Source organism: Anser cygnoides, chromosome Z (genome assembly GCF_040182565.1).
Source record: "Anser cygnoides isolate HZ-2024a breed goose chromosome Z, Taihu_goose_T2T_genome, whole genome shotgun sequence".
NCBI classification, from domain to species: Eukaryota; Metazoa; Chordata; class Aves; order Anseriformes; family Anatidae; genus Anser; species Anser cygnoides.
Genome location: NC_089912.1, coordinates 59,991,523 through 60,128,803, shown reverse-complemented (window position 1 = coordinate 60,128,803; position 137,281 = coordinate 59,991,523). Strand labels below are relative to the sequence as shown.

The window sequence follows — 137,281 nt, the reverse complement described above, 5'->3', positions numbered from 1 at the left end:
CCCAAAGTTATTCATCTGAATTCAGAAACACATGCGCTGCTCTTTATTTATGAAAAACATACCATTCATGTTTATATTCTCTTTATGCTTCCCAAATCAAAAAGTATTTCAAAAAAAAAAAAACAAAAAACCTAGTCGGGGTTGCTAAGTGACAATGACATTTACAAAACCTGCACAGCACTTCAAGGTAAGGACATAATGATAGTAGTTCAGACTATGCTAAATTTTATTACAAGCAAACAAACCCATCGTTCTCATCAAATTTAATGAAACAGCTTCAACTCCGTTCCAGGGATTTGGGGGTATTTTTCTGGTATTTGGCTCCGGCTGTTTCTTGTGGGGCGATGCAATTAGACAGCAAGTCGTCGCTCTGATTCAAACCTAGCTGCTGTAGTTCAGCAGTTGTGGGTTTTGGGTTCTGTATTTTATTTTTTTTCTTCTTATTGAAGGGTTTAAAATAAAACTGAATGCTGGGAAGGGGCTATGGTGTAAATTCAGGGGAGCTTTGGACGTGCAGGGACCAGATGCTCCAGCAGCACCTGCGATGCCGAGGGACCGGGATCCACCTGGGAACCCGTCCTCCAGAATCCCGATGGTTGATGGATAGGTCAGCGCAGTTGACCAAATAAAGATGGAAATTTTTTACGCTTGAATTTGTTCCCAAGTTTGAATGATGCTCGGATTTCGCACCTTGTTTGAAACATTTTATTTTTATGGCAATGCTCTGACACAACTAATTCATTGCCTTCCTCCCCTACGAGACGAGAGCGATCGCTTCCTTCATAGCTACGCTTCCCCGCGCTGGAGGCTGCTGGCTCCCAGCACGTCGCGGCATCACCAAAACCCGAGGCTCATGGAAACACCACCTGGAAGGGACCTCTGGACGTCCCACCTCTTGCTCCTGCCTCTCGTGGGCAGCACGAGGCAGTCGGTGGCAGCTTTGCACAGCCAAGCCCCAGAAACCAGAGGCCACCTCCCCAGGGCTGCGCCACCCTCCGAAGTGAGCTGCGTTTTACCTGGACAATAAACAACCCGCAACAAACAAAAAAAAATAATAATTTCCTTTCCCTACAGCTCTTAATAGTATTTTGGTGTAAAATTCAGATCTGTATTCAAACAACGGAAGGCAGTAAATTTGAGCGAGCCTAATATTTTCTCCCAGAGGAGAGCTGTTTCAGCTTGTCACCTTTATTATTTCCACACACTTCATAATTCAGGTTTTGCTGTTGCTCATTATGCACAACCCTGATTGATCATTTCTGCTAATTTTAGAAACAATCATGAATGCAGCGTGGCTGGGACTAATTGACGTTTCCTCACGGTAATGAAAAGCTCGCCACCGATCCCGCGTGCTGGCTGCTCCTGGGTCGGGCAGAAAGTAAAACCCCACAGGCGGTCCCATTTTGGGGGCCAGCAAAACCACACGGCTGTGGTTGAGGACACCCGGGAGCCACCGCCAGCTCCAGCCCCGATCTTGCTTACAAGGTTTTCATTACCCTGGCGTGCTCCTCGTGGGGACGGGGAACAAATCTGTCGTTTGAACAGGCTGCGAGATGTTTTCTCCCATCCCCATGCTGCTCACAAGGGCTCAGCTGTGCTGTGGCAGCCACCACAAATCCAGTGGGGTCCAGCAGGCAGCAGGAACCCAACCCTGCAGGGACGCCGCTGCTGGCGTCCCAGGGTGGCTGCAGGTATCTTTATGACCTTTGGAGTTCCCCGCTTCCCCGAGGAACTGCCTTCCATCAGGCACCGAAGCTGGTATCAGGAGGGGCACGGCTGTTTTCAGAGGGATGGAGCTGCGGAAGGGCGCTTCTGGGGCTCCCAGGAGGTTTCTTTCCCATATCCAGAGGCTGTGCTGCAGCTGCGGGGCTGCCTTAGCATTCCCATCCTCAACATGAGCCCAGTTATGCAGCTGCACATCTTGAAGGACTGCAGGATACCTCTGGTTTCAGGCCCTCGTATGACCTCATATTATAATCAAGTGCCAAAAACAGAAAAAGAGCAACCAGGAACCACGCCGGTCCTTGACAGATCAAGTTGAAGCCGAAATGCTAGAATTACAGCGTCCTGTCATCAAAAACTAGCCTCAAACTGCAGCACACCAGCACTTCGCTCTATTAAAGACGTGCAGAACGCACCCAACTTTCCCACCTTGTGGACTGGCTGGGTCTGCAAATCTCATTACCGCTAATTAGAAAGCGGAGTTGGGAGCGAACTGCCCCCCCAGACAGATTTATCCGCCGGGGTTGGGGATGCGCTGGCAAATCGCACGAGCAACAGGTTAATAAACGAGGACGGGGATGCGCAGTCGAGGAATTCCTGACCTCGCCCAACCCAGGATGCTGCGGCTGTAAAATAAAAGCCCAGGAGCCTGGGATCCTCCAGATCTCGAGCCCAGCGGACCCCAGGTCCAAGCAAACAGCAGCCGGGGCAAGGGATTTACGTCGGCTGCACAAAAGACTTCGCGCGGGCACAGCCATTTCGGACGGAGTATTTCTTCCCGATGTCAGACCCCAGCTCTGGCGCAGCAGGTTCGTGTCTGAAATTAAAACCGATGGGAAAAAGACAGATGCGGAGAGGATTTTCTTTGCGCTTGAGCCTCCGCTTACTTCCCCGCGTTTTCAATTTCGGTGATTTTCTGCGTCAAAACGTGGGGGGAACGTCGAGTAGGTCCGTATTTGCCACAAATTGAGGGGAAGAAAAAAAAAACACTAAATTTTTCAAAATGTTTCCTAGCGCTGCAGGTCTGATGAACGCGAGCCGCAGAACGGTGATGTTAAGATTAAATCAAGGTCAATTTTTGGACTGCGCGCCATCAAACTCTGCACTGCCCCCACCAGCCTTGGTGCCAAGGTGCACAGTCCAAAACAGAAAGACCCCTCCAACCCCTAATATAATTTCTTAGGTGAAGTCAACGCGTTTTTACCATTTGCAACGAAATGAGATGTTCTTGGTAGCGGAGACGGTGCCGGTGGTCATGGTGCAACGCCCCAGCCACGGGCCGAGAGCTGCTGAGCATCCTCCCCTCCGGAGAGGGCAGGGACAAAAGGGAGAATCTTCTCTGCCACCTCCATCCCCTCGCTGTCGCTTTCTCATAATTCGACCTCCAATTCTTGGGTTAGCAGAATTGATTACGAAGCGAAGTCGCACCGCTTTGGGGAATTAAGCTACTTAAGAGGGCTGATGGAATTGATTATCCCCTGGCAGCGAGCCCAGCTGCCCAGCGTTGGGGTGTGCCCACAGAGGGAGGAGGGCTCGCTCCTGCTGAGGCTGTAATTCATGACTGCAACAACAGGGTGCAGTTACAGCGCCTCCAAGGGCTGCAGCAGCTTTTGGGGTGGCAGCATCAGTCGCCGAGCGCTGCGCTTGAAGCGGAAACCAAAGCGGAGGCAGCGATGGAGGGGAATTCACGCGGTTTGCGACCAAGGTCCCATTCGCCGCGCCAGCTCAATCCGCCGTTGCTTTGTTCTTCCTGCTTGCAATATTGCAGCCCAGATTAATTCGGAGGCCTTCAAAGAGGCCAAGGCAATTCCAGGATTCACCACCTACCTCCCCCAGAGACGGGACAGCGTTAGTGCCTTTTGGCTGAACAAGGCGTGAGGGAGACCTCATCTGGAGCAGCGCGTACGGCCCTGCTCCCCCGTGAGCATGAGAGTAATCCCGACCTGTACAGGTGCAGGCAAGGCTTCTCAGGCTTACGAGAGGAGGCAAGAGTTTATTTTATCATTCAAAAGCAAGTTAATTTCGTCACGCAGCCATGAAGTGCAATTTGTCTAGCCTAACAAAGCTGGAAGGACTTGGTGTCCTGTCTAAGCACCTCTGGGGGTAAGCTCTCAAAGGCTCAGGGAGGTAAAAAAAATGCAGATTTAAATTGAAAAGGGGTTAGAGATGTGTCAGAACAAGGAGGAGCTTTCTTACCAAGGTGGTTTGGGAACAGGCTCCTAAAGCAACATAGCCAAGGGACCTCAGGATGGAGCTTGCAGCACCATTACCTCCAGTCCTGGCTCCCATATTCCAGCATCCTCAGCTGCAACAGGCTCAAATGTGCATTTTTTTTTTGGAGCGTTGGATTTCAGGAGGCAGAAATCATCCTCTCGTTGCCTAAAGCTGCGATGAGGGCTTTCGCATCATCTATTTTAGTTATCCCATTTATGGGCATGAAATAGGCACCTCGATGCCCTATCAGTGAGGTCCTGTAACGTGATTCAAGGCACTTCGCTCCATTAATCACCCCACAAGCACAGCAGCTCTCCAAACCGCTCCCTCCGTGTAGCCACTCAATTAACAGAGGTGCCAGGTATGTGCCAGAAACCACATCTGGATCTAAACCCAAGTTTTCCGACGATTCACTTTCCCGCGACTCCCGTTTCGCGGGCTGCCCTTCCGCGAGCCACGTCTGCTTCAGATTAAGATGAACGAAGCCCCAAAGTCTTCTCTGAGAAAAGCTAAAGGACGGCGTGCGAAGACTGACGGATCGGGTTCGTGGTTTTTAATCTGAACCCCCGTTCGGAGCGTGAAGCTGGTTGCGTATCGGGCGTGAAGTGCCTTTTTGGGTTACCTCTGTAGGCTCAGAAGTGCAGCTCACGCCTTCACTTTGCGGGCACCGCTCTGCTCGAGGGCATCCCTGGCTGGATGCTGCATTTCAGGGACATCCAGGAGATCAGATCTCTCTGCTCGCATCAGGTCTTTTTTTCCCCAAAGGCAGATTTTTCTGAAGGCACAGGAGCTGATCCTGCAGGAGAGAGGATGTGCGCAGCCCAGCCTGCATCAGGCTGCACAAAGCCGCTGCCAGGCTGTTTGCACGGAGCTGAAGATTTATTATCGACGTAGAAAAATCGGGTTTCAGCATCCCGGGATCACCCGTAGTAAGCACATATCAAGGGGCCACCACTGAGCGCTGCCGGAGGGCTCCTCTGCCGGCGATTTTTCTTAACCTAACCGTACACAAAGCAACGCTGCCGGCACCACGAGAGAAGTCAGATCACCTTCCGAAACTGCAGAGGGAAGCCCCGCTGTTTTGTGGGCACAGCAGCAGCAGAGGAGAAAAATCCGAGAGAGGGCTCAGCGTATTTAGCTTGCAACCGGGAGATGTCGTAAAGAGGGAACTGGGGAATAAAAGGGAGACCGGGGAAAGCCAGAGCAAATGCTGTTCCTTTGGTTAGAAAGGGCAAGCGGTGCCCAGGGCTTATCTGAAGCATCACCAATTCCCAAAGCTGTGTAAAAACAATAAAGCGTGCCTTACAGGGGCATCTGCGCTTCTTAGTGCATTAAATCCAAATAGCGGGCCAAAGTCATCCAAACCTGCTCAGATTCTCTAATTAATAGCAACCTGCCTCCAAGTCCTTTGGACGTCTTTTAATTTAAGCTGCTACCTTAAGCCGCCCACGATGAAGAGACCCGAGGGACACCGGCCTACGGGCTGAACGTGGTCCTAATCCCCCCCCCCCAGAAGCAGATGGCATGCATTTGCACGCCGTGTAATCCTTCCAGCTCACCTGGGCAGTCGTGCCGAAGGAAAGACAGGACACTTCGCCCCTGCCTGTTTTCCCGAGGCTTTGAACAACGCTGCCTGAAGATAAATTTGTTTCCTCGTGTTCCGCAGTGTCGCATCAGCAGGTAAGGGATTTTTCGTGCAAGCAGCACAGGCAGGACTGCTCTTCCCCCATCGTGAGACCTGATAAAGCAGCCGGGCCACATCCACCATCCCGTGAGAGGGTGGTAAGGGAATCCATGCCTCAAAACACCCACCCCGAGAAGGCCTAGCAAGATGGAGAAAGCCCTCCTGGTAACGCAACACATCCACCTCTCCCACTGCGTGTGAATCGCGGAAGGAAATGAAGCCGCGGTGCCCGCGGGGACAGGAGGTACGGCCAGAGGCTGCAACGCTCCGGTGCTTCACGCCGCTTATCAGAGCCAGCCAACGCCGCCGTGAGCCACCTCCTGCAGCCGCGCTGCCTGAAGTCTGCTCCAAACCCAACGAATAAGGAATATCCTCCCCAAAAGTGCTTTTTTTTCCTACTGCCGGAGATGTGAGGGCACCTCTCCCGTCCCTGCGCCGAGCGCTGGCCTTCCTGGTTCACCTCCTGCCTGGGACGTGCAACGGGAAGGAGAGCTGCTGCCGCTAGCGAGTCAGAGGCTGGATGAAATTAAAGCACCCTGGAAGTGTCCCCTTAGCAAGGGACCTCATTTAAGCCACATAAAGTACGGCCAGAGCTCTGGCAGCGCAACGAGCCTATTCGATAAAATAATTGCTTTTGGCAAAACCGCGGTAATAACATCACTTCCGCGAAAACGTGTTTATAGAGCCGTCTCCATAGATTACTCCCTCTCTGTCACGGGATAATTGGCTGAGAGAGATCAGGATGCTTGCGGCTCGCAGCTTCTGCTCCCCTGGCAGCACAGCACCGTGGAGAGCAGGCAGAGGACAAGCAATAAATGGCTTGGGACCACCCCGCATCCTTCTCACGGGGAAGGAAAGCAGTCCCTGTACTCGTTCCAGGACCGAATTTCCCCCCTCCAAAAAATTAACTCACGGACTGACGTCGAGCAATTTGCTCATGAGCAAAAGGAGTCTTGCAAGGAGCCAAGCACCCTGCTAAAAAAAATAATTCCCCAGATTTCCAACTTGCAGCTACAAACCCTAATATGCCGCCTTTTCTCTGACTACCAGGCCTCGAGAGAAGAAAAGAGCGGCGTGCACAAGGACACAGGAGCCGAGTCGCCCGGGGCACCTATCTTTTTTCCACGCTGCAGACTTGCGTTCGGCATTTCTGCAGCATCATGGAAACGCAGCTCTGCCCAGCCCTTCCTCCGCGCCTCCTCCTGCAGCATCCCTGGGCAGCTTTACGTCAGGTCTCATTTTCTCAGCCAGCACCAATTCTTTTAAATTCGGGTACTTCCCTTCTTATTCCTTATGTTATTACAGGCAGCAGAATTACAGCTCACCGCATCTTAACTCCCACATTTGTACCCCACGGCTTCTTTGTAGACTTCCCCAGTTTTTCTAGCTTGCACAGATTTGTCTTCTCTGCTGAGTTCCCTGGGTGAAATACTGTTTTCCCCCTGCAACCACTGAGATATAAGTGAAATTAAAAGACGTTCAGAATTTATACTCCCAGCAAAGCTGACTGAGTAATCATTATTATGACTCTGCTGAGGCAAAAAGATATTTCCAAATAGATATAGTTCAGGATTAACCTGAATTGAGAGTACCTCTGCTCTCTCCAAAATAACACAGAAAATGCTTTGAAACTTTCTCATTTCTTTTATTTTTTTTTGTGGTTGAGCAAAGCGTTTCTTCAAACAAACACAGGATGTCTAGGTCCTCCTATGGGGATTATCCTGTAACTGTTTAGTCCAAGCAAATGAGAATTGGAAGCATCTTTGAAAACAAACCCGGATGAAACAAACAATTCAGTCAAACTGTAATTAAACGACCTTGTGGTTGGTTTGCGGATCCTGGTTGTTACTCATGGCCTGGTAAGGCCAAAATGCTTTCTGTTGTCCAAGAACTATGTGCAACAAACAGCCCTGGGGCTCCCCGTACGCACTAGGACAGCAGACTCACATCCCACAGGGCTCAAGCACTGACCCTATTAGAAGAGGGGCTTTCCTCTGCCCTGCACAGCTTCCTCACCCCAGTGTTTGGGCACTCCTGCCACAAGCCCCTGCAGCATCAGGAAGAACGGAGGGGGAGAACACAAGAAGATGGTGGGATCTTCCCCTTGGGTCACGTTCATCCCACCGAGATGGCAGCACACAACACCTGAAATAGTGGGGTTTGAGACTTCAGACAATCCCCCCAGCTTCCTTTCCCTTAGGCATTCGTCTGACTGGCTTCAGACCCACTCAGCTCCCCATTAACACAGGAGCCTGGTATTTAGCAGAAAGTGTTTTCTTCTTAAGATCAATAGTAACAAGATACACAGAAACCGCACTTCTGCTCCGAAACCTGACCATGAAAAGAAAAGAAAAACTACAGAAAGCTGTAACAAAACCTCGTAGCTTTGTTCCTCTCCATTATGTCGTTAGCAAAGAGCAGCAGAGAAAAATAACTATAGAAACTCGCACCAAGTAGTCTAAGAAGTTTTCCCAGCGCAAACATAGACACATCAAAGCACTGAAACATCTTCGAGTGCAAAGACACTTACACCTTCTATGTTTTCAAAGGGAAGTTCACTTTTAGCTGCTCAAGTGTCCTTGGGTAATTACTATTTTGTGTTAATATCAATTAATACCATTTTGAATTCATAGCAATTAATGTGTTGAGTCAAGTACGGTTGAGTCATTTAAAAAGAGTACGTTTGACAGTTCAGGAAGCAACTCTTACCAAAGCTTCATGGTATACCGCATGCAAAAGGAAAAAGGTCTTCCTAAAACGTTTTTTTTGCCTGCTTCAAGCAAGTTTATCCCCAGGAGATTTGTGTGTACCTCTCACACCCCACTGACCCCAAGCTCCTTGCACAAGAGGTAGACAGACATGTCCTGGAGAGCTCTGGGCATCTTCAGTTTCATCTCAGAAACATCCAAAAGCCACGCACAAATGGTTTTCCAAGGCCAGACAACACCTATGCTGCATGCAGGGGTGATGGCAGGAGGCTGGGTGCTTGGGCAAGGACACAAGGGACAGGCAGATTTTGTGGAAGGTCACTGGGGGCGATAACAAGACCTGCAGCTTCAGAACGGCTGCACGACCACCAGCTTCAATTCTCCAAATTGGGTGCACGGGTTTGGGTGCATTTATCAGGAAGCCCAGCTCCTCCGCTGAGAAATTGCTTTCTCCACTTGGACATTAATTCTTCCTTCACTCCCAGCAAAGGAGGAATATTTATTTATTGGTCTCTTGAGCAACTTTTACATTCCATTTACCGCTGTTCAACAGAAATAAATCTCATATTTGACTACCAGTAGCCAAAGACTACAATTGTCCTACTACAGCAATACCTAAGAATTTATTTACTGAAGTATGCATAAGCCTGGATTTCCAGAGGCTTGAAATCAGCTGGAGAGAGATTAATTACAACTGGGTAAAAGCCCTGTAGTGCTAACATGCTTCTGGAACCAAGATGTTGAGGTACAGATGTCTTGTATTTGCATTCCTCCGTGTTTGGAGAGCACTGGTGAGCAAAAGCCCTTTCTCCAACAACATAGATATTGAAAATCTCCCCAGCTTCACTGATGACCCTTTTAAAGGTCTGTTGCACTCTCCTAAAATAAACAGATCCTGCATTAAATTGGCCCTTTCGAGATCAATTGCGGGCAGGAGCTGGTACAAATCATAGTCCAGCTGAACAGAGAGAAGAGCATCTATTGACAGTGCTCACTCAATACCTGCACGGCCTGGCTGGAGACCATAAATCCTTTTGGCAGCTCTTTGACAAAGGCTCTTTCAGAGCAAGCACTATTAGTTTCCCAAATAGACCTCTCTCTCAATTGTTCCCAAAACAAAGATTCATCTGAGACTTTCAGAAGAGAAAGACTATTTGAATTAGTCATTCCCTCTTGTTTGGTTTCTCCCACACGTACAGATTCCTCCAAGCTCTCCCCTTCCTCTCCACCCCAAGCACAAACGAGAGACAGACCACTTCACGACCACTATAAAACTCAGAAATAAGCAACTTATAAGCTTATAAACTTATAATTGCTGCTTATAAGCAACAATTGCAGGGGAGCTTGGACTGGTAAATAACACAGCAACCTGATAAGCAGCCTCTTAAACCAGCGCAACCCTACAGCCAGCAAGCATAAGCCTGATGTAGAAGGTATTTCTTAAAGCCCAGCACTGTGAAAGACACTTCAACAGAAAGCCCAGCCTCATCTACTGCCTGCACCAGAGGTTCCTGGGCTGGACCCTCCATTTAGCTCCATCACCTTGGGCTGGGGCGCACCGGGCCCAGGTGCACCAGGCCCAGGCTCAGCAGGACCAGGCCCTTCTTGCCTAGGGTGCCACAAACAACCTCCCCAGAGCACAAACGCCTCAAAGCAAGGGCTGGGGAGCAGACAAAACATATATCCACAGCTGGGAGTGGGCAGGAGGTTTCAGCTGGCGGGAGGGTGCTCCCTCTGGCTGCGTTTCCGCAGCTGATGCAGTCTGTGGTAAATGAGCTGCGGTGGGGCCTGCGTCTGCCACCTGAGCTCTGCACGCCAGTTTTAAATCTCTTCCGATGGCTCCGTCGGTGTTCAGGTGGCACTGCTGAATTCCCCCCCTAGCATTTTTTAACTTCTGGAAGCGCCTGCTGCTTTGGCCTTGCCTGGGAGAAAAGGTTAAGGAGTAACCAGAAGGTGTCCGTGCAGGATCCAGCCGCTGAGCTGATTCTCTACCAGTGAATCATTTAACAGAGCAAGGGGTGGGGAGGGCAGAGGAACAAAAAGAGAAAAGAAAAAAAAAAATAAAAAAAGAAAGGAAGAAAAAAATCCAGAGCTGCACCACCAGTGTCCTTTGTGCATAGAAGTGAATTCTGCTGCCTCAGAAGACCTTGAGGAGCAACGTGATGGCTGACCTGGTGGCACAGGGCAGGGTATCTGAAAACCTGGATTTGCTGAGAGACCAGGAAATTCAGGAGAAAGGGTCTATACAGTCGCAGCACGTTGAAATTTTCTGTAAGTTTCTAATGCAATATTGAATGACAGGATGCTCTCTGGCCCTCTGCCACCCTTTCAGCCCTAGGTAGGGTTAGGCAGGTCCTCCTGGGGCAGCCTCTGCCAAAATCCCTCTCCACCCAAGATGGCAAAGCACCTCCTGCTTCCCCACAGCACCTTGTGGTCGATCTTCTGCTAAAAGCCCAGGGGAAAAATAATAATTCAGTCCCCCAGGGCACCGTCATGGTGTTGCGCTCTGATTTTTGGGTGCTTGGCTTCAAAGCCTCAACAGCATTGTGTTGGCAGAGACAGCGTGGGCTGGTTTGGGATGTATTTGTGCTGCTTCAAACCCCCGGCTCCCAGACTGTTTGCCTAAATCTGTGAAGAGATGTATTCTCCATAGCTTGGCCCTGCAAAGGGACGGCTCCAGCACCTCCAAATCCTCTGCCTTAGACAAACACTAAAGGCGTGGTGCCTTGCTATATCCAGCCCTTGGTGCTGCTGCTTCTCCAAAGGACACTGAACCATGCCATTGAAATCCGTGCTGAAGGTGTTCCTGTTTCTCTCAATCCCTTCTTCGCTGTCTGAGGGACATTATTTATCACAGCTCAAAAAACAACGCCAACTTTAAGGCTTTTACTGGCTCTTTTGCCCTGTTACAGACAGGCATTTCATCTTCCCTTCCTAGCATCTTCCTCTCTGCCAGCAAATTGAATCCCGAGGCCCGGGGAAGTGACCTTCCTCTTCTTGCTTAAACAGCAAAGCAACAATTCACCCAGGCTTTCAGCAGCATCAATCTCCTTGCTCACAACTGCCTGTGTCTTAAATGTCACAGGGATGCTTCACCTCATGTGTTCCCCTGAAACCTTTGCAGTGTCCCCGGGGCCATTCTAGGTTTGGCCTTGCTTCAGGGGACAGCGTAAGCTCCCGTGTCTGGGTGCGGAGGGGCTCAGCACCCCGGGGCAGTGGCCGAGCTGGCCCACGAGGTGTTCCTCTGCCCACCTGCATCCCCAGCTGGAGGCTGTGCTCCACCACTGAGACAGTGGGGAGGCTTTCTGTGTGTGCTTTCATGCTCCTCGGCTTGCTCTCAGGGCAAAACAGCCTCACTGCAAATGAGAGCAAGGTTATATCACCCAGTCCCCTCTCTCCTCTGCTGCTTTCCTGCCTGTTCTCCTTGCTGCTCTCACGCATAGGTTGCTGCCGGTGTGATTTGTGCCTCCCTGCCCATCACGCGGATACCACTTTCCCCAGGACCATTGCATAGGTATTTTTTAGGTGGATCTCTCCCTTCTCGGCACAGATCGGGTTTGTCCCACCATCCTTTTGTGACATGACACAAGCCTGAATCCCATCCTCCACCACTCTCATGACAAAACCATCGCTGGAAGGGGCGAGGAGCTGGTGCTGAGCACACCAAGGCAGGAGTGAGGAAGCACGCCGGGATTATTGAACCTACTGGGAGCTTCAGCTGCATGCCACAAGACAAAGCACCTCTGTCATCTGCCTTTTTTCGTTCCCACAAGCCCTTATTTACTCACAAAAAGTATCCCTTTATCCTGACTTTGTCACTCTGATTATTCCTTAGCGCTGGCAAGAAACGCGAGTGCCACCAGGCCCTACGCGAAGACGTGTAGCAGCCGGAGAGGAAGCAATTTTTCTTAATAATCAGCCATATATCCCCAAATTGTTGTCGGGATTTGGAATGGAAATTGCCAGGCTGCAATCGATAAAGTGCGAGGGAAACGAGAACTATTTTAAGATGCATTTTTTAAAGGAAAGAAAACACGGCAAGCGCGGAGCTGAAAAGCGTCGCTTGGGAGAGCAGTCAAACCACAGCAGGACGAAAACGAGTGACAGGAACAGCTTTGTGCAATTTTAGATTCACGTAGCGGATCAATGAGAAGAAGGAAGCCTGGTTTGCAACCAGAGGTGATTTGTGGATAGGGAAAGAAAACGATGCCAATAGAAACACCGGAGAGGCGGAAAAGGAAGGCAGGCCTGTGGAGTCCTACCCAAAAGTGGCCATTCTGAGGGGGAAAAAAAAGAAAAAAAGGAAATTTCCGTCCCCAAGGGGCGAGCAGGAGTCAGCCTGGCACAGAGGTAGGAATGCCCATATGGCTTGCCCTGCCTGATGCTCTGATATAATGTTTCCTCAGGCTGTTTTCCACTAAAACTAGTCCCATGATAGGTTTCAGGTAACTTTTCATGCACTTCTGATCCCGGACAATATTCTGATAAATTTCTGCATCGCTGTGGACAAAACCCGGCCTATTTGGCAGGCGAAGGTGGGCAGAGAGTTCTGAGGGGGGCGGAGGAGGTGGAAGTTTGGAAATTGTTGCTTGAGGGACGCATTTTATAACCCCGTGCCTACCCAGGCATCATCACCCCGCTCCTGCTGACAAATTGTCACAGAGATGTGTGGGTGAACCCAGGACACCTTCACCTCCTTTGTAAGCTGAGTGAAACCTGGGCATGGCTTTTCACCTGCCCTTTCAACCAGCTGAGGAAAAAAATGCATTTTTCTTCTGTGTCCTTGGTAAAGGGCCAGTGACTCCAACCCCCCGAAAACACCCAACGACCTGCGTCGGAAACCTTGTGGGCTTAACTGATTTGATTTCGTTGGCTGGCAAACTTTTCAATGTTCCGTCTGAATGCACGCTGGGCCAGTAAATAAACTTAATAAAAGGATGACTCAGGGTTTTCTAATTCCTAAATGGCTTGCTAGGGAAAAGTCACGAGGTGCTTTGAAAGTAATGCTCTGTATAGCACCTGGCGAGCAGACCTGCAGTCTCTAAAGGAAAAAGAATTACCACTGTGGGAACAGCGCTGTTGCCCATCAAAAATTACACTTAATATTTTGTTTTCCGCCAACGACATCGTGCCACACGCCTCACCAGTCCTCCCGATCAGCAGCTGAGTTTTGAGCACAAAATAACCACCGTGCGGTGAGGCTGTGGGTGAGCCCGCAGGAGCTGGTGATGCTTTAGGTTTAATAGGGGCGAAGAGCAAAAATAATGTGGCATCTCGGGAGAGTTTCTGAACCTCCCGGGTGGGTTTGGTGTTGGATGGTCCCCTTGCTGAGAGGGTAGCACAAGCTCCTGGCCCATTAGTTACTCCAATTCAAAGCGATCCGAAGCACAGAGCAAAGCATCAAGAGCACCTCAAATTGATGTCCCCAATTACCGAGCTGGAGAAACACGTTAAGGTTTACTTTTGTGTTCTTTTTCCGAGCCATTAAGAGTCAAAACTTAGCCAGAAAAAAAGAATTGCACCAAGGTCACCCTGGACAAAAGCTGCCACTGCAAAACCCGGGCACTTTCCTGCTTGGTTCAGAGCAGAGGAAGCAGATGTTGCGGCGTTTGATCTCTCCTGAAAGATTCATTTGAATTACTGGGTGACCCAATGCCACAACAGCTAATTACCTCACAGTCTTGGCTATATCCGTCTTCATGTCCTAGTGAGGTAAGAAAGAGTGATTATCTGCATTTTACTGATGAGAAAATGAAGTGCTGCAGTAGTAAGTGATTTGCTCGAGGTCACATAAGAGGAGCATAAAAAGACGGGACCCGATCCCACAAGTTTTTGGGTGTCCGTTGGTCCTGTGGGACAAACAGTCCAGCACTGCCCACTGCAATACAGCATATCATGAAATATCCATCCTTGTCTTGCTTATGGGTTTTGGTTGGTTTGTTTGGTTTTGGTTTTCCATTTTTAAATATGGAGACGTCTGCTGCTGCCTTGGGAGGTAGGTGGCTTTGATTGCTCCATGGAGACGTCACTTTCTCACTTGTTTTGTCCCCAACACATATAAAACTGACTGAAAGTATGTGGTCACGCTCTGCAAATGAAGGAGAAATCTGACATAGGCCACATGCTGCTGAAGGTGAGATATTTATCCCAAAGTCATTGCTTCAAGTAGAGAGGAAGGGAGGGAAGAACAGGGGGAGGGAGCCCAGAGAAAGAAAGAGCACCTATATCCCAAGGGAAAATACACGTGTTTTTCATGAAAAGACAAGAATCAGGCTCTGAAGGGATGGGGATGATAAATGGTGACAGGGAACACGCAGAGCCAGTGCGGGTGGCTGGGTGCAGCGCTCCGGGCTCGTGCTGCCGGCCCTGCCTGCACCGTCCCTGGGCAAGGAGGATGAGGAGCTGGGGTGTCCCCAGAAGCTCTGAGCATCTCCATCATGGGCTGATGCCATGGCCGTCGCCTCCCAGAGGTCTCCAGCAAGGGGCCTGACCCACACAGGGACCAGTACATGCATTTTCAGGGCACACTTGGTGGCTACGAAGGACCAGACCCCACAGAAATTTCAGCCAATTTTTTTTTTTTTTTAATGGGGTCAAAAATGGGATCCAAACGTGAACGTCGTGGACCACATTTGGGCTGAACCCTGTGTTTTAGCTGCCCTTTGCACAGCCTCTCGTTCACAGACAGCTGCCGGGTTTGTAGCACCCGAGGCGCGTTCGGCGTTCGCACTGCGGCTTGTTCACGTACCTTGTAAAACCTGACATCAAGCGGAGCTCACGGCGCTATTATCAACACGAATGCTAACTGGATAAATAAACCCCCCGGAGAGACGTGCATATGGCTTAGCAAGATATTGATCTCAGTTTCCAAAATATGTGTTAGCAGGCTGTACCTTCAGCCGTGCTCGCGGCTCCGCCAATTAGGGAGGGAAAGGAGGAGCGGGGGTGATGCGGAGCAGATTTTGTCAGCGCTTTGTCGGGTGTTCATTCCGAGTGACAGGAGCGTGCCTATTCCTCTGACAAAACAGCAATTAAAAAAACAAAAGCAAAAAAACCTACAGCGTTGTTTCCAGCCCCAACAGATGTCCTTCAAATGTTCATCTAAACAAACATTGCAAGGGTTATTGCAAAATGTTATGAACTCATATACGGCAGTATGAAATGTTATGCTGAGTGCTCACAATTAAGAAACGTGGAGAAATATGGTCAATAAACCATCTCCGTGTATAAACAATTAAAAAAACGAGACTTGTTTGGGATGAACCTAAAAAAAAATAGAAGCCTTCTCTTATATATGCCATGATCTCTTTCCATGTGTAATAAACCGATGTTTACACAGGGTAGGATGAAAGGCTTTGCTCAGGGTTTGATTTTGGTTGTCTTTTGGGGTTAGGACCGAACAGTGCCCAGGCGTGGGGGGATCACCTTTTTCAGGTGGGTCTGTGCCAGGGCGTGCGGGGCACTGCTGGGTGGCATTTTTCAGGGAAATTGTTTGGGTCAAAGGACCCTTGTTCATCAAAAGCAGAAGCAATCGTTGCAAAGAGCTGTTTTCAGCAAATTCCTGGTACAAAAGCTTTGCGGTGGCGAAAAAGTCCTTTTACAATATCCGTCAAATGAAATACCATTTTTCAATTTAACCCTATTATGATGCTTTAAAAATGTTTTTCGAACTGACTGGAGAGAAACAGGCTGAATAACACAGACTGATGTCTTTCGCTTAAACTGCCGGGTTTTGCAAAATTTACCTTCCTTCTGTACTTACCGCCGGAAAACATTCAAAACCTGAGCATGTTCCAGGATGGAAGGATTGCTCTTTATTTCTAGTAGCTGTTACACTTACCACTCTTTTTGTCTTCAAGTTGATTCCCAAAACTCATCTCAAAACCCACCCCAGATAAGCAGCTCACGGAGACAGAATCATTAAGGTTGGAAAAGAGACGGAGCAGCTCCTGTTGTAGGCTGCTCTCAAGGCTCTCCTATTAAAAACTAATTTTTAATTGGGGTATGGGACTGCTGGCCATATGCTGCTAGGCCAAATGCTGGCCATAAATGTTGTATTCATAGACTACGCCATAGCTTTCAGTCCCACCTCCAAGAACCAAATTGCTCAAGAACGCAGGCTCCGTTATTATAAAATTTAGACATTTAGAGATGATAAAAACTCCTGGATAAAGCAAAAATAACCCATGTCTGGTCCACATGGTGGTGTGGATGGGGGCCTTTGTATGGAATTTAGGCCTGGAGGATTCTCATCCCCTTGGCTGGCAAGGACGACTGGCTCAGTTTTGGGGACATGGGGGGCACGTCGGTGCGGCACGACGAGCCCCGTGCCCTGACTCTAACACAGTTTTGCACCTTGGGGAGCCTCCGGTGACATTTAGCGGCCTTTGAACATCCAGTGCACGGGAGCAGGAATGAAAGGATTGGGGAGGAAAATGTCACCATCTGAGGCTGCCGTGGGCCTCAGTGCAAGGAGGCAGCCGAGGCGCCGCTTGAATATTTCCCAACTATTTACGGCGCGCTGGATTGAATTTATCATCGCGGCACTAAATCCAGCCCGGCGCTGGGCAAGGCAGAAGGTTCACAAACGCCTTTGGTGGATTTAGAGCTTTAAAACACGATGCCTATGAAAAACTGTAGCTTAACACGCATCCGAATGCGGATGTGCTCGGGGAAACTTCATCAATGGGTGAAGTTTCTGCTCCCAACCCTCCGCCCTCATGGGAAACCCACATCCATTTCGTTGCTGCTTGTTACAATGCCAGAAATTAGAGCCGAAGTAATTTTCTCTCGTGCAAAGGCAGGAGATGTATGGAAGTTACGGGAGAAATACAACCTTCTGAAGAAGAATTAGTTTAATAAGAAGGGAAAAACTCTCTGGTTTTCCATCCACAGAATACCCCGAGCCCAGGATGTTCCCCCCAGCAGATATTTATCCCGCACAAACAACCTGTCTGCTTTAGGCCAACGCAAGCAAACCTAGAAATGGTTTAATCCAATTTCCTTGCTCTCTCCCCACCCGCGTTATTCTGCGCCCCTCGCACCACATGAGCTGCCTACAGCCCTGGGGCCTCTCGTTCAGTGTGATTGTTCTGAATGGTTGCTGCAGCAATGCTAAAATAATTATCAGTATTATCAACGGCATTAATAATAATAAAGCATCGCTCACGCTGTTCATTAAATGTTATTAATTATTAACAGCAGCAACGCGCCGTGTTTTCTCAGCCCCCACTTTCTCTACAGCCCATTGCAAAAAAAAAGAAAAAAAAAATGAAGTCGCTGTGATTTATGGGGGTGAATTTAGCAGCTTTTTCCCACTTGATTTGACCGCGATATAAATCAGCGGCCAAGCCTTCTGCTCGGGAACGAATTACTTGTTAGCAGAATAAATATGTACTAGCAGACCTGACATGGACGACTTGCTCCTGGGGTGGCATTCCTGCCATGACATTCACAAGGTCTCAGACTCGTGGATGGGGATATTTCCGAGCAGAATTAGCCAAAAGCCAGCCCCGAGCCCGCAAGCACAGCAGCCGCAGGAAAGCAATGAGAGATGTTTGATGCCTGACGTGCCCAAAAGAGAGGTGGTGTTTTGCAGATGACACTCTAACAGGAACCCCGGTGTGAATCAGCAAGAACACATGTTTTTGATGATAACAACTTAAATGAGTCTTTAATCTTTAAAAAGGAAGAAGAAAACTGACCCTGTTCTTGCCAAGAAACCGCATTGGAAGAGCCAGCCTAAAATAACAATCCGGAGAAATCCAATGCATATTTTAAAATGTAATAATGAATTGAGTTTTCTCATTTAATCTTCTCCAAATAATGGGGAAAATTGTACATGGCAACTATGAAATGAAATATTGACTATTCACTTTCTACAAAATGGTAATTTCTTCTGTTTGTCACAAAAGATCTAGGGACCGTGTCCCCATCCAGGGATGTCTGTCAAATTACAGGAGAAGTCTACACCTGACCTTTACTGTAAAATAAACAGTTATTAGGAACAGAGAGGGGACTGCATCTTGGCAAAGACGAGGACTCACTGAAGCACGCCGTGAACATGGCACTTGGGAAGGGTTTTACTTGAGTGCAGATTAAAAAAAAAATAAAGACAAACGTTTATTTAATAGCATGCACTGTCTTTCTAAACGACTTGTGGATGAAGCCAGAAGCATGAAAAAGATACCTAACCTCAGCCAGAGAGGCCAAGGAGCTGAGCAGCTCAGCACCCATCCATAAGGGCCCTGGGGGAAATCGGTGATCCCGTGGATTCCTCTAAAGCCGCTCAACATCTCAACAGCATTAAGAAAGCTGGGTTTACAGCCCCCTTGTACCGGCTCTGCACTGGTGTCTGCTCTTTCTGAGGCTTTTGGCACAGGAAAAGGAAAAAAAAAAAAAGAAAAGGAGGTCAGCAAGTTAACAGATTACACATGTTCGACCTGGACAGGCCATCAAAAAGCTAATTTTTCTTGGTCATGTTGCAACCTACCCTCTATAACTTGTTACGTACCTAAATGATGGAGAGCGCCGCTCAGATTCATAAAATACTTTGCTGAGAGTAAAAGAGATCTAATAGACCTATTTCTCATTAAAAAGGTCAACGCAGTGAACATCTGATGCTGTAGAACTGTCGGATTCAATTTAGCAGGTCAAGCTTCACTAATCCGATGCCCGGATTGGTCTGAATTCGTTCCTGATGGGAAAAAAAAGAGAAGGCAATTTTCCCACAAAGTGCCCAGATTCTGTCCTCCAGCCCTCTGCTTTCACGGGGAGTCCTCAGCACATCGATCGAGCACCGATACGAAATGTTCTCCTAATCAACAGGTTGATGGCATTGCTTGGAAAAATGTATATTGCATATGATAACATCTGTAGTTTTGCAAGTGCGTAGGTATGGATTCATAGATATAAATTTATACAGGTATATGCTATATTTTTACAGCTGTACACCTAAATTTATATAGATATGTATGGATGTACGTGACACAGATGGGGACTTTGGGACCTTGAGAGCCCTTTGTTCAGGAATGGAGATGGGGAAGGGGAAGGGGAAAAGTTTAGGGATAGGGTTGAGGATGGAGATGGAGATGGAGATGGAGATGGAGATGGAGATGGAGATGGAGATGGAGATGGAGATGGAGATGGAGATGGAGACGGAGACGGAGACGGAGACGGGGACAGGGACAGGGACAGGGACAGGGACAGGGACAGGGACAGGGACAGGGACAGGGAAGAGACCTCCACTGGTGCTTCAGGGCAGCAGCTGGGCCGAGCAGCCTCCTCCAGCAATTTTCACCCCGAGAGATTTTGACCTTTCATGTTAAGCTGGTTTTTAATACAAATATTTTCTGGTATGTATTCCGGAGTAACATTTCTGAAAGGTCAGAATGGAAATGAAGCAGTTCGCTTTTATCCAAGACAACTTTCTATAAGTGAACCAAAACAGACCTCCCTGTAGGAATTTTCCACCTTAATGATTCTCTTTTCGGGAGCAGAGCAAGGCTGATGTTTCAGCCCTGCCCGGGGAGGCCGTGGTGTCCCTTGAGCTGCCCCTGGTGATTTCAGCCAAGCCACCAGCCCCGTGTGGATGGAGGGGAGGCAGAGACCTGCTGGGCACAGCCAACAAAAGGGTAAAAAGCCCCGTCTTTAAACCAGCCACAGGGAAACCCTAAAAGGAATCCAGAAACTGTTTGGTGCCAGTTATCCACCAAGGACCCGAAGAGGAGCGAGATGCCTCCTGCCAACTCCTTAAATGATACCAAACATTTTCACCAGCACCCTGAAGCCATCGCACTACGTTACAGCAGGCTAAATTAATAACATCAAGGCTAGAAACAGCTCAGAGACACAGAGGGGTCTACGAGGCTGCAATATTTACGTCGAGAGGCAGGAGCTCAGCCCCAGCCCCGCTCCCGGGCCAGCAGGACCCAGCCTTGCCGTCGCTGCTGGTGCTGCCGTCGCCGCATCACACCCTCACTGAGCCCCGGGTCTGAGCGCGGCCCGAGCAAAAGCTATTATCTCGCTAAGGATCAATAAATAGATCGGGGGTTACAGCTAGAGGAGGAGAAACCGACTCAACGTGCCCTTTGTACGAGGATTTTGCACGAGGCAGAAATGCAGGCTGTGAGCGGCAGGATCTCTGAGCAGGGAGCTGGGACACGGCAGGATGCGTCCAGGATCCTGACTTGCAGGCAGGTATTTAAGCAAGGCAAGTCAAGCGACTTCAGCAAAAATTAATATTTAAGTGTTGAGAAGCTCAGCAGAAAGGAGAGATGCCCGCCGAGCACCAGGGCAGATTTCCAGAGCTCCGCAGAGGGAAAAAAAAAAACTTTCTTACTTGCCGGTGGTGGTCACCAAAAAGTCCAGCCTCGTGATGCAAATTGCAGGACGCGGATCCAGCGAGTAATGGGATATTCTAGTTACCCTCACCCTTCATCTAATTCGCTAAAAATTAAAAATAAAAATAATAGTACAAAAAAGCTTCCCTTAAATTACAGATCCAGAGAGAGAGGGGCATTGTCCATAAAATGTGTCTTGTCTGAAGGCAAGGACGGGGCAGCTGCTCCGCGAGCATCCCTGCTGGAGCCAGGGCTTTCCCAGCAAGGAGCACTTGGAGCATCTTGTGCTGGTGGTTTGGAAAAGAAAACGGTTTGCGGGCTCAGATGTTGGCCCCAAAGTGCCTCCCGGGGGGCTGCAGGGGGTCACATCGCAGCCGAGGGCGAGGGCCCTGGGACCGATCCCTCTGAGCCAGGTGAGGAGTTGCAGCACCTCAACTATTTTGGAGGAAACGCAGGTTACAGGTGTTGATAAATTAAAGACTCGGGGAAAAAAATAAATAAATAAATAAAAAGTCTTGCTTTGGACTTTTTGCACTTGTTTTTCACTTTTTTAAAATGATAGCTGAGCTCACCCTGAGCTCGAGGGGGAGTCACTGCGAAGCTTCTTTGAAATGCCCCTGGGAACAGGACGTCGAGCCAAGGCTCACATCGCTTCCCAAACTGCTTTAAGTAACTGGAAAATTCAGCAAGGCCCATTTGCAACAGCGTGGGCTTCAGCATTTTCTGTTGCAGAAGTGTTAGAAGCGCATCGACCTGCTCGGGCCAAATCCTGCCGCAGCACAGCCGTCCTGGGCAGGCTTTGAGAGCAAGCAGAAAGCAACGGAGCAAAGGCAGCTCAGCACCAGCAGCCGCAGCCCTCCGAGCAGGAACACCACCGGGAGATCTCCGCGCTTGATAGGAGAGCTTGAGCTCCAAGTTGCTAGAGGTTTAGAAGGAGCTTCAAAGTGAAATGTCGTTTCGGCAAATCCTGGAAGGAAACAAATGCGATTAACCTCCCTTTGGGGCGTGGAGGAAGATCACCCAGTTGTTTAACGTAGATTTTGACACGCAAAGAAATTCAGGCTTTAAAAAAATAAATAAATAGATAGATAAATAATAATAAAACAAACAAAAATAGATAAAACAAACAAAAATAAATGAAACGAATAAAAATAAATAAAACAAACAAAATCAGCCATGTTGCATCTTCAACTCAAATAGTCATCCTCAGCAACAATTAAAAGTGCTGCAGCCGGAGTCGAGCTCCGCTTGCAGCCCAGGCTTCTCGGCCCACAGGGGTATTGATTGGGAGAATCAATTTTGCATATAAATTAAAAAAAAAAAAAAAAAAGGCGTAATCATTAAAGCATGTAAGATTTAGTTATAAGGGCAGAGCCGCTGTGTCGTGCAAAGAGCCTGTGACAGCGGGAGGCTCCGCGATGGGCTGGGATGCGAGGATGGGGAGAGCTGCCCCGCGCCCGCCGCCTCTCGCTGGCCTCAATAAAACGAGTTGGGATGTCTGCGACAAATCCCCGCACCCTAAAGGGCTTTGGAGATACGGGGTATTTAAAACGCTGGGGTAAAATACGGGGTATTTTTAAACCTCTCTGGGTACAAGCTCCAAGTGGTCACAACCACACTTTAAAAAATAAAATAAAATAAAAGCCAGTGTGCTAGGCTAAACTATTGCACACGCGGATGCTTTTTCTGTCCCCAAAGTGATAGCAGTGCTCCAGCTCTGGGGATCCCACCGGCTCCTACCCCATAAATTCGGGGCGCCCGTGCAGCCCCGCACAAGCGCTAATCGCCTTCGCGCAGCGGAGCAGCGCGGCTGGCTGGATTATGGAATTAAAACCCGACAGTCACAGCCTCGGTGTTTTTAAATAAAACCTCTCCAGCAGACAGCGTAATGAAGAGAGCCGCCTTATTAAAAATTAAATGGAAACAGCAAATTATCTCTGAGCCGTTTTACAAACACACATTAAACACTCCAGCAAATAGTATATTAATAAAACTCGCCAGCGCTCGGCACAGTAAGTGAAAGTAATGTTAACAGGAAAAGTAAATAAGTTTTTTTTTCCCCCCGTTTTATGTAGCAACAAGGAACTGATGAAATTACGGACGAGTGAGTTACAAGCCTAGATAAGAAGCACGGCTTCGGGTTATTAGATCCATAGGGCAGACACAATCTTGGTCGTTTTGGCCAGATGTGAGGGGTAGAAGCAGTGGATCCCCTGCTCCCCCCAAACCTTGACCTCGTGGAGGTATTCGAAGCCTCCTTGGGGATATTCGAACCCCATCTGGACGTGCCCCTGGGCAACCTGCTCTAGGTGGCCCTGCTCGAGCAGAGGTGGGACCGGAGGGTGCCCAGGGGTGCCCCCGACCTCGGTCTCCTGTCCCTGTGTGACTCCCTTCGTTAGGCCGCCCTGAAGGCCGGCTTTGCCTCCGGCAGACGGGGAGCTGTCGCTTTACTTGATGAACCAGTTCATGCATCTTTCCGGATTAAATCACGGGCTTCACTGGGATGAACGTAAAATCTTGCAAGTGACCTGGCACAAGGCTGGAAAGGCTTATCATCATCATCACCATCATCATCATCATCGTTATCGTCATCGTTGTCATCATCATCATTATTATTACTACTATTGCTACTACTACTACTGTCAGGCTGTAAGAGAACAGCAGATTTTGCCCAGGTCTATAAAGCACAGAGCTTTAGACAGCCCAGATATGATGGATGCCTGCGCATACCTATTTACCCGGATCAGAGAATTACCTCCAGATCTCTAGAAAAGAGGAGCTTCACAGGGGCCGGGTTCATATAATCCAACTCAGGCTGTTAAGCGGAGCTATCTCTTCATATCACGGAGAAAATAAACTGTAAATCTGGTTTCCAGTGGTGCTACAGTCATAATCCCTTCCTCGCTTTCCGACGCGGGCTCGGTAAGTGACAAGCTCTGAGGCGGGCATTAAAGCAGCATTTCTCAGAAGCTCACCAGCAGAAGCCAAGGAAGATTTCTCGTGCCAAATCATTTTTCCTAACAGAAGGTAATTATTAGCTAAATCTTGCCCAGCCGCTGTCGTGGCAAGGTCTCTGACAGAGGGAGGCTTAAAACGAATTAAGCGGTGGAGGGAAAGGCAGTGATGGTCTACGGGGTCCGCAGGGCTCTGCAGAAAGGGCTGGGGCCAGCAGACACCAGCAGAGATGTTTCACAGCATGCCCGCAACACACATGCCTGCAACCCGTAGATAAATAAAAGCAACATGTGTATACACCTAATATATCCTGCCCCCGCCGCATCCCACCGCACCGAGCACCGCGGAAATGCAAAGTCGCGTCAGGAGAAAACCACATTTTTTCCCCATAAAATATTTTAAAGGGCTTGCAGGAGTTCATCGTGAGCGGTGAGCGCGCTCCAGCCCTACCCAAAAAGTTGGCGTGTCAGCGGTTTTCGTTTCCTGACGAACGCCCTCACGCTGTGAAGACCGGGCCAGAAATACTAGAAAGAGAAATAAAGAGCTGCCCATGCTGGTGAAGCAGAGAAGAGACAGGAAACAGGGGGCTGGATCTGATGGGCTGCCATTTTCAGGTGGAATAATCAGTAAATCATTAGCAATATTTTAATTGTGCCACCGTTCCCCTGCAGACACGGGGCATTCACATGAAGATATTACCACCAGCACGGTGCATCCCTTAAATACTTCTGCCTATACCTAGACTTACACCTAGAGTTACATCCAGATTTTTTATAAAACCCATCTTTCTCCCTCTATTTCATTTTTTCAGCCCCAAAATCACCAGACCAGCAAAACCACTGCTGGGCACCCCGGGTTACACAGCGACATTAGCGGAGGGAGAGCACAAAAGCATCGCAGACTTGATGCCGATAACAGCTCGGCATTAGCACGGGTACCAAAAGGCTCACCAGGGTGAACTCGCTGCCCAGCAACGTTTTAAAATATTTGCCCTTTCTGATAGATAACAGATCTGCAGCTCTTCGGGATATCTGATCCGAATCCTTCCGAAGGCAAAACCCTGCCACCAGCCCCGCGCGGCAGCGCCGGGCGCGCAGGTTGGGCACAGGATGCAAGAGGACCCCGGGCAGCTGCCGCCAGCCACGACTCCAAACACAGTTTCACAACTCCCATCCCCGCTCCAGATCAGGAAAAATAACCAGGTTTTCCCGCTGGGAAGGATGGGGAAGCACAAGCAGGCCGGGCTGGGGTCGGGCAGACGCGTGCTTTTGTGGGGCTTCGCCGTGGCCCCACGGCAGAGCCTGTCTCCCTGCATGGGACATGATTCCCGGCGATACACCAGCCATCCTGCTCTGCCCATATCTATAAATTAAAAGCCGTGGCAGGCAATGTTCCCGGCTGCCACTGCTGCTAAATTATGAACCCGCTCCCTGGCGCGGGTTTTGGCTCGGCCCTTTGAGCAATGTCCTGGATGACACATGGGGACGGGCACTGCGGCCCCTCACGGCTGTACTGGGGCAGGTGCAGGATCAACTTTTCCCTTTTCCTTCCCTCCAGCATCCCCCGAGCCCACTTAAAGCAGCAGAGATGTGCCCAGGGCAGGTGAAGGAGGAGGTAGGTGGCCCTCCAGGGCGCACGTCCCCCTGGGGTGACCTCACTCTGCCCAACGGCATCTGAGGAGAAAAGGGTCAAGATTTTGGCAAATGATGGGCTTCTGAGCCTAATATCGTCTCCTGTCCTCTCCGAGACGAGAAGGAAATGGGAAAGAAAAGAGCAGGCGAGGCCCTCCTCGGGCTGGGCAGGAACTTCGTCCCTCCGTCCTCCACGCAGGAAGGACAAAACGTCGTGCTGCGATAAGGCTGAACCTGGGCCTGCCTTCTTCTGAGCCCCTGCCACAACTCCAGCCGTTGGGCTGGGCTGGGAACAGAAATATTCCGACTAGCCAAGGGACCTAACGTCTCCTTTGAACTCCTTTCGTGGTTAGTTTCAGCAGGCCTGGAGCCGGGCTTTGCTGGCCGGGCTGCCGGGCGCTGGGCGAGGTTTGGAGGTCAGGGTGGGTGGCCTCAAGCTCGAAGCCTTTGGTGTGAGGTCTCCAGCCCTCCTGCAAAGGTCCTTGAAACGACCCACAGTCACTGAAGTAGAGGTCCTGGGGGTCTTCTTTTCCTGACTTCCAGCACCGATTCTCAATAACGCAGTAAGATTCCCTGTTATTGAAAATGAGCGTTTTTCAGAAAACATTTTATTGATACACCTAGTCTAGTGAAAACGTTTATCTGTGTCTGTCACTGCTCCTTCAGGAAGCAAGGCAATGCAATGTTCAGGGCCCAGGCAAACCCCTGAACACAACCACTTGATGTGGGTTGGGGACCCAGCATCTGTGACCCGTGGCTGGGCCGCAAACCCTCCTGCAGCAAGTCGTAATTTCACCTCGCAGACAGCCACCTCAGTCAAACCTACCCCAAAAAAGCTCTTCGGCATGGTGGGACCCAAAGCACGAGCAGAGGGAGGCTCCTGCAGCCACACCAGGCAGCACCACACAACCCGGAGGTGAGCAGGACTTATTTCAGGGGCTGGAGGCAAGCAAAGGTACTTGACCACCCTTTTGGATGCAACATCGTTTCCTAATGACACGACTGCACGCGAAATGCCACCGATCCGACAACCTTCACCTCTGAGCTGCGGTGACACTGCATTAAAAATTCAGCTACCTCCTCTTTGGTGAACAATTATCTCATTCAATGGCTTGATTCACTGATATCTTAATGACAGCCTCCCCCGTTGTTGTTTTTTTAATGTTTAAAATATGAAATAAATGAGCCCTGTCAGGCTGAAAATTCTGGGTAGGTTCTAGTGGCTGTTTTCAATAAATAATGATGAGAAGTTTCAATTTACCCATCATCTGGCATATCGCGTGACGAGGTTGTCATCTCCTTTCAAGCTTAAAAATCCATTCCTAGCCATGCCGGTAATGTCATTAAATATTGTGTCAAAGGCACCAAAGTTGCTTTGCAAAAGTAAATCTTGCTCCACCAGTGAGCGGAGGGGCTGAGGACGAGGCACGGCCATGGGAGGATGGGGCACTGTGTCGGCGAAGCCCCACGTCCCAGAAAAAATCCCGAAACACCGTGCCGAGGGATGCTCGAAGTGCCCATGGGGTGAAGCCTGGTCCCCCCACGCTCCGTTCCAGAAGGGACTGTAAAGTTTTCGTGGGAGGCTCCTGCAAAACGTGAACAAATCCAGCGCAATAAATTGCCCTGGGCCGCGGCAGCAGTGCAGGAGCTCTGCAGACAGGTGCCCGTGATGAGCCTGAGCTTTAATTGCTCGTCTGCAGCGCAGAGCTTCTGCTTTGCAACCGCTCTCTTCGAACACACAAGGAGGAAAAAAAATAAATAAATAAAAATCGGTTTCAGTCCAGCGAATAAGAACCTTTTGTTGTTTTTTTCTGAGTGTTTTTCTTCGATGACATTTCCCCGCACCTTGAGTTTAGCTCGGTCCCTCCTTCAGAGGTGTCCCCCAGCACGCACCCTGCACCCCGCTGCACCTCCTGGTCACCCGTCCCATGCGACAAGCCTATTTCTCCCCAGCTCTGCTCTGCATTTCCCCCTGATGCTGTGTTGCAGTAATTTTCCCCGCTTAGAGCCATTCTGCTCCGTCAAGGCTGCCTCGCAGAGCGGCCGCGCCGCGCACCCAGCCTGGGCGGCGTGCGGCACGGCCACCCCGCGCAGACCTCCTCAGCTCTGGTTTCATCCAGGCAGCTTGAAAAAATAAAAATTCTCGGCAGATTATCTCGAAAGCTTCATCAGATTCCTATTGTCCTGGGCGCGCCGCATAATCCAAATGGTTTCAAAAGCAAACTGCTACCTGCTGGTAGCCGGAGTGGCTGCCAGTTACCAGATGTCTGGCTTTTGTTGTCGATAACTGGTGTAATTTTTGCACAAAAATGAGAATGGTTTTGATCCTGCGGCACGAGATGCGCCACGGATCGATTCATCGCAAAAGGGCCCTTTTAAGGACGTCTGCGCGGACGGAAATTTTGTCTTAGTGGGATGATTGGCTCTATTTAATTTAAACCTGCATTCATACCCAAAATTCAAATAATGCTCCCTGCTTTGCATTTCAAAAAAGAATCTCAGTGTTTATGAAATCACTTTTGAGTTGCAATTACAGTTATTTGTCTCTGGGATACACAACATGTAATTGGGTCAACATTGTTAATGAGCTACTAGCATTATTGTTAATGAGCTACCAGTGTTGGATGCAGTGTTTCATCCCCAGCAGGCAGCAAATACAATATGTTAAGATAGATAATTATGTTAATGTTACGAATACCCACAGACCAAAGAAGTCATTAAAAATATGAAACAAAGAGGTTAAGTGAGACAATTGCGTGGGGACACGGCGGGGTTTGTGGAAAGGAGCCCTTCCTTTCGTTAACGGGGGCTGGCATCGCACGATTTCACGTAGCATGGCTGGAGACCTGCCCGTTGACTTCTGTAAGCCCATAACTTTATAAGTTTCATTTCATTTTTGCATTTGAAATATACATATTTATATATACGGGCCCAAACACTCCTCATGTAGCCCCCAAACTTGCAGCTGGTGAGAATGAATGAAAAACGAAAGGCTTTTGGCTCGCATATGTCGGGTCAGAAGAGGGAAGCAAACATTTTCTATAGGAAGGAAAAATCTCCAGGGTCTGAAAATTTTGGAGCAAAAAGTCAGAAGGGTCCCTGAGGGTTTTTCTCGAAGTCAGAGCAGGCAGAGAGAAGCAGGAGTTAATCTGTCGTCTCCTAAACTGTGCGTTTGGAGGGCCCTAAAATAAAGTATTACAATGTAGTGCTTCAGCTTCATTCAGCACGACAAGTGACAATGATTGATGAAAAAATAACCAGTCATGAAAAATAATTGAATTGTGAAAAATGGGAAGCGTTTTTGAAGAATTAATGAAGAATAATGGAAATGATTGAATTTTGAAATAATTAAAAAATATTAATGGAAAATGATCCGGATGTGCAGATGGTTATAACGGAGAGCATCTGGGGAGAAATGCTATTTATTTGGCAGTGGCTAAATACCAAGGAATTTAAACCAAAGCTCTTTTCCCCTGCATGTATATTTTAGCTGGAGCTTTCAGCCAGGCCCAGAGCCCACAAACAAAACCTCACGGTTTTGCTGGGAGCCCCAGCCAGGGACGAAGCATCCAAATTTTTTTTCAAAAAAAATCAAAATGAAGAAACTCTAGAGCTTTTGGTCTCTAAAGGAGGTGCCAGAAGCTGCAGCCTAAGATCCCCAAACATTTTAATTGCTGCAGAACTACTCTGGGGGACAGCCCGCTGCTCCCTCAGCCCCTGCAGGCAGCTCATCCAGCCTCGTTTACCAGCCTCATTTACCCGTTCTTATCTATGGGGTTGTCCTGGTGGGAAGTCACTGATCACAAGACCTCCTCTCCTTAAAGACAATAGGATTTGGTCCTGAAATCAAACACCAAACCGCAGGTCCACCCGTGGGCTGCTTGCTATTTTGCAAGGGGTCGGTCTTTGCTCCCCCTTCGGTGCTGTGAGCATTTTCCCTCACTTTCCAAGGTGAGATTTCCAAGATCCAAAGGCAACCTCTCGTTTTGCTTTTCAATCAATTCCCTCGAGTTCACATGGCATCTTCGGTTTCCTACAGATACATCATTAGTGCCTTCAAAAAATTCATTTCCTTCCAAGGTCTATTTTTCACTCAAAAAAAAAAAAAGTGAGCCCTACCAGGGGATGAAAATAGATGCACTCTGGAGAAACTGGGTCTGAGACATCAGTTGGAGTAATGAGTCTAATTTCTCACCAAAGCACGGAAAGAACAATCCAAAATTGTGAAAAAAAAAAAAAAATAGAAAACAGGAAATAAAAAACACAATGTGGGTTTTTCCAAAAGGAGACCATGCCAATCCAGCCTAATATTGTCCTTTGCTAGAACAAATTATTTCCAAGAAAATAACAGCAGGGCAGATACTGCCACCAAAGGCTCTTAGAAAAAATAAAGAGTCTCAGATGTAAGTGGGAAGTTTTTGCCAAGGGGGCCATGCTGGAAGAGAGGGTGGAGGCTAAAGCTGGACCTGGAGGAAAGCCAGCTTGCAACTGCTCTTGCTCTTTTTGTGTTTATTTTAATGAGCTGAATAGAAAACTAGAAGTACAGTGATGATTTTTAGTGCTTAGTTGGGAAAACTCAACAATATGGAGAAGGTTCGGTGTATTAGAAATGAAGAACGGGGAAAAATCAGTTGCAGATTAATAGCACAGAGTGAAAAAAAATGATGCTTCTGGGCATTAACTACAGGAATTTCTGCTGAAACAGGAAAATCGAAATGCCTACCTTGTCCAACGTGTTAGGGTCTCATTGACTTTTTTTCACGGCTGGGTGACGCTTGTGAGCTACGAAAAACACCGGTAAGACCCCAAGGCCCATAAGAAAGGTAAATGAGGCAGCATTTTCAATTTTGGGATGCTTTATACAATGGGAAGAAAGAGTGGTGGGACCGTGGTGGAAGGTCACTGGTCAAACTGGCCCTCCTAGGGCAGGTGAAGTGGGGCCGGGCAGGACCAAGCCCATGGACCATCTGTCAGGGCAATAACAGGAAAAAGGACGTATTTATAAGCGGATGCTGAAAAACTCAGTTTAGTCATCACAGCGGCGTGTCGGGACGTGTCTGACCAATCTCTGCAATTACACAGCAAAAAGAGGTAATCAGACAGGAAAAAATGAGCACTTTGGCTCAGGGCTGCCGAAGGAAGAAAGCGATGCAGAGATGCTGTAGGTTCATAAAGGCTCCTGATTTTCGAACAAATTTAAGTATCAAAGGGCCTGTTTTCTGGCTCAGCCTTTCAGTAAGATTGGTGGAGAAAAGAAACCCAACTAGCTTTGAGGAATAGCTCCATCAATCCACAAAGCAGTTTGTGCAGCAGGGTTTGCTGATACAGGAGTGGACTCAAGCGGTATTTTCCAGTCCTTTATCTTAGGTCCACACAACCCTATGTAAAAAGACTTAATTTGGGGTTGGAAACAAAACTGAAGGAAAGTTCGAGGCACAGAAGAGGGAAAGGAGAGGTCTGAAAATAAATAATTCCCCTGCTCAATAATTCAGCGGCTCATCTTTGCCAAGTCCTGAAGCACTTTTAGAAAGAACTCGGAAACACCTTCCCATTAACCTCCTGCAAACCTCAGTTTATGGTTCACAATCAAATCTAAATACGCACAAATACTCTGCAGGAGGCTTTAAAACAACTCCCCACCATGGACATTTGTTGGGTGGCAAAAGCGGCCAGGCCTTCGGGCACTGAGGGCTGCTTTTGTGATCTCAGGATCTCCCCAGGTCTGTGTCCTCCAGCATCCCCACAGGTACGCGGCTGAGGAGGGACAAAATGGGGGAAAAACAGGGCAGAACGGGTCCTTGGTGACATCCTCAGGATCTTGTCCAGCTGTACAAGATCGCCCTTCCTGCAATTAGGGATGCCCGTGGCGCACCTTTCATCTCCGCAGCCTCGGAGATGTTCTTAATGGACCAAGTTTCAGCTTCACAAAAATCCTCTCCTATTAAATCTAATTTAAATGCATAAGTTAAGACTCCTAAATAGACATATTACAGAGATTTAAAAAGACAGTTAATGCATGTTAAGTCTAATCAATTCCAGGGGATGAATAGTAATATGTTTTAGGAATCACAGCATAATAGATTAAGATACATAGCCTATTACTGATCTAATAATTAAAAGACAATTACTGCCTATTTAAACCTCGGTAAAACGTGTCAGAAAACAAGGCTCTCGCTTTAAAATTAGATATAAAGGTATACAGCAATTTAAGTGCTATCATTTTTAGCGCAGATCAAAGGAGTCTTGTTTTCGGGAACCGTGGAGTGTTCCCTCCGAGGCACCCAAACTTTCTCAGGCAAACACGAGGGTACGTACCCAACGCCGATCCTTCAAAATGCAGGCCGTGGGAACAGCGAGCGTGGTTTAAGTGTGTGCCTCGTCACCCTGGTGCTAAAAAAAAATTCACGTACCCGATGTAAGCCGCCAATCGAGATCTGTTACAGCGTGAAAAACCTGAGTAAGCAATTACAGGAGAGTGGCTTGAGAAAATCGTGTTTGCATGGCAGGGCCTCAGCTGGCCCGAAGAACCAGCAACGATGACTCCGAAGAGTCACCTCTCTTTTTTGGCTGTGTTTGGTTCTTGCTTTATCCAGAGGCCCCTTCCAACCTCAAGTACTATGTGATTTTGTGGAAAGCCAGCCCAACACACGGGATATTGCGCCCTGCTCAGGTGCTGGCCACATGCAGGATTACAGGAAGGCCGAAACCTCGTCTGTGCCATCGAAGCAGATCCAAATCCAAACCCAGGGATTTGGCCGTGATGAGCTGGGGAAACCCATTTTTGGGGTGCTGCGGTGGCCGCGCCTTAGGGCAGCAGCTCCAGGGCTTGAAGTGCTTTCCCTTGCGAGTCCCAACCGAGGGCTGGATGCCGTCTCGTGCTAACCAGGAGTGCTCACCGGGCCGTCTTCAGTCACGATTTGCCCCCTGTGAGGGCGGGTGGATCGTGTGAGATCGGTGGTACCGGCCCCAAGGCAGCCGTCGGCAGCACGGCCCTGCTCTGCCCCGGGCGGCCTCGGAGGATCACCCCTGCGAGCAGGCTGAAAGGGGGCCACAAAAAGAGTGTCCCCAGCTGGGGCCGATGTCCCCAGGTCTCACAAGGAGCCAAGTGAACCCGCTTCCACTCCTGGTGGGCTGTCCCTACCTGCAGAGGGGATTTCTGCCCCCCACGGGGCCGCTCCCACCCCTTGCCCCCACAGCCATGCAACGCAGCATCGAGAAAACTACGATTTTTCTCCTCCTTTCCCTTCCTGCTAGGAAATAATCAGACATGAAGTGCAGGCCTCGAGACAGAGGAACCCAAAGGGCAGCTCCTGCTTCGGAGCCATCATCGCAGCCTCTCGAAACATCCACGTCCCAGGTATAATTCACGGTCCACGCAGCATCTGGCTTTAAAAAAAAAAAAAAAGAGGGAAAAAAAAAAAAAAAACAGAGATGAACAAAACCAGCGGGCGATTAGAAAACCCATTTACGGCCCGCATCAGGGCAGGTGCCCCGCAGCGGCCCCGAGCCCCCAGCTCTGCCCTGCTCCCCGCTGAGCACGTCCGTCCCCGGCCCTCCCGGCGCACGGCTCCTCGCGGGAGGAGAAGCTGTGAAACCGCAATGCTGGCTCCCGGAGAGAGAGAGAGAGAGAGAGAGCGAGCTTTTTGCGACCGAGCCATCCTGTCGAGAACATTCACCCCAAATTTGTCAGAAGCTCTCGGCTGTTAATTGAAGGAAGCAGAAATCTGTTCGCCGAAGCTCCACGAGCAGAAAAAAAAAAAAAAAAAGACGTCAGATAAATTATTCATCGCGAATTACTCACTTGGCTCGTGTTAGGAAATTACTTGTTTTCACAAAGCCCGCGTCAGATTAATTCCTTATTTATTTCATTTATTTAGGAGGCTCAAGCTGGCAAAGGGATGCGAATAACGGCCAAAGACTGGGGAAGGAAGAAAGTTTTTAAACAGTTTCTGCAGCTCACCTGGGGGTGACCGCTGCCCGCCTGGTGCCCCGCACACCATCCAGAAGGACATCTGCGAGGGGCAGTGCCTCCGTTTTGGTCCTGTTTACTGCAGATCAGGGAATAAATACACCTGCACCCCCCCAGGGCACGGTCCCTGAAATCCTTTGGGAAGTACGCGGCACCCCATCGCCTGCTCGGCTCTGTGCTTGCTCAGGGCCTCCCTTCGACGGGGATTTCGTCAGTAATTCGGCATTAAAATAAGCTGGTCGCTTCCAAAGGGCGTGCTGGAAGCACATGTTAAAGGAGCTACTGCGAAAATTAGGAGAGCAGAGCTTGCTTTCAAGGTGCAGCTGCTCTCAGAGATTAGTTATGGCACCAAAAAAGCAGTATTTTTTTTAAGAGACACTTTCATCCAAGCTTTTTTTTTTTTTTTTAATGATTACCAAGTCATTTTATCCGCAGAGCTGGGGCTTGAGCATTGTTGCAGCGTTCACTTGAGATTCAGAGACGGCTTTCGAGTGCCTGCCCTCCTCGGCAGTAACTCCTCCATCCCGCCGCCATCGCAGCCACTCCTGAAAACAGATTTGCAACCTGCTGCTCCCCTTCCTTTCAGGTGCGTGGGGGGAGAGAAATTAGCTGTATCTCACTGTCAGGAGAAACCCGAGGAGCCGCAGCGTCGCCGTTATATAAAGAAATCTGATACAAAGACACTCTCGTCTGCGGTTAAGCCTGCTATAAATACGCCTGATAAATTGCACGGTGCAGTCTGACGTCTCGGTCGCGCCGTGCCGGGGCTGGCCTGCCGGGGACCAGCGTTGTTCCCAAGTGCTGGAAAAGTCGGCAGCTGCCCTTCTGCAAAGGACCAGGTCCCCGTTTACAGCGTGTGACGATGCTTGTCCTGCTGCTGCAGTCTGAAACCCCCTCCTTGCCACCGCCTCGCAAGCCCGGGCAGCTGGAGATGGAGCTCGTCTTGGTGAGGGTGGGAGCAGAAAAGCGAGGCTGGGTTTCCAGCTCATCTGTGGAAACCGCGTGTCTCCCGGAGCCCAGACTAGATGTGTGATGTGTGCAGCCATCGTGGCTGTCCCCGTGCCCTCAGCCACCTGCTCTCAGAGCTGCCCAGCTGTAATTAAACGTTTGTCAGCCCGGCCAGCGGCGTTACGGCCCTGCAAAGGCAGGCAGCTGGGGTGGGAGAGCTGGGCTCAGCGCCGCAGCAATTAATACTTGGTGAGCTGGGTGAGGTGGGAAGACTCCAAAAACAAAGAGCCACGTCCACATCCAAATCCACATCCAAATCCACATCCACATCCACATCCACATCCAAATCCACATCCATATCCACATCCACATCCAAATCCACATCCAAATCCACATCCAAATCCACATCCACATCCAAATCCACATCCAAATCCACATCCACATCCAAGTCCACATCCAAACCCACATCCAAATCCACATCCACATGCAAATCCACATCCAAATCCACATCCAAATCCACATCCACATCCAAATCCACATCCAAACCCACATCCAAATCCACATCCACATGCAAATCCAAATCCAAATCCACATCCACCCTGGACTTGTGTCCAGAAGCAGCCACGACCAGCAGGTCTGAACCCACAGAGCTACACCCTTAGCCATGGGAAGCACCAATCCTGCTCGGATCATGCACGCAAGGTGTACAAGTGGGAAACGTTGGAATTTACCAAGATCCAGTCTTAAACTTCAACTGGGAAAAAAAAAAATCTATATGCCCCATAAATGTAAGAATTCTATCCGGCTCTGTTCCTAATAGCTTCACTTAGAAAAACATCTGAATTCAGTCCAGTTTGGGTTCGTGTACAGCACGCTCACCTGCGGCAGAGCCCAGGTGGCTGAGCAAACAGCAGCAGCGTGGGTGTTTCTGGCACCTACAGGCTGCGCACTGGGCTGAGATGCCCAAAGTGAAGTTGGTTTGTGGATGTTTGGTAGCTCTAGTCCTAATATTGTTTCCGCTCTTTGCCAGTTCCTAAAGATCTCGCCTTTCCCAATGTTTATCTCGGTGGCCCCGAGCAGGTTTTAGCGCCGCGTTAATTGCCAGGCGGCATATTAGTTATCGGACTCCTCTGCCCAGGCGATGAGTGCCTTTCCCTGGCACTGCACGTTTAGCTCGAGAAGCGACCGGGGATAGTCCTCAAAGACAAGACTCGCATGAACATGAAACGTCCTAATCGAGGGCGGTGAAGTTCCTCGGGATTTGCGGGGAAATAACTCCGAGGAGGCTCCTGCCAGGTAAAATTTAAGACGAGGGGGTTTTCCCTCAGCTCTCCCAGCTTGCTGTTTACACCAAGCCAACAGCCTTCAGTGGCTGCACAGCACTGGATGCCTCTTGCCTTGATCTCCGTGGCGTTCGCTTCTCCTTGTTCCTCTAATACGGCGAGATTAAAGATGTGCTTGTACACACGGCTTGCTCCAAGCCCTATGTTCACACCGGTAAACCTTCCCAGCCTGGTGGCAAATTCAGGAGCAGACCTGGCCCATCTCGGGGCAGCTTTGGCCACCGAGGGAGGTTTGGCAGCAGGCGAGCCCCGAGCGGCTCCAGCTCTCCGCAGCCTCAGCATCTTTTCCCCGGGCTCTGGCTGCCACAGTGGGCATTAATCGAATAAGCGTTAATTCTCCTCCGAGGACCATCTGCTGAGCACCAGCTCTCCTCATATAAAAACCAGGGCAATAGCACCATCTAGCAGAGCAGCCCAAAAAGTGCTGGAGGGATTCTGCCCGCGTTGAGGGGCACCGAGGCTGGGCGAAGGCAAGGGAACAATTTTTTGGATGGGGCCAGCGCCAGATGTGTACGCCAGCGTCTCCACCTGCAAGCCTCAGCCACCTGGCTCACAGCGGTTTGCCGTTTTCTCGACGTCTTTCGAACCTCCTCCGGCTCCTCTGTGCCAGACCCCAATTTCTCAGCATCGCTCCGGGAGAGCGAAGCAGCCCCGCGCCTCGCGCTGGCTGTATCCGTCACACCCGGGAAAGCAGCACGGCGGATATCATTACTGCAGAGCCACAGCAAGCGCTCGCCTGTGGCATAACCCTTGCTTTCAAAGAAAAAAGAAAAAAAATCCGCAGACGGAGTTTTCTTTAGAAAATAATCCAGATCTGGTCTCTCGGCTCAGCGAAGTCATGAGCGCAGGGAGGAAATAGCCCAGGGAGCTGCAGATAAGGGAGGAAAGAAACCTTCTCACCATTATCTGCTGCATGGCAGGGTACAAACAGTGTTTGTAGCCGGGCTACCATTTCAGCAGAGGGAATCCTTTGGGAAAAAAAAAAAAAAATGAATCAAACCAAAACTGTTTTCTGAACTTTTTCTCCCTCCCCTATTTTTCTAAGTCGGGAATCTTTTTTCCCCATTGACCTCATTTAAGACCCCAGCGTAACATTTGCTACCTAATACCTTTATCAGGAGGAGATTAATTCTAATAATCTCGGCTTTAGTCTCCTGTAAGGTAGCTTGGATCTGGCTTCCTCACCGCATCCCGTTTTGCAGCATTCCCCAGCACAGGGGTGCAAGGAGCGAGGAAGGCTGCTGGGTCATACAACAAAAAGATTTTGCCTCTCTTCCTGACAAAGCAACACATCCCCAAGGACAGGAAGGGGACCGTTGTTGAAATTTGTCCGCATTTATCAAGAGGAAGGTACTTCAAGGAGCAAATCTCCCCTTTGGTCCAACCTGCGTGATCGCCTGTTCTGTACTCATGGACAACAACAAACCTCGGTGTTCATTTTCCCGTAGTATGCCTCATGATGGAAAATAGCCTCCAACGTCTGAAGCTCCGCAAAAAGGAGGAACTGAGAAATGTGCATCCCAGCTTTGCAATGAATGGAAATTTATACTTGCCAATCTCTTTCTTCTGTTTGTTTTTTGCTCCTCACACGGGGAAAATAATGGTATTCTCGTCTCTGGCAAACATCAGGCTGTGTGCTGTCCCTTGTAATTCCTTTCCTGTTATTACTCATACCCATACGATGAAATCTTTGTTGATTTTATGCCGAAAGAAACTGTAGTGATGGCTTAAGCTGACCTCTCCGTTTTTCAGCGTTGATCAATTCTTCTCTTGCATCCCGGATTGCAGCGCAATTACAGAGTTTGTCTCAGGAAAATATTAAGCTCCAGCTCTGACCAAATCCCATCACAACCCTGGAAAGGATGCTCCCTGTGTTAATTACCCTCCCTGCAGGGTATGTGCCTCCCCTGCCTCATCTGAAATAGTTGGCTTCAAGCTTTGTCTTCTAGGGAGCTCGCTGATTTTTAAGGAACGTCCTTACCTTTAGAGGCCGTGCTTTCCTGGAAAGATTGTAACTAACTCCAGATTTATTTCAGAAAAACTGAGCAGACTTTCTTCTGCTGGGGTACAAACCACTTTTCCAGGGGTTTTTGGTCCCTCTCTGTCTGGCACATCTGGGATTTGCAGACCAGAGGAGGATGCAGAGTTATCCTAATGGCCTTAAGGGATCCAACTCCCCTGAGGTTTGTTCTCATGGTGGCACCGAGCAGGGCACTCGCTCAGGTCAACGAGAGCGGTAAACAAAATGGATTTCCTTTCTCCAAAGCATCCTGAGATTCACGGTTCGGAGAGATGAGTTCTGAAGAGGCAATCTGAACACATATTTCAAAAGAATATTTCAAAGGAAGGATATCGAAACCCTTCGTTTTCAACCTTTTCATCCTAAATAAAACATCTCAGAAGCCCTCAGACTGAAATGTTTTGTCCTGGTTTCACGGAGTGAGACAAATGCAATTTGTTCCAAGTCATCTGAACATGAAATTGCATTTCCCTAACCTGAAATGCCTTTAATCCAGGAGCCGTAGCTCTCATCTGAACAGGCTCAAGAGTTAGGATGTCCCGTATGGGCATAGGACACCCGGTGAAGCACAAATTTTGCCCTTTTGGTGTTGCATGGAGTTTGTAGTGCCAGTCTGATCCTCCTCAGTTTACATCCCAGAATGAATATACCCCATGCTTTATGGAAAGGCTGGTTGTTCTGCTTGCCTTCACAAGACGTATGGTTTTATTACATCGTAGGAAATGTAACAAACCCCCAAAAACCACCCTCCAGGAAAGAATGCAAGCTGGAACCATCACCTTCATTTTCCAGTCCCGTATGCTACAGGAACGCACCTTACCATTGAAGGAAGTCAAATCCAAGCAGCTTTTGAGCAAAAGAGCAGAAAAGTGCATCAGAGTAGATGGCAAATGAAACATTTAAGTCTCCAGTCTGTAGATCCTGGCAATAAAGGTCTGTGCGGGCACAATACCAGCTGTAACCACCCAAAGGCTGGTGGTGGTTCCAGATCCTGCCAGGAGGGCCCACCGCACTGCAGCCCTCTGATTTCAACAACGATTCAACAATGATTTCAACAAGGATCTAACTGAGCCGTAACGACTTTAAATGTCAGGTCTATGACATGGTTTCTGGTCTCTGGTCTACGGTCTCTGTCTTGGGGCAACCCTTCTTCCTTGAAGCTGGGAAAGCAGTACACTGCGAGATGTCAAAGTCAACTGCACCTTTCCCTTGCTGCCCATCATAATCAGACCTTTCCCACGAGCCTGGTGAGAAAAGGAGCCTTCTTTCTGCCTGTTGACTGAGCCCGCCCTGCTAGGAAATGGCACCAGCTGAGACGGATGGATATTTTTTTATTTATGTTTTAAACAGGGTCGCATAATTCTACGGCCACTATGAAAATATACATATTCTTCATGACAAGAACGTGGACTCACAGCTTACGGTGAGAAAAGGGAAAAACCCTCCTGTCTCTACACCACTACCGCCTATATAACAGCATATGCCAATGCAGCAACTGTAATAGAAATAATTGCTAACTCATCAGAAAGTCCTCATTGCTGGATGTCTGTGTCTCTGCAGCTGCCACCTTTCCTGGGCAGAACTGCTGCCTTGGTATTTCTCTAGCGCAGCTCCGATCCCATCTCTATTTCAAGAATTTTTATTTCGGTTCAAGAATGAATTTATTCTTCCACCGCACAAATAGCACGGCTATTTCAAGGCTGTCTATATGATTTTCCAAAGAGACCATTTTTGTATTTGAGCAGATTGCATCTGCTCCGATGGAGGCACTGGGTTACTAGAAATAGGAGACAAAACCAGTGTTCACACACAGATTTTCACCAATTTGCCACAAAGAGCATATGGCAGATAAGTACCAGCAGTTCCCGGAACAGCAATAAAAGTGCCTAAATACGAGAAGTTTTGCTGGGATGACCCAGAAATAATTTTTCACTTGTACGTCTGTTGCCCTGAGCCTTCACAAGCATTGTGGTCTCAAGCTCTTTCTGCCTACAGATGCCCTTCTCCCATTGAAAGGCAAAACAGCTTCACCCACTCCCTTTCCACGTTTCATAGGTCTTCTGGGACCTACAAAAGAATTAAAAGAAGACCTTGAGGTACCCAAAACAGATTATGTCTCCGTGACACATAGAAAAGCCAACAAGACCCCAGTAGGGAATGATGGAAGATGGCTGCAAGGAGCTGTCAAGTACCAAACAGAAATCTGTCATACAAAAAAAAAAAAATAAAAGTGGTTAAAGATCAACCATCTTTCTCCTTTCCTATGTCAGAAACCGCCCAGGCGTTGCGCTGACTGGTATTGACATTTCACTCTGCTTGTATCCCGTGTTAGAGCAGCACGTTTCAGCTCCCGTAGATAAGGTTGGGTTAACACCACCATTAAAAGCTCCCTCCGCTCCTTCCCTCGGGGGTGTGAAAGGCTTTCAGCCTTCCTCTAAATACCTGCTCAGGGATGAAAGTTGGCAGAAGTTGTTGTTGTTGTTGTTTTCCATTTACAAGTATTTCCCTCAATATAAATTTGACCGTTTCCTTTAGCGAACAACCCGAACTACAGAAACTTTTCAGGTGTTCCACGAATTTCCTTGTGACCTGAAGACCTGAATCTTTAACCAGATTTAATGCTAGCTATACGGTGTAAAAACCCAGGGAAACTCTCCTTTGCTATATAAACATACGTCTCGATGTGAATCCTCCTCACTGTCTTCCCCATTTCCCATTACAACCCAGATGCAGACCGACGCATCCGTCACACTCCCATCACTTCTCAGCTGCCAGCCACGCCGTGCTGTCCTCATGGAGCCACGGGCTCCAAATAATTCAGATGTCGTTTCTTGGAGACCTATCAGCCACTGATATCCCATCAATTCCCTTTTTGCTTTTCTCACTGGTCAGGGCTATATCCGAACCTACTCCCACATTCATCATCCTTTGCCCCACTTTTCCCTCTTCTACGCTTTCAGACATTGCCTGTTAAGCTCAAAGGATTTGAGGGCACTCAGTACAAAGTTCTCCCTCGATTCAGTTTTCCCCAATACTCCTCCTTTAATTCCCGTTCACTTACATCCACGGTGTTGTAATGCTTTGGGTGATGCAACCTTTAAAAGTCCCCAAATTACGCGGCAGTAGTCAATGCCATTTTCCTTCCCGCACAAAGGAAGCATTGCTACAACCTGACCGGCTCAGCTGATTGATTTCAGACCAGTCATCACCTCTTTGTCTATTGAAATGGGGTCAATATTCAATTATCTGGGAGCTTGGTACACAGTTTCTGCATTAGGAAAGCGTCATATTTCAAGATTTCTAAGGACGCTTTGTAACCGAGTGCCTCTGAGGCACAGCTAGTGTTGCTGGGTTTAAGTGGCATAAGAAAATGCAGATTAAATTCCTCTCCTCTGGACAGAGACCAAGAGCAGAGCTCGCCCAGCAGCTCACCCCACAGCCGATGTAGGTAAATGCGCCATTTACCCCATCCTGAGGCTGCTACAACCCGTCCTGGCTTGCAGCAAGTCAAAAGATGACATTGTAAGCAGAAATTTTGAGCAGTCGATGACACTGCAAGAAGTGAACATGCCTCAAAATATCCTCATTTCCCTTTCGGTCCCTAAAAACAAGTGGTTTGAGTATTGCCCAGCCAGGTAACCCACCAGCCCCATGCCACTTCTCAACCAAGCTCACCGGGTTTCTTACAGACGTGGACACAGCCAGCCCCTGCTCACACCGAAAAATTTTCCAGGAAAGGCTTACGAGAAGACAATTTGGCACACGTGCCTTCCTCGCTGCTCTGGGTTTGGCTCAAGACCTTGAGGCTGCCTTCTCCGTTGGGGCAGTCAACAGACCACTCTGTTGTCTTGTCCCCACTCTTTTGGCTGCATTAGTCTCAGGTTATTTGGGATAACAGCAGAGTGCTACCCAAAATCCTGCAACAATCCCCTCGCCATAAAACCCAAATATTTTTATTCCCACTGCTCAGAGCTCTTGGTGCCCCCAGGGCCCTGCCAGCCCTGCTGTTTTCTGCTGCTCCCTTCCTCCACGTGCTCCTCGCAATTATTTTCTGCCAAACAATTACTCAGCAGCTATTTATCTTTCCCACTCAAGGATGGAAAACTTTCAGAGAGATACTCTTATCAGGAAAAAAGATAAACTTTCCAGGCACTAGGCAGAAAGAGTTCTTTTAAAAGATACTGGAAAATTACTCGTGCTGGCTCACGGGGGCCAGATCCTCAGCTCCCACTTGGAGCTGTGCTGGCGGACGACCAGCGAGGAGAAGCCTCCTGTCCGGCAGCTTCCCCAGGCGAGCAGGCTTTTTTTTTGACAAGTCACATATTAGGTTTTATATCATTACTCTCATTATCAGTTAACCTTTAGGGGAAGGGTGAGCAAATGGATTATTTTTTTTGGCCTGGGCCACCAGATTCCCAGAAAAGCTTGTGATGCCTCGATATCCAGGGCAAACGAAGCACATGAGAATTTAAATGCACAAGAAAAGTAAAAGAGAGCTTTTTTTTTTTTTTTCCTTTTTTCTTAGCACATTTCGAGGTCTTCCGTGGCTCCCGATTTTGGAGTGGGTACAATTCGGGCTGGCCCTTTCTATGCACATCTCTAACTCCAAAGGGCAAGCACAGAAGCCCATGGGCATCCAGAGGCTGGAACCCAAGGGAAAAGCGGGGTTATCGCCAAAGCGACGCAACCAGGCTCCCTTCCCACCAGTTTTTGGGTTGGAAAAGGAGATAAAGGCTCCTCCCAGCTCCACGGCCTGCATGAAGGCAGCTACCCCCCAGGTGGTGAGCGGCGCCTTGGGTTGCGCTGGGACTGGGGGAAATAAAAAGCCCTAAAGCATAAAACATGAGCAGTGGCTTAGGTTGTGCTGGGACTGGGGGAAATAACAAGCCCCAAAGCGTGAAAAGCATTCGGGAGCTGGAGAAAAGACAAATGGAGCTCCATGAAAATCGGACAGGAAAGCGCTGTTGCGCTCAATTATCCCCTTCAAAGCAACGATGGCATATTTGTATTACACTTATTAACGTCTTCCTCACCTCTAAAAAAATCGCACCCTGTCTAAAGGGTATTAATAGCTTAATGCCTGTTTTTGTTGCTAAGTATGATCATTTTTAATTCAGCTTCTTTATGTCACTTGAGTGCCGTCTAAATCACTCCACCGAGCGCTCGCCCTGGCTGTTTCTTTGCATGTGCTGTGTATTTAAGCTGGCAGTTACAGACGGAAAAATAAAATAAATAAATAAATGACGGCTTTTCCAGTTGCTTTCAAGTAGCTCAATCGCCAACCCCAAGCTAAATCGATTAGGGCCGTGGTGCTGCGATCTGTCACACACGCTCGCGTGACTCTAAGTGTTTTTCTTCTTTTTTTTGGTGGTAGCGCCACGATTCGGCACCACCAGCCAGCGATTCCCAGGGTGAAAACTTTCCTCCCTGGCCGTCAGTAGCAGGAGAGCTGGAGGGTGAAAAGGCAAATAGGAGTTCAAGAAGCTTAGCTCGTGCTATGCTTCTCCACCGAGTTTCTCATTCGCATCCCCCCTGGGTGCTGTCCATGATGCTCAGCAATCCCCAAAGCCAAAACATCTGGCTGAGCTGTCCTATGTGCCATGGTTGAGTTGCAACATATATATAGATATGTTCCATGGCGACATCATCTCTACAGCCCAAAAAAATCAGCCTGCTGACTCTGAGCACCCAATGACCAGCGTGGGTTTTAATTTTGGGGGAAGAACCGGGCGTTACGAGAGTTTGCATTTGTTCTCTGCAGCCTGACCCCAGCTCTGCACAAAGGGATTGACAGCTGACAGCCCTGAAAAAAAAGAAAAAAAAAAAAAAGTCTGTTAAACATAGGTTGTTGTGTAGTATTTGGGGGGGAAAAACATAAAAACGTTATTTATCTTTTGCAATAAACAGGTAAACAACTTCACAGCACATTTCCATTAACAATTGCTGCTCCGCGGAAGGCGTTATTTGAGTGAAACAGTAAATGAATTCCGTGTATAATATCCATAATATACATTTCCATTAAATATTTCTGCAGCACACAAGCGGCTTTAAGCAAAAGAGTAAGCAAACACTCCTCGTGCGTATAATACATTTCCATTAAGTACCTCCGTAAGGTAGAGATTTTTGTGATGATTATAGTGATTTTTCCTCCGTAAAAGCCCCACAAGCATTTTTAATCCATTACGGCTTGTGGCAGCACACATTTACATTTCCAGCAACCCTGAATTTTATTTTGCACGGCTTCTGCTATTTGGGGGGGAAAGGGGGCCCCGACAAGACGCCTTGCGGGGAGCCCGGGAAGCAGGAATCTGGCCCGTTTTGCATATTTTTGGCCATTTTCCCGGGGAAATGAGTCATGCGGTTCGTCTGTCGGGTCCCTCCTCCACCTCCCCGCGGAGCTGGGAGGTTTGGGTGGTGTTAGTGGCAGCACTGGATCCAAATTCATTCCCTCTTTTTTATTCTTTTTTGAGCACGGATCAAACCGGGACACCCCCGTGCCTCCCGTGCGGGGGCGATTTTTATTACCGACGGGTCCCAGAGTTAACGGGGACCTCGTGCTACGGGAATAAACACAAAGGGACGGGTGCCGTTAGCGTTACGTATGAAAATACGGGCTGAGAAACGCACAGCGGCTACCTCTGCCTTGTTTGCCCTTCAGCAGCGTCGCGGAGAGCTGCTGCAGGGCCTCTTTGGCGGCACCAAGACGCGATTCCCGTTCGCACAGGGAAATAAGACAGCAAGGTCCCAGCCGCTGGTGGGGCAGAGGGGACACGGAGGTGCCTGCGCCCTTTTATTCCTCGGGGAGCACGTATAGGAGAAGCCGCTGCCAGCAGGAGGATGCCGGGGGGGGCGTCCGCGTCTGCTGGCACTCGCTCTTCAAATCTGTTAAAAATGCAGAGAAATGTTTCCCTCTGGGAAAAAAAAAAAAAAGTTTATACCTCCCATTGTCTTCATCTTTTTGCAAATTCTCTTTTGTTCCTGGAAGAGGAGTGAATGACAGAGCGCTCTGTCAAACCCGCATGAATTGCCAGCTTTCTTTTCATTTGAAAACTTAAGCTACATTTTTTTTAAACCCCCCCCCATCTTCTTCTTTTCCAAATCAAATAGCACAAAGGATCGCACGCATTTATAACCTTTGGCGCTGCTGTCACCGACAGCTGACAGCAGAGAAAAGAAAAACCTCCCAGTTCCAGCAAGAGCACAGGAAAATCTCCGCTGTCCCTGCTCCAGGTCCTCAGCATCGTCCCTCCAGCCGAGGGCTTAGACCAGGAGCACGTTCAAACGGGGGTCGTTTCCGACCTCCTTTCCCATTTCTCAGGGATTCAGCCCCAAAGGGACATCTTGGAGGGTCAAGGCGCCCGGCGTCTCCCTGGTGGCACGCGAAGGACGGTGCCACGTCGCCCACCCCGACCTAACCACGGCTGGGTTTCCAGCACCAAGGTCTCAGTCTCCAAAGAGAGATTTTCAGAGGGAAGCTTCGCAAGGCAGTTTTCCTTTTTCCACGGGAAGACGACGTCTTCGCGCGGTTTAATTCTGAGTTATCGGGGACCGGCCTGGAGGGTGAGCAGAGGCAGATTTCCAGACCGAACCCTTCGGCGTCGTCCTGGTGGGCTCAGAAGCAGCAAACCGCCACGGGATCGCTAGGTACCCATTTAATTGCTAAAGATCAGATATTTCTGCACTCCCCCCCAAAAAAAATGCAAGCGATGGGGATTCACTCTCTTAATTCCCTCCGGAAAAATCGAATTAATTGCAGCGATATGCTAAAAATATGCTAAAGGATGCTTATTTTTTTTTTTCCCCCCCTCTGGATCTATTGGCGGGTGAAAAACCCTACAGCACAAAGCCAAGCATCCCGGGTAAAAGGAGGTATCGGAGCGCCACTGAGCCCTTCACGGGACCGGGAGGATTTCTTTCACTGCTTCCTCGCGTTAACAAATTACCCTCAGCATCTCTACAAAATTTCCACGAGCTCTTTTACAGCCTTTTATGCGTGGACGGGAGAAATCGAGTCCCTTACTCGTTTGGGGGAAATGCTATGTAAAAAAAAAAAAAAAATCTTTTTAGTGGGTTGTTTTGATACTATTATCAAAATAATTTGGGGATTTTGGGGAGAAACGCTTATAAATTCAGGCTTCCCTAATAAAATCAGTGTATTAAGGGAGGAAGGACCCGGAGCAGCTTTATTGTGGCCGCTTCTGCTGCGTGAGCAAGGAGGCAACGCTTAACGTGCACGATTACGCCCGTTCCTCCTGCAATAACCGGGGCCTGCAGTTCGGCAGCAGAGGCAATCGATGTATTTTGGCGTGAGGTTTATTGGGGCTAGGAGGGAAGCGAGCGCGTTCCCCGCGTGCACGTTAATCCCAGCGAGCTCACTGAGCAAATAAATAATGCCAAGGTGGAGCTGCACAAGCCCTTTTTAATTAAAAAGCGGCTGCCCTCTCGCCGCTATCCCGATCCGCTCGGAAGCGGGGTGGGATTAAGGGCCTGGTCCTGTAGCTCCCCGCTCGGAGCCAAAAGCTGGGAAGTGAAGTGAAGTTTGGGGCTGATCCGGTTCCACGCATGTCCACACGTGCTCCTACCCACGGGGTTCGCATCTCCTGGGCCAAGTGGCAGTGGCATGGCCCCAGTGTGAGCCAGGAAAGGATCTGTGGGGGATTTGGGCCAGGCACCCCCAAATTAATCCCCTCGCAGGTCAGCCCCAGCCCTGCAATTTTTTCACATCAGCAAGCTTCAGCCTGCAACTGGGATTATTATAAATAAGCCTCCGAAAATCCAGGGAGGAAGGGGAAAGTTTATTAGAAAACCTGAAAATCCCTGACTGCGAGGGGGCTCTAGGGCGGCTCAGCTGTAATTAAACAAGGTGCCGAGTGGCTGCGTGGGCTTTAATCAGGTTTGTGGCGAAGGCAGGGCGAGTTCCCCTCGGTAAAAAGTCATGTTTGCTTCATTAAAAAAAAAACCCGGAGCCGGGCTTCGTCCTTGATGTGCTCTTGCTCCACTTTCTTTCATCGGCTCGGTCTTCGGGAGAGCTACAGGACGTCACCCACGGAGGATGCCAAGAAGTAGGTGCTTAAAAAAAGTTACCAATTAAACCTCCCTTCCCGGCGCTGCTCTCATTTCTGTGCGTTACGTTCAAAACCTGGAAGAAAAAAAAAAAAAAAGAAAAAAAGAAAAAAAGTGATGATTTTCTGCCGGATTTATTCAGCTCCCGGCAAAGAAGCCGGCAAGCTCGGGATGCTCTCCCTCCTTAAAGCCACTGCTCGAAAGCGATGTAAATAACCCAGGGTGAAACCCGGCTTGGCAAAATCACCCTGCCTGGGAGGAGAAGGGCACGGGGTAAGAAGGGCGAGACCCCATCCCCTTAATGGGTTCGTAATGGGCACAGGACAAACTGAAAGTGCCACGGGTTTGAGGCTGGCGCATATGTTCCCGGCTTATTTTCTGCTTTCTCCTTAATATTTCTATGAAAACACAGGGGAAAAAAAAAGGTACCACTGATGCTGTAGCACCTGTGAGCAAAATGAGGATCACACACCCCTTTTCTGACTACAAACTACGCGTGAGGCTTTCCTGATGGGAACGCCAACCTATTCGGGTGTGTTACACCACCACGTTTGCCGCTGATGTCTTCAAGGTGATTTCTACGCCTCATTTTATGCCTTCCAGCTCCTTGAGCCTGAGTTTGCGTGGTTACCAAAACTGTTCTTGTAACTGGCGTGAAGCACGGCTGGGAAATCTCCGCGTGGAAATGGAGTGCTTCCTCCTGATCCTACCATACGTAACCGCTTGCCTTCGGGAGACCTGGTCCTGAAAACGCTCACGTGCTGTGTAATTTTACTCCGCCGAGTCGCGGCCAGGGCAGCCGGGGAGAATACTCCGGGAGAACAAGTCGGCTGCTGCGTACGGGCTTCACAAGGATGGAGCCTCAAAAAAAGCACCCAAACGCACCGTCCGTCCGTGTATCCAGCAGAGCGCTTGGCTTACATCTTACAGGCCACCCCTGGCACTCAAGTACTGGCCTGAGAAAGAGTTAATCCAATAAAAAAATAACGAATTAGGTGCATAAAACATAACTAGATGGGTTTCTAAATAAGCCTAGTGAAAATCTCCTACTGAAGGACTCTGACAAGCAGGGATAGAAGTGAGCCCCGGCTTTAATACTTTGCCAGAATGAATTTACGCCTGTACAGGCCATACACAACGTGGGGATTCGAGGACCACGGCAAGGAGTGCACTGGGAGCCCTACACCAGCCCCGGGGGCAGGGCATTTCCAAATGCCAGACCGAAAGGTGTCAGTCCTGAAAAATATTTCGTCCGAAGGTGCAGGCAGCATGGAGGGAACTCAGCATATACTGAGCATACAGCCAGGTGCAGTCCCGTTGCCCTAGCTGAAGTAACATCAGCGAAAAACAGCTCGTTTTCAGATCACGGATTGTCAGTATCGGGTGTTTCCAACGCTCCCCTGCTCAATTCCAGTCCTTCCAAAGGCATTCAAACACCTCGGGAGGATGATATTTCTGACACCCGCAGATAAAATGAAACCTCCTCGGGGTTCACCAAAGCGATGCCTCACCCCAAATTGTCGGGATCGGCGTCAGCCCCATCCCAAAACCCCCATGGCACCTCCCGGAAAAGAAGGGACCAGCAGGGCCCCGCGGTGCTCTGGTCTCAGCTTTTCTCCTGCTGCTTTCAGGCAACAAAGAGATGAGGTAGGAGAGACGCGAGGTGGAAATGTCGAAGGATTAAACGCTTAATTATAAGCTGAGATGGAAGATGGAGTCCTGTCCCAAGGATGGGGACAGGACCGGGGTGGCAGTGCCCCAAAGGGTGGCAGCCGGGCTCATCCCCAAGCTGTCCTCTTTCCCTGGGGACCCAAAGCAGGTGGGCACACACCACGGCCATCAGCCTTTTTCGAATGCTTATACCGCGGCATTTCTTCAGCTACCGGAGTTATTTCGCGCACCTCGAAAATCCGAACCAGCTCGAGGCGGTGCACCTGGGCTGCCAGCATTGACCACGGGGGAAGGAGAGCATTTATTTCGGAGAAACCCAACATCTCCCCTCGGCAACGCAGCTTTGCTTCGGGAAACGCCAGTCTGGGAATTTTAGGAAGCAATTATTGGAGAGAGCTCACTGAGAATCACGTTTGCAGGGACCTGCCCTAAGCCCCAGGCGAACCTGTTTAGAGCCAAGATGCGATACCGTGCGACACGGGTGTCTGCTAGGGTTAATTAAGGTGTCTGAAGTGCCCATAATATAAAACAGCCATAAAATAGCTATATGGCGAGGCTCCTTCACTGAGATTATTTTGGTGCTTCAAATTTCAGGGGAATAAAATAAGAATTATAAGAAGTTGAGCATGAATGATTGAGGGGTAAAAAAAAAAGATACGAAGCCAAATTAATTGACTTTACTCTTCACTGTAAAGCATTTTATCCATCCTGTTATGGTATCGCACCGGCAAATGCATTTAATAATATTGTGGTGCCTTGAAATTCCTTCCCGCATGTACACATTTGCCTTTTAAAGGGCAAATCTTTGCACACTGAGGGAGAACCCTTTATACTTCCCCTGCAGAGGAGGCGCACAGGTTTCCTGTGTTTGGGTAGGGAGGGTGCGAAACAACTCTTCGCAAAACTCTTTCACACGGCCCAGAGAAGGAAAAGTTCCTCTTTGCAGGGCCTCTTGACGTCTCTTCCCCCCGCTAAGAAATATTTTCTCCCTGCCCGGGATTTGCTGAAGTTTGGTGTTGTGCAAGCTCCCTTCCAAGAAAGAGAGAAGCAGACGGAGGCAGACGATGAGACAGCGGAGGGATGGCTCAGAAATCCGATGACGGGCGGCATTTCTTCGTTGGACCACGTATTTCCAGGTTTGCTTTCGTTTCCTGTCCGTGACACCGATGGGCGTCCCGCCCGCTGCGCTGCCGCAAACAGAAGGTTGAAAAGCCTCATAAAGCGTAAACGGCGTCCGGTATGTAAAAACGCGGGGTTAGCGGGGCGTTCCCTGGAAAGGGAAGGCCAAGGCTGAGCTCTGCATCTCCTCTCTTCCCAGAGACGTGGGGGAACGGCCCCTCTGTAGGCAGCTGAGACCCGCGGGCACCCTACAGGGCTTCACGGCCAGAAGAGGCTGTGCTAGCAACACGGAGTGAAAATGGAAATTTCACTCGCATTTTCTTTTCGCTATCCCATCGTATGACCTCAGGGGTGAACCTGCCTGGAGCAGACAGACAGCTAGACGAGGATGTCCTCTTATTTTTGCCGTCTACTCAGCTCTGTCTGGGAGGTGCTACTGTGCCCGTAGGGCATCGAGCCGACCCCATGGCTTCGTCCGCTGCATGGCAAAACTCTTTGGGAGCAGACGAGCACCGAGAGGCAGCGATGCCCCCCGCGTCCTCGCCCGGCTCTCGGCGGCAGATGGGGAAGCGCCAGCAGCAGACGCCTGTGAGGAGCATAACAAGCAGCGCGCCGCCGCCGCCCGCCCATTGTCACAGCCCGGCGGGGGGACAGGAGACAAAAAGGCATCTGTGGAGGGACACCGAGCCGTGACAGGGAGCACAAGGCACGGCCGGGGACGGCGGGATCTCGGCCAGGGGACCCGCACCACGCCGCTCGCGAGGGCTTGAGGGAAGTCATCCGTACCCCCGGCACAGCCGTGCAGCTGGGGGCGGCCAAACCTGTGCTTCATCCTGGGGAACCAGGGAAAAAAAAAAAGTAAAAAAGAGAGATTTTTTTTAATAATAATCTCATTTATCTTTTATCTGCAGATGATACTTGAATCCAGAAGTGAGTGTACTTGATTTCAAGTATGGTTTTAAAAAGGCTCAGCCATGCAAAAAAAAAAGAGATATTTCACAAAGAACCATTGCACTTCGGATTAGTTGAAAAGTTTCAGTCAACCCTAAGCCAAATTCCTTTAAATATTTCGCCACTGAGCCACAAAATCCACAATGACGGCAAACGCAAAATTCACCCAGACATTAAAAGGCAGCGGGAGACGCTCCACCTGCTTCCTCCCGTTAGCTCTTCCGCCGCCTTCTTTCTGTCTCCCTTCCCTCCATTTCTCGTTGCCTACGAGCAGAAAATGAATATTTTCTGTCCCAGATGTGAGGTTTAACGTTTGTTACCGGCACTTAGCACGTGCTTGAGTTATTACGGAAGAGGCTTTAGTAGGATTGATGTGGTGAGCGCGTGAAAAAAAATCTGCTGAAGGTGGTGAGGGGGCAGCAAGAAGACTGCCACGGCGCGGCTCTCCTCTCCGTCCCGAGGATTTATCACATTCTCCATCCTGCCGGGACACTTTTGCCCAGAGCACACAAAGCAGAGGATGCGGCTGCTGGAGGGTTTAAGGGTTTAACTGCTTTAAGGGTTTCCCCAGCTTCGCTGGAAATCCCAAAGGGCACGGCTCGCCGGGAGGGGTGCGCTACAGACAACTTCCTACCCCCATCTCACGAGCCCACAAGCACCCAGCAGAGTCCTGCAGAGGTGTTGGGAGGGGAATCTGTACGGCTTTTTTGGGGGGATATTTGCTTTATCCTAAATCCATCCTTTCTGCACCCAGTTATCGCCAGCTGTTACGGCGTATCCTCTTGTACCCAAGAGCAAAGGTAGGCAGAGGCACTTGCCCGGGGAGAAAAAAGCTGTTCCCTCAGCTCTTTCCTGGTTCTTTGCAGGGGATCCATTTTTAGTGAAGCGCTTCAGTCGTCACCGCAGAGAAGCAGAAGGTCTTTCTATTTCCATTATTTTTTTATTTATTTATGCCTGTCAACCGCAGTTTCGTACCAGCTGTCTCTGTTCGGGACCGTCTTTATGGGCTGCCATCGGAGGGCTCAAGATAAGTAAAAGCCTAATAAAGCAAAACAAGATTTCAGTAAAAAAAAAAGGGAGAACGCACATTTCAAAATGAAAAAGAAAAAAAAAAATCATAGATAGATATTACCTGAACGGAATATCTTTATAGGGTGATTTGTCTATAGAGTTTTAGCCAATTCCTGCGATTCTGGTGCTTGTGGAAAAATCATCCTTACCTGCAGCTAGGAGAAACCGAGCAGTTATGCAAACACCAGCAACGTCTCTCCAATTAAATTAGCATGTAATTCTCAGGATTTAGCTCAAAATCCTGTATACAGACACGAATATCCTCACTCAACTCTCGCCGACAGCGTTGAGTTCCTCTCAGCAGAGACGAGCCACTCAACACGGGTCCCCTAAATATATTAATGAACCACGCTTGGCTCAAACCTGTACTTTTAAGCCTTCAAACCAAGCTAAAAGCAGGACAAAAGCCACCCCGGCTGCTGGCACCCGCAGACAAGACCGCGACCGGTCGGTGTCTGCAGGGACAGCAGCAGGCCCGCTTCCCACTTCCAGCTGGAAAACCTGGTGGGCTCTCAATATATTTTCAGGATTTCATCCAGCTTCTGCTACAAAAAGGCTCTCCTCCGCCCTTGCTAGTGGTTTTTATCCGTGCCAGGCATCGCGGTGGCTTCTTAGCGTGGGCGGCCGGGACCCACGGCGTGCAGGGAGGATGCTCGGCGCTGGATGAGCCCCGGCCGGCCGGGCACATGCCCGAAATCCCCAGCAGAGAGCGAATTACATAAACCGAAATTCCTGGCGTGACTCGGCTGCCTCGCCAACCCCGCTGCCCCGAGAGCTGAAACAATTAGTACACTGTTTATTCGTGAGATTAAATCCAGCGAGGTGTAAAGCAGCAGCTGCGGCGGCAAGCACCAGGCATTATTTCCCTTCCCTTCCCTTCCCTTCCCTTCCCTTCCCTTCCCTTCCCTTCCCTTCCCTTCCCTTCCCTTCCCTTCCCTTCCCTTCCCTTCCCCCTTCCCTTCCCTTCCCTTCCCTTCCCTTCCCTTCCCTTCCCAAGGAGATCACCCAAGGGTGACCATCCCTGCAGGACGCTCTTTTCAGATGCTCAGCCACCTGAAGGCAGAAAAATATTTTTATTTCAGTTGGCATCAATGTCTCAGGCTCCAGGAAATCTCCAAAAATCATGCTTTCATCAGCGGTGTGTGATTAAATGTATAGCTCTCCCTATATTCTCTACCGGTATATCATCATCTATGACGCTTATTTAACAGACTAAAACGAAGCTCGGGATAAACTGGACTACCTGAAAACCATCCCTGCTGGTGGGATATATATATTAGTCTCTTCACTCTCCACAGAAGGTGGTGGCAGCATCGGTAATCGAGTGCTTAAAATAGGATGAGCGCTGCGCAAACACCCGGGGCTGAGCTAAAACTCCATCTGAGGCGTTTGGACAAAAGCGGGGTTTGGTTAAACGCAGCCTGCACAGCGGGGTCAGCTTTCCGCAGATGGGCTCGGAGCCGCAGAGAAGCAGCTTGAAGGAAATCTGGCAGATTTTGGCCAAAATCTGAAAGCTGCTCCCCGTCCCCCTGCCTTTTTTTTTAAGCCAAAATCGTTGCGGAGGTTGGCTGAAATGTCACGGGGGGAAAAAAAAAAAAAAAAAAAAGCAGTATCTGGCCTCAAAATTTCTCTGCTCCCCAGAGGAAATGATAACACGGGCAGTCAAAGGACAACATGACCCCGCGTATCTCATCTTTTCCTCTAAAATTTTTATGGCGTGATCTCGAAGAGCTACAAAAACACAATGCGATGCGAGGGACTCGGGCTAAAGCTCCCCAACCCCGCTGCATCGGGTCACGTTAAGGGCCAGGACCGCGGCTCTTTTCGAGACGAAGGACCAGACCGCGCATCCCCAGGACACCGGGGGCACGGCGACAACAAACCTGCTTCTTTTCCTACCCTGTGGCGGGCGAGAAAGAGGTAAGCAGCGGGGCCCGGTGTCCCCGCAGAGGTGTCCCTGCTGCCGCCCGCACCCGCTGCCAGCCCGCTCGGCAGGGACGCGGTGGCCCCGAGCTGGCACGGGGGGCACGGGCACCGTCACACCCCGCTGGAGGAGTCCCCCGTGGTCACCCCGCTGTGCTGCTTCCTCCATCTCTGGCCGTCAGGTCACTCCCGATCGCCTCCCCCACCTCCTTCATTCACCTTTCCACGAGCACTTGAAGGAATGTGTGTGTTCGGACATCAATCTGGAAAAAAAAGAGATTTTTTTTTTTGTCATGGAAATATCTGCGTTTGCAAGCATTCAACCGTCTCACAAAGTCTTAAATTCTGTAAAACCTTTAGCTGTCCAACACGGAACGGAAGCAATCCCGGGTGACAGAAATCACACCCACGACGAATAATCAACCTTAATAATCCACACGCTTCATCAGCGGATATTAATTTGTATATAAATAGGCCTGCAGGAAAAAAAAAAAATAAAAAAAAATCAAGGCTCTGATGTTCATAAAAAAAAAAAAAAGCACCAAAATCAACCCACGGCCGGGACGCAAAAACAAAAGGGCTGCGCTCATGAAAACCGGGCAGAATTTTTCAGCAGGTCCAGACCCATAACCGCGGGTTATGGGGATACCCAGGCAGGGGACGGTGCCACCCTGTGCATCTTCCAGCCAGGAAAACGTTGCAAATCCAGCTGAAAAAAGAGCTCAAGGGCCAGCAGCCCGGTGAAAGGCACAATTTTCTGCTTTCTCTGGAGAGGGGAGGTTGCGAGCGGACTCGCACATCCCTCGCGCGGTCCTCACCCTTGGGCATCCTGAAACATTTTGGGGCTCCACGAGCCAGCCCACGGCATCTCCAGCAAAGCTGAAAGCATCCTCCGTGGCGGATGACGGTACGAAATGGGTCGGGCCGCTTACACGTAATGAAACTTTAATCTCCATTTTCCCACAGAAATCGATCGCGGGCTCTGTTGCTCCCCTGTTTCTTTTTTATTTTATTTTTCCGTTGGGCTCCTTTAGTACGGTTGGAGCGCGACAGCCTCGCAGAAGAAAATCTGTGAGCTGAGAAACACGGAGCTATTTCGGCTATTCCTTTGCTACAAGCCACCATCTGCCTCCCGGGCATAATCCCAGTGTGTACGCTCAGTAGGAAACCAGTTTGGTTGCTGGCCGTGTAACTGGATACAAAAGGAGAGGGTTTGGGCCAAACGGCTTTCATGTTTACAGCAAAAGCCAGCCAGAATTACTCTTTTCTTCTCCGTGGAGTTGATCTGGCTTTCAACCAGCGTATTTTTAATCAGGTTACTCATTAGCATTTCCTCAGGTGCCCGCTACCCGCGGCTTTGGTCTCAAAAATACAGAAGCCACGCTGAGTTGAAAGTCTTTCCCAAATGCTCCAAAGAGCTCGCCCCTCCTTTTAAACCATGCGAGATCTCAGCTCTAAAAAGGCAACACCTCCCTGAAGCCCTGCCTCTCTCCTGAAGGAAACGAACATGAAGGTTTTTCTCACCCTGTGGCTTCAAAGCTCCTTCGGCAGGCAGAAAAATTAAAAGTCCCGCGGTCCCCGAACCTGCCCTGCTGAAAAGATGTTGGAAAAGTCTGGGGCCCTCGGGCTCAACCAGAGCAACTCCAAGGAAACTGGCAGAACCTGGGGACTCGGGAAGGTCTCACGACCAGAAAACAAGAACAAAATAGGAAAAGAGGCAGAGAAGAGTTTGTCGGGAGCGATCGAACACAGAGTGTCAGGGCAGGAGGCAGGCACCATGAAACAAGCACAGAGGCAAATCTGGCTGAAAAGCAAATTTCGGCCACACAGACGGATTTTGACGCCCTACAGAAATTGAAGCAGAAACTTCTTTTTCCTGCCCAGGAGTCTCTTGAAATGGTTCGGAGCCCTCAGCCATCCCGAGCACTGCTTTCGGGGAGGCAGACACGAGGTTAATGCCGAGAATGGCAAAATGACATCGTGAAACGGCCTGAGAGCCCAGCTCTAACATCTGGTACGCCAGGACGGGCAGAAAACAGAGGAGGGAAGGAGAGAAAAGACATGCTGGGGAGTACGTCCGTGAGTACACAGCTAACTCCCAGACAAACACGAGGAAGAACAGTCGTTGCTTTGCCTTCACGTGCTCCTCGCTTCTCTACCAACTAATAGCGATGGGCAGATCTGGATGAGATCGTGGAAACTTTGGTAGAAGAAAAGGGCACTTTCAGGCCATCGAAGCTGATCACAGAACTTCATCCCGTTATCGCGGCTGTAACCGAGTAATTCCTGCGTAAATATCTAGCAGAGAAACATTCCTCTTCATTTCAGGTCATCAGAAACTGAAGATGCTATCGCTCCCCTTTGTAGATGAGCCTCGTACTTAATCCTCTGCGCAATGTCTTTGCAAATGTTGCCAAAAAAAATCTTCGTTTGCTTATCAGCTTCAGTAGGGCTTCAAAAGCTACGGCCAAAGAGCAGGGCTCGTCTGCAGAAGTGACACCTCAGAAATCAGCGCTGTGAGGCATATCACGGAAAAACCCACCACGCGGAGATGGCCTCTCGTTTCTCTTCCTTCCTCGTCTTCTTCTCTTTCTTCCTTTGTCTTCTCTTTCTCATTCTTCGCCTCGTCTGGAAAGCCACCGTCCCGTCTTGCCCTGCTTGTCCCCGCACGCCGTCGGACGCCTCTCCAGCACCCGCGGGGAGCGTTTGAAAACCACGGAAAGCCCGGGGCCCCCCGGTAAAAGGTCCCTCCGGGCGTCCTCACCATCAGCGCCGGGTTGTAGGAAGAGGAACCCCTTTGATGCTCCGAGATCTGCAGCTCGGAGAAAGCCGAACGGCCAAGTTCTGAGTGCCCTGCCTCCCGGAAAAGCCTACGAAAAACACGTTTATTTCACCGTCCGTGCCCTTCCGTTCGGATTACCTCTCCGCTTCACAAATGAGCGTTTGCGAAGCCGCGCCGATTAAATCTGAAGCCGCCTAGAGCTGACAGCACCGACAACCGGGGATTTGATGTAACCCCGAAGAGGGATTCCAGGTTCCAGCCCCGTCCGTGAGAGTAAGGGACTGCAGGTCACCCAAGGCTGGGTGCACCCGCAAATCCCGTAATCCTGTGCTTGTAAATACTTCCCCTAAAGCACAATTGGGTATTGAGGATTCCCCCCTCAGCCAGATGGCTTTCGGTTTCTAAAACCGCCTCGACACATTCTTAATTTGAAGAGGGTCTGGCCATGACTAAGGGAGCAGCTCCGGGCTCAGCAGAGGTATGGCCCAAGAACAGAAACGCTGCTCTAAAGAGCACAGTCCCTCAGTTGTTGCTGACAAACCACACGCAGCCCCCTATAAGAGGCAAGGCAGCAGAGTTCCCGCAGAGCCTGACTCGGGATTTAAAAGCGAATGCTACAGAACGCCAAACTTAACCTATAATGAAACATAAGAGGGAAGCTTTTGAATTTGAGTGCGGTTTATTAAGAAAAGCGTAAGTGGTGGCATTTTCACAACATGTTCCACGCAGTACAAAGGTCCAACTGAGCCTTTCTCTGCATCCGATTTTATCGAGAAAGGAGAAAAAAGAAAAAAAAAAAAAAGCATTAATAACATAAAAGCCTGTGTAAGCCTAGGGAGGATTCTCCCCTGCAGCAATTCTGTCTATTCTCTCTCCTCCCCAGCCTGACTTGCAGCTCTCCTACAGCACAAGAACCCCTTCTTATCCTAATTAACAATTTTAATGTATGGATTGTTTCAAGCCAGTAACATCAGTCGATTACAGGCGGTTTCGCAAAGTTGCATGTATAATCCCAGTAATTTCCACTTGGAAACGAAGATAGACAAAGGAAAAAGGTTACTGCAGGTTTTCAAGCTAATAAAGAGCTTTGGCTATTACTCCCGCTTTTGAAATATAACCTGAAGTCTAACAGCGGTGTTGGGAAAGTCTTTATGGAGTATTTTTGGTTTTCACAAGTATTTTCCACGAGTAGACGTAGTGACTATCGTGTTCACCATCTATTTACTAGTTAGAGAGGGGAAATAAAGGCCACCGCTCGCCTCGAGCTCTCAGAGGGCGCTCCGCTGCCAGCACACGGTAACCTAGAAATCATCTCCACACAGATACGGGGAGCAGGGCAAAGCTCTGCCTCGGCTCTGACCTGGAAAGCCGACCTCCGAGGACAAGTGTCAGCTCCCACCGGCGTGCAGCGGTCACAACAAGGTGATTTGGCCTTCAGTCTTGCTGCGAGCAGCAGCCACCAGGGTGCCAATTAACACCCCCGGCGATTGCAGTGACGCGGGCATCTGGCTGCCGAGAACAAAATGTGCTGAGCGCGACTGCTGTCATCTGGACGGCTTTTCCTCGGCTCTTTCCAAACATCTTCCACCCCGGCACTCGGCTGCTGGCTCTGCTCTTGGCCACCCCTCGCCGGAGCCGTCCTCCTTCCCCTCGGTCCATCAGCCACCTGTAACCCAGCACATCGAGCTCCTTCCCTGGAAATCTCCCCTTACCACGTCGACGGTGTGAAGATCTAGCTTTCTCCTGCAGATCTCCGCCCTTCTGTCCCCCTAAATATCTGCTGGCTCCCTCACGGCTACACAGTTAATACAGAGCATTGCGCCTCTGCAGTCTGTTCTCCTGCCCTGACGTCTCCCTCTGCTAGCACTGCGAACGACACCGGCATCTCCTCCAGCTTCTAACTAGACTGGGATCTTTCCCAAGAACCTTTTCTCAGGATAACGTCTTTAAGGAACAGCTACGCCACTCAAATTCTTGTTCCAGCTCCGGTTAGTTCATATTTCAGTCGTTTGCATGTGACTTTCTTTGACCATACGAAGAATTCTGCCGCACTCGCGCTGACCCAGATGGCTGCTGTTGAAAATCATTTTCTAATCTGTTGCTGTGAATGACCACGTCACGCTGCCCTCTGCATTTCTCTCCGGGCTCTCCCTCCTGTCACATGAAACACAAGCCAACAGTTGGAGCTTTCAGCACTACGCAGCCCACCTTCTCCCTGCTCATTGTTTCCCTTCAACGTGTCAAAAAGCCCTTCCCCTTTCCTGATGTATGAAAGCGTAATCATGTTTTCAAACAAGCTTCTTCATGTTTTGCCTGAATTTTTCACCTCTGACTTGAACCGACATAGGCTCAGGGGCTGGTCCGAGAGTGAAGGACTGAAGTATCTTTTTAAATCCTCTGCCACCCAAGCTTCTCGCATGGTTCCAGTTCTCGACCTTCCTTTTGCACATCATGACTTGGAGTCATTTCCAAAAGAGGTGCTGAGGCTCCGACATACATCCTTACTGACCTAGCCACCGATGAAATTGGCATCTAATATCATAGCAATCCCAAATGAAAGCTCCATTCGGAGCACCCAGCGAGGCAAACTCATTGTTTAACTTACCTGTCAAAGCACGCACGGTGTCCTCCCGCTCCACCCTGCATCGCATTGCATGCATACCCTGTAAGAGCTAACGACATCGTGTTTGGATAAGGATGAGAGCCACAGATAAACCACACCGGGATGGTGTAACTTTATCCATACCCTGCCCACGCTCACACTCTCATTGTCACTGCACTGCCACAAACTGTGACCAAAGGTAAGAAACACTTTTTTTTTTTTTTAAATTTACGCAGTACTAAGTGGCACGGCCCAAACAATAGCTCAATAAAGACCACCTCAAAAGAATAAAACCTAAGGAGGGCATCTGCCAAAGGCTAACACACACATTTTACCAGTGAAGGTGAATTTAAACCTACTAAGAACAGGTGTGTGTGGTGTTTTTTTTTTTTTTCCTTAGCTTTCCTCCACAGCTCCTCTGGAAGTCCCACAGGGCCTGAGGACCAGAGGCTGAAAACTGCTGTGGTAACCTGAGCTCAGGATAAAAGCGTTGCCTTCTGATGCCTGCTGAGACACCTCCGTTTCTCCTACATCTACACACCAGACACCACCAAAACCCAAGCAGACCCAGCTTGGTGCCCCATGACAAATGGCGTGCAGGGTCCCACGGACACCATGCTGAGCATCCTGTACCCCCAGATCAGCTTCACTGTGGCCTGACTGAGTCCCCCAAGTAGAATCCTAGAAGCATTAGGGTTGGAAGAGACCTCTGAAACGATCTGGTCCAACCATCCCCCTGCCACCAACGTCACCCACTAAACCACGTCCCCAAGCACCGCGTCCAACCTCTCCTTGAACACCCCCAGGGACGGTGACGCCACCACCTCCCCGGGCAACCCATCTCTGTACCTAACCACTCTTTCTGACAGAAATATCCCCTAATTCCAACTTGAACCTCCCCTGGCACAACCTGAGGCCATTCCCTCTGGTCCTATCGCTAGTTATCTGTGAGAAGGGGTGGCACAGAGGAGACCTGCCGAGGGGGGCATGCACGCCCGGGGGAGGCTGAGGGGAGTCTGAGGGGAGGCTGAGGGGAGTCTGAGGGGAGGCTGAGGGGAGGCTGAGGGGCGGCTGAGGGGAGGCTGAGGGGCGGCTGAGGGGCGGCTGAGGGGGGCTCCAGAGTCCCTCCGGAGCCACCCCCAGCGTCCCCTCAGCCCCGCACCGCCCCCTGCCCTGCCCAGACACCGGCGGGGCCGCCCAATCGTGCCTCGGGGAGCTCGGGCCGGGGCGGGGCGGCACCGCCTCCTCTTCCTCCTCGCCCTCCTCCTCCTCCTCCTCCTCCCGCTCCAGCGCCGCCGCCCGCGGCCGCCGCCGCCGAGGGGAGCGCCATGGGACAAAAGAAGCGCTGAGCAGCGGGGCCGCAGACGCCCAAGGCCGCGCCCGCGTCTGCTCGGTGCCCGCCTCGCCATGGCGGCCCCGCGCCGCTAAGGCTCGGCCCGGAGCTCGCAGCCTCCTCTCCGGCCATGCCGAGCGGTGGCGGCGCCGCGGCGGCGGCCGCCTCCTCCTCCCCCGCCGCCGCCGCCTCCCCCGGCGAGCCGCCGCGCCTCCTCCTGCCGCCGCCGCTGCTGCTCCTCCAGCGGCCCGACGCCCTCCTGAGGCACCGCCTCGCCGGCCTCGGCCTCCGCCACCGCGGGCAGCCCGCGGGGAGCCGGCGGCAAGCCCGGCAGCAGCGGCGGCGGCGGCTGGGGGGGGGGGACGGCTCCGGGCCGCCGCCGGAGCCCCCCGGAGAGGAGGAGGAGGAGGAGGAAGAGGAGGAGGAGGAGGAGGCGGCCGACGAGGGGGACCTGGAGCTGGACGAGGAGGAGGAGGAGGAGCTGGCGGGGGAGGAAGAAGAGGAGGAAGAGAGGAGGAGGAGGAGGAGGACCCGGCCGCGCTGCTGCTGCTCTCCTCGTCCTCCTCGCCCTCGCTGCCGCCGCCTCCCCCCCCCCCCCCCGCTGCTGCCGCCGCCGCTGGGCTCCGTGCTGCTGTCGCCCGCTTTCGATGCGCAGGAGGCGGCGGCGGCGGCGGCGGCGCTGTACGGGGCGGACGAGCCGCAGGGCATGATGGCGGCGGGGCTGCCCCACGCCTACAGCGGCGGGGGGGGGGCGGCGGCGGCGGCCGCGGGCCTGAGCGGCGAGCAGGCGGCGCTGCTCCGCCGAAAGAGCGTCAACACCACCGAGTGCGTGCCCGTGCCCAGCTCCGAGCATGTGGCCGAGATCGTGGGCCGCCAGGGTGAGCGGGGCCGGGGGTGGGGGGGTGGGGGGGGGGGGGGCTGGGGGCGCACAAAATGGAGGAGGGGGGGCTGGGGGCGCACAAAATGGACGGGGGAGGGGGGGGGGGGCTTGCCTTCCTCCACCCCATCGTGCAGGGGGCTGGAGGGGCCCATCACGGCTGAGGAGCAGCCCCCACGAAGCAGGGGGGTACGGGGGGGAGCCCTGCTGGCGTGGGTCGGGGCTGCAGGGCCCCGCGGCCGGCTCCTCGTAGCGCCCATGTGGCCGTACCCGTCACCCTTCGTCCCCAGCCGGCGGGGTCAGGCCGCTGCTAGGGCCTGCGGTTGGGTTCGTGGGGGGTTTCTCCCTTCGGGAGGCTCCCCGGGGTGCTGGGGCTCGGTAAGCGCTTGGTAAGCTTTTTAAAGCGTCCGCTATATCGAGTTGGTGTAACAGGAGGAGGGAAAGGAGTTAATGGGTTCCCTTCTCACAGCTCGACACCTCGGCTCTCTGTCCTCTCGCTGAGGCCAGGGCCCGTGCAGGCTTTGGGCTGTGTTAAATCAAGGCGCAGGAGCGAGCACAGGCTCAGCTCAGCCTTCTGGTAGTTGTTAAGCGAGGGCATTTACGAACTCTAAAACCTAACGCAGGGCCCGGCCAAGTACAAACAGGTGTTTGGGCTTGCTTTGTTCTTTGTTGGCATCCAGCTTGCAGTCCTCGGTAAGCAGTTGCCTCACCTCTTAGGAGCTCGGGATCGTGTTTCAGAAAGCCCTGTGGGTGAAGGGGTTCAGCTTGTGTCAGCATCCCCCTCGCTGCTGTTCTTCCTCACCTGCCCGCTTTGCCTTGAAGTTTGGGGTAGGGTTTAAAACTTACCACAAGTTTCCACTGTGCGCGCCGAGACGGGCCGTGCAGGACTCAGAGGAGGTGACCTGGGGGTGGGGAAATGAGCCGTGAGCAGCCCCTTTCTGACTAAAAGTGATTGTCTGGGTCTGGTTTCCTGTTGATCTCTGTTGCTAAATTTCGTGTGCCTCTGTTGTGCCTTTAGGATAAGGTCATTGCTGCGCTGTCGCGTTCGTTGTTGGCCTTTCTTGCGGTCTCAGGGGAAGAGGAGTTGGATGTTTCACGCCAGCTCTCCAGCAGCGAACCGAATTTTGAAGGCACTTTTCGTACACGAAGTGAAGTGCAGAACAGTGTCAAGTGTAGGTGTGGCAGTGCAGACGAGTAGTTTCTCTCTTCTTTTCCCCTTTGTGTGTTTTTCTTTATTGGTTTGGGGGTTGTGTTTCCAGCTTGCCGATCAGATAACGAGAGGTTATGCTGTCTGCTCTCTTACATCAATGTGGCTTCTGTTTCTTTCTTTAGAAGAAACAGTCAAATGAGTAAACCAGTGGTAGTGAGGAGAGATGCGCGCTGAGCACCGATGCTTAAGCAGGCACTTGTTTCCTCGTCCTAAATCTATTAGGCTTTGAGCATTTTTCATCAGAGGTGGGTTTTCTGCCGGGTGTTTCAAAGAGCCAAAGCCCGTGGTGTAGAAACTTTATTGGGTCAGATACTGTTGTGGTTTAACCCGGCTGGCAGCTAAACACCACACAGCCGTTCGCTCACCCTCCCCCCTCCCTCTCTGGGATGGGGGAGAGAAGCGGGAAAGTGAAGCCTGTGAGTTGAGATAAAGACAGTTTATTAAGACAGGAAAATAATAATAACAATAATAATAATAATAGTGATAATGGTAATAGTATTAACAATAATAATGTGTAAGAAAACAAGTGATGCACAATGCAATTGCTCACCACCCGCTGACCGATGCCCAGCCTATCCCCGAGCAGCCGGCCCCCCACCCCGGCCAGCCACCCCCATATATTGTTTAGCATGACGTCAGATGGTATGGAATACCCCTTTGGCCAGTTTGGGTCAGCTGTCCTGGGTCTGTCCCCTCCCAGCTCCTGCTGCACCCCCAGCCTGCTCGCTGGCAGGACAGAGCAAGAAGCCGAAAAGTCCTTGGCCTGGTGTAAACACTGCTCTGCAACAATTAAAACATCAGCATGTTATCAGCGCTCTTCTCATCCTAATCCAAAACATAGCACCCTACCAGCTACTATGAGCTACTTAACTCTGTCCTAACTGGAACCAGGACAGATACTCATTCGCGACACCGAGGTGAAAATATTTATCCGTTGTTAAAACAGTAAGTGGCATGTCCCTCCGGTACATCAACATGCGCAGGCTAGTCCGGCAGACAGGTGGCTTTCTGCACCCTTAAATGCAGGAGCACAAAACATCTTTTCCAAGAAATAATGCTTGAATGACTTAAGACCTTGCTCGTGTGTCATTGGGGATGGGGGGGGGCAGGAGGAGAGATGGAAAACAGAACTGAAAACCAGTTATTGCTTCAGTCCTCTGAAATGAAAGGGGAAAAAATTGGACTTTGAGGGCGTATTAGACTGTGTTGTTTATTCTCCCCCGGATCAGGATTGTTCTCTGTAGTGTATTCCTCAGTGCTTTGAGTCACTTAAAAACAAGATAATGGAGTTTGCATAAAAATAGGATCATTGTTCCTGAAGAGTTCATTTGCTGCTTCTGCTTTTATTTCTTATCTGATGTCACGCTGTTTGGCTTGTGATAAAATATTTAGCCTCGGTGGAGGAGAGGGATTGTATCGTAAAAGAATCAGGGCTGCGAGAGAGGAAGGGGTAGGAGTAGAAGTAGGAGAGCTTGGTCTCAGAACATTTTACCACCTATATTTGCATGAAAGCTTTGCTTAAGGAGGTTTTCGTTCAGTCATCAGCTGCAGTGTAACTCGGTCTGCCTAGGGCAAGCCTTGCTGGAGTTGCATCCTTCACCGATGGTTCTGCTCCCTCTAAAAGAAAAGATGCTGCACGTTTTGTCACTAATATGCCCCGTAAACAGCTGCTTGGGTTATCCTGAATGGATCCAGCTGAAGTTTTACGCCCGCCTCTTTCTGTGCTGTGTTACTTTTTTATTTAATACCCACTTACGTAAGGATGATGTAATTGGAAGGTTAACTCTAATGGGGTTTTCACGAAGATAAAATTTATGCTCTTTCTGTGGCCGTCTTCGTGAGGTATAAAAAGAACTTGTATTTCAGGGCTGAAGGCATTTCCAGGAACGCTGAGTTTGATCTGGGCTTTCCTGGAGGCCACCCTGCCATGTCTGAAAGCGTATTTATTCTAAGTACTGCCCCCCCCCCAAGTGGAAGAATAACAATGAATTGGCAATTCGTGATACTTTTACTGAAATTTAATGTTTAGGAAGAGAACTTCCAGGTGTTGTTTATCAGACCAGAGGAGCCCCCGATTCCTAAGAGCTCTGTAAACAAGCAGAACCTTGCGGCGTGTGCGTTCACCGCTTTTTGATGTGCGACTTTCAGAAGCAAATATAGCCCTTCAAGACAGCGAAGCGGTGCTCCCGCAGCCCCCGCCATAGGTAACGGGATCGCGGGTTCCCCCGCGGGTGGCCGTGCTTACCAAATCTGTGCTGGTGAGCTGCTCGCGAACGTGGGATGTCACAGCTGCAGAAGGTGCGGAGCGCCCGAAACGTAAGTTGCGGTTTATGGTTTTCGCGTGTACGCCAAGCGACGCTGGAGGATGCTGTTTTACGGGGGCAGTAATTTAACGTATGGCTACTGGAAGCACTCGCGTTGCCGTAAAAAGGGCTGGAAAAGGCTCCTGGAGGATTTTTCTTTTGACAAACAGTAGGCGTTCCTTCTTTAAAAAGGGAAAACAAAATACCGTAGCGTTTTGAAACCTGGATTTCAGGTTCATTTCTGAAACCTGGATTTGTGGGTTCTTGTGGTTTTAATTTTTTTAAAATTTCAAGTCTCTCAAAACAAATATCTCAAGTGTTCTCACACTTTACTCACTTTGTCCCCCAGAAAATGAGTGTATCAGACCTGGTTGGAGTAGTGTAACGTAACTCTCTTGGAGTTTCTTCCACTTCAGAGACTACAAAGGTGAACAACAAAGGAAAAGATACTTGTATCCTTTTATTCTTGTTTAGGCATGCGACTGGGAGCCAGGAAAACTAGATTCCATGCATGGCATCGTACCGGCTCCCTGTGGGGATTCGAGTTTGCTGTCGAATCCAACCTTCGGTGAATTTACCAGTCCTCGTTCTGATCAGAAAAGTGACTTCCTTCGCTGTCAGCAGCTAAAACCCCTGCGTACAACAAGTTGCATCGGTTTAAAGAGTAAAAAAAAAGTCGGAGAAAAGTGCTCTTGAGAACTGGCAGCAAGAAAGTTGCGTCTCTGATGAGGTGACCTTGTTCGCCTGCAGAAAGCTGGGGTAGGGCGTATGCCCAAAATGACATCAGCGTGCATCCAAACTGCAAAGAGCTCTGGAGATCTAGCCGAGGAGTTCTCGTTTTAATCTCTAAATCACATGAAAGCTTTGTAAAGGTCCGCCGTGAATCACCTGAATACATTTTCCTGTACGTAAGCTTGCTGATGGTGATTTTTCCGTGGCAATTCTGCCGTAGCCTGGTAGGCCTCGGGAAGGTTTCGGTTAGGTAGAACTGGAGTCTTCGGCGCTCTTGAGGCGAGAAGAAGACGTGTTTAAATAATAAAATCTTTCCAGTTGCACATATCCTTGACAAAGCTGACAATGGCGTTCTTTTTTTTCCTCCCCGAGATATCAGTCATGTTGGAGCTATTTAACTCCAAAGCCTGATGCCTCTGGTAAGAACGGTTCAAAGGATGGCTGCGGATCTTGAAGCTGAAGCAGGCAGGGCGGTCTCCAAACCCCAGATGAGTAAGAGGAGGAGGGATGATATCATCCCATTTCGCTGATTAAATCGATAATGACAAATCTGCTTTGCGTGAGACGGCCTTGCAACGAAAATAACATTATTATGTATATTTAATGATCCCGGGCTCCCGGTTTGCTCGCTGCTTTTGAACGTGGGCTCTTGAGAAAAAAAATATTCCTTTGCTTAAAATAGTCCCGTGAATTGAAACAAACAGGGGAAAAAAAAATACTGATAAGCAGGTAGCTTATCAGTAACATAGCTCAACGGCCAAATAAGACTAGCCGCCGCTCTTGGGGAGTGGAAATAGCGCCAAAACAATCCTAGAGCACATCCTTGTGTGAGCTGGGTACAGTACGTGGGTGTCCCACGGTAGGATAATTATCTTGAAAGCTAACAAAGCAGTTATACTTAAGGTTTTTTGGGTTGTGTCTTTTTTAAGCCTCCCGTAGCAAGCGTGTTGCTAAATGCTGTGTAAAACGGCTTGTTCTAAAGCCTGAAAGAAAGCGTAAGCTGTTTGTTGAAAGCCGATCTGAAGGCTGTTTGTTGTTGTTTTTTTTTCTGAGAAGTTGCTGCACTTCGTTTTTACAGCCTGGGACTTCAGGAACCGAAACACGTAAGTCTGCCAGAGCCTGAAATTGCCGCTGAAGTTTCAGCGGCCTGGAGCCCTGGTACTACAGAACAAACATCATTTCAGTTCTGCTGTTTGTCATTCGCGCTGTGCAAAGATCCAACTCGGGTTTCAAAGCCTGTCAGAAGGGTGCAGGTTCTCCGGCTGGGATCGTAAATCCTAAATCCTAAATGCCGCTCTTGTTTGGCTCGTTGGGTGGGAGGCACACCAAACACGGTGCGCACTTGAGAGAGATTTTTCTCTTTGTGTAGCCTGCCAGAAATTCTGTAGGCTTTTACCTGGGAGTACCAGCAGTGAATACCTGCATAAATAAGATCATCTGATAAATCTGAAATTATATAAAAAAAAAAATCTTGAAACGTGTAATGCAGATTTTTACTCTCCTGGTTCTTTTCCTTTTCTTGTAAAACGGCTGTTTTCTGAAGAGTGTATTTTGGTTTTTTTTTAAAGTTTAAAACCTAAACATACAAAAGAGATCCTGATTCATGCACTTCCAAACTGCAGTGTATTAACGTGTCTTGGTGGCATAAAAAAAGTGATATTTTAATTTTTATTTTTTAACTTGTGAGTAAAGTCAGCAGACAGAAATTCCCCTGTCTTGGTCCCTGTTACCCTCTCTCTGTGGTCTGAATTTCTGGAAGAAAAAATCAGTTTTAAACAACAAAAAAAATGTATCTCGAGGATCTTAAAATTGTTTTCGATGCAGTACAAGGCCAGTTCCCAGCTGCTGGCAAGAACTAATGATTTTCTTTAACAGCGACAGTGTTTAAAAACTTGCTGTAACAAGAAAAAGAGAAGGCTGCTGAGCGCTAGGTTGTTGTTTAATCAAAACAAAAGGCCTAAAAGCTGTAAATCAAACCTTTGTTTCCAACTTCATTCACTCTTGAAGGACGCTGTCTTCCTCTTTCTTTCAATTTCAGGTATTCCTTTAAGTTTCTGAGGTCTTGCCAGCATTCAAGATTTCGGGTTCTCGGTTTCCTTCGCTGGTGCGGGTCGGTAATCCTGCAGCCAGCACCAAGCTCTCTGCTGCTTGTCTGAACAAAGGCACAACAAAATCTCTGATTTTTTTACCTTCCAGCTCATCTTACATTCAACAGCGTGCTATGGAATGTCGTGTTGAAAAACACAGCCCTGTCAGCGTTCTTGAAACTGAGGGATTTGGGGTTTTTATAGAAGCCACGTGTTTTTTTTACGTAATCTTCCTTCACCTGGCCATCCCGATGTGCTGAATGGGATGTCGAGCGGTGATCCCTTTTAACATCCTGCGTCCTTGGGCAGGCCGCGTTTTCCGAAACTTGTCTCCGCATCAATCCTGTTAAGGAAAACGACTTTTCCTGCAGTTGTTGGGGGACGCTTTCCCTCTTTTACGCTGCCGCTCTTCTGCTGTCGTGTCTTTACTTCTCCTCGGCAGCTGCTACGTTAGTCCTGCTATTGCAGCAGTGCGAGTAATTAAGAATACAAGTTGCTGCCCTCTGGCTCTCCTGCTGCATGTGACTTGTTTACCGAGCTGCCATCTGTCTGGGGAACGGGAGCATTCCTCTGCCTGTGCAGTTGCGGGTTTGATAAATTGCCCCAACCTGATAAGTAGGAGGAAGCAGCGTGCTGGCTGGCTACTTTGTTCTGCACCGGGCTGATACATCTGTAGTGATGGATGCGTCGGTGTATACCTGGGAAATATTGAATAAAGTGTTTATAAGCTGTTTGTGAACCAGGGATTTTTCTCTTCCAGAAGACAGAGACTCCCACTCCTTGTCATCTAGCCCGGCTGAGTGTTTTACTGCAATTCCTTGGCTTTTGGGTAAGGTACTTCAGATTTCCAGGTTTTCCCCCTTCCGGGCACGTAGGCAAGCCCGAGCCCGTGTGCCTCCAGCGTCTGGATTCAGCTCGAAGGGGGAATCCTAACTTTATTTAGAGTCCTAACTTTATTTATAGCCCCTGCGGTGGGGCTGCACAGAAACAAAAAGCTGGTGCGAGCCGTCGCGCTGTCTGGAAAGCGTCTCGCCTGAAAACCCTCCTGACGAGTAGGAAAGTTGTGTGTCATCGTGTGCTCGCAAAAACACAAAGCAGTGGCAAAAAAAAAAAAAAAAGTCACTTGCTCCTCCGGAATGGCTAAGTGTGATGAAACGATGATGGGAGCAGCGTCGGTCTCTATATATAGCACGAGTCATAATGAAACGTTCCGCGGGCAGGCACGGGGCTTGGGGAGCTGCAGTGTAGCTGAAGGCCTTGGATTGCAGCGGTGAGTTAAGAAGAGGGTCGGGAGGCAGGGAAAATGGGTATAAAATGCTCTATTTTTCTTGATAGATCCCTACGTCCTCTTCTCCTGGAATAATTTACCAGCTGAATTTCCCTTTCTCCTGTACTACGCCGGCCGGTAATTTGCCTGCTTGTAGCGTTGCTCGTTGTGGTGCTGTTAGAGTCGGAAGATGGTTATTACCTGCGTACAACGCTTCTGGTGGGAATTGCTTGTCCAAAACCATCAGAGCAGGGAGCCAGAGCGTTGCTCCCGAGTCTCGGGCAGCAACGGGTGGTTTGTGATGGTGGTAAGCGGTTCGCGGTGGTAAATTCGCAAAGCCCTGCTTCGTGGCTTCTCGTTAGGAAGCGTCCCTGCTGTGGATGAAAAATCACTTCGGAAAAGCTCTATTGGATGATTTTTATCCGAGTTTAGGTATAATCTCTTCCAATTGCTTAAAACTCTTAAAGCAATACTTCTACAGCCTTTGTTCCTAAAATGAGGTGCTGAATGGGTGCTAAAGAGCTCTCTGAGCACGCAGGTCCGGGGTTTTGTACGTTTCAGCGTCTTCTGGATGTGCAGAGAAAATGTCTGCGTCTTCCTTGGATCAACCGTGTTCAACACCTGGTTGAAGGAATGTATCAGGAGTTGAAATTTTCCAGTCCGTGGATAAAAAAAAAAAAAAAGGTGTGAGATGAATTAATTGATCTCAAGCGAAAGGCAATGGCGAGCGGAGCGTTGGTAGTATTTCACGTGACTTTAAGACCTGAGTTAAGTGCCCAAAACGTTCTGGTCTTCATTTCTCTGTGCTGCCATCTCACCTAAGGAGCTTTAAACATTACATTAGAACAGATTTTCGTTTTCTGTCCAAGTGCAGTTCCATATCCTGTATGTTTATGTGTATCGTAGACCCTATAAGTGACAGCCTTGCAGTACATCTGGTGTGTCAGGCTTCGCAAATCCTTTGCGACCTTACCTGTGAGGCTTCTCCTTTTTGAAATTAAAAGCTTGGGGCAGTTTGGCACCCAGGTAAGGGCTGTTAAGGCTCCACAGCCCTTACCTTTAAAGCTGTTTCCCCCCAGGAGAGCTGCAGGTTCGTGGCAAACTAATTCCTATGTGGTCCCCTTGCTGCTTGGCGCTCCTGTGGTTCCTCTTAGTGGTTCCGTGTGCTTTCTCCTCGCTGGAAGCAAGCTACGGAGGGCGATCTTTGGCAGGTCCCTGCTTTGCCCGGGGCCGTTCCGGGGCTGAGTTGAAGGATGCCAAATTTGGTCAGGGCTGCTAAATCAGCCCTGCCTCCTGGCGAAGGGACGAGGCAGTGCCGGCGCAGCTTCTCTCTGCTTCCTCCCTCAGCCCAGGCACTGCTGGCAGCTCCCCGCGGGATCCGAGCGTCTGGAGAGACCCCAGCAGCAGCAGCGAAGGAAAGCAAAGCGGTGGTTTCATTCAGTCCTCATCCACGAGGACCGGGGAGGGCTCTGACCCAGGTCCCTGTCCTGAGAGCCTGGAGCAACTTCAGCAAAATACACAAAAGCCATAAGGGCTCGATTTCCCCTGGCGTCGCCGTTCGGAGGAAACCGCGTACCGAAAAGGGGTTTTCATCCCCAAATCTTTAAATCGGGGCGTTATTCTTGAAACCACGTCGCAGCAAAGCCCGTGTGGGGAAGTAAAAACGCAGCAAAATCCCCGCGTTCCTGTCTCTTTCCAGTCTACAGCTAAACTGCCTCTAAAATGTGACGGCCGCGGTGGAGCACGTGGGAAGTTATCCTTTGCTTTTAGAGAGGCGTAATGGTAGCGTGCGAGGTAAACGATAGCTTCCTTCGGAGCTGCTCGTACCTTTCCAGGGGAAAATACTGCTCGTAGCGTCTTTAATGTGGTTGGGCAAATAATCCGAAGGGGAAGGGTTGGTCAAATAATCCGAAAGGGAAAAATGGGGAGGGGAGAGGAGAAAAGTAGGAATCGAGGCGCACGGGATGAATATTTTTCAGGGCTTTGGTGTTCCTCGTGTGACATAGAAGCAGACGAGGGCTAAATCTTTGCCTAAACTTCAAGGGTTTGCCTTTTAACCGTGTCGGTTTGTGCTCACGGATGCCCGTACTGCGGAGGCAAGTGTGTTGAACAGAAATAGGGTCTTTGTGGGGATCCTGCTGGGCCAGCCGTCTGATTTGACAGACAAAAAGCGGTTTTGTTCTTGACGTAACTTTGCTACTACGAGAATTCGATGAAATCGAATTGAAATCAATGAATCGAATCGATCATTCGATCGATGAATTGAAACTCGTCGATTTACAGTGAATTTTCGGCCCGAGTCCCCTCTTTGGGCTTTATCTCCGTACGTCCAGGTCACGGCTGGCGCGCTCCGATTTATTGCAGGAGCGTGGGGGGCTGTATTTTTCTGTCCTACCGTGTCGGAGCTCGGGGAATGCCTTGACCTCGGGCGCAGCAGCGCGGCTGGATGCCGCGAATGGTAAGCGAGGGGACGGGATCGGCCGTGCTGTATCGTCACCCCGCTAGCGACTGACGGACGAGGGGAGGAAACCGGAGCAGCTGAGGAGGAGCCAACGGGCAGCTCGTCCTGCCGGAGCCGTATAACGGGGTGGCTGACCTCGCGTTCCGACGTGACAGCCTTTACAAGTAGCCCTTTGTGCGGGTTTTCGCCGCCGCTCCTCGCAGACGGAACCGAGCTGCTGGTGACTGCCTCGTTCAGAAACCTCGGGTTTCGAGCGTGGCCGCTTCCTTGGGTTCTTTCCGACTTCTCAGATAAAGCCGAAGGCGCAGATTGCAACAGGACAGCAGTTTCTGAAGCATCAGGAAAACCTGCTCGGAAACGTAAACGCTGGGGGATTGTTAGGGCCCTTTGGAAACTGGAATTCAGTAGGCTCTGAATTGTGTTTCATAATGAGGAATTACATTTTATGTTTATATTATACGAGATGCTCCTAAAGTTTGTAAAAGGATACTGCCTCTTATTTCTGCAAAATGAGAATATGTATTTGGGTGGAGTGGGGTGAACGAAAGCGGCTTGTGCAGGTTAGGGAATAATTCGTAGGCATCGGGAGGCCCAATTTGGTTTTAGGCGTTGCAGTAGAGCGTTTCGTCGTCGGGAAAACTTGAGCAGCACCGCGGCGGGGGTCTTACGGTCTTAAATCTCAAGCCCCCAGGCGATGTCCGTGCAGCTGCCTTGATGGTGAAAGCGTGAGCTGCCGGCGAGGAGCTCAAACAGAGACGGAGGGAGCGGAGGCGAATCGCCAGAGCGAGGTGCTGCTGTGAGCAGGGAACCATCAGGCTTTCGGGCGGCTTCCAGGAGACGCCTCGTGCCCGTATTGCCCTTATTTATCCCCCGGTGGGCTTCCGTGCCAGGCTGAGGCTCAGCTTTTCTTCCTCCCTGCTGATATTTGCTCTTCCCGGGTGGCTCTGGGACTGTCTCTCGCGGCCAGGTGTGCTCGTGCCGAGCTCCTTCCCTTGCCCAGAGCCATCCGTGCGCCTCCGGCTGCTCTCCGCTGGAGGTAGGGCCTCCAGAGCGCGATGATGAGCTTCCTCTCCAGCTGCGTGCCGGGAACAAAAGCCTCTTGTCTTCAGCCTTTGTCCTTGCAGCGGCCCTGCGAGGGGAGGCTCTCCCTTCCCGCTGTTACGACCCGCAGTGGCGTATTTGCCGTGAGTTTTCTTGGATCGAGTGCGTCTCGAGCGCACGAGACTGACAAAATGCCACCCCGAGACCGTTTTGCGTGTGCCTGTGCTCTGAGATATTGGAAGTGAGGAAAAAAGGAGGGGGGGGGGGAAATCAGTTTGCCAGTGAAACACATAAAAAACTCGGTCTGCAAATGTTGCTTGTGGTGGTTTTAAGAGGAGGTTCCCTTTAAAGTGACTTTTAGCAAGACAAACCTCGAGTTTGTTATAGGCTGAGGTGGGTTAAAACCAAGTCCAGCATTCAAAAATGCCCGAAGCGTTCAAGGTGCTGCCACCGTGTCCTGGAAAACTTGATAATTCGGTCCCCAAAATCGAAGGCGAGCACTCGATTAACTTCTTGCTTCTCTTTCAGGCTGCGTTTAGGGCGCGCTTGTAAGTGAAGGGCTGGCGTATCAGTAGGCTTGAGCATTTTTGTGAGCGTTTAGCCCATATGCGGGATTTTAGAAGTAACTCAGGGATACCCAATAAATGGGGAAAAAATATAAATTCAACGGGATTTCTGGGATATTCATCGGTTGTCCGTTGCAGAAAAAGCCACCCGAGTTTATTCGGCATCTGATAGCAGTTGAGGAGATGGCAGACTCAAACAGCCCGAGAAGTGTTGCTAAAATAGTTTGTGGCTTTCGGTGTCGGAGGTGCGCTTGGAAATACTAGGTAGAAGTTGTTACCGCTTTCACTGGTGCGGCTCGCAGAGGAAAAAAAAAAAAAACCTGCTGCTTCTGGTTTCACCCGATGGTTTCTTGAAACTCTCAAGCAGCTCGAAATAGATTGCTTTCTTGTGGCTTTCTAAACTTAGCCGTGTCGCTAAACTTGCGTGTGTTTCCTTCAAACAGGTTGCAAAATCAAAGCGCTGAGGGCCAAGACGAATACTTACATTAAGACCCCCGTTCGTGGAGAAGAACCCATCTTTGTCGTCACTGGACGGAAAGAGGATGTAGCCATGGCCAAAAGGGAAATTCTCTCCGCTGCTGAGCACTTCTCCATGATCCGAGCGTCGCGCAACAAAAACGGTCCTGCCCTGGGAGGCTTGCCATGTACCCCCAACCTGCCGGGGCAGACGACAGTCCAAGTCAGGGTGCCTTACCGTGTAGTTGGGCTTGTGGTTGGACCTAAAGGAGCTACAATCAAAAGAATTCAGCAGCAGACGCATACCTACATAGTCACTCCCAGCAGGGACAAGGAGCCCGTCTTCGAAGTCACGGGGATGCCTGAAAACGTCGACCGGGCGCGCGAGGAAATCGAGATGCACATAGCCATGCGTACGGGCAACTACATCGAGCTGAACGAAGAGAACGACTTCCATTACAACGGTACCGATGTGAGCTTTGAGGGAGGCACTCTTGGGTCCGCGTGGCTTACTTCTAACCCCGTCCCTCCTAGCCGCACCAGGATGATTTCTAATTACAGGAACGACAGCTCCAGCTCCTTGGGAAGTGGCTCCACAGATTCCTATTTTGGAAGCAATAGATTGGCTGACTTCAGCCCAACCAGTCCGTTCAGCACAGGCAACTTTTGGTTCGGAGAAACGCTGCCTTCCGTGGGCACAGAAGAGCTTGCCGTCGACTCTCCTGCGTACGACTCCTTACCGACGCCTTCCCAAACCATTTGGACCCCTTTCGAACCCGTAAACCCGCTTTCCGGCTTTGGTAGCGACCCTACGAGTAACGTCAAACCCCAGCGCAGAGGGAGCCAGCCATCCACTCCTCGCCTGTCGCCCACCTTCCCGGAAAGCCTGGAGCACCCCTTGGCTAGGAGAGTGAGGAGCGACCCCCCTAGCGCGGGCAACCAAGCCGGCCTTCCCATCTACATCCCCGCTTTTTCTAACGGTACCAACAGCTATTCCTCTTCCAACGGCGGCTCCACCTCCAGCTCGCCCCCCGAGTCGAGACGAAAGCACGACTGCGTGATATGCTTCGAGAACGAAGTCATTGCGGCCCTGGTCCCCTGCGGCCACAATCTCTTCTGCATGGAGTGTGCCAACAAAATCTGTGAAAAAGAAACGCCATCGTGTCCTGTTTGCCAGACAGCTGTTACTCAGGCAATCCAAATCCACTCTTAAGTATATATAGATATTATTATTATATATGGACATCTAAAGGCATGGGTGTCATGGTACCCTCTAGTAAACTTCCTAAGTAAATTCTGACTGTTGGGCTTTCTTGGGATTAGGCTAAAGTTGTTAATAAAATCTCTCCGTTCCTAAAAGGCTGCTACGGTAACACTAAACCTAGGTGGTCTCTGTCCGGTTCAGCTTCAACAGATGGCATGCTTAGCAGAGATGCATCTGGTGTAATACGGCACAGCGAGGGGAAGTTTTTGAGCAATTACACAGCTGCAAAACAAATTTTACAGGCTCTCTGAAGGATCTCAGTTGAGCGTTTGGCTTCTGTGCGCTGGCAGCAATGAACCTCAGAGCCTGAGCACAGAAGTACCAGTCTGCTGCGGAGGGTTTGTGGCATTATCAATATATCAAACAACACTTCCAATGCTGCCTTCTTTACACTGCCAGTTTTGAAAAAACAGGTTTGGGGAAGTTTTTTGGGTTTTTTTTTGTTTTTTTTTGCTTGATGCAACAACTTACGCCTAATTCTCTTCAGCATTACAAATACTTTTTTTTTTTTTTAAAAAAAAAAGCGTAGTTCGATTTCTTGAAAAGGATTTAAGGTTATCGGCAGGATCAGATGAATTGCCGCTCTACGGTGAGCGGGGAGAGAAGCTGCCCGCTGCGCCTCCGTGTTTCGCCCACGGCGTTGGCAGTAGTATGTTCGGAGGATCTGGAACGTTGTCGCCTCGATTGTGAATTCCTACCCACTGCTTTTCTTAATGTAATGTGGAAGAGTCTGGCTGGCTTCATCCCATTTCAGTAAGGGCTTTGGGATGCACATACTTCGACTAATAGTGAGGATGCTGACATTCCGTTCATTAGTCCGATCAAGCTGTTCTTAAATTACGTTTTAGAGAGTGTGTAGTTCAAAATGTGAAGCATTTTATGTTCGATCCATATTTGTCTTGCACATATATAAATATATATTTTATTTTTAGTAACGGAAAGGAAAAAGGGGGGTTGCGTACGTGCCCTTGTATTATTCATGACAGCAGCTGTGACAGTGGCCCTGCAATCAGTTTACTTCATTTCAAAAACTGTCTTTCCAATCATAAGGAAAAGTGTCTTTTGAATGCGCTTCTTACATTTCAACCTGTGGATGTTCCTAGCTTTTTCATCCTCAGTACGTTCCCAAATCTGTGCTGGCATATATTAAAAAAAAAAAATACAAAAAATACAAAAAAAAAAGACACAAAGGGGGGTTCTGGTGGATTTTTCTATTTTTTTTGAAGCATTATTTTCCCAAGACAAGACGAAGCTTTTTTCTCAGTATAACAAAAAAAGAAATTATATGTGTATTGAACTAGTAAATATACAGAAATTTTATTTTTTATTTCCACTTGAAGAGTTACATTTCGTATAAAAGTTTACAAATAACGGTTTTTATTTTATGATTTTCAGTATAAGAGTTGCCTTGACGGCATATTATGTAATGCATAACTTTAATGCTAATTGCTTGTAGGATAGTTACATGTCAGTATTGAAACCTAATCTCTAGCTGCAGTCGTGTAGATACGAACAAACGTTCACCGAGCATGTATTTTGTATTTTATTGCATTGTACACTGCAACTAATAAGCCAAGGAATCGACAGACATTAGGTGCGTGTACCATTTCTATAAACCACAAACTAAGAATGATAAACTATCGATATAGTTTAGTATTTGCTAATTTTACTACACTTTTTGTTATGTATATGTAGGGAGGTCATAGGGATTATAAATTCAATTTGAGTAAAGTTTAAAAACCATATATTTTATGATAAAGGGCCTTTAACTTATGATGGCCAAAGCACTGATATTATATATTTGCTGTAAAGAGAATTATAAGAGTTTTATTTTTCTGATATTAAAAGTTACTTAATAAAGACTTGTTTCCATTAACCGGAGCCTGGTGATGTCTTCGGGGTCCCGGCTCATGGCTGGGGATTTGTGGGTGAGGAAGGGGGGGATTTTGTGACTGCTGGCCTCGCCTCCTGCCTCGGTGAGCCCAAAACCAGCCCATGTGCATCTCCCGTTCCCTGCGGTGGGGTCTGCTGGGCTCTGCTCCCGTCTCCTTGGCCAGCAGAGCACCTGGGCTGCTGATCGACTCCTCCCCGGCATGGATAAGAGCATCAGAACTTAATAAGAAAAGGCATTTTAAGGCCACCTGGCTTGGAAAGCACGTATTTATAAATACTGTGTGTACGCTGCCCGAGGCTGTTCTCTGCTTCCCTGCTCCGCGGCGCTTGCGGGAGCCCCTTTCGGGGCTGCGCTGCAGCGGCAGGGTGCTGCTGGGTCCTCCGCAAGGGAAATAAATAGATCCCTTCCCAGCAGCACAAACACCTGCGCTCACTCACACTTCCCCTGTGTAGACAAAGATGCCCCGGGGGCTATTTCACCCCCTCCTCATTCAGGAAATACTGAAGCGTCCCTGGGTATAGAGGTGGTGGAGGGCCTGCACCTGCCCCGTGGTCCTCAGGCCGGCCATCTTGGAGCTTGTGTCCCCAAACTTTCTGGTCGTTCGGGGGAAATGAGGAGAATATTTCTTCTTTGCTTGCTTTTTTTTTAACTGGCAAGTCTTGGGAAGAGATCAAAAAGCCCAGCTCTCCCCCAGGTTTTCCTCAGTAGAGCAAGCAGCGCTGCAGCTCCTGCTGAGTTGCATAAGGCAGGCGAGGGCTTGAAAAGCTCCAGTTCTCCTAAATTTGTTGTAGTGAATTTATTTTTCCATGCTAAGGAGCGCTTGTGATGAGTGACTAACCGGCCTGGAATTTTAACTCCTGGTCGCGGAGGGGAAGCTCTTGCCACCAGGCATCGCCTGAACCAGCTGCAGGCCGGGCAGTCCAGAGGAACCTCTGGGGGCAGCGAGGTTCGTTAAGAAACCTTCTCTCGTGTTGATTTGGGGAAACAAAAATGCCGTTACTCGTTTCTAACGAGGAAGCTCACGTCCACGGTAGTGCTTGCAGGGGTGAGGAGGTGCCGCTGCCCTCAGGACGAGCACAGCTGCGTGGGGGAGCGTCTCGTTTTGTTTTCGGCGCTGCGGCTGCACCTGGGGGAAGGATCGCTTTGGGAAGGAGCTGGGCTGCGGCGCGCTGCACAGAAAACACACTTTTTTTTGGAGCGAGAGGAATGTAATCCCACAATATAAGGCCAGCAGCTCGCTGTGCCGGGGCACAAAAATACAGCAGGGGAGTGCTCGGGACTGGGAGGAGGAGGAAGAAGAGGAAGAGGAGGAGGAGGAGGGCAAATCTGCCAAAGGAAAAGGAGATACTGGAACCACGCTGGGCATCATGAGCCTGTGGCGGTGACGTCCCGCTCCCAAACCTGCCCCCTATGGGGGCAGAGCCGCAGCGTGCCGCGGAGGCTTTGCGGGATCGGGGCCTCGCTTACAAGGCTCGTGGTAAAAGCCAGGCTCCATAGTTCTGCCTCGTCTGCCTTTACCTGTGGCTGTGGGACCGTTGGGGCCGTTACGGCCGTTACATGGCAGCTGCAGCCCCGCAGGGCCGTGGGGCAGGAGTTGGGTATCCGAAGTTTCACCCTGGCGCCACAGCAGCTGAAGCCCTCAGTGCGTCCCCTCAGAAGGCCCAACCCCAGCACGCCATGGATCTGCCCTCACCGAGCTGCGTGGGGCTGCGTGGGTTTGGTGTTTTAGCCCCGTAACAGCAAAGCTCCGTGGGGCTTTCAGAGGAAGCCTGGGCCGCGTGGAAGCCCTGAACACGAATCCTGTGAGGAGCGGCTGAGGGAACTGCGGCTGTTTCGTCTGGAGAAGAGGAGGCACAGGGAAGGCCTCATGGCTCCCTACAGGTACCTGAAAGGAAGGTGTGGGGAGCTGGGGGGGGTCGGCCTCTTCTCACCCATAACTAGTGATAGGATCAGAGGGAATGGCCTCAAGTTGTGCCAGGGGAAGTTCGGGTTGGAAATGAGGAGACATTTCTGTCAGAAAGAGGGGATAGGTATAAGGACGGGTTGCCCAGGGAGGTGGTGGCGTCACCGTCCCTGGGGGGGGTGTTCAAGGAAAGGTTGGACGTGGTGCTTAGGGACACGGATTAGTGGGTGACATTACTAGTAGGGCGACGGTTGGACCAGATGATCTTGGAGGGCTTTTCCAACCCTAACGCTTCTAGGATTGTACGAAAGGTGCAGCCTGATGGCACAGAGCAGTGAAACCACCCCGCCTGGCTGCGGTGTCCACACAAAATGGCTGCACCAGGGCTGCTCTCACTCGCTGTGGGATGGCCCCGATCCCAAAGCCGCCGGGTCCCTGCAATGCCACCCCACCTTGAGCCTGCTCAGTAGGGGCCGAGGGGCTGCCGTGGCCTTGGGTGGGCTTTGGCCCCCCTTCCCCAAGCAGGACACAGGTGTTTTTGGCAGCAGCCAATGGAGCAATAAGGACATCTAGTGGCATTGCTCCCCCCCCCAAAGGTGTTCAGTGCCTCACAGCATCCTCAAAACCCCCCTTGGGTGCAGCCGAGGCCCTGGGGCTGCCCCTTGGGTGGCACAAAGCCCCCGGCTGCGGAGGTGCTGCGTCACGGGGAGGGACACTGAGGGGAACCAGGGCTCCAGCGGATGTTTTCCGTTCCGCACAGAGTCTGGAAAAAACATATATATATATTCATTTTTTCATTTCAGGATTTCGACTCACTGCACCTGTCCGGCGATGCTGTCCTCCCCCTCTGCCATCCCCTGCCACGATGAGGTTTTTGAGGGCAGAGCCGTGGGGTTTCCACCGCCAGCAGCCTCGGCTCTGCCACGGGGTCAGCGCCAAGCCGGCCGCCGGCTTTCTGCCCCGCTGCCAACCTGGCCAGCGGCTCCCAGGATGGGGCACGTGCGTGTCTGTGGCCGTCCTGCTGAGAGCTGTGTGCACTAAAAAGCCTCTGCTTTGCTTTAAAAACGGCATTTTTTTTTTTAGCTTCCCTGCTTAACGAAGCAGCACGAGCATCCTTGCAGACGGCAAGGCCGCAAACAGCTGCACAACTGCCCTTCGTGTTTTGCTGACCGTACACGCGAGCGTCTGCACAAACGCAGGCCGAGACGCGTGCCACCGAGCTGCAGGCAGGAGGGTGACAAGCGGCGGCGGTACCGAGCCCTGGAACCCCCCCCCCCACACGCGGTGACACAAACTCCGTCTGCCACCAGAAACACTGAAATCGGATAGCACAGGGCGAAATGCCACCGAGGCGGGCACCGGTCCCGGCTGCTGCTAGAAACGGTGGAGCAGGGAATGGAAAAAAAATGTTCGTAGCGGGCAGCTGGCTGATGCAGGTGTGATTTTTTAGGATACATTTTGTATTTCTAGTTGCAGTAGGATGCTCGGTGCTATCGTACGGAGGGGACACGGTGGAGGATCATAGCAGGGTGAGCACAAATGGGTTTTTTTACGTTGCTCACGGCCAGCCAGGAGTTATAAAAGGGTTGCTAAGAGCGCAGGGAGGGAGGCTCTGGAAAGCTTTCTGAGAGGTGAGGAGCTGCAACTGCTGTTCCACGGAGATTGATGAGCTTACAGATGGGCCGTGTAACTAAACACGAGAGCCTCGGCCACAGGGAATTAATCTGCGGGGACAACTTGAGGTGCTTCAGCCTCACGGCTACCGGACACGGCGCCTCGGTGCCCTGGGTCCCTCTGCGGCCAGCGCCGCAGCCCCGGAGCCTGCTGGACCTTGCTCTGAGACCACTTCAATGTTCTCTCTCTCTCGCCGCACAGCTCGGCTGGCAGCCTTAAAGAAATAACTTCCACTAATACAAAAACCCACAAAAATGCTGTGCCACGCCAGCATAAAGCAGCCCGGCATGCTGGCCGCACCAAAGCATCCACGGGACTCCGAGACCAGGAGCCGCGGAGAACGACACCGTGCTAGCCAGAAACGGGGTAAAAGCTCCCCGCTGAATAAAACAAAGAAGCCAAAGACGTGAATCTTTACCTTTTTTAATCAAAAACATACTCTGTTACAGAATTTCAGGAAAGTTAACTACAGTATATTATCCACAAACTAGGTCTAATGAAAAACATACAGTAAGCTACAAAGGAACTACTGGGAATTCTGTTGACCGCTTATCAAAAGGCAATGGCTAAAAGGATAAATGCGTACCTAGGCTTTCATGCTCAAAAAAACCCTCTCGCGGTGAGTTTTGGGTTATGGGTACTTGGCGGCTCTCAATCCAGCTGAATCACACCTCGGCGGCGCTACCAAACCTCACCAAAAAGACACAGAAAAAAGGTGCCGGAGCAAGAAAGCACTAGATGGTTTTGGTGACCTTTAAGGACGTTAAGTCCCGTAAATTTCGGAGCGATGCATCGCTCGCTAGGCACAACAGCAGCCAACAGCGCCGAAATCTCTTGGGGTCCATAGGCAGTAACAGTTTTACTTCCCGCCAGGTCTCACCGAGTGCAACTTGCACGGCCCCGCAGTTCGTGGGGGCCTCGGCGGCATCGCACGCGGCAAGTTTAGCTCAGCACGATCACACCTTGTGGAGCGTGTTCAGAAATACACGATTGAGGACCACGCTTCGGAGCTGGATCGCACCCCGAAGGGACACGTCCAGCGTCCAAACTCTACGTGCTGAGTGGTGGAGAAGGGCTTCCCACGGAAACGCTGCTGGAACCTCTCAAAAACGGTGTGTCCTCCGCGATATCTGCCAACGGAACGTCTACTTTTGTAGAGCAGCTGTTCAGTCGCGCGGGGCCTGAATGGAGAAGGGGGGGGGGGGGAGAGGAAAGAGGATTTCCTAAATGAAGTCTGAAGCCCACTTAGAGGAAGACCCATCTGGCTGGCTTTAATTGGTTGCATTAAAGAAGTGACCGGCGCTCCCAGCCACGCCGCGCAGCAGAGTAAGGATGCAAATCAAGGAGACAGTCCCTTCTAAAGCGCTTACTCTTCCAAGAAGAGATTAAAGATGTCTCGATAAAGACCGCCGTCAAGACGTAAACAACCTGGGAAGGGTTCAGAGGCAGGAGAACCCCCTAGGTACACTGGCGTAGGAGTTTTCTGACGGTTCCTAGTACACAACAGTTGAGGCAGTCGTTCCTGAGCTACGCGGAGAGGACGCTGTCTGTCATCTTTAGCAGTGTCGCAAGAAGTAAGATGGTCCGAAAGGTAAGGCACAGGAGCTGGACACGGGAGCAAGAAGTACTGCTGCTGCAGAGCTCTTCTGCGGCCGGGTGAGCGCGGTGCGTCCTTCGTACGAGGTCCCTCCACAAAGCAGCCAGAGAACTTCCCAGGTTTCCGCTCTGAGAGCCAACGAAGAAGCAATTCGTGGTGCAGCCAGCGGTCCGGGTTGCTCACGCATCGTTCTTAGCAAGCCCAGGAAAACGAGGTTGGAGACCAAAGCGAGCGACTGTTTCTAACCAGCACCACTTGGCAGTTGTGTCTCCTTCCCGTGGCCTCCTGTCGCACAGAGCTGCCCTAAGTATTCTCACACCATCCTGTTGAAAAGGTTCCTTCTACCTCTCCGTCCCATTAAATTTCATCGCTTTCAAAACCAACAGTATCACAGCAAAATCCACCTAAACCTTTCAGCGGCAATCCCAGCTCTCCAGTACATGAAACAAAATTAAAGTATTGTAGCACAACGTTGGTTTTTTGAGGAACGCATAATTCAGGGCAACAATCACAGGGCTAATTAATTCACAGAAAGAACCAAGACAGCAGACATGGGAACAGGATCACAGGCAAGAGATTGCTAGCTGAAAAAATACTTGTTGAATTCGCTGAATTTGAGACATCGGAGGAGATGCAGTTCTGGCGTTCTTGACATCCCTGCCTACAGCGTGCACGAGGACCGTCAGAGCTGTCAGCTAGCAGCAGCTCTTTTGTGAATCCCAGAGAAAGCCACAAACGCAAAGCTGTCAAAGACTCGACGTGCTGCTGAAGGGTTTGCAATCCATTATGCGCTGTCTTTTATGCCTTGTCATAAGAAACAAAGAAAAAAAAAAGGAATATTAAAAAAAAAAAAGGGAATATTAAAAACTAACAACGAGGTTCTCGTATTTTGCCCTTTTAGCGGTTATGATTGCATCTTATTGTTAACTGCCAGGAGTGTAAGATGAATGTCACTTCAGTATTTCTACTGCCTGACACAACGTTCGGATTTCTTCTGATGTGGAGCCCGATTTCTTGTTTCTGATGAACTCCTCCGATGTTATTTTGTTGCTCTACCCTGACCGCTTCTGGCCATCCAAATACTGTCGTTGGTACCATTCGCTGCAGGTAGAGAGCTAGGGCAGCTTGTGAAATGTCTGCATGAGACCGTTACAGTCTCACCAGCTGCATTCTTTTAGACTAATCGAGGCAAGAACACCACCAGGCAGAAGCATTTGCGCATTGTTTTATAAAAACTTGGCACGCTCGGAAGGCAAACAAGTACGGAGGGGTTCTGGGGAGCAGCCACGTAACGGAAGATTCACCAAGATAAGCCCCTCGCAAAAATGCGGTTAAATAGGGAGAAAGCTCGTGGACTCCTGATCAAATGAACACTGTAACCAATTCCCAAAATCAGAGGCGCCTCACACCCAGCAGTAAAAGCAGGGCAGACAATTCAACGATGAGAAGGCGCAGGCACTGTTCATTTCTTCCACCAAAGCAAGTTTTCTGTTGTGGACGAAGCATAACCCAGGGACGTATTTTCCCTTGTTAACAGGCTCCTCTAAGGATGCAGTCAGAATCCTCTACTGGAGGCGTTCCTGAAAATCTGAGGCTTGCTCTTCTGCTCGGACAAACGAGATCATTAGGAGAGAATGGAAAATGAAAAAAGGTTTTAAACTTAAGGCCTCGAGGAAAGCGAACGCTGATTTTTCCAAACATCAAGGAGAAGCCACACGAGAGGAGAAGAAAATGTGATTTCCTTAGGAGTTAGCTTGAAGAAAGCAACACTGTTAACGAAAATACTGAGAAAATTCGTCCATTTCTGGCCGTCGCTCTGGAGTCATCTGTCTTCTGCGCTTCCATGTGGAGAGCAGAACCACTGCCTGCTGTCTTCTTTCACGAGAATTTCAACGTATGGGGGAAGCAATACCTAAACGCAGCGTGTCATAGCCCTCTACGGATTCCTGGAACTATGCAAGAAACTTGGCAAAAAGCTTCTGAACAATCTCTTCCAAGACTTCCACTCACGTTAACCGCTCCCACAGCGCTGCCAGGTCAGCGCGGCGAGGCGTGGCGCGCAGACCCAACTGGCACGGCTTGAAGGCAGCGCTCGAGCTGGAGTTCGCATCTTCCTAGCGCGTTGAAGTTCCATCTCCCCGCGCGCGTGCTGGAAAAAATGGATTTCCTGCTCCCTCTTCCCCCATCAAAGGGCTGAAAGAGATATCTCCATTTACTGAGAAGCAGGGGGAAGGAAGAAAAATTGGACTTGCTTCCTGGCAAACGTGAACCAACACAAATTCCTACCGCTATTGGCTGCTGCTGCTGGTCTCGCAAAGGAAAGTAATCCATCATTCAAGATCAACGGTTTCAAGGTGCAGAATTACATAATAAAAGCAAACTAAATTTATAAAAACTCAGGGTTTTCATTATTTTATTTATACTATTAACTAGAGAGAAAGCATACATATTGTATCTGTCATACAGTCAATACATTTGCATTTTTTCTACTATAAATTCTCTATACAAAGTCATTGCCAATTGATACGGTCGTTGATGGCATAGGGCTTAAAATAACCAAGAGGTATAAAAACAAGTTTGCCATCTTGCCCTGAGTGGAAATGGTGAACAGATACAAAAACTGGATCCTAGATATCAATGTAATATTATACATGATTTAATGGCATATGCAAGTAAAAAGAGTCATGCAACTTTTCTTTTTTTTTTTAAAACACCTGCCAAGTTTTACTCGAGTAAAATCATCGAAGTCAGTAGTAGTTATGAAAATACATTCCTGCCATTAGGTACTCATCACGCAATTTCAGTGGCAACTTTGCAGACTGGGTATTTCATGATATTTAAATTGAGTGCCAGCACTGAAAGTATCCATTTCTTTTAGTGTTTTTAAAACTCATGTGTCTATATAAATAAAAATCTAAGATATCTTTTTAAAAACTAGTGAAGGAAAAGCGACGTTTCTTTTCCTTGCTATTTTTAATCAATGCCAACAATGCATGTCTCATCCCTCACTTTTTTTTTTTTTTTTTGGCAGCTTCTACCTTTTAATCTGGAAAAATCATAACAAGATAGTCAACAAAATAAAGAAGTCTTCTGTTAACTATTGTTCCCTAAAAAGAACATCACAAATCAGTTGGAATTTTAAAGTTGCTATAACGTAAATGTTTATAACGATTAGAAGGAATTTTCAGATATAAATATATATATAATATATATTCTGCATACAAAAGGCTCCTGTGAGGCTTATCACCCAAGATGCCATAATAGAGAAGGAAAGTTTCGAAGGGAACAAACCCAATACTGTAAGGTCTCTCTATAAGGCGTTTACCTTTCACTTCAAGCCCTGAGCCATGTATTATGACAATTAAGTTCTGAAAATAACCGAAATCCAAATTCTGCATGTTCAGTTTCTTTCTGCTAAGAGCAAGGCGGCAAACACATTTTTAAAACCCGGTTTTAGAAGATTAAGCAGAACAAAAAGTAAAATATATCTTCAGGTTATAAACAGAATTGTATTTTACAATCCACCATCCTCACAATATAACGGCCCACAGCAGTGCAGCAGAGGGATCTCAGTCTAAAGGTTGTGGGTCTGCGATAGGCATGGTATGAAGTACTTCATCTAGAAGCTGGAGGGCACGGTGCAAGTGAATTTCAATCCAGCACGGTGTCTCTTTGATGCTCTGTCTTGGGTAATCAGGTCCCCAACCTTTTACAAAACTCATCCTGAGTATGCATAAGCGGCGAAGGTCATCTACACCGATTCCAGCAGCAGCTGACAAACCTAGACAGGAGAGGTTTCAAGTAAGTGTTCGCAGGCACGCTTTTTTTTTTTTATCACCTGTTTGTTTAGCCATTCCTCTTTGCTTGCTCGTTTCTCCACGTACACGTCCCTCTCACCACAGCCAAGGCCAATCGATATTTCTAGACCTCTATCACCACAAGTCAGCAATTATTTTGCATTTCTTCCAAACAAGTTTTCTTTTTCATCGCGCTGCAATCTTGAAAGGGTATTAAAATACAAAAAAAAAGTTGGATCTAAGAGTTACAGTAGTTACTTCGTCTAATAAAAAAAAAAAAATGAACGCAGCTGGCAAACTTCAAATCACAACCATGTCTAGAAGAAAATTTAAATACTTTCCCAAAAATGCCTTTAGCATTTTGTAACATAGCTGGAAAGCTACGTTTGGCAACACAAGGAATCCAGAAAATACTATGGCACATAAAGCAGTCTGACACACCTAAATACTCACCATTTAAAAAAATATTTAAGTGTAATATCAAGGGCATAGAATTTAGCAACTAAGAAAACTCCAGGCCAACATAACTTAAAAAAAAACAAAACAAAAAGCACCATTACAACCTCCTCTTCTTCTTAAGAACCTTATAAATTGAAAGTCTTCCTAAAAGTAGTGAAGGACTCTGTGGCCCAGCACTCCCCATTACTTTCAGTAACGTTTTTACGAGCTTACAGCTCAAAGATCGTTTTTCAAGCTTAGGTTTAAGCAGCCTAAAGTACCTCTGCTTATAGTAAACCAGTTATGCTACGTGACGTTGCATACGACACGCTTTCTGTTGAGCTGCAACGCTTCTTGTGGTACAACAAGCAGATGCTTCCTCATCCGATATCCCCTGAAGACTTCGGAGTGAAAACTGCTGTGTGGGCCAGGTACAAAGTAAACAAATACAGACTTACCATGACGCCACCCCAGCCCAACCTCGCCCGATCCTGTTACCTCCTTCCAAGTTCATTTGTACCGTTTTCGGGGGGCGCCACTACGAGGGAAAGCTGCGTTGTTTTCAAGGAAGAATAAAAAAGGAGACCGAGCAGTTATAATTTACTTACTAATGGCTGGGGCTATTCCACCTACTGATCCTGGTCCGGGGATGTTTCCTGCTACTGCTGCAGCTTGAGCAGCAGCAGCGGCTTGAGCAGTGGCAGCCTGCTGTTGCATCTGACGATGACATTGGCGTAAATCAAACACCTTTAAAAAAAATAAACATCCAACTCTGTAGGTTTACCAAAATCAGTGAAAAATTCCTCAGCTCCCACCTCCAATAAGCTGGACCTCTCCGCTCGCCAGAATAAATTCTTCAGTCACAGGCTGATGAAATCCCAATTTTTATTAAATTCTAGGATTTCCAGAAAATAGGCATACAAATAAAAGCAGATCTCAGCAAGTCCAGCTTGTCAGACTTTACGCTTTTTTAAGAATACGCTAAATTTTCGGCAGCAGTTAATTTAAAAGATGGAGATTGTTTGACAAAATACAAAATCAGTTACTTTCACAGTATCTAGAGGATACTTTCAGTTAAGATGACTTTTTTAATGACTCTAAAGTGACTTGTCAAATGGATTTTTTTTCCCTAAAGATGACTTTTTTTTTTTTTTAAAGTGAAGTTGACGATTCTAAGATGATAATGAAGTCTCTGACTCCAAGTTTGATTTATTTCAGTGCCTTATAGCTTCCCTACGATCTGCAAGAACAGAAAGTTATGCTGCTTCCCCCACAGTTTTCCTCTAGGAACATCAGACCAACCTTTATATATGCACTTGGGTAAATCTTGTGAACAGCATCCCCTGGCGCACGCCCTGCTTCTCTATCCAGGTAGTAGCTCTGAACGAAGACCGCGTGGTCACTGAGGCATCGAACCCACACGTCACCTTCTCCTTTGCACTCCAACTGCACCCCTTTACCTATGTGCAACCTTGAAAAGAAAAAACAGTTCCAATGCACCTGTGTTTATAAGCTATAAATCAGCCCCTTACTAAATAAATCATAAAACAATTCTCCAGGAGGCTATGAAACCCTAATTTACACTCGAAAGTAAAAACAAACACACTCCACTTGTACGAGGACTTGAAACTGCAGTTATTATCGTGAGTATAGCATAGCATGCGGTTATACAAAATCTGGGAAGTCAAAAACCATCTGTAACGCCATGTAAAGACATATGGGAAACACAGAATGCAGCAGCGATGGTATTCAAGTAGCAAGAAACCCACTCGCTGACAATACGGAGCTAGGATACCAAACACATTCGGGGTTCTGTTCCGAAGTGTAAAAATCCCACAAGTACTCCAGCACGGGAAGTAACTCGAGCGCATACACAAAGCCACATTTTCATGCAGGACCGTGTGTTCATTTGGATCATGCCGCAGCAATCCAGCGCTTTGATTGTCACAATGCAACAGTTCGGAAGACACGGACTCGTTTTTATTCCTTTTCACTCCGAAGAAGAAAAAAAGTCGTAAGATCAGTTCTCTGCGCTTCCACATCAAAGCCTGGCGCGTGCATGGTGAGAATGAATGAAAATTCCAGCTAGCTCTCTATCAACCTTCCTTTGTTCCTTTGACAAATCTATATTTTGCAGTCGTTCTCACATCGCTGTGGTATGGAGAGCTAATTTTCAGCTCGCATACATAATGGCACGAGTTGCTAATTTTATCCTTGAAGGCACAGCCTTTGAAAGCAACGAAAAGCGATGTGCTACTGCAAAGCAGGGACGTTCTTTGTCACACAGTTCACATTCTGAATGCATTACAGTAGTGGCCTGGAAAGACACATTCTGCTATGGTTGATTCAGTTTGAAACAAAAAATCGTATTGAAAGGGAGCCGCACACCAAAAAAAAACAAAATAAAAGATCAAATATCACCAACAAAAAGCTTTGGGGGTCTGCAGAATACCTTGCTCTCTCAATGGCTTCTGTTCTATGCACGTTGGAAAGCTGGCCCAGGCAAAAGCGGTCTCCTCCGGAAGGATCCACGTATCCATCGACGGTAACAATCGGACAGCTCGAAGGGACCTTGAACGTTTCCCCGACTTGCACGTCCATTTCGAAATACGCAATTGAACACCAGTACTCTGGAGCTGAAGAGCAGAGACAATTAACTGAGTGAAAGGCACAGAATGCCTGCAAACCCGTTACAGCCATCCAGGTAGGCCTTCTGCAACTACATTTGTCATCCAGAGTAACACTGCACGTTTAAATAAGCAAGGATAGGCAGAGAAGTGTTTGCTAGCACAGACAATACCCCATGCTACGTGAACACGGGCTGCTTTTTATTTGAGCACACAAACGCTAGGGTTGTTTGGTTTTTTTTTTTGTAGTTAAGCTCTTAGAAGCCTTTGTACAGTTTATAATTCCAGTTGTGTTTTGTAAGCCATCTGCATTCCTGGGCCTCATGATTTGATTTCGTGCTCCTTTAGAGCATGAGCTAGCAGTATGCACACACACCTATTCATGGCTGATGAAAGCTAACTCTTAAATCTGGCTTGAGATATAAAAGTAACTACATCCCTGGTGAAGCCAGCTTTCTCTGTCCTCCTCAGAAAGCAAACCGGATTTGGAACGCTAGGCAGAGCGGCAAAAACATCAAAGATCACAGACTGATCTTGTCTGCAGACAAGAAAGTCAGACACCGGATAAAACGAGGAAGTGTTAAGCAAGGGAGCAGAACAAAATGGCATGTTTTCATAGCAAAAAGGTGCCTTTTACCTCATCCTATTTTAAAAACTGACTGCAAAGGAAAAGAGGTTCTTCGAAGAAGGTCTACCACGCGAGGAGGAGAAACCCTGATCCCTTAGAGGATGCTACTGAAACCCAAGCACTCAAGCAGGGAAGCCTGATAAAGAACACAGTGATTTTGTTTACGCGTATCAGCTGCTCGAGTGCTAGCTGGGAGCAACTGCCTTGTCAAACCTTCTGCAAGGTTTGCTGTCTGTGCATTAAGCACTACGAATTTCTCTCTCCAGACACCTTAAAACCTGAAACTCTCCTACGTTTAAATTGTTCGGTTTCTATCAGAAAAGAATAAACCACGGTGCCTGGACTCCTTTAAGTTTTTTCATCTTCAAATAAATACTCGTGTGTCTGAGTATTATGTCATTATTAATTTATATTATTAATGTCTTCTGTCATTATTTCTAAAACACGGGGGTCCAAATTCAAAAGAAGGCATCACAAAATGGTTCCTCTCCTTCTTTATTCCCCTTTTGAATTCCTCCAACTAAATTCAGAGTACTCCACACACACAAAAAATACACATTCGAAACAACACTGTTAGCTTCAACAATACTTAGCATTCCATTTTAGGTTTTACTTACCAGGATGATTTGATATAGGAGGCTGGAATGCAAGTTCATTGTGAACTGGCCCTTAAAGAGAAAACATGCAATTTGTTTTACATGAGGGAAAGAAATAAGAACTTTCTTAACCTGTTTTGGTTGAAAAAAGGACTTGAGAAGATGCCACGTATTCTAAATCTCAGAAATATCTGAATCAAGTGGCCAAATCTAGAAGAAAAATGCCCACAGAATTACACACTTGGATGTTTTTTTTGAAAATTCAGAAGCAGAGAGCTCCATTTGCATCCCAGGAGGGAAGGCTGCAGCGTAACAGCTCGCTGTGCTGCTCAAGCCAGCTCCAGGAGATGAAAGAAGCTAGATGTCATCAGGGAGATGTAATACAAGTAGGACTTTGGCTTCACACGTGGCCACAAATCAAGGAAGGAGAGAATCGCTGCATGTGATATAAATCTGTCAGAAACCCAACTTCATTAGTTTCCCGTTCACAGAACAGGTTGCCCAGGATGCTATGGAGTCAACTATAAGAAACCCTCCACGGAGACGGAAAAAAAGAAAGTCCCAGAGAACTTGTTTTTTAAAGAATAAGTAGTGAATGTGGTCTTGGTAAAGGTCAGTCAATTCTTCCCACTTTTATAAACTAACTGGCTTCCTCGCAGGCAGCAGAGGACAAGGAGAAAAGGCTTAAACATAGTATTATAAGTAATGGCAGCTTTTGCAACAAGATGTCAGAAACAGGCACAACGTTGGGAGGTGTCAAGAGATGCGACTTTCTGAAGTGAGAAGAGGCAGCAGCCAAGAAAAGCTCTGTGTGGTACCACCAGCCAGTTACAAACATTAATTATGGAAAGCTACATTCACACACAAAAAACATTTATAGAGTCTCTACAGCACCAGTCAAGTTTTTAAATCTTGGTATTTCTGACAAGTGAGGAGAGAAATGGGGTGGGATCCTAGCAGAGCAAAATAACGAAATTTAATAACTGGACCTAAAACAATTTTTTTCTGATCAAGACAAGCTGGAAATTCAACATGAAGTCAGATTATTTTCTCCCCTCTCCTAACAACACTGCTGCAAACAGATGGACTGGTTAAGCACTATATTAAGAAATATATAAATAAATATATATATATATATTAGGAAATATATCATATCTTCATATCAATATTATATATATATATATATATGATATATCCAGCCAGAAATGTCCATATTTTGAAGGAAAAACAGATCCAAGCAACAAATTCTGAATCAACTTCTGGACAACTGTTTTTCCACAAAAAACAGTCTTACTCCAAGACTGCAAAGCTTTATAAAAGGAGGTTTTGGAAAGGAAATGCTTTCTGTTAGATACAGGAAGACATCAAAAGTACAGGTGGGAGCACTAGAGCTGTGTGAATTTTTAATCTCTGCTGCTTTAAATGAGGAAAGTACAAGGAGTTCTTACATTTAACTGTCAGAATATATTAAATAAAGTAACAGTAGTTCTATAAAAAAAAAGACACGGGTAAAAACCAATCACAGGTGACCCTCCCACCATTAAACCAAACTGAAAACAAAATACATGATTTGAAAATCTGTAACGCTTACAGTAATGTCCAGGATGCATAGGTGGGTGATGCTGAAGATGGCCATTCTGGTGGTGAGGTATGGTAGGTGTGTAGGCTGCCGTTCGACTTCCAGTCCAAGTTGTAGTACTATCTAGAGAAAAGAAAGAAGGAGCGGTTGGGTTTTAAGGGAGTTTTTCCTGCATCTCATTTCTAAATCCTCTATTTCTCCTGAACATTTGGAAACCGGTTTTAGAAAGCTAAGAAGAGCGCACGTATGTGTATACTCACTGTGATGGTAAGTAGCTGGCTGAGCTGTAAACCCATTCTGCTGAGTTCCTGGCTGAGGCCCTGAAGCAATCTGTAAGAGTCCATCACTATGGCTACCTGTCAATATACTGGTAGGTTGACCTGGTAAAAGAACACACTACCTATTCATGAACGTTCCAAAATTTGAATTAAGAAGAGCTCAGCACTACTGGGCAGGAAAATACACCCAACTAAGGGCACTGCAATACACACTTCCTAGGAGTTTGGTTTCAGAACTTTTTTTTTTTCCACCCACCAGAGCGTCTTAGGAAACTGGAAGCAAGATGCTTTGCACCAGCTCATTTTGACTCTGGGACACCCGAAGGGAGGACACTTAAATCTACCTTCCTCCGAAACATATTGAACAGTATTTTTAAAAATAGTGCTGCATACATCACTGGACTCCTTCCTCAGAAACTTGTTTGGTTTTCATTTTGTTTTTTTTGTTTGTTTGTTCGTTTTTGGTCCCAAATAAATAGTCCAAGGATTTTCTAATCTTTAAAGTAAAACTACAGATATTTCAGAACAGGTGAACAGGATTCAGTGAGGCTTCAGCTCAGCCATTAACACTCAACTGATCAGCACTTTCACAAGTACACTTGCACTCTCCAACTGGTCTGGCTAGCGGAGTTGAACACACTGAAAACTTGCACTAAAACTTAAAATAATGCTTTGTTTTTTCCTGTCCACTTGGTACCAACAATTACAGCAATGATGAGAAAAAGTTATTGAGCGTAATACAATTAAATCACCTATCCTTTTTCTTTTTTTTCCTACTGGAGACAACTACAGACATCGAACCTCAAACTGTTTTTAGGTTTAAACAAAGAAGTCCTCGCCTAAAATTAAAGAACGTAATTGAAACACCATGTCACCCTAAAATTTGATCAGATGAAATCCATTACATTCACGCAGTCTCGATACTAGAGTGATGAAGAGCACGTGAAACCCCTCTCCCACTTCACGGCTCCCCTACATTAGGGCCGCAGGACGTTGTGTATCTAACAGGGACTCCTAAACCGAGGAATGAGCTTGGATGTTGGTAAACCAGATCCTTCCACTTGTACCAAATACGGACCAGCAGGAAAAACTTCACCACAGCACCCCGCTGGACTCACAAATGTATTAATCAGGGCTGCAACTCTAGCAGTACGCTGGACCATTTTTTAAAAAGTCACGTTAAAACTGGAAAACAGTTTTAGCAGAACACTAAAGAATTGTCTGGAAACGTCTCTATGCTGCCGCCCACTAATAAGTCTGCTGTCCCACTTGCTGTCGTAATAAAACATTAAGGTTCTTCCGTTCCTGCAGCATTTATTCCCCTAACAGCCATACTTTGTCAGTGGTCAACACCTTAACATGGCATCACTGAACCTTTGGAGCATCCGAAACAGTCTCCCAACATTCAGGTAGTGTCCGTCGAAAAAAGACAGGGTTAGCAGGCAAACTTATTCAAACTACTCTGCAAGTTAAGACCTTATTTTAAACGCTTACAAGACTGCACAGATCATACCGCCACACGCTTTAGCGATGCGGTTTGGCAGCAGCGTAGTTCCAAAGCAAGATCTGCTTTGGCAAAACCGGTGGTTATCTCTGAGCTTTCGCGTTTTGACGGGTTTAGCATTGCATATAAGCTCGATGGTCTTACTTGTTGAAGCCACAGGAATGTTGGGAAAGTTAGTGGTGCTGGTAGTGCTAGCCTCGGTAGGAGCTAACATGGCCGGGGTGCTGTAAGGCTCCGTAGATGCCCTGTTACTCGGCGGGTGCTGGATGGTTTGGACCGAATGTCCTTCAGCAGAAGACAACGATGGCTGCGCCTCGTAATCGTGAACGTATTCGTCTTTCACCAACATGCTTGATGGAGCTGCGAAGAAACGAACATTTAAACACGCGGAGCAAACTTAATTTTCAAGATTTAGCCGTAAGTTGCGCTACTACTTTCAAGCAGTAACAATGCTAACGAAACCACCGGGGGGAGAACTTAACCTATATAAACAATTCTCAGGCACCAAGAGAAACATCTTTTAAATTACAAATAAGCACCAGATGGCAAAGCAAACCACTTATTTCACTTAAACTCCCATCAAAATTGACTAGAAACGATACGCAGCGTAAGGAAGTTACTACCGTTGCTGGCAGAACTTATTTCTATATATCCTTTTGTGCATGTCCAAGCAAAACGCTTACACTACGTTAATTTCCATGTTCGTTTTTAAAGCAACCTTACATATATTAAAATCTTGACGGTCATTTTTCTGTTTCCTGCTCCAAAAACAGCAGCGTGACAAGGAAACGGGTTATGTATTTAACTGCTGGCCAGTAAGCTTTGATACTGTACGAAAGAATTGTTTTCCAGAAGACACTGCTAACAACACAAATTAGCAGAGATGAGCACTAAGTCAAATAAATCAAACTTCACTTCAAAAGCTTTACGTCATTTTTGCTTAAACACTTCTAATAACGTGCTAAAAATATGGGATTACTCAAACTTTCTTATCTTTTGAGTTTCTTCTGGAAGAAAAAAAAAACCTGTTTTGAAATACAGCAGTTATCAGCTGCACAATCTGACTTCCGAGTAAGATCCACCAGACATTTAATGTCCAATTTCTCTCAGTTTTCAGGGAGGTAACAGTATCATCTCCTTCATTCCACTGCATATTAATTAGAACGTGTATTGTTTGCAGATCTTGCCATTCGCTTGTTAAACTACGTATTAAATAAGCATCTATTATACCCAACGCAGCTAATTAGTTAATTATACAGGTGTACTTTTTTCATTTTGTTGGGGTTTATGAGTTGCAGGCAATGGAAAGAGAAAACACCTGCAAACTGAGCTGAGGCTTCTAGTTAAATTTATCGATACGCTTGCCTCTCATACACCACGTAGTTTGTTTTCCAAAACTGGAGAGGCAAAGGCATTCGTCTGCTCTTTATCCTCCATCTATACGTAGAAATAAATTGTGTACGTACAGGAGAGGATTTTAAAAAATTTATTCCCCATAGAAATGCGACAGTAAACAGAACTACTTACCAGAACTCTGTAGTGTCAGTCCTGAGAGATCTTTAAAAAAAAAAGAAAGAAAAAAAGAAAGAGGTGTGTGTGGAAAATTATAACTTTTAACAGTGTTTGAACATTAATTTTATAAGCCTTTACAAATTGCTGTTATAGACTATATGCTATGTTAGATACTGTTCCCCTCCACCACGACACAACTCCCCGTGCTAAATTATTTCTAGAATACACATTAACTGTGTGTGAAGCAAACGAAGGCTCGAACAAAAGCCACAAACGGTTCTTTAAAATTTGAAAGAGAGGTAAAAGAATAATTCCATTAAGATGTGCAAGAACATACGAGAACAATTTATAATCAGATCATTAGAAGTTCACTCTCTAACGAGGTCTTCATTTTCTACATTCAAAGGGAAAACATTTGACATTTCATTCCCACCACTGTTCCGTTCCGAAGTCAAAAGTCTACTCACCGATGCCAGGCGATACTACACGCTCATAATGGTAAGGATTTACACAGACACTGTCACATTTTAAGTCAAAAGCATACTGACAATATTTAACATGCTTGAGTTCATTTTTATGAAGATCAGGCCACCTCCAAAGACGAGCGTAAATCACATGAGGGAATCCCTTGCGACCAGCCACCTAAAAAGTTAGACACAAAAGTTGATTGGGAAAGTAGCACGGCACTGCCCTTTACTTAGCGAGGAGCGAAGCTGGAAGAGGGCAACCAACAACACAACCTGTCTCCGTTATCAAAATATGGGGGGGGGGCGGAAAAAAAAAAAAGGTGGTACAGTTTTACTCGAGTTCTGTGCTCAACAGAAATACGTATCTGGTAGGGTTCTGCTACGGTTAAGTCAACACCGTGATTCTTAAGGAAAAAAAAAAAAAAGAAGAAAAAAAAACAGACTGCGTCCAAAATGGCAGAAGCAGAATTTGTGCTTAATGTCGTGTGTATGTTCACCTTCCCCACCACGGATGATGAAGGAGCTTTGCCCCAGAAGAAGAGGAACGAGGCGCTAACCTACCACTGGAAGGAATTTCCAAGGAGAAGAACGCCAATCCGTTACATACTGACAAAAAATAAATAAAAAAAAAAAAATGAAAAAAAAATAACGCTTCGAGGGTAGACAGAAAGCTAGCCAGCAAACATGAACATCTGTCCTGGAACGAGTCAATCGCGACCCAAGCTATGCAGGTACTGAGTCCTGACGACGTAAGGCTAACGTACACCCTCAGCGCAGACTCCTCGGAGTACCTTAGCAAGGGATCACAGGTCTTTCTTCCCACTGCTGACCAACACAGAGTGAACAGAAGCTTGTAGTGAAAATACCGGGATAAACAGCCGAATTTGTTTACGTGACCCTGCTTTTTTGGTTTTTTCTTTTTTTACTGCCACACACACACACACACACACTCGTTTAGAACGGCTGCTCCACCACCTTCTGTTCCTTTTGGGAAGGAAGAAAAAAAAAAAAATCAACTACTGCAGCAGTCCAGAGCTCCAGCCGCAAAAACACGCCTACAAACGGGGGCAAGGGGCGGAGGGGGAACGCGACAGAAGAGCTACTCTTCCTCAACACGCTAGGATCCTGCGTCACTCACTTTTGCTCCAGCTTCGCTAGGAGGAAAACATCTGATTTTTCACTTGTACTAACCTGAAGCCTCCCATCCAGCGTTCTCTGTATTGTAACGCACTTGCTAGGATGAGCTCCATTTGTGGTTATAGCTGTAATCAAAGAATCCAATTCATCTTTTTTCTCCTTTAGCTTTTTAACTAAACTTTCAATTGCGCGTTTGGCAAAAGTTTCACTCTCTCCACCTTGGCGATGGCACATCAAGCTGTGAACAATGCTCAGACAAGCATCATTACTTGTTGGCGTGTTAGTAATAGACATATTGTCCATTTGTCACAGCTTTCTCTTTCAGATCAAATGTCAGTTTTGGGGGCTGTTATGACTTTCAAGCTGATGAACAAGAGATGATCCAAGTTAAGTGTTAGATGTACTGTCTCTTGGTAAAACCTAGGAGGAAAAAATATCTACATTAGAATTGTTTCTTTAACAAATTGCAGATCATGTTTCTAAGGAAGTCTGTGGCTTTTTGCTTCTTTCATTTGCAAGCTAAGTGCAGGATATTAAAAGCACATCAAAAAAAAAATAAAAAAATCTGTATTGCTTGTCCCGTGATAGCTAAAACATGCTTAAGACACTGCTTGCACAGGTTTAGAAATGAGGTTTTTGGTTTTTCCCCTAGTAACAGCAGTTAAATAAAAGTTTATATCCATGTACACGGAGGATGTACATCTAGAAAGGCAGGGGTTATTAGATGAACAGTCTCTGCGTCAGGAAAAGGAGGCCAGGGGCATCGATCTCCTACGTTTTGCACCGGCGGGATGCAACAAAGGAAAAAATACCGCCTGGGAATCGGGGGGGCGCTGATTTCAACAAAATTTGGGATAGCCAGGAAGCGCCAATGCAAACCAGAATCATCTGTCACCCTTATTTCATCGTCAGCTCGAGTCAGCAAGGTGCCGACTTCAGACTCCTGCTAATGGGAAAAGGCAAAAACTGGCCATCAGCTCAACTCCCCGTTAATCAACACCGCTCCTATCTTTTTAGTCGAGAATTCCAGGATCTCTTCCCTCGGTTGCTTCCAGCTCCTTCTGGATCAAGATAAAGCGAGTGAAGCCACTGAGAATCCTATTTCCAAACGGTCTCCGTCAAACAGAGCTGCCTGCACTAAATGTACAACAAGGAGTAAGTTCCCCCTTACGCGTTTAGCCTTCAAACTCGTTTAGAAAGAAACATTCGCAGTCGTTTCTGGTCGCCGTGTCATTCTTCTCACAGCAGCCCTCCTCTTTCTCAAGTCATTTCGCAGAATTGGAAGAGCTGGCCTGATTTTGGCGATCCCGAACGAACCGGTCAGCGCATTTTATCGCGCTTTACCCAGAAACGCGGGTGCTGAGCGTTTGCAAGAGAAAAAAAAAAGGAGCCTAACGTTTTCCGAAAGCCGCTTTCGAGCCAGCTCTGCCTGGAGGCACTCACCCCACCGCCACAACCCTACCAGCTACGTGGTCTGACCTTTGTAGGACGCCGGCAGCAAATACAAACCGTCAACGTCGCTGAATTTAAACTTTCCTTAATAAAAAAAACCACACCTTTCTCAAACGAACGCCGCCGCCTTCTTCGCAAAAGTTAAGCGAAGATGCTCCGGGGCCCGATTTCTCCCGCGGGAGGACAAATCCCTAGAAGTTTGAGCAGGATTGCCTCACCTCGCCGTTCAAGCTTCTCCCTCGGTGCTAGTTTTTTTTTTTTTCCAGCGCTTCGACTCGGTAAGCCTCTTTTAAAAGTCACGCTGAACCTGCCAGTCGTTCTCCATGGCAACCCGCGCTCGCGTGAAGCTGGAAAAGCTCGCCGGGACATCGTTCTCCTTCACCGTAAGGCAGCATCCCGGATTAGACACGCGTAAATAATCCGAAACGAGCGACCAGATGAAGCCCAAAGAGCCTTAAATGTAACGCTCAGCACCGGGCACGCGGCTCCGCGCGCCCCTCGAACTACGGGATGAGAATTTCGCTCGCCGGCTTTCGGAGGAAGCAACTCCAGCAAAGAAATCCTCGTTCAAGCGGCACGATCTTCAGAAACGTTGAGTCACCCCCCTCCCAGCTGCCACCGCACTCGACAGGAGCTTGTGAGCGCTCCGCAGTTTTACAAAGCCGGGCCACTTGTCGGGGATTTGCGACGCTGCAACTGCGGGGTGATTCGGGAGGCTTCCCTTCGAATCCCTCCCCACGCCGCGTTTCATCTCGGGCTTTGGAGCCCCGGAAAGCGGGTGAGAGAGCGGCTAGCGGCGCATCGACAAACGCCGCGACGTTTCTCGGGAAGCACCTGAAGCATTTAAGAGCGTTTTTGCAGAGAAGCCCCGCTCCACGAACCGAAACGGTCCCCGAAACGGCTCGAGGAGCCTACCTTCGATCGAGTGACGCATTCAGGAGGTGCCCTGACGCCTTCTGACTGCGTTACCTTTGCGTGCGTGCAAATAAAAGCGAGACGCCACCTCACTGCTGCGTGTTTTCAGCCGACAGCCTTCGCAGATAAGGCTCACGTCCAGCAGAACATCGTGTTTGAGTGATTTTGGGCCCGCTGGATGTGAGCCTTACTCGCATCCCGCTCGGGATTCCACTTTTGGGACAAGGGGCGGCGAGGAGAGACGGGACCGTGAAGAAAAAAGCAGCGGGAGACAGCGCCGGAGCAAAGCTCAGCTCCTCCTCACGCAGCCTCCGAGGATCCCGCACGCATCTGTAACGGGACCCGAGCAGAGCACGGGAGGAAAAGGCACCAAGTGCTTCAAAGTACCTTAAGGAAAGTCATTTAACTTGAAAAAAAAACACGTATATATATATTAAAAGGCACTCTACGTCCCGTAACGTGAATGGGAACCTCGAGAGAGGAGGCGAGTCTGGAAAAAAAAGCAGCTAGGATCGCCAGGTAGCTAAAAACACCCCCGATGACCCGCAGCAAACACGCTCCTGTCTCAGCGGACCGCTACGAAAAAATTAACTCGGGCTCTCCCCTTGGAGAGTGGCGCAGAGCTGAGCAAATACCCGAACCCTCCTGCCCACCCTGCGTCCTTATTAGAGCTCGTTCGCTTCTCGGCACGCTTACCCACCTCCGGCAGAAGCCAAACTTCGCGGTTTGGGGAGTAAAACCAACCCAAAGCCCGGCCGGGACACCGCACGCTTAACGGAGACGACCGGCGGCCGGCGATGCGAGGGGAAGGCAGCGCGGAGGAACACGATCCAGCGGGCTGCAAGCCGACAGAGCTCGGGCAAAGCGGTTAATCCCGGCCCCGCCGGGGCCGTGACACACTACCCGCCTCGTTTCCAGTAGGGTCGGAGCCAGGCGCAGCTGCGCAGGGCTCGAATTCACCGAGGAACCCGGCTCTAAAAATGCGCCGGTCCAAATGCCACCGGATAATTACTTTAAGGTAGGGGCGGAAGGCCAAAAACTACCCCCCCCCCCCGCTCCAGGTCACTTTCTCAGCATGTTTTATCCCTCGTTTTCCATGGCAAACCGCTTCTTTTCCAGCCGAGAGAGAAGCGGAGAGCCTTAAGGCTGGTGGCTGGATGTGGCGCGCCGAGGAGCGGTGTCGTCAGGAGCGACCGAATCGCAGTTTTTGACATTTTAGGTTTTAAAAGGAAACGTTAAGTGGTGTATTTTTAAAAAGCAAAGCGTTATATTTATGTGTGTTTATGTAAATACACGCACGGGGCGTCCTCGGCGCAACTGGAAGAACCGTTTCTGTGTAGGTGGAACTTTAACGCTGGACTTTTGGGAAGCTTTCGATGCCAAAGGGAAGCAGCCTCGCAGGCAAGAAGCTCCCGATACGGCGGTGAAAGCCCAGAGATGCTCAGGAGAAGGGCGACAAACATCCCAAATAGCAGGGGACGGGAAATAAATGCCAAAAAAAATAAAATCCTAACGATCAAACTTCATTTCCAAGTCGTAAACCTAAAGGATTTTTTTTTTCTGGAGAAGATACCCAAGGGAAAAAAAAAAAATAAGCTTTGTTTGCTTGAAGCTGCTCGTGGGAGCACGAGCCCCGCTCTCAGCCATCCCCGTCAGGGATTTGGAGCGTTTTGATCCCAGGCAGCGCTAACACAACGCGAGCGAACGGGCTCGTCAGAATAGCACCCGAATTGCCACCTTGCTAGAAACGTTTCACGCGAATAAAAGCCTAGCGAGGCTCTTGCATAAGCTCGGTTGCCTCCAAAATTAGCCCGACACAAAGGCGGCGGAAAAGCAGCGCGTGCAGCGGAGTGCTCCGAACCACCGAAACGCGGCTCCGGAGTTTTGCTCTTCCAATAACGCAGCGGTGATACAGACGATAAAGAAAAGAAAAAAAAAAAGGAAATCCGTAAACTGATGAAACAAAAGGCAGCTCGCGATTCGATGAAGATACGAAGCAGCGATTCGCCTGCGGAGACTTTCCAGCAGACTGTTATCTACTCGCCCACGGGGGCGAGCGGGACCGAAACGTTTGCAGACGTGAGAACAATTCGCATTGAGGAGGGAGAGAAGAGCACGGAAAAGGCGCTACGCTAACTCTGCGCTGCGCGGCGAGGGCTGGCGCTCGTCGGAATACCGAGAAAGAGTTTTACGACAGCTCCGAGGGGCGACTAGTCCATCTTAAAGCAAGTGCACGGTTAGAAAAAAAAAAAAAACAAAATCCTTATCTCGCCTTCCGATCTGAGCGCGTGTGGGGGGGGAGGAGGGGGGGGGCAGGACAGGATGGAGAAGGCGGCACCACTCTGCCGGTACAGCTGCGCGTGCACGGATTTTAAATCCTACAAAGGTGCACTTCGCCTCTTGGCTTCCCCTTCCCTCCCTTTGTCTGTTGTTTTTTTTTGTTTGTTTGTTTGTTTTTTGAGAAAGCACCCAGCTCAAAAAAAACTCCTCTTTTCAATACAGGCTTCTGTACGGTCAGAGAAGGAAGACCACTGGACGTTACAGCACGAGACGAGGAAGGGCAGCGAACCCCTTTTCAGCTGCTCTGTCCGAGCCACCCCAGCGGGGACTCGGTGCCCGTCCCCCTGCCTATCCCAGCACCGGCGGGCGAGGAAGGGGCGAAGGGGAAAAGGGAAAGAGCCCGCGCGCAGCGAGCTGCAGGTGGCAGGGCCCCTCGCCACAGGACCTGGGCTGGGCTCTTCCTCGGAGCATCCTACAAGCCCCATCTTCCCGCAGGAGGCTTCCCTCGGCGAGGGCAAACAGCAATTTGCCCGAACCTCACAAACAGAGGAAACAATTGCGGCTGAAGCCAGCAACGAGAGCGGAGCCTCGCTCAGGCAGAAGCACCGATCCCTCGCTCGCAGCCAACGTTTCAATACCCCGGCGCTAGGTGCGCGAGATAACATCTGCTCCTCGTCGCAATCGGCGCGGGGATAACGTTCTCCGCGTTCGAGCTTCGGGGGAAAAAAATAAAAAATAAAAAAAATCAAGAAGCAACTCCGGGTAAAGGAAGCGTGGCGAATCCCAGCCCTGAGCCAAAGTAGTGGGGTTTTTTTTGGGAGGATAGCGACGTGGGGAAAACGGCGTCCCGATGTTCCCGGCGGACCCTAAGGGGCTGCCCGGCAAACCTTTGTTCTCCTCGCTCCCAACTCGACCGCCTATTGTGCGAGGAGCCTTCGGAGGCTCCTTTGCTAAGGAGGCTCCCGAGCAGCTGGAGGAGAGTTAGCTGACCGCTTCTCTGCGGGCTCCCGGCTCCGGGGAAAGCAAACTTTCCGTCGGCGGCGGATCGAAGGAGCGTGCTTATGCAACGAGCAAAATCCCAAGAGCTCCTTCGCGGGCAGAGGAGGGCCGGGAAGAGCTGGGCACGGAAACCACGGCCAGGAGCTCGGGGAACGGCGGGGACCAGGCCTAGCGGAGGAGGTCCCGGAGCCCTCCAGGGGCCCTGGGACAGCCCCGGGCCGCCACAGGGGGCGGGGGGGGGGGGTGACAGCGGCGCCTCTGAGGGGAGCCCTGTGGGGGGGGGCAGCCCCCCGGGCCTGAAGTGTGTGAGGGGGGGGGGGGTCCCGGCGGGGCTCAGCGTGCTGCCGGGCGCGGATGTTACCTGGGGCCGCTCTCCGGGCGCGGCCGCGCTGACGGGGCCGGCCCCGGTGCGGCGGAGCGGCGCGGAGAGCAGGGCCGGGCCTCGTCCTCCTTCCTCCTCCTCCTCCTCCTCTTTTCCTCCTCCTCCTCCTCAGCCGCCCCCCCGCCCCGGCCCGCCCTCCCCGCCCCGGCTTGCGGCGGCGGCGGCGGCGCTGAGCGGCTGCGGAGGGCAGGGCAGGGCCGGGCCCGGCCGCCCCGTCACGGCCCCGGGGCTGCGGCGGCGGCCGCCGGTGATGGCGGCGGGGGGCGGGGGGGCCGCGCTCCGGCCGCTCGCGCTCCGCCGCCGACACGTCCGGGCCGCCGCCGCGCATGCGCCACATCCGGGCAACCGCCGCGCCGCGAGGGGTTGGAAAAGGGCGGGCCCGCGGGGCGGCCCCGCACGGGGCCACCCGCTGAGGCGATTCCGCAAGCGGAACCCCGACGGGCGCGCGGCCCTGCGAGGGTAAGCGCTCTAAGGGCAAAGCCTGCGGATGGAAGCCCCGCAAGTGCCAAACCCCACAAGTGCAAAGCCCCACAAGTGCCAAACCCCACAAGTGCAGAACCCCACAACTACAAAACCCCACAAGTGCAGAACCCCACAACTACAAAACCCCACAAGTGCAGAACCCCACAACTACAAAACCCCACAAGTGCAGAACCCCACAACTACAAAACCCCACAAGTGCAGAACCCCACAACTACAAAACCCGACAACTACAAAACCGCACAAGTGCAGAACCCCACAACTACAAAACCCCACAACTACAAAATCCCACAACTACAAAACCCCACAAGTGCAGAACTCTAAAACTATAAAACCGCACAACTACAAAACCCCACAAGTGCAGAACCCCACAACTACAAAACCCCACAACTACAAAACCCCACAAGTGCAGAACCCCACAGCTACAAAACCCAACAACTACAAAACCCTACAACTACAAAGCCCCTACAACTACAAAACCCCACAACTACAAAACCCCACAACTACAAAACCCTACAACTACAAAGCCCCACAACTACAAAACCCCACAAGTGCAGACCCCCACAACTACAAAACCCCACAAGTGCAGAACCCTACAACTACAAAACCCTACAACTACAAAGCCCCACAACTACAAAACCCTACAACTACAAAACCCCACAACTACAAAACCCCACAACTACAAAACCCTACAACTACAAAACCCCACAAGTACAAACCCTACAACTACAAAACCCCACAAGAGCAGAACCCTACAACTACCCCACAACTAGTGCAGAAAAAGTGCCCCACAACTACAAAACCTTACAACTACAAAGCCCCACAACTACCAAACCCCACAAGTGCAAAACCCCACAAGTACAAAGCCCCACAACTACCAAACCCCACAAGTGCAAAACCCCACAACTGCAAAACCCCAACTACAAAACCCTACTAAAAGCCCCACAACTACAAAGCCCCACAACTACAAAGCCCCACAACTACCAAACCCCACAAATGCCAAACCCCCAAAACGCCAAACCTCACCAACGAAACCCCAAGAAACGCACAGTCCCACAAACACAAACCCCATAAATGTAAACCCCACAAACGCAAAACCCCACGAACGAAACCCCAAGAAACGCACAGCTCTACAAACGCAAACCCCCTAAGTGAAAACCCCATAAATGCAAAACCCCCAGAATTCAAGCCCCATAAATGCAAAATCCTTCACATTCAAGCCCCATAAATGCAAAGCCCTTCGAATTCAAGCCCCATAAATGCAAATCCCTTCAAATTCAAGCCCCATAAATGCAAAACCCCACAGAGGCACCCCACCAAACGCCACCTGGCACCAGGGTCTGAGGCTTTTGGGGCCGGTGCTGCCGCCTTTGGGGCGTCTTTCCACGGGGCAGCCGTGTTTAGGGGCGACGTTTTGTTTGGAAGGGGACAGGCGAAAAAGGGAAGCGGGTGTAAGGAAATTCAGGGCAGGCTTCCACAAAGTCCTAGCAGCAGGTGCGAGCGAGCTGCCAGCTCGGCCACGAAACCCCAAACCCCGGCCCTACAAACCCCTTTCGATGCAAACGTTTCCCCCGATACCCAAAGCCGGGGCTGGAGCGATCAGTTTAACGGGGCACGTTCAAGCCCCAATTAGCAAGTGGTCGACGGGAAGATAAAAAGCGTGGAGAAAACAGTTTTCGGTCCGAATTTTTTGGCGGACCGTGGCAAGCGGAGCCACGCGGGCCTGCTAAAAAAGAGACGGCTCGAACTTGATTACCAACGCTAAAACCTATTAAAGAAAACCCGTAGGAATTCCCAGCACAGAACGTACCCCCCTTTCACCAACGTCCAAAAAAAAAGAAACTGTTTGTAAAAATGACAGCCGTGTAGCCAATTTGGCCTTAATACAGGCCAGGGAACTCGCAGATTAAAGCTGCATTTCCTTTTTTCGATGGCCCACGCAGAAGAAATGGCCATAAAAAAGCACGGACACCTCAACTCTGTGCCAGGACCTCATACTTGACCTAATGTTTGCAGAGGACCTGGCCTTCTGGTTCACTTAGGGACGCTCTTCTCCTCGCTCTCCTAACCCCAAACGAAACCGTTCTTACGCCGCCACTCTTCTCCCGCTTTGGGATCGCGGAGCAGACGGAGGCTGCTCAGCTCTTCGCTACGAAGAGCAGAGTGTGATGTTAGGTCTCTGCACCTGCTACGAACGCCCAGCGTATTATCCGCCTTCCAAAAGCAAAACAATTTCTGGGTGGAGAGAACGTGCTACCGTGTAGTCTTCAGGCTTTTAGGGTGGATATCAGGAAGAACTTCTTTCCCGAAAGGGTTGTGAGGCATTGCAACGGGCTGCCCGGGGAAGTGGTTGAGTCACCATCCCTGGAGGTCTTCAAAAGACGTTTAGATGTAGAGCTTAGTGATACGGTTTAGTGTAGGACTTGTTAGCATTAGGTCAGAGGTTGGACTGGGTGACCTTGGAGGTCTCTTCCAACCTAGGTGATTCTGTGATTCTGTAATTCTGTGATTCCTTTACACCATTTTTAGGAGAGAAGTCACGGAGATCGATGGGTTTCTGCTCCAGAAGTCATCTCCCTCAAGCTCGCAACTCTTCCCGCTAAGTATTTGTTAAAGAAATCGAAGGCTTCCTCTGTGCATTTAAGCACAGATACAAAACATTAATGCTGGTGTAATTCAGTTCCGAGTTACAGAAGGATAGGGATAAGACACCTGATTTAATTCGATTAGTTTAGCCAAATATTAGGAAACCACACTCCTATTTTTCTTCGGATTGTTGCTTAACTACAGCCAAGTACAGTCTTTATTGAAGAAAATGTGAAGAGTACAGAAAATTTATACGCAAACTTCAACTTCCTTCTCTCACCAGCTCAAAACCTGCCAAATTTTTACATGTTTATTAGAAAGTTACTAAGTATTTCAGCTTTCAGGAACCCACAGCAAGGGAAACATATTTACTATCCCTTTTTCAAAATACACCAATTTAATTTTTGACCGGAAAATTGAGCTAAGGTTTGGGCAGCTCCAACTTCTGGTTTGTTTTGAGGCGGGGAAGAAAAGGACATAAATTTAAAGCTGGTCTACGCGTCCCTTAACTGGAAGGAATAAAGTCATTGCAGAAACAGGTGAAATTCCTCCCACAGGTGTATTTCTACAACTAGAAATACGCTTTTATCAGGATAATTCATCTTTGAAAACGCGCTTGGAGGAGCACTTTAGACCGCTTTCACCCGCCGAAAGACTTCCAGAGCATACCTTCAAAACTGTAGTGGCGCGGGGAAGAGGTGCGCAAACGGAGCTCAAAATTCGGACCTTTACATGAATTCGGAGCGATCCACTTTTGACAGGAAGCCCGAACTGTGTTTATTTATGAGAAAAGCTCGTACGCAAAGGGATTTTGTAAAGGGAGTGTTATGCAAGGCTTTCAACTCGAACACCACCACCGGTTACAAGCACTTGGCAGAGCTAGAAATGCTTTATTGGTTTCAGAGCGACAGTCCTCCTGCATAGAAATCAGATAAATAGCCACAAAATGCTGCATGGAAGTTTGAAACAGCTGTTATTCAAAGGCTTCTAACAGAGAAAATACTTTGAATTCTGGCACAGAACCTTCCAGAGGGTTGTTTAAAGACGGTGCTTTCCTCTAGGAACCTGTAGTCTAAGCAAAACCCCCGGGCTCGCGCCTGCCCTGGAGAGGCGAGGTGCCTGCAGCAGCCACCTACACATTTCTTCCCAATTCCAGACGTTTGAGGATCCTTTCTTCTTGCTTTACAAAAGCAACGATAACTGTACCTGGTGCTCCCTCCCGTTTGCAACTATTCCCTGCGTGCCACAGAAGTGAATTAATTTGGATGCGAGAAACCCTACCGTTATTTTTAAGTGCCACCAGCGCCCTCCTACTTTGTGTCTTCCTACAGAATTCCCTAATACCGCTGTTTTCACTTTTTCATTGGGATCTCTATTGTCATAAAATCCTCGGCTAACGCTACTTCTTGACCGCCTAACACCGCCTCTGCCTGTCGCTTCAGTTCAGTGACATCGGTGTCTCCCTCACCTACCTGCGCAGCTGGTTTGTACCGCTGGCTGAAGTGAGTCAAGACCAGTTTCTTAACTCTACACAGCTTGGCAAAATCAGATGCCACTTTTGGAGTGCTATGGCCATGCTCCCTGGCCTTCTCCTCTTGGGTATCGTCCAGCGTGGCTTCGTGAATCAGCAAATCTGCTTCGCGGCAAAGCCTCGCGGCTGCGTCTCCAACCACCCCCGAACAATCCCCCAAAATACAGATTTTTCTGCCAGGAATAGGGTCTTCTAAGACATCTGAAGGAGAAATCGTTCTCCCGTTTTCTAGGACGACGGCCATTCCGTTCTTCAGTTTCCCGTACAAAGGACCTGGCTGAACTCCTGGCGAAGAGAGGCAAAAGAGTCCGTAAGTACCGCGGCGAGCGTTAGGTCGAAAGAAAATACCGCTCGAGATGAGATTCGCTACGTGTAGAGCTGCCTTACTGAAAAAACACGACCTCAATATAAGCAGCAACCGACAACTCATATAGTTCGTACAACTAACGAGCGCGTAACCTTATCGGGAAGTGCTTTTGAAGAAAAGCTGCATTCCTCATATGAAAATCAATAGATTCATGCAAACGCACTGCCATGCCTTCCTCAGAAAGCCACAGTATGCTTTTTAAGCCCTTCTGAGCTTGTTTACTCCTCTTAGAAGGAGAATAGGCTGCGATATTGAGGGGCATCGGTGTTACACACCAAGTCAGACTGCTGTGGTGGCATAAACGTATTAAAACCTCTTTACTAGAAAACAGAAGACGGAATCGGAATGGATTACAGAGCGACGCAGCAGCCCTGATTTAACAGAAACCCTAGAAAGGTTGTCAGAAAAAGATTGCAGCTGCCTGTGAACCCCACGGTGTTAAATTTGCTGAAAGCTGGAGTCGCTAAGCTTGAACGCATGCGTTTAGGCGTTTAAAAAAAAATAAAAAGAGGTAAAATAAGTCGTAGTAAGTTACCAAGGTCTTTCAGTTTCTGTACGTTGAGTTTACCAGTCCGGGGCTTCTCTTCCACTACGAAGCCGAAGGAAGGAACGCGGTGAAACAGGCGAAATGCTTTCACAACCAGCTGCTCGTTGTCGAACAGCAAGTAAGAGTTTTCCACGGGATCCAGGTGGAGAATTCTCCCCTGGGCTTCCAGGGGAGATGCCTCGTCTCTGGCCAAATCAGAAAATTCTTTAAATTCTTCTGCAGGGCACTGGTCCCGTGTAGGGACAAGCTCGTGGACAACGTAGGGAAAGAGAAGCTGGGAGTGGGAGAGCTCCATGGTCCTCCAGATGAAGTTTCTCAGTCCAATCGGTCCGTAAATATCGACGGCTGGTTTGTTCGGGTCAGGGCTACTTTGGAGGCTAAGCGTACACAGCAGGCCGGGAAGCCCAAAAAAATGGTCTCCGTGAAGATGAGTTATGAAAATCTTGGTTATTCTGCCTATCGATAAGAACAGAAGGGGAAAAAAAGATAGCAAAATAAACGAAAAATGTAAGAACACGGGAATTCAATCTCTTTTCGGCAAGAGGTGGAAAAAGAGGATGGGGGGAAGTGAAAATAAACCAGTGTTTAAGACCTAAATCCTAAACCACAAAGTATTTTTTTTTTCCACCACGGTGATGAGTTTCAACACAAAGCTTATTTTGGCTTGCAAGCGTTTTGTCAAGAAGAGGCTGCTGCGATCAACGTTTTAATTGCTGCTAAACAAAAGGTGCCAAAAGCACGGAACAGAATTGACTGGTGGCATCTGCCATACTCAGATGCAAAGAAGTGCTGGAAAGTGGTCGATGCATTACATGGAAACTGTGGACGAATGAAACATAAGGCGGACTCTGTGCCGTTGCTAGTTTGGAATTTAGCACATGAAATGATCTTAAATTTAAAAAAATAAAAAATATAAAAAGCATCCAGTTTTGATTTCAAAGTTCTTTAAAACGCAAGAACCTCAGGGTTCCATCCCGGTTTGTTTCAAACGGCTGAAAAGTTGCATGTAAAGATCTCAGCTTCACGTCCCAGCTGAGTTTGTTGGTGTCCTTTGGTGCCCAAGTCTTTTGGTGGCCTTTTCTCCTTCCAGGGAAGTCATACTTAAACAAAAACGACACCACAACCAGATATATTATTCCAGTTACCCTGCTGTCCCTTATTTGAGTAGCCAGCTTATGTTTTCCTGGGTGCTCTTTTCTGCAAAGTGGGCAACCACCAAAATGTGCAGCATCTCCCGTGTTGCGGTTTGTGAGCAGGAAGATGTCAGAGAACCCAAAAAAAACACAGTTTTTTGCGTGACAGGAAGCCTCGGCAGCTGTTTTAGCATTTTTATCATCTGTTAAAACTAAGCAATGGAAAAGACCAAATGTATTTGTTTTGATTTAAGAACGATTTAGTAATGATCGCTACTTCGGCCTATTCACCTGTACACTAAATCCCCTGGCAGCTTCAGATTTTGAGGGAGCAGGAGGTTATCTTTGTGTTTATAAACTGGTAATTCCATTTAAAACCTGCTTGCGAGAGTCAGAAATTTGCTCTTGTTGACGTAGATCACCAAAGCACGACGACGGAAGGGCAAGTCTGGTTCCTACTTGATGTGCCAAAATAAAGCTGCCGAGCATGCACACAACTTTACTGGAAAACAAAAGCTATTTGTTTATTTTTTTAATACCTCTTGACAGGCAGCTTCACAGCAGGTATTGTCTCTTCAGACAAATACAGAGCTGTGCCAGTTTAAAGCCAGTCTCTGCTCCCTGTTTGAAACTGCAAAGCCGAAGGAATTAATTCGGAAGAGCTTGGTTCAGAAGAGTTTGGTTCTCAAACACAACTCTGCAGCGTAGAGCGATCAAGGACTACTGCACAGCAGGTTCGGCAACCGCCGCCCATACGCAGATGCGCCTGTTTGGTTATGTATTCAAGTAACGCGAGCACGAAGGCAAAGTATTTTGCTTAGATCTCACGAAACTTTTCCCCTTTCGACAGCACTAACCTGCTTTTAGATGGCTTTTCATCACTTGCGTTTGAGTTCCCTCCCCGCAGTCAAAGAGCCAGCACTCGCCTTCTCTGCGAAGCACTAACGCTGATGCCCCTCTTGTCGGAGAGGGATACGCTGAGCCCGTTCCGAGGAAAGTTATATCCATCGACATCGTAATTGTGTCGATATGCCACCTGAAAGAGAGATTTTAAGTCACCGAACTTTTATTTATGCTGGGAAAGAACGAAATGTTTTTGCTTTAAGGGAAGGCACCCGACGTACTTCAGAGTGAGGATCAAATTCTCCTTCCCTTGAAAAATATTTGTAAAAAATCTCCTGGAGTAGGCTACAAATTTCAGACATCAGAATATTTACAGAATAAGTCAAAGGCGGACTTCTTTTTCAAGTCAGTGAAAGGCTGCAAACATCCAGCCCAAACCTAAGACACGGCCTTTGTTCATTACCTAAAGAAATATATACCAACCACTTGGAAATGATCTTATCTTAAACATCGGTATTATTTCTCCTTCCCTTTATTCGAACTTGACATTTTCCTGTTCTCCGGGTGTATGGCTGTCCCTTCAACCATTTTTCCCTGCCCAAAGGCACGCGCTTTCCTCTGAAGGCCTTTTAAGAATGACTAAGAACAAATAACCACCGCTGACATTTCCAAGCTGTGGACCTCAGAAGTAGCCAGCCCGGCCCTGCAGAGGGAAAGGATTCGCTTCCCTCAAAAAAAACTTTCAGAGACTGCAAGAGGCAGGAGTGCACGGGTCTCCTTTGCCTTTGCAACGACGTCCTTGAGAGCAATTGCTGCTTTACTTCTGCAGCGTTGCTTCCAGGCTGTGGATAGATCAAGTGACACCTACTGCAGAAGGATCTGCACCAACAGCTGCTGTACGCGGAGCTGTTCATTTACGTGCTCCATCGTCTGAATAAGGAACTTAGCCCGTCTGTAGGAGCCGGACAAATCTTCTGAACGCTGCCTGTTGCGCGACTGAGACCGAGGACGTCTTCCCTTAGGGAATACGTTTGCTCCAGTCTTAGTTTCTACCTCGCTTTCAGGTGTATTTCCACTCCAACCTCAGCCTTCAGGTTCCTCAACTGTGCTGGGCCTGAAAGAGCTTCAAGTACCGTTCAAGACCAGAGCTCTGCCACCTTCTCGGGTTTGTTTTTTTTTCTGGAGGAGCTGCCACGGCCGTCCACGCGCGAGCCGTCCCTTCCGCCGCCGCATTAACGGGGCTCTCCGAAGCACGGCGAGATGCAGCACGCGATTAGCTGGCTTTGGGGGTGGGAGGGAACGAGAAGCATCCGTCGCATCCCCAGAAGGCAGATTTACAGGTTTCTCTTCCTTTATATGAGGATGTTGCATGGATTAATACTTTCTAAGCCGAAAAAGAGAAGGAATCGGGCTGGGGCCTTACACCGTGCGTTTGTACCCTTCCAGCAGCAGCAGGCAGAGGCTCGGGGAAAGCCAGGGAAGCTCAGATCAGCTTTCCTGATACGCAGGATCAAAGTTTAACCGCTTATATTTCATAACTGTGTGACGAGAAGGATTCAAAGCCCATGCTTGGCACTGCCTGGCTTCGCTTCTCCTTTCAACTGCGGCGCTCGGCGTCTCGCCCCAGACTGGCTGGCGTGAAACAGCATTTTCAGGAGTTTCAAGCAGGAGAAGGCAAAAAAAAAAAAAAAAAAAAAGCCACGGTGAGGGCGATTAAGGTTCCTCCGGGAGCAACACTACAGGTACGACAAGTTTTAATTAGAAAATCCGCCGGAGCGGCGGCCGGATGCGCGCCAGCTCCCAGTCAGGGCCGCCTCCTGCACAGGGAAGCCGGGCAGCGTGTGTGAATAGACTGTCCTGAGGCTTCTCTGAAGGGAAAACGGGGGAAAAATTGGGCTTTTAGGGTCGTGTGGTGGCCGCAGAAGGGGGGGTGGGGGGGGGGGGGGTTAACAAGCGCCTCCGTAGCCTTCCACCCGCCCTCAGCACCGCGCCGTAAGGGGAACAAAATGAAAGCCACGAACACGACCGGCACCGGCCGACCCCCTCGGGTTTCCCTCAGGCCCCCCACCCGCTATCCGGGGTCCCCTTCGCCCCCCTCCCCGGCCCCGAGCCCGGCCCCGGCCCCGGCCCTACCCGTGCGGGCGGCCCCGGCGGCGGCAGGCGGAGCCCGCGCTCCGCGGGGCCGGGCCGGCGGCGGGGCCTCCCCCGGGGCCTGGGCGTGAGGGGAGCGGGGCCCCGATCGCCAACCCCTCGGGGTTTTGGGGTTTGCTGAGGGCCAGGCGGCGCGGCACCGTGCTCTCGGCGGGGTTTTTACGTTTGGGGACTGTGGAAGTGGTGTTTTTATGCGATTCCCGGCCCTGCTTGTGGTAGCCGGCAGGCTGCGTTTTCCTCTGTAAGGATGCAAACTACCAATGCTGTGCACTGAGGGACACGCGCAAGGAGCTTTCTCCTCATTTGCCATACACGTTTCAGCAGCAATCCTTACAAATAGTCACAAAAACCCACCTAAAACCTGATAATTCACGTCAAATATCCCCCCTTCCCCCCCGCCCCCCCCCCCGCCGATGAAGTCAGCTCCCCCAGGTGAACAACCCACCTAAAACCTGCTAATTCACCCCAAATTTTACCCGCCCGATGAAGTCTTCTCCCCTAGATGAAGCAGCCTGACGTTGGAAAGCAATGCGGGTGCGATGGCACACGACACACCACGACACCTGCTTGTAGGGTACAGCCTGCACCCATCCCAAAACGCAGCGTCCCGGTCGTGCCAGGGGATGCCACAGGCCTCTTACACCTAAGACTTCTTTTTTTCTCTCTTAAAATATATCTAAGGATTCTTCAGACCCTTCGAGGCCTCAGTGTAGAGTGCTGTGAAACAGCCTGATGTTCCACAAAAACTTCCGAGAGAAAAATTTTAATCGCTTTGCTTGCAGTCCAACTACCTGCTTGGTTTGCTGAGCCTTTATCGAGGGACAAAAATCAAGCAGACCAAGGGAAAAAAAAAATTAAAAGTAAAAAAATGTGGGTGATTTGGGTGATTTCATAGAAATTCTACATAGGTCAAGCATTATGGTTTTAGAAGAAACAAAATCAAATATAATTTAGGCAAAGGGAATGCATTTTACTACGAAAATAGAAGACCAGAACACACTTTTCAATAGAATTACAGCATATAAAGGAGGAAGAAAAAAAAAAAAAACTGTTCACATTTAAATACAATTTTAGTTTCAACTAAGCAATGACCCTCCCCAGTAAAGCCAGCCCTGGACAGATCAGGCTAGGGTCTCACAAGCACCGCAGCACAGAGTTACGTTCACTTGTGTAAGGTAGATACGCCTAAGGTAGAAATAATTCTGCTGTTTTATTTCGTTTCTCGAAAAAGCGTCAATCTTACCGCTGTGTGGTCCTAAAAGGATTTGTGCTTCTGTTTTAGAAAGGAACTACTTAAAGGGTGGAGAAGTCTCGTGCTGGATTTTCCTCACAGTTCACCCAGAAGGGCTTTCTGATACCACGGCGAGACGTATTTCAGGAGCGGGTAGGTAGGTCGAGGTAGCTCCCTCCAGAATTAGCTGTCCCTTCACCAGAGGCAATGGAATTGCGTTACTCAAATTCAGCTGTCGAGCGGGTGTAATTAGAGCTTTGCTCTAGATTTTCTCCTTGCTCCAGCCTTCAATGTAACAGCAGTCCCTGCCTGTTACAAACATCTGTTAGGAAAGGGGACAGCGGTACGGTTCGTAACTGTGTCATTGTAAAGAATCCAGAAGTGGCAGTGAGTTTTCTTAAACTAAGGAATAGCACGCACAGCCAACACAGAACTGAAGTCCAAACCGTACTGTCCTTACAGTCCTTACTTGAAAGTCTTGTAGATAATTTTATCTAAATAACAGAGGTGCTCTAACCTGCACCCCTAACATCGAGCAGACCTGGAGCAAGCCCTAAAAGTAAGAAAATCTGGATTTACTGAAGCCCAGTCAGCTGAACTAAACAGCTGTAGCTACAGAATGCTGGTCCCAACCCTCTTACTGCAGTGTTCACTAAATAACGCTGCTAATGAAAAACTAAAAGGTATGTTGTCTTTCTCCTTTAGTTATTGTGTGACAAGGGGTCGCTTTACCCCCTTCTGCAAAACAGCACGCTGGAAAAAACAGTACAGAGAACACACACCTACCATGGGAAACACGTTAAACACCGATCTGCACGGGAAATGTCACTGGGTTTTAAGTTTAGGAAACAAACACATTGTCATGAAACGTCACAGTTCACAAAGAGAACCAGGAAGAGAGGTGGCAAGTCCCAGTTGGGCTTTAAAGGATATTACACACGACACGGGAACAGCCGTATATTCTCACTTCTCCTCACTCAGATGTTTCTATATGTTGCTAGCAAGATGCTCGGTCCTGCTCCCGTTGGTTTTAAGACTACGAGTCTTGGAAAAAACTAAGCTACTGAATTGAACGGGAAGTTCTGATCCCTAGGTACAGCTGTACCTTGAAGGTAGAATTCTGTAGAATATTGCAAATTAGAGATGACTCGCAGAACCTGATTAAACAATGTCTGTGAGCGTGCATGCACGGAGAAAACCTTACTGGTACCACTTCGCTGCTGTAACTGGGACGGATTAGTCGAACTCTAGAGCTCTAAAACATCTGCAACCATACAGGGGCACAACTGTACTGCGTAACTGGAGCCTCAAAGATTGTGTTTTTTTTTTTTTCCTCACCTGCATGGTGGGATTTACAGAAAAAAGATGCAGAAACGTTTGCATTTTGGCAAATCCCGCTGCCAGCCAGTTCTGAACAATCCAGCGTGGCATCTTAAAGACAGCAGGGAGCCCGTGCCAGGAAGGGAAAGGACTGCATTTCACACAGCACAAACCCTTCCCGTGCTTGACAGAAGCCACTACCAATTTCCCGTGGGGTAGCTCCCTCTGGGAACCGAGACCACTCTTGCCCAAAGCAAGCCTCCCGCTGGGAGCAGGTAATTCTGTTTTCCCAAGCGCCAGATTTTCTTTAAAGTACGGCCAAACCCCGCTTCTTGCCTGAAAAAAAATACCAGACCGAAGAGACGGATGTAGAGCTTTATTTTGTAAAACCAAGTTAGAATCACGGACTGACGGCCCTGCCTTTGCGATCAGTCTCAGCCAGGACACGAGATCAGTGCATAGGATACGTTCATTACTCTTCTGCCTAATTAGTACGTCGTCAGAAGAAGTGAGGAAGTGTGCATTGCCAACGTATTTGGATTCAGTGATGCAGAACTCCACTGACACACGGGCTTCGGCAAGAGGTGCGTTTTCAGGAGGTAAAAACAATTGTACGCTAAATAAATAATCTTTTTTTTTTTTTTCCTCCAGTAAGGTCACAGATTTAAATACGCTAAAAACGGGCATAGCAAAAATAGATGAAAAAAAGCGTTCTTTGTAAAAACATCACGTGTAGGCGTTGGTCTTTTCTGTATATATACTCACATGTACAAGTCGCGAACCACGTTAAGTCGCACAGCTTGGCAACGCGGCACTTAGAGCCCCACCAGACAGCGTTTTACCACAGTTTGAATGCGCGGTCTTTCCCCCCACGTCACCGTTTTCTGCATTTACATAATCAGTCTTCTTCCTCTCACTTAGGCAAAGCCTTCCAAAAGCTCGCTGTTCTTTCTCCGCTACATCGACTTTACTTTAAAATTGGTGACTAGGCTGGAAATGACAGAGATCACGTCTAAGGAGGTACAGAGACTATTTTCCCTGCTGTATTTTGGGTCTGTTTTGCACACTTCTGCGGAGACTTTATTTATTCCATCATAAATAAGGACATGAGATGTGCTTGCCACGGGTAAGTCCCGATGAGCAAGCTTTACTTCACCTCTTTGGATTCCAGCTTTGTTTGCCAACAGAGCTCTTGCAGATCTATTGTAATTTATTTAGCCAGTGCAACCTTTTTACTTTATTTTTGTCCTTTTTCTGCTTCACTCCAGCACGCCGTGGGAGAGCGCATCGCCTTTATTTCTGTTCAAGACGTACTCTTGCTGCTGTCACAAAGACCCCAGCCTGTAGCTACGGCTGTGTCCTTGCCCGCAGAACAAAGAAACGGAGGGCACTCAAAGCTGATATAAAGAAAAAAAAAAAAAAAACAACAAGAGGAACGCACGTTGTGGTATCGGTATCAAATGTGCAAGGAAAAGGAGACAAAAATTCACCTAGAAATTTTCGTTTTCACAGAAAAATAAACAAAAGTGACAAATCTGTAAACAGAGTGAAGCGATCAACTTGCAACTTCTAAGCGTTAGGTCGTTCAAGTCTGACATTCACTGGGTGCAAACTGAACTGGGGCCACAAGAATCATTGAGCCCAAATTCCGTCAGCGTGCGCGTCAACAGCTGCCTGTAACGCCTTCGGGGTTGGCTTCGCTGGCTCTGGGGGGGGGGGTTTGGTTGTTCAACGCGGCAAGCGAGTCCCGCTCGGGGGTGTTTGAGTCGGCAACGTCATAAAAAAACGTCATACACGAGTCCTTTTGGGAAAACGAGGCGAAGCGAGGGAGAAACGATGCGGCTGAGAGGAACAGGAACTTTGAAAAGAGAAAGAAACGGAACAAAAAAGCCGGCGGTACGTCACCTTGGAGTCAACTGCAAAAATCTCCCTGCAAAATCTCTCCGAGATTTCCGTGGATCACTTCAGGTTCTGCCTTTACGCGATGTATTTGATGAGATAACAGCACAGCTTTGCTTTTTTTCAAGCTCATACGTGATTAATATATATTCAGGCTTTCCTAGGATAATTTTAACTAGCTCGCATTTTGCCTCCTAACAGATTTCACGCGATGCCGAAAAGACGAAATGCAACGTTGCTGCGGATCCCACGCGCGCGCACCGCGCTGCTCCTCGAAGCACATTCAGAGAAAGAGAGCAGCCAATGCCACAAGGAAGTCTGGACACGGGCATCTTTGAGTATCAGACAAAGCAGAAAGCCCGTCAGACTTAAATTTGTCTTAAGCTGCCCCCCCAGCTTTTGTTTTTGAACGAATTCTCTCTGGTGTTGTCACAAATAATGCTGTGTGACACCACCGGGACACAATCAGAAGACTGATTACGAGAAGCAGAAATAAATCGTTCTGGAAATCAGCAGTGACGAGGGAGCATCACGCACGTGCAGCTAAAACATTGTTAATCAGATTATTTAGCGTGGTAAGGGCTCTAAGGCAGAAATGCAACGTCATTTTTAGAATTAATTTGGAAAAGCTCTCCCTCGATCCCGCAATGGATGCCATCATCCACACAGTTCACCGGATAACTTGGGGGAGCGGGGAGCAATCTGCATCAAGGGAGAAGGGCAAAGGGACACCAAAATAAGTGAAAATAAATTACAGGACTCAAAGGTCATGATTGAAATTGGTCTGAAAAAGGGATCCCTGCAGAGTAGAAGGTACTGCCTGAGGAGTGCGATCTTCTGGTCCATCAGTGAACCTTGGACTCAGGCCAGTCGTACACGTCTGGCATGAAGGATTCGTATTCGTAGGTCCAAACTTTTGATCGAATGTAGCGGTTCTTGTCCGCAGGCTCAGGGTAGTGGAAAGCCATGTTGTTTGCGTACAGAAACTCCATCACCTGCAAAGTTAAACCACCACGCGGTTTGTGCCTGTTACTACATCCGCGCAACGTTCGCGCTTCCATTTGGGACTTACGAGCCGAATAAAGCCAAACACCGAAGTCTTTTCACAACTCCCGAACGATCAGGGCTCTGAAAACTTCGTTTCAGAAATCGAAGAGCCCAATTTTGGCCCCATCACCACTGCCAAACTGAAGCATCCAACAAACCCGAGAATATTACGCGTTTCCTATAAAACGCACAAAGGGTTGGGCTGTTTTCTTGTTGTGCCCAAAGCACCTAGTGTCCAAGGGTTCCACCGTGCACTAATATCCACCTAAAACACTTGCAGCACACTTTTATGTGAAAACTTGTACGAAACTTTCGTGTTTCACACTCACCTTGACAGCAATATAAATAGAAACTTCCCTGATATTAGACAGCGGGGGATAAAGTCTTCCCTGCGCGAGCTCCTCGTCAGTCAACTGTTCCGCCAACGCCTGGAATTAGAAAAGCAACAACTTGTTACCTGCCGAGTGGGATCAGGAACATGCTAAAATGCCTGAGAGAAGCAAGCTGTGGTGCTCTCGCTACTAGAGTTTTCCCTAAAGCAGCGGAAAAAGGCAATCAAAAATCTCGATATTCTCGGAGGTCAGTTCTACAATCCGTGCCCGTTATCAGGCTCGTAAATATTTGACAGACTAAGACCCAGTTTTTCGGAGGCTGAGCTACCCCTAACCACGGGATTTATGAGTACCAGGCGCCTACAGGACTGCAGTTGATTCAGAGCAGAAAAGCAGGACGGGAGCCCAGGGAGCTCACACGTCCCCGCCCGCACCGCCGGGAGCGGAAGCAAGAGCGGGGCAGGAGGAAAACGCAGGCCCCGCGAGGCTGGGAGGCAAGTCACGCGAAGATTTGCTGTTTGGGTGCTCGGTTTCCGGCCGAAAATCTACATTTCCAATGGGCTCTGATGTTTTTCATGACCGTCTTCGATCGAAACCCTTTTTTTTTTTTCCCCCCCTAGGGAGGCACAAAGGAAACCCGAAGAAAATCCTCGGGTTTCGGCAAGATTTGAGGAACCGCTCATCGCGCCGTGCGCTGTCAGGTCAGAAGCCGCAGCCTACTCTGCTTCCACACTTACCTTAGCAGCTTCTAGGAAAACCTTATCACTAATATGTCGAACACTGCTGAGGATCACAGCGAGAGCCACGCCTACAATAAAATTATCGCCGATTAGGGCCACATCACTTGCAAATACGCAGCCTGCTGCCCAGAAGCTGCTGTTATTTTTAATTCCTCCCGTAGCTTCCTACGCACGCTCAAGGAACTATTACCACGCGGGCTAATCGTTTACCCTAACAGGTGGCTTTTGACAGGGGGTTGGAGCTTAGCAGCTGAGGGAAGAAAGGGAAAGAAAATGGGGAAGCAGAGAAATATCTCTGACGCTTCTCTTGTGCGGAAATAAACTCGAGAGGCTGTCCTGACACTTATTTTCTCCTCCCCCAGGCAAACAAGCGGAAGAACCCATGGCGCAGCGGCCCTCAAAGCCTTTAATAAGCCTTTTGTTTCCTTAGAAGCAGCCCCCGGCCGTGCGCACATCACGTGCGTGGCACCCATCCTTAACTAATTTCCTTTCAATCGTTCTTCGGAGCAAGTTCTCATCGTTAAACACCGTTAGCAGCTCTCCTTCGCGCTGCCGCACTAACTAGGGAAGCAAGGGAACCCAGAAAGAGATGCTAACGGCCCGGCCTTAAAAAGATCAGAAGACGATTTGGGTTATTACCCGGAAAAATGTAAGCGTTGTTTCCTTGGCCTGGTTTGAAGGTTCTTCCGTCTTCCAAAGTCACCAGGTCGAAGGGGCTGCCGCTGGCAAACAGGCACCGTCCCTGTTAAACGAAGGGAAATAAACGATCACCGCTTTTGCGAGTCGGTTCCTCAAGAGGCGGCGGCACGGAGAAAGAAAGCCGTTACGAAATACGGGGACAGCCGTGTCCTGCAGATCCCTGCCAGCTCTCGGACTGAATCAGGAAGGTCCCCAAGCACGCGATAAGGCAAAAGGGTGAACGGCCCTGCTGAATGCAGCCGGATAGAAGCGCAGACTCGAACCCCTCGCCGACCCAATCCCTGCAGTCCCCAGAACGACAACTTCCCCTTCCCGAAAGGGCCTGTAAGAGAGAAAAGAAGCGGTGAGCACCTCTTTCTGCAGCAAACATCCGGAAGGCAAAAGAGGCAAGCGCGTACATCGAACCGTGCAGCTTCCTAAGGAATGGAAGATAATTATTTGCTTTGCCATTCGTTGTTCTTAAAGGCAGCAGAGATAGAGGAGCTACTTGTACGGAAAATAAAATTACTTGTGTGTTAACCGTTAGAGAATTATCCAGGAACCATGGCCACAAGCCAGGACACACCACGACAGGGACTGTACAGAGGGAGCAGAGTTAACGGGCACTTCCAAAAGGAGACTGAAATCGAAGTACAGTAAGAAAAGGTCACTTGTTCACTCCTGGCCAGGAGGCTGCTATTACCTTACTGTCTCTGAAACTGAGAGCTCCGGGAGGAGTGAACAACGCAGCCGCCTTGTCCTTCCTCGAAAAGGACTTTAATCAGTGCGAAATAATGAAACAAATCCGGAGTTTGGAGTGTGAAATACACCCTCCAGCTAAATATACCCTTTCCTCAAGCAGTAAAATCCCAGCAAGCGAAGAATCTTGACTTTCTTTTGCATGATGGATTTAATAACATTACTTAGAATATCTGAGGCTTCCCAGGACCACTGTGTTTGAGAAGAAATTATCAAAGAGGATGAAGGCTCAGGGACTGTGTTTGAATGTTAGGGGACCCGTGACAACAGCCTTTTTATGTAGGCAGCAAAATATAGACGCCATCCATTTAAGGAAAAGACCAAAAGAGTGAAAATTAGAAGACAACAAAAGCCCACACAATACAAACACACAGTGGCAGAGGGCACTAAAGCACCGCCAGGCTTTCAGAGGTGCCACCTAGTGGAAGAAGGAATAAAACGTTAGCGGTGATGTCTTCATTTCCTTCGAGACTTCCTCCTGGCTTGGTGAACGATTTCACACCAGCCGGGATTAGGCTGGTCCTGAGGCCACAAGGGGCGTGGGGCTGGCAGCTCCGATCCCTAATTGCAAGACAAACTCCTTTAATTAAGTAACATTGGGTAGAATTTTCTAGGTGACTCCTGTGTCTTGAAGGGAAGGGTATTATTACGTTTTCTGGGGTAAACACAGCTCCTTTGGCGATCATTTTGCCACGCTTGAATCTAACCAGCAGCATCTGGCTTCTGCATCTGATACAACTGCTCCTTGGGCCTCTACGCACAGCCACAGGTTGAAGAGCAAACGAATCCCTCCCCAGAAAACATCTACTGGTTGGTTGATATTCCGTAAAAAAAAAACGCAAGCAAACCTGGTACTGATTCTCCCTCAGACAGTTAGCCACTGTTCTGGCTAACGACATCTCTCTGAGATATTCAATAATCTTCATTTTAGAGTGTTCCCGTTTGCTATCAAAAGCTAGATTTTGTCCAGAGGCTGTCATGGTTTCTGTCTAGGGCTCGCTCTGGACCTGCAAATCTCTGTAGCAAAGGTTTTCTCCAAGAAGATTGACCTAGAAGAGAATCCAGGCTTGTACTGGAGAAGATGAAGTTCTGTTCTTCCCTCTGCGAAGCTAACACCAGCGAGGTTTTAACGCTGAAAACTCAACCGCGCTAACAGTGGAAGGAAGAGGTTCACATTTCTGCATCAACACACAAAGAAAGATCTCCACCCACTCATTTTTACGCAGGTGAGTTGCTAGATCTGGGACTGCGCTTAAAGAAAAAAAAAAAAGAGATGTCTTTTCAAAAGCCCCACCCCTGAAAGTCTAAAATTTAAAGAGATGAAATTAGCAGCCAGTTCAAAGACGGTTACAGACCCCGGGACAGGGGAACGCGAGGACAGAGGGTCGCCAACATACTCTACCAAGTGCCAACAGGTCGACGCTCCTAAACATCACGTACCTCCGTTAACGTATACGCTTCCTCTGCCGTGCACTCAGCCTTCACCGTGGGGTTACTCAGTGCAAAGATTATCGGTCGCTCGTTGATAGAGCCCATCGCTCTGATCACGTCGTGAGAGAAGAGCCGCCCAGCTCCCGCGACCCCTGAAGGAAGCGGAAACGACGAAAAAATCAGGATGTGGTTGCTTGAGGACTGATGACGGTGATTGCAGATCCAGCTGACCCCCCACTCGGAGCAAAGAATCACATTTCTCGCGAGAGGAGACCGAGACCAGGCACTGCTCTGCTGGTGGCTGCTTAAAATTCTCATTTTCACAGGAACACCTAATTAACGTGCTCCAAATACCTATTTTCACGTGCTTTTTTTTTCGTATTGATCTCTGTAAAGAACACTTATCACTACCCCGGATAAAGGAGTGGGAAATCCAGGCTCTCCGCAGATGATTCATGCTAGCTGGGTGTTACCTGTGCGACGTGCATTCGTTTGGTGTTGGTATTTCTGACCGCGCCCAAACACACGGGTACAAATAAATAAAAATCACGGGATCATCGAGGTTGGAAGAGACCTCCAAGATCACCCAGTCCAACCTCTGACCTAACACTAACAAGCCCTCCGCTAAACCATCTCACTAAGCTCAACATCTAAATGTCTTTTAAAGACCTCCAGGGATGGCGACTCAACCACTTCCCCGGGCAGCCCGTTGCAATGCCTCACAACCCTTTCGGGAAAGAAGTTCTTCCTAATCCTCGCTTTTTCCATCTCGCAGACACGCAGATCACCGTCACCAGCCTCCTGGGGGCAACGTTAGCAAGAGTAAATGCAACAAACAGCCGAGTCGTGGAAACGGAAACGAAACGAGCTGACTTACCGATGATAGCGGAAGGCCGGAGTACATTCACTGCATCCACAAACGTCTTTGGGATCTGCTCTGGAGCCGGATGCGTAAATGGGTCCTGGTTGGAATCTACCTTTTGTTCTCGGCCCTACGAATAAACGTTGATTTAATTGTGACGAGGACACGTAAAGCAGGGGTATTTCTGTGGTATTTCAAGGCCTGGCGCACCCCTACCTGAACCAGCAATCCGTATTTGTCGAACATCCATATTCTCTTGTAGGCTTCCTCTGCTGAAACGCCATTTTCCACCATGGCCATAACGATGAGGTTTGCGATTCCCAGGGCAGCCTTGGGGATAAAAGGACTTCGTTTTTTTAAAAGAGTCACAAAAAGGGGTCTGTCATCACAAACATCTGCTCAAGATCGCCCCCCCCCCGACTTAATTTCTTAGGTCAGCTCTGAAACGCAAGCGCTGTTTGCTTGGATTGGAGCAGATTTCTGGCATCGACGGCATCACGTCTTCGAGCCGAAGAGGGAGGCAGCTCTCCTGCGTGCTCTGCCCCCGTGCCAGCCCCGTGAAGCAGCCACAATAAAGCAGCCCAGCCGGACACGGGGAACAAGGTAGTGCTGCAGGCCTCCTGCCAAGGAACCACGGCCAGGCGGCTTGTGCCTAACCGCTTTCTGAACCTCTCTCCTGCCTGTGATGGAGGGCAGAAAGGGGACGCTGGCAGTGCTTCCCCTCTACCTCCCTCCTCCTGCACCAGCTGCACACGGTGCTGAGCCTGGCAGGTAGAGGGAGGCGCGGAGCAGGGCTCGGTTCAGAGGCAACGCCACCGCATCAGCCACTTACCGCCATCAGGACCTGGCCCAGCAGGAGGATTTTCAGCTAATTAAGTGATTTTGTCAGCACCGTAGAAGCAATTTTGCTGATGTACCAAGGAGCACGGTGCTGGTACCGCCACCAGCAAGCGCCTGCTGCAAACAGCCACTGATTTAACTTCCCACGAAAACCACAGCAGTAATGCCATAAAAATTAACAGATGTGCTTCCTCCCTTTCCTACTGAGTCATAATTTTACGGTAAATTCCCCCCCCCCCCCCCCCCCCATCTACACACAGCTCCCCGCTGCTTTCATAAATCCATGCAAAAAAAGTGAAAAACTGAGCCCTGGCAGATGGCGAACCGCTTTCAGATAGCATCCCTTAAGCAGCCACTCCCTCCTGTTGATGTATTTCATCTTGCCTTAAAAAGAATTCCGCAAAGAAATTCAAAGAATCCACAGATCCTGCAGGACCAGGAAATATAATACACTTAGATCTTGCGTTGTTCTAGAGAGCTGAAGAGAACTCACCTCTCCTGCTCCAAGGAACAGCACCTTCTGCTCCGAAATTGGTTTGCCAGTGGCTTTCTGCGCTGCCAGCAGTCCCGCTAAGGCCACCGAAGCCGTCCCTATAAAAGCAGGACAAACCTGAAGGGAGTTGAACAGATCTCCGTGGCAGATTTTGTTTAGGAAACCTTTTGGGACGTACATCAGGAACACAAACAAAGGGTATACCTTGGATATCATCGTTGAAGGTACAGTATTTCTCTCTGTATTTTCTCAAAAACCGAAAAGCGTTGTGGTTTCCGAAGTCTTCGAATTGGATAAGGGTGTTCTGGCCATACCTACAGAACGTGGCAGACATTAACACCATCAGGCTCACCGAGAAACAAATATTTTAAAACAAATCCTGCATGTTTATCTCTGGACAGAAGATGTCCTCAGGATTCAAAGAGCTCCATCTCCATTCCGGGCATATTCAACAGGTAAATACAAACAGGTCACAGAAAAAAGTCACTACAGAGCCAGAAATACAAAGGCATCTCTTGACATCTAGTCTTGTCTTTATTCCTGAAGCGATTTTTACAAGGACGGTGTGTCCTGGAGTTTTCTTGCCATCAGACACTTCCATGCAGAATATTCAGGGTCATACCTGTCTGTAATGGCTTCCATAAATTCATCAATGAGGTCATCGTAGACCTGCGAGCGATCCCTTTTCTGGTACAGGCCCATATAAAATGGATCTTTTAAGAGGGTCTGAAAGGGAATAAATCAAAGAGAGCAGCAGGATGAATCACTTCCTCCGTATACGTTTCCCGGAGTTCACATTTCACACCGTTCTCAAAGATACTGCATTTACAGGGCTGCTGTATCTGCTTCCAGTCTGTATCAACGCTCAGGAATTTCAGCTGGCGCTTGGAGGTTGGTGACAGCTACTTTTAAAACGGAACGGATCAATACCGTGAACAATAAACTGCTTTAATAAATCCGATTCGCGTTACCAGCCTCTTAAAGTCAGTTCAGCTGACTTCAATCTATTTTGCAGTGTTCCAGCATTCAAATTGCTTCCAAACACACCACTTGGCTGTCAAACTAACCCGAGTTTTTCTATCACAGATGTAACAGTGAATTCCAAATCACTTATCCTTACACAAAATGGTTGGTTTTATCTTTAAGTGTTCGAATAAACATCTTATAGTACTAAATGCTTTTAATTAGATACTTTTCACAGCGACAGTTTCAGGCAAAGTTTTTGTCTAACTCACTGTGTTGTCAGTTCCAACGTCGATGCACACAGGCAAGCATTTATCTGGATGGATTCCTGCACAGGCCGTATACAAGCAGAGTTTCCCCACTGGGATTCCCATCCCATACACCCCGAGGTCTCCGAGACCCAATATCCTTTCTCCATCAGTGACAACAACAGCCTGAAAACAAACAGAAGCGAAGCTACGGATAATTACTGGAATTTGTAAAGTTTATAGTGATACCAACCGTGTTTTTTCCAGGCAAACAATCAGGTATATTTGTGCAGTTAAACAAAGAACACATCGCAAGGAATTTCTTTTTACCCTGAAGCAATAATGTTTAACGTTAGACTCCGCTACGTCCCGTTTTGTTTGCTGAAAGCTGCTGCCCAAATCCCTGAAATGAAAGCTAACTGGGAAGAAACCCAGCCACCGTGTTGAACGGCAGCTCCTAACTTGGGTTTATGACTTCCACCCCTAAATCCAGACATCAAAAAGATTGGGTAAGTATCATCCACCTCCTCTCCCTTTGTGGTTCCACACCCAACTGGGTCAAACAGGATTTAATGGCAAAATATGGGATGGGGGCTTCCCAACCATCTCTTCTGTGTCCTAATCTACCTCTCCTACTGCTACGTAACATGAGACCCAAAGATGCGTTCCCCAGCACTTCCCCCCCAAAAATGGAATAATTAAATAAACCGTTTGGCAAATCTAGTTCTCATCATCGCTGCTTACAGAAACACGAGCTTCGTATTCAGAACAGAACACCGCTCTTCAAGATGCGCATTATCTTCATTAGCTCTGTTTTGCAATCATTGTCAAAACAACTGCCAAGGAGGCATTATTCAGCATTTAGATTCCCATCAAATGCTGGCCAAGAAGCCCTCCGGAGATGAAATAACAACTAGAAAGAAGAATCATACAATGGCAGTACCTTGACGTCGTTCTCTGGCCAGTTATTCACAATGGACCTTATGTGACCCCTGTCTGAGATTGAAATAAACAATCCTCTGAAAGAAAAAAAGAAAGATTTTACAGGTGACAATCAGAAATTTCACTTTGCTTCGTAAAACTAAAATTTAAACAGTAAAACTTTCTTAAAATTGCAGTGTTGCCATCACTGACACAAAACATGCAAAGGACAATTTGTTGTATGCATTTCTACGCAGTCACTTGGACACTCTGGAACAAAACCACGGAGGAAATACTTTTCAGGAGTGCTTCTCTCTGGGAAAAGGGGAGGCAACGAAGCAGAAAAGAGCCCAGGTGAAGAGCTGAAGCGTCTGTTTCTTTTCCTCAAGGAGAAGACATCTAATGAAACCCCTCCTGAGCAGAGGGTGACGCTGGCTGGCCTTCAGAGATCCCTTTTAACCTACGCTTGCCTCCAAATCCTCTGTTCTCAACAGGTCTTCGGTTCCACAGACGGGATTTCGAGCGTTGCAGAAAGCCACAGCGCTGCCCCTGGGAAAAAGGGAGCTGTATGGCATCTTGGGAAGAGCTAGAAATGGGGCCGAAACCCCTCTTCTGGTAATTATTTGCCATATTACCGCTTTTGTTTTCAGGTGTTCCGTTTTCCAGCATGAACTGAGCGTTCAGTTATGATTTAACGAACTTCTACCGCCCCGAACTGGAGCAATTCTCGTGCAGGTGAATGCAAAGGAAAACGAAATAAAACACATCCAAACCTCAAGGAAGAAATGCAGAGAAAACAAGAAAAAGTAACAGCAAAATCCATCTACTGTTCTTACTTTGGTCTCCTGAAGATGTGCCCGTACTGGGAACAGGCGAGGCCCACTGTTGGTGTATACACAATCGGCATTAACCGCTCGATATCGTCTTGTAAAACCCTGTAGAATAACTTTTCATTTCTCTCTTGGATTCCCATTATGTAGATATACCTGAAACCAAGCAAACAAACAAAAAAAAAAATCAGCAATTTAACGGTTTACACGTTTATGCTTATTTAAGACAAGGTGAAAAACATCGAAGCAAAAACTTCACGTTATTTTCTTCACGAAATCCCTTTTCCCACTCAAGCTGGACACGTAGATACGCATAGGCATGTATGAAACCAGTTAACGGGATGCTAAAAACATGCCATTCTATGAAACAAACAAGCATTCAAAAATAAGAAATAAATCAAAATCCCCCACACTTTTTCATCCAACCAGAGGGTTAAAAACAAATCTCAAGAGATTACCCATTAAGAGGCTTGAAACACGACCTCAATTCTTTCCTAGCAGTAACTACTGGATACGATAAATGCTATTTTTCACACCAAATTATTAAACCCTCAATTTATTTTCACCCTCACACGCTTTAAGTATGCTTCAGCTGACCCCCCCCCTCACCCCTTGCCCCCAAACTAGTTCTGTGCCCTCAAAAACTGCCACCCAAACCTTACACGTTACAGGAATGTAACGGCAAGGTCAACAGCAAGCTGCTGCCAGGTAGTTTGAGCTTTGTTACCAGCTAATTTGTGCGTGTTCTTTTTTGTTGCCTTACGACTACGGAATATTTTAAAATAACGCTCCCCAACCTCATCTAGACACGCGATGAATGCAGTTTTCTGTGCAACATCGAAAATAACCTTCAACAACTGAAAAAAAAAACACATGAAGGCACAGACTTCTTTGGTTTAACGCCATGAAATATTTTTTTCCAGCCATTTCCATTTACTTGCAGGACAAAACAAGGCCGGAGGGGTGCTTACTTCTCCAAGGGGTCCGTCATTTTTGCCAAATTCTTGTGGAAGCGTAAGGCTTGAATGTCTTGCGTCTCGATTTTAGGAGGCAGAAGTCCTTGCAAGCCGAGCATCTGCCGTTCGTGTAACGTAAAGGCCATCCCCTGAAAACAAAAGAGAGGTGAGAACGAGAGAAATAAAGGTCAGAAAGACTCGGCTGTTTTTCCTCCAGCGTTTCTATTTATCCTGGATTTATTTTTGCCACTTCTGACTGCCCACTTCCAGGACATCCGTGGCGCCTCAGATATCCCAAATGTTATCAGACCAGGGTGTCTTCGGAGAAATATTCTGGGGGTGGGTGCAATCCTACAGCAGGTGCCGCAGGGCGCAGGTTTGGGCATTTTTGTCTCCGCTGGGGGCTCTCCTGCGTGGGCGCCCCTCCTGAGCACGGCTTTTCCGCTGCGCTGAGTCCTCGGGTGCCCTCTCCCAGATGTCGTTTCCCTGTGTGAAACTGGAGAAGAGCTACGAGATTCCACCGCAGATGTTTAGGAGTAAAACAACAGCTGGCTCTTGAACCGTTTCCCAGAAATATAGGGTTGACCAGAACGAGGGGGTCACCCAGTCTGCTCCCTACGCTCACAGCCACAAAGAGCTTCCTCTACGTCTGCATTTTCCCACTTATTTTCACTAATCCAGACCCCAAAAGGCGACCGAATCACCCTAATGCTTCCACTGAGATCACATTTCAACCCAAATCCTTCAGTTTTTGCTCAAGGCAATGCCCGATCCCTTAGGACTGTAACGCTCTACGACCAAAAAGCCTCGTTTGGAACAAATTAAGTTTCAGAAGGGTTAAATTGCAAAAAAAAAATCCCATTTCAGATTCGTACTGCCAGGTTAAAGAAAAAAAAAAAAAAGGCTTAAAATAGGCTTCTAAGGTTCACATCTCGTCATTACGCCCCGAATTCGTTCTGCAGTCACACAAATCACACGGAAAAGATTCAATAATTTCCCTCTTTAGAATAAAAACTGTAAGATTAGACTATATATATATAGATATTCACCTCTTGTAGATAATTTAATAGGCTCCCAAAGGTATTTGTATAAAGCACAATGCACATGAACAAAAAAGCTCCAGTTTAGAGGCTAGACCTCTCTGGCACTCTTTAATGGTGTGCAACCAGGCAAAAACATAATTTAATTGACTTTTTTTGGCGTTATTTTTCTCTTTGTTCACTTAAATCACGTTTCATACTGGTTATTTTGGCTACACCGATTTAAGCGGTCTGCCTGCCTCTGTTTTTTAAACTACTTCTGTGCAATGTTCTGTAGTAATAAAACATTTGAAGAGTTTGAAAGCGAGCTAGTCTACCTCAAAGAGGAAAAAGGAACAAAAAAAATCAACTATTTTGCAAAAAAAGTCTCGCAAATACTTGGATTTGCAAAGCATTTAACCCTAAAAAAGGATGATAGTTCATATTTGACAACCTTCCACGGAATAGTTGTGAAAATACCGAACTCAGTGTCTCCTTTTCCTATTATCTGCGAATGATTTGCAAGCCATTTTATTCTTTTCTGGATCTGTTTCAGTTCCACTTCGACGTCCTCCAAAAGAGAAGTTGAAGGATTCCCTGGGAACGTTAAGCCGCACGAAACCGCAGACGACTCAACTTTCTTCCCCTTTTTCCTCCGCTGCCTCCGAATTTGTTCCCATCGGCAGTTTATTTCTTCTCAAAGCAACCACTTCTCTACACAAAACACACTCGTAGGGCCAGGAATTTCGGACGTTGAGCTAAGCACAGCCGGTAAACAGCTGCGGTATTTCTGCCATCCCTTCAGGCGCTGGGAACAGAAAAAAACGATGCCGAAAAAGTCAGGACGTGAAGGAGAAAACAACAAAAAAAAAAGGCTCGATTTCTTTTCAGAGCACGCAAAAACACTGGGGTTGCAGCTCGGTCCCTGCACAGCACCTTGCAGGACAGAGATCTTCTTTGCAGCTCGGGAAAAAGCAGGCGTCCCTTTTAGACGGCACGGCCAAAGCAGGGGGCGCATCTAGGGGAAAAAAAACCCAGCACGCTTCCAAGACCTCAAATGAAATAATTAATACGCGGAGACAAATTTATTGCGGCACAACCAACACGCTGCCACGGGGGGAAGGAAAAAAGGTAAGAAAACGAAGCGCTGACAGTTTTTTTTTTTTTTTTTTTAGGATCGCTGAGAACTGCGCCTTTAATCCACAAACCGGCTGGACCTCGCTTTGGCCCTAACGCCTGGGCTTCTGCTACAAAGAGCAAGCGACGCTATAAATACCAGCGCAGACAAATTCCAGCTGCCCACTAGGCGTAAAGGTGAACGGGAGACCCGAATCTTGCAAGGGTGACTTTTATTAGCGCCACTGGGTAATACCGAGAGGTTTCTAAGATGTTTCTAGCCAGAGAATTATTAGCGGCGGTGTTTTTTGCCCTGCCTGCAAAGTCTCGCAAGACATGCACAGGAGGGAATGCTCTTTACCCGATACCAGAAACGCTTGCAAGCGTTCTGAAAAACGATGTAATTTATAACAGATGACCCATTCCAAGCCCCTGACGGAGATATAAAAGCGGGATATATCCGAACACGCCAGGGTTTGGAAAACGAACACCGGCCCACTTCACAGGGAAGTGCCGACCAAATGGTTTCCGCGTAATTTCTGATCATCATCACAACACGTTCACCTCAGCGTCATAAAACCTCGAAATGCATCGTAGACGCTCTCAAAATAAAGGGTATTTCATACGGGTTCAGGTGCTTTCCATTTCCTTAACGGCTTCCTTCGGCTAAATCGCAAAGTTCACCCTTGCGCAACACATCTGCAGAGCAAACCAACGCGGTTCCCTCGTAAGAATCCAAGGTGCGTTTGCTATCTCGGCCGTGGATTCGAAGTTTGTCCGTGTTCACGAGAACGGGACAGAACACGGCGTTCCCCTTTGCTTTCCTTCCTCTTTCCAAACTTTAATTCCTCGTCTGCGTTTTTCCAGAAACAGCAGCGTACGACGGAGGAAGCCAGGACTCACGCGTGCTAAAATCCAGCAGAAAAGGTTATTTTATGATTCTGTAAAAGCTTTGCACGCTTCCCCCATCAGTACGACTTGAAATCCACGCCGAAGCTACAAGAAGAGGGCTACTAAAACCATCGGCCAGCCCCTCTAGGGCCCCAAAACCTCGTAAGCCAGGCAGTTTCCTTCCTTCCCTCCCCCAGACCATCGTGCCGGCGGCTCGGGACTCGGGAGCAGGAGAGCTGACCGCGGTTAAACGGGGCGCACCTTTGGTACTTACACCTCCTCTCCAGCCAGGTGATAAAAAAAAAAACCTAGTTACACATTAAATAGCTCCATCTTCTTCCACCCCTTCCGAACTTCCATCTTCTTCTGAAGCCCTTTTTAAAGCACGCATGCCTCCGGGAAGCTGATAAAAGCTGCAGAAGGAGCAAATGCCCGGCCGTTCGCCCCTAGACCTGAAACCTCCCGTCCCCAAAGCAACGGGGCCGGGCACAAAGCGCGCTGCGGACCCCATCTCCACTTATTTGTCCCAGTTTTCCAAGGAATGGAGGCGGGCATCGCTTATTTTACACCCCAAAAAATCTCCTCAAGCCAAAGAAAGCAGCGCGCCGCAGGCCAGCATGGTGAAAACGGGCAGGGGAGGGGGGGAAAAGGAGCGGCCGCTTTTAGATCTTCGGCTTCGTACAATCCTTCCTCGCATTGTCCTGTTCGATTTGTTTCGTCCAGAGAGCTTTAATTTTATTTTATTTTTTAATTCTGAATCAGAAACACGCTGTCTGGCCATTTGCCAGACGTCGGCGAGGTCACACGCGCCTCCGCTACGAGCGCCAGCGCCGCAGACGGAGGCGACCTACCAGAAACATTCGCTTGAGGCATACGCAGGAATAAATTGGGCTGAAAAATCGGGGAGCGAATAAAGATGAGCACGGGATTAACGGTACAGCCGACCGCAAGGCGGGAGGAGATGGCCACCTACCTGGAAGAGAGGCGCACTTGGGCGATTCATCGGGGGGCTTCCCAAGTTTTATCGAAATACAAAGAATTTCGCTGCGGGTCCTAAACAAACCTGAGCGTCCTAACGGTGTTTTAAGCGGCCAAACAAGTTCGAAACGCCGCAGCGGGGATCTCCAGCGGAATAAAAAGGTCCCGAGGCCAATGGGGTGTAATCCGAATCCCTGGCGCCGAGCAGCTCGGCAGAAATCAACCGCGGCGGCCGACAGCGAGTGCCCACGGAGGGCAGCGCCGCAGTTACGGGATGTTCTGCAATTGTTTGGCCGCAGCAGCAAGGGCATTACGGATATAGCTCGCGACCTTTGCCGAGCTGCCCTGACAATGAACGCTTCGAACCCGGCCTCCAAACGCAAACCTGCAACGCGCCCCTGAAGGAGACAGGTAGATCCCCCGCTATTAACACGCGGCTCTCCGCCCTCCCTTCCTCCTCGAGGAAAAAAAACCCCGAAAAATACCGCGGCGTGCTCAGAGAACTCCAGTCTTCCCCCAAAAAAAATGTAAAAAAACCCCACATTTAACACCAGGGAAGCAATAAGAAATGCCCTATTGTTTTTGTCTCTGAACGCCGTTGCACAATCGGCACTTGGAAAAGCTTACGGGGCTTGAAATAATTTCCAGTGGCACGGCGAAGGGTTTATAGCTCGGAGAACTCCTGAGATAATCTGATCGGGACAAATCGCACCGATCTACTCCTTCCTCTGCCCCCGACACGCCAAGCCCGGTCTCATTGCCGCAGCCAGCCAGCCTCCGACCTCCGCAGCGGGAAGGAAAAGGAAGGGGAGAATATTTAGAGAAAATTGGAGATATAAAGCATCACAGGGGGGAAAAAAATAAATAAAATCAGAGGACAGGGAAGAAGAGAAAAAAGCAGGTGTTAAAAACGTAGGGTGAAAGTACGGGAGCGGAGCCTTGGCAGCTCCGCTGCTCGTGAAATGCCCTGCTGGGGCAGCCGCGTTTGTCACCTCCCTCGGCCAGTTCAGACAGCTTGGACTGCCCGCCGAAAGCCCTCATCTCCCGTTAGTTTTAGTTTACAAGTTGATTCAGTATTCCCAGACTGCTTCTAACAAAAAAAAATAAAGAAACTGGGGACGGGGAGGTAGAGAAAAGCAAACAGGCTAAAAAATGACACCGTTAGGAGTTCCTGCCAGCGCAGGGAATTAACGCGATGCCTCTCCCTCCCCGCTAGCTCCATTCAAAGCTTATTTTTAGGTGCTCCGTGTGACCCCGCACAGGGATGTCTCGCGCTGATGTGGCTCGGTCCCAACTCCTGGCAAAAGGCAGGACCGGGACAGAGGGGCTGCGGCTCCCCGCGGAGAAAGAAATTCAAGTTAACTTTTGCAAACCGCCCAATGAAACTCCCGACCTGCTGAAGCTTTCCTTCAGCTCAATGAGCCCCGAAACCCCCAAAAACTAAGTCAGCGGCGAGCGAGACTCAGCGACCCTTCATCCGGTGCAAGGGAGCGGTTGCGTAAACGGCAGCAGAGCAAGGGAAGCGCGTGCTGGCAGGAGCAGGAGGCGGAACTTCGAGTCCTTGTACTTGGGGCGTCCAGGCAGTAAACCCATAAATAATCCCCGACTCCTTCGTTTCCCCCCCCCCCCCCCCCCCCCTACTTTTTTACTGTGGCCCAACGAAGCTCCCCGGGGGCGGTTTCTCCCCGGGACAAGGTCCGCTGCGCCGTTACCGGACGGAAGATAAGACGTTTGCTGCCGGGGCGCTCCCCCACCTTGTTCGTCCGCGGGTTTAACATCAGCGGCTTGCCTTTCTCCTTGGTGTGCGCGCCGCGCCGCGCCAGCGAGCAGGGAGCGGCGGCCGCCCTTAGCCGGGAGAACATGGTTTCGGCGCTGCACCTGGGAAGGAGGAGACAAAGAAAAAAAAAGAAAAAAAAAAAGAGGTTGAGGCACAGAAGCAAGCTGAATCGACGCTCGTGGTTCGGAGCCGGCTGTTGGAAGGGAAGCGGGTGCGTGTCACCCAAGACCCTTCGCAAAACCACAGCGGTAACTAACCCCGAATTGCCTCGCGGCAGCCAGGAAGGAGAAAAAGGGAGGCCAGAAGGGAGGGCAGCCGGAAAGGACTCTACGGCAGCAGGATGGGTGAAGCAAAATGAGGTTTCGCCAGCCTTTAGGAGCGGCAAGCCCGGTCTTAAAATGTTTTTCATTGGGGCTGCTCATTCACCGTCGCTCCCGAAGGCGAGCCCGCGGAAGCCGAAAGCGATCCGGGCCTGGTGCCATAACTCAGCACGCGCCCCCACCTGCTTCTAGGGTCCTTGATTTGTCACCGATAAACACCCTAAACAAGGAGGCCAGACACCACACCTCATCTTCCTCTAATTAAACTGAAATTCCTTCGTTGCACCTAATGAGCGTTTAAGGAGCCAACAAGATCGCGGCCCAGATTTCTCCTAGGTTCGTCAATTAGCTCGCTAATCAAGCAGGGAGCCGATACAGAAGGGGGAAGGGTGTTGCGAGGGGGAAAAAAAGGGGGCTGCAGTGTCACAAAAATACTGACACGCGGAGAGAGGACCGAGGTTGGGCAGTGCCCTAGCAGGGGGAATTAGGAAGAAGGCAGAGGAATTGAAAGAGGAACGGAATTCCTGCCGAAACCTGCGTCAGCAGAACTAGGCTTTATTTTCTTCTTGGAACGAGGCCGTGGTACGCCTTGCCTGCCCCAGCGTGACACAAACCAGGCACCCTCTAGCCGGCTTCATCACTTCGGTAACGATCAAGCAGGCGAAAATTATTCCATTAGGCAAGTTCCGGCTCCAAACGTGCCTCCCAGCGAGGGTTTTGCTTAAAAAAAAAAAAGGAAGTGTTTCCCTGCACCTGTCCCCCTCCAGTGGCGCAGACGGGGTTTTGGGGGGGGACAAAGGACCGGGGTCGCTGCCACGTTAAGAGGGGAGCCCCAAAGCGGAGGAAGGAGCAGGGGATGAGGCCGGTTGTCCCCTGAACTGACCTGCCACTGCTGGGGGAAATTAGCAGGAAGCCTGCAGCGGTGATGAAATCCCCGGTTCTCTCCAGCAACGTCCCGAGTAAATGGCATTCCTCGGGGAACCTGGAGATTTGCAGATTAGCTGGGAGGTGTCACTGCTAACACGCCCAGCGGCGAGCTGCTCCTTCCGCGGGCGGATCTTTACCGTCCCCAGCCGCTTTCCTCTTTCTCTGGGGCAAGCCACGCAACAGGGAGGAAAGCCGGGTGACGCGGAGCGCTTAAGCAGAGGAAATTCACTCTCTCCGATACGACGCGCTCAGCAAACAAAGCAGGGAGAGAAATCAAGCAGGCTGACTTCAGAGCTTGTTTGCAGAAAGAGCGGGCGTTATCTCAATTACCTGAACTCACAACGCTGGCGAGCTGCCCGCGGCCCCAGCAGAAAACTGGGCTGAAGCGTTTGTTGGAGTCTCGGTTCGTAAAAAAACCTCTTAGCACGCACCAGAGAGCTACTTTTTGGACGTTTTTGGGGACAGATTTGCCCAAAGCACCGCAAAATCCACCATCCTGTGCTTGCGGAAACCGCGGAAGCGGTACTTTTGGCTTAATCCGCCAGAAAGATGGGTTCGCATCCCGGATTTTATTTGGTTTGTCTTACTGGGAAGGCTCCTGGAAGCGAAGAAGACTCCTGCAGAGTCTTCAGAAAGATTGCAGAGTAATTCCTCCGAAAAAAAACAAAAAGCTGCTGCTGCTTTGTTCCGGAGAACAGGTACACGGATACGCTACGTCTGCTTTCTTCTTTCCAAACGGACAGATTATTTTATATAAAGTGAGGGAGAAACAAGGATATCCTCACCACCTGCTGCACGCTTCCAAAAGGGAATCCCTCCTGGGAAAGTAACTCAGCGAGCAGACAGGGAAACAGGGCTGCTGCCTACTAAAAAAAACACCTTTAGTGGATGTCATGCCTCGTATAAGCTTGCCTACCACTTAGAAACCTTGGTGTGCAATAAAGTTTGGACTGACAGTAACAATTATCAATCCACAAATCATAAGGGGATTATGAAAATATACACACGTACAATCAGCCAGCAGCCCGAGCAACACGGAAGCGTTCCTTCTGTTGCTGAAAAGGTGCAGAAAAGGATTACAGCAAGGATGGACGTGCGAGTAGCAGGCACCCGAGGCCAGCACCCTACCGCACATTTTAACACTTCCTCAGCTTGCAGGAGGGGAAAAAAAAAAAAACCTTCAAGTGTCGCCTGCACTGACGCTGCTGACTCATAACGCCGCTGCTCGGGGTTATCAGAGGCTTTGTCCTCGGACTAAGGCACGCTTTTTTCCTTAAATTACACGCCGGGACCACGTTTCTGTTCCCCTTACCACAGGCGAGCAGCGCATTAGATGCTCCTGGCTGCCCACACACGAGTTGCTTGCGGAGCTCTTTGCATCGCCCTGGTGGATATGAGTACGTATATTCTGTTTGCCACTAACTTTTTGGAAGGAAGAAGGCAAAGACACCACATAAAAGGCTGCTTGGCTGCACGGCTGGCTTTTTTATGGGCCCTTCGTGGGTGTTTTAGGGGGGGTTTTAACCAGCTGGACATCTCTGACACCGCGACCAAGGGGCTCGGAGGCGCCTTCGCCTCGCACAGCTTGGGCTGTGAGAGCCAGGCAGGACCTGTGAGGCTCCGCACCGCCGGTTCTTTATCCCCAATCGGCCGAGAGGTGAAAAAAATAACCCCAAAGGATCGGGCGGGCGGGCTCCAGGCAGGCCAGGCGGCTTCCTCCTGAGGAGCCGCGGCGCTGCCCGGCTGGGGCCGGGGCCGGCAGGCAGCGGCCGCCCCTCTCCCCGGGATGGACCCGGGGGAACCGGGGGAAGGTGACCGGGGGGGACACGGCCTCGGGGCCGCCTCCCCGCCCGCGTTACCCCCGGGGCCGAGGCGATGCCCGCCCCGCCGCCTCCCCGCAGAAAAGGCCCCCGCGGGACGGGCTGGGGAAGGGCCGGAGGCCTTCCTAACAATTGGAAAATTGTTACCGGAGCGCGTGTCCGCCTCCTCCTGCTGCCCTCCGAGCGATGCTGGCCGAGGACCTGTCTCTATTGTGCGACAGCAGCTGCCATCCGCCGGAGCTCCGCCCGCCTCGGAACCCGCCACTGAATGCAGCGAGCGGGGCTGCGCCAGGGAGGGACACTCCGGGGGGCGGGGCGTTCCCGTGACTGACAACGGCGCGCAGCCAATGAGAAGGGAGGAACATCAAGGACGGGCGGGGGAGCCCCACCAATGAGCTCGCTGCTCCGCGGCTCCTCGCGCTGATACAGGGGAGGGCGGGCCGGGCGCGGCCGGTAATATGCAAATGAGCCAGGGCCGGCAGCGAATCGGAGCGCGGGGGGCGGGGCGAGGAGCGGGGCCCGAAAGGGGGCGGGGCCTGTGCGAGGGGAGGGGGCGGTGAGGAGAGGGGGCTGTGAGGGGAAAAGGGCGGCAAGGGGATGGGGGCTGTGAGGGGACGGGGAGATGGAGGGGACCCCGGGTGGCTGTGGCAGCGATAAGGGGACCTCAGCTCTGAGGGGTAACAGGCCAGGAAGGAGGGCGAGGCAGGAAAGGCACAGCCAAGCAGGGGAGATGCACCAAAGAGGGGTGTTTGGGGGGCACAAGATGGCTCCTGGTGTAGTTACTTGAGACAAGATGGAGGCTGTCACCCAGCGGGTGTGACACCGTCCGATTCCTGTTTTGTCACTCCAAGTCTGGTATCTCTGCTCCCCACGGCTTTGTGTCACGCTCAAACTGTGGCGGCCTCGTTGCTGGAGGGGTTTGAGTCTCAGCTTTGGCCTGGCCACAGTGAGGAAGGTGCTTTTGCAGTCTTCCGTGCTTAGAATCCTATAATCATTAGGGTTGGAAGAGACCTCCGAGATCATCTGGTCCAACCTTCCTCCTACCACCAATGTCACCCACTAAACCATGTCCCTAAGCACCACGTCCAACCTTTCCTTGAACACCCCCCAGGGACGGTGACTCCACCACCTCCCTGGGTAACCCGTCCCCGTACCTAACCACTCTTTCTGACAGAAATGTCTCCTCATTCCAACCTAAACCTCCCCTGGCACAACTTGAGGCCATCCCCTCTGGTCCTATCGCTAGTTATGGATGAGAAGAGGCCAACCCCG

General features: G+C 49.1%; 4 protein-coding genes and 2 long non-coding RNA genes across 19 annotated transcripts; 1 reads left to right on the top strand and 5 right to left on the bottom strand.

Moving 5' to 3' along the window:
- Window positions 1–52,466: 52,466 nt before the first annotated feature.
- On the bottom strand, window positions 52,467–62,779 carry LOC106037332 (uncharacterized). Its single transcript, XR_001207956.3, has 2 exons — window positions 61,774–62,779; window positions 52,467–53,596 (listed from the first exon to the last, which is right to left on the bottom strand). It is a non-coding gene; the product is annotated as an uncharacterized lncRNA (long non-coding RNA).
- On the top strand, window positions 60,181–75,483 carry MEX3C (mex-3 RNA binding family member C). Its single transcript, XM_066988514.1, is given in 4 exon segments — window positions 60,181–60,534; window positions 60,570–60,664; window positions 60,666–60,928; window positions 73,038–75,483. Coding segments are annotated over 4 exon segments (1,938 nt in total). The 3' UTR covers window positions 74,264–75,483.
- LOC136789075 (uncharacterized) lies at window positions 67,094–68,376 on the bottom strand. The gene is made up of 2 exons (XR_010827851.1): window positions 68,293–68,376; window positions 67,094–67,957 (listed from the first exon to the last, which is right to left on the bottom strand). It is a non-coding gene; the product is annotated as an uncharacterized lncRNA (long non-coding RNA).
- A 4,709-nt stretch (window positions 75,484–80,192) lies between the features above and the next one.
- On the bottom strand, window positions 80,193–109,583 carry SMAD4 (SMAD family member 4). Of its 3 annotated transcripts, none has more exons than XM_013183190.3 (12): window positions 109,475–109,583; window positions 96,000–96,365; window positions 94,809–94,983; window positions 94,357–94,386; window positions 92,974–93,189; window positions 91,308–91,427; window positions 91,060–91,170; window positions 89,490–89,540; window positions 88,070–88,253; window positions 86,920–87,088; window positions 86,226–86,364; window positions 80,193–85,163 (listed from the first exon to the last, which is right to left on the bottom strand). In XM_013183190.3, exons 2-12 carry the CDS (start codon window positions 96,246–96,248, stop codon window positions 84,952–84,954), a joined length of 1,656 nt encoding a protein of 551 aa, XP_013038644.1. In that variant the 5' UTR covers window positions 96,249–96,365; window positions 109,475–109,583; the 3' UTR covers window positions 80,193–84,951. The 3 variants fall into 3 exon arrangements, with proteins under 3 accessions (XP_013038644.1, XP_066844611.1, XP_066844612.1); XM_066988510.1 differs by lacking the exon at window positions 109,475–109,583 and adding an exon at window positions 101,953–102,216; XM_066988511.1 differs by lacking the exons at window positions 91,308–91,427; window positions 109,475–109,583 and adding an exon at window positions 101,953–102,203.
- On the bottom strand, window positions 105,900–111,716 carry ELAC1 (elaC ribonuclease Z 1). 7 transcript variants are annotated; one of them, XM_066988513.1, is made up of 4 exons: window positions 111,594–111,716; window positions 109,475–109,653; window positions 107,473–107,940; window positions 105,900–106,855 (listed from the first exon to the last, which is right to left on the bottom strand). In XM_066988513.1, exons 2-4 carry the CDS (start codon window positions 109,629–109,631, stop codon window positions 106,392–106,394), a joined length of 1,089 nt encoding a protein of 362 aa, XP_066844614.1. In that variant the 5' UTR covers window positions 109,632–109,653; window positions 111,594–111,716; the 3' UTR covers window positions 105,900–106,391. The 7 variants fall into 7 exon arrangements, with proteins under 7 accessions (XP_066844614.1, XP_013038647.2, XP_013038648.2 ...); XM_013183193.3 differs by lacking the exon at window positions 111,594–111,716 and adding an exon at window positions 109,742–111,521; XM_013183194.3 differs by lacking the exon at window positions 111,594–111,716 and adding an exon at window positions 109,944–111,521.
- A 2,807-nt stretch (window positions 111,717–114,523) lies between these two features.
- Window positions 114,524–136,312, bottom strand: ME2 (malic enzyme 2). 6 transcript variants are annotated; one of them, XM_048079735.2, is made up of 18 exons: window positions 136,157–136,307; window positions 134,146–134,244; window positions 133,797–133,982; window positions 132,920–133,043; window positions 127,177–127,310; window positions 126,212–126,361; window positions 125,398–125,473; window positions 124,479–124,640; window positions 123,866–123,969; window positions 123,448–123,557; window positions 123,244–123,341; window positions 122,127–122,240; window positions 121,926–122,040; window positions 121,058–121,200; window positions 118,820–118,922; window positions 118,178–118,248; window positions 117,438–117,536; window positions 114,524–117,056 (listed from the first exon to the last, which is right to left on the bottom strand). In XM_048079735.2, exons 4-18 carry the CDS (start codon window positions 133,025–133,027, stop codon window positions 116,907–116,909), a joined length of 1,737 nt encoding a protein of 578 aa, XP_047935692.2. In that variant the 5' UTR covers window positions 133,028–133,043; window positions 133,797–133,982; window positions 134,146–134,244; window positions 136,157–136,307; the 3' UTR covers window positions 114,524–116,906. The 6 variants fall into 6 exon arrangements, 5 of the variants coding, with proteins under 5 accessions (XP_047935692.2, XP_047935693.2, XP_047935691.2 ...); XM_048079736.2 differs by lacking the exon at window positions 133,797–133,982; XM_048079734.2 differs by lacking the exons at window positions 133,797–133,982; window positions 134,146–134,244 and having other exon boundaries at window positions 136,157–136,312.
- Window positions 136,313–137,281: the final 969 nt, after the last annotated feature.

Coding starts and splice junctions, on each gene's coding strand:
- SMAD4 (XM_013183190.3), bottom strand. CDS start 96,248: ATGGACAATATGTCTATTACTAACACGCCAACAAGTAATGATGCTTGT. Junction 94,387..94,808: donor TGTAGTATCGCCTGGCATCG/GTGAGTAGACTT, acceptor TTTTTTTTAAAG/ATCTCTCAGGACTGACACTA. Junction 93,190..94,356: donor ACTGACACTACAGAGTTCTG/GTAAGTAGTTCT, acceptor GTTTCTTCGCAG/CTCCATCAAGCATGTTGGTG.
- ELAC1 (XM_013183192.3), bottom strand. CDS start 110,387: ATGGAGCACGTAAATGAACAGCTCCGCGTACAGCAGCTGTTGGTGCAG. Junction 109,654..110,328: donor TTGGTGCAGATCCTTCTGCA/GTAGGTGTCACT, acceptor TCTCTCTTTCAG/GTGGCATATCGACACAATTA. Junction 107,941..109,474: donor GAAAAGCCATCTAAAAGCAG/GTTAGTGCTGTC, acceptor TCTTATCGATAG/GCAGAATAACCAAGATTTTC.
- ME2 (XM_048079734.2), bottom strand. CDS start 133,027: ATGTTCTCCCGGCTAAGGGCGGCCGCCGCTCCCTGCTCGCTGGCGCGG. Junction 123,342..123,447: donor CTTCAACGATGATATCCAAG/GTATACCCTTTG, acceptor CTGCTTTTATAG/GGACGGCTTCGGTGGCCTTA. Junction 118,923..121,057: donor AAGCGTATACGTTAACGGAG/GTACGTGATGTT, acceptor TTCGTTTAACAG/GGACGGTGCCTGTTTGCCAG.